At 36.6% G+C, this 120,510-nt stretch overlaps 3 protein-coding genes across 6 annotated transcripts in view; all 3 read right to left on the bottom strand.

The window, feature by feature from the left end:
- Positions 1 to 6,047: 6,047 nt before the first annotated feature.
- lamc1 (laminin, gamma 1) lies at positions 6,048 to 80,485 on the bottom strand. Its single transcript, XM_067362548.1, has 28 exons — positions 79,823 to 80,485; positions 38,855 to 39,159; positions 34,275 to 34,405; positions 31,128 to 31,294; positions 29,059 to 29,247; positions 28,565 to 28,682; positions 27,394 to 27,492; positions 20,807 to 20,943; positions 20,549 to 20,671; positions 20,253 to 20,442; positions 18,313 to 18,425; positions 17,919 to 18,140; positions 17,282 to 17,470; positions 16,946 to 17,191; positions 15,681 to 15,834; positions 15,444 to 15,586; positions 15,164 to 15,342; positions 14,918 to 15,074; positions 13,937 to 14,142; positions 13,718 to 13,797; positions 13,485 to 13,622; positions 13,056 to 13,200; positions 12,815 to 12,964; positions 12,181 to 12,295; positions 10,430 to 10,629; positions 10,074 to 10,232; positions 9,889 to 9,988; positions 6,048 to 7,387 (listed from the first exon to the last, which is right to left on the bottom strand). The coding sequence occupies exons 1-28, from the start codon at positions 80,190 to 80,192 to the stop codon at positions 7,131 to 7,133; spliced, it is 4,782 nt and encodes a 1,593-aa protein (XP_067218649.1). The 5' UTR covers positions 80,193 to 80,485; the 3' UTR covers positions 6,048 to 7,130.
- Positions 80,486 to 84,866: 4,381 nt separating this feature from the next.
- dhx9 (DEAH (Asp-Glu-Ala-His) box helicase 9) lies at positions 84,867 to 98,716 on the bottom strand. Its single transcript, XM_067363568.1, has 28 exons — positions 98,559 to 98,716; positions 98,041 to 98,161; positions 97,083 to 97,223; positions 96,875 to 97,001; positions 96,458 to 96,591; positions 96,220 to 96,368; positions 94,420 to 94,466; positions 94,167 to 94,303; positions 93,995 to 94,084; positions 93,754 to 93,915; positions 93,564 to 93,641; positions 92,219 to 92,410; positions 91,983 to 92,124; positions 91,824 to 91,906; positions 91,588 to 91,744; positions 91,289 to 91,386; positions 90,740 to 90,953; positions 90,521 to 90,615; positions 90,367 to 90,440; positions 89,733 to 89,885; positions 89,482 to 89,642; positions 89,298 to 89,409; positions 88,262 to 88,423; positions 88,019 to 88,146; positions 87,690 to 87,919; positions 86,157 to 86,272; positions 85,605 to 85,805; positions 84,867 to 85,520 (listed from the first exon to the last, which is right to left on the bottom strand). The coding sequence occupies exons 2-28, from the start codon at positions 98,149 to 98,151 to the stop codon at positions 85,118 to 85,120; spliced, it is 3,897 nt and encodes a 1,298-aa protein (XP_067219669.1). The 5' UTR covers positions 98,152 to 98,161; positions 98,559 to 98,716; the 3' UTR covers positions 84,867 to 85,117.
- Positions 98,717 to 99,939: 1,223 nt separating this feature from the next.
- The window catches only part of rasal2 (RAS protein activator like 2), a 104,294-nt gene continuing 83,723 nt past the window's right edge, over positions 99,940 to 120,510 (bottom strand). For 2 of the 4 annotated variants that reach the window (XM_067362084.1, XM_067362081.1), the window contains exons 6-18: positions 116,942 to 117,095; positions 115,693 to 115,791; positions 115,025 to 115,579; positions 114,601 to 114,745; positions 114,321 to 114,465; positions 113,111 to 113,347; positions 112,449 to 112,650; positions 110,411 to 110,610; positions 108,100 to 109,060; positions 107,891 to 108,022; positions 107,609 to 107,811; positions 106,245 to 106,332; positions 99,940 to 102,515 (exon numbers count right to left, since the gene is read on the bottom strand). In XM_067362084.1, the coding sequence (XP_067218185.1) occupies positions 102,348 to 102,515; positions 106,245 to 106,332; positions 107,609 to 107,811; positions 107,891 to 108,022; positions 108,100 to 109,060; positions 110,411 to 110,610; positions 112,449 to 112,650; positions 113,111 to 113,347; positions 114,321 to 114,465; positions 114,601 to 114,745; positions 115,025 to 115,579; positions 115,693 to 115,791; positions 116,942 to 117,095 (3,289 nt within the window). In that variant the 3' untranslated portion in view covers positions 99,940 to 102,347. Of the gene's footprint in view, positions 102,516 to 106,192; positions 106,333 to 107,608; positions 107,812 to 107,890; positions 108,023 to 108,099; positions 109,061 to 110,410; positions 110,611 to 112,448; positions 112,651 to 113,110; positions 113,348 to 114,320; positions 114,466 to 114,600; positions 114,746 to 115,024; positions 115,580 to 115,692; positions 115,792 to 116,941; positions 117,096 to 120,510 lie in introns of all 4 variants that reach the window. The other 2 variants (XM_067362082.1, XM_067362083.1) reach the window with 2 other exon arrangements.

Genomic DNA, 120,510 nt, shown 5'->3' with positions numbered 1-120,510 from the left:
AACATTTCTGGACATTTATGTCACACTTAAAAATATATTAATGTCAGTGCATTAAATATGCTATCTGTTTAAAATAATAAATAAAACTATAAAATAAAATAATAAATAAATAAATCTAATAAAATATATTCAAATCAAATCAAATATGTATTTTGTATATTTATTTTATATTTTAAGAAAAATACAAGCACACTTTCCAAATAAATAAATAAAATAAAATAAAATAGGTATTTTTATTTTATGTATTAAGAAAAATACAAGCACATTTGTCAGACAAAACATTTCTGGACATTTATGTCACACTTAAAAATATATGAATGTCAGTGCATTAAATATGTTATCTGTTTAAAATAATAATTAAAACAATGAAATAAAATAAAACAATAAATAAATAAAATAAAATATATTCAAATAAAAAAAAAAAAAATATGTATTTTGTTATATTTATTTGATATATTAAGAAAAATACAAGCACACTTTCTAAATAAATAAAATAAAATAAAATAAAACAATAAATAAATAAAATAAAATATATTCAAATAAAATAACATTAAATAAAATATGTATTTTGTTATATTTATTTTATATATTAAGAAAAATACAAGCACACTTTCCAAACAAAACATTTCACAAATAATGTTTAAGTTTTAAATGATAAAAAAAAAAAAAAAAAAAAAAAGTCGGCAAACCAAGGCTCCAAAAATTGAATAATGGTCTTCATAATGCCCTTCATCAGACAATTAAAAATTTGAACCAACAAGCTCTTATACTGACAGGTAATTAATCAAGGATCACATGACCTATTAAGAGAAAAAAATCCTAAAGCCATGGAACAAAATGCAAAAGAAAAATACTAAATATTAATGTGAAAGTCTAAAGTCTAATTCTAAACATACAAGATTAATAATAATAATAATAAATGCAGGAAAAAAAAAAAAAAAAAAAAACTTAAAGAAACAGACGAATGTCAAAATCACGATTTAATCCCTTAGATGCTACTACAGTATCTAAAATGTAAATCCAAATGGTTTCAAAAGTAAAATTATTAATGTCACCTCCACGCCATGGACATCTGACTAATTCTATTGTAAAGTGGAAACCGAATGTCTTAAAGTAGCAAAATGTTTTAAATTTTTAAATGATAAAACAGATATAATACTCAAAATGAAGAACACATTGATTAAAAGCCATCGCAAAACTATTTGTTTTGATATTTTGTCATCTATTGAGAAAAATTCATATGAATCTTAAAAATGAAGGTTCCAAAACAGTGTTTTCTCAGCGATGCCATTGAACCATTTTTGGTTCCCCAAAGAACCTTTTAGTGAACAGTTCTGTTAAGAGTGTGAAGAACATTTTAAAAATCTACAAAAAACTTTTTCCACTATAAAGAACCTTTTGTGTAATTGAAAGTTTCCATGGATGTTGAAGTTTCTTCATCAATGCCAATAAAGCCATTCAATACTTTTTGAGTTTGCTATTGCAACAAGTATTTTGTGTGAACAGGAACTTAGACCATAATATCACATACTCATATGATTCGACTGATTCAAGGATTTGACTCTGCACATGATAGTTCTTTTTAATCTAGTCATCAGTGTGGTGGATTTTGAGAAAAACCCTCTTTATTTCTTTTTTTAGAGTAATGAATGCCAGCATATTAAAAGAGAGGCTCTTATGTCAAAGATGTAAATGACTTTTGGAAATACTAAGTTGCTTACAGTCTGTTAAAGCCAAAACTGGCACAATGCTTTTCATTATGTGTCTAGGTCACATTTTGTACTTTCAGGCTTGTGGAAGAAAGAGAGAAACACATTTAATCGAGTTTACTGCGTATGATGTGCAACCGCATATACGATGATGACCGCTGAGTCATGGCGAAGTCTTACTAAATGTAGTTAAGAAACGATATAGTGCTGATTTTGTGTCTCATGAATCCGTCTTAATACCAACCAACAAGATTTGGTAATGACTCTGTGTCATTTCCTGTACAGCAATAAGGAAATAAATAGTGTTTACTGCACTGCTATTATGATATGAATATGGTTTATATTTAAGTTTTAATGAATGAATTGTTAAGAATTCATCTTTAAAAGCTTTAGAAAACTTCAGAAACCCACACAAGAGGGTGCTGTAGGGGGCCATGGACAATCTGTGAAAAAATGATTTTACAAAATGCATTTCTGAGGGTTATTAAAGACATCATTTTAATTGAATATACACTATCATTCAAAAGTTTGGAGTTGGTAAGATTTTTTTAATAAAAGTATATCTCTTATGTTCACCAAGGATGATTTTTTTAATCAAAAAAACAAAACAAAACAGTAATAATGTGAAATATTATTACATTTAAATATACTTTTTCTTTCAATTTTATTAACGTGATGGCAAAGTTACATTTTCAGTAGCCCATTACTCGAGTCTTCAGTGTCACATGACCCTTCAGAAATCATTCTAATATGCTGATTTGCTGCTTAAAGGGGGGTTTGATTATGATTTCACTTTTTTAACTTTAGTTAGTGTGTAATGTTGCTGTTTGAGCATAAACAACATCTACAAAGTTACGACGCTCAAAGTTCAAAGCAAAGGGAGATATTTAAAGAAATTCCTTTTTAAGGACTACAACAAATGGCTGGTAGGGACTACAACAAGCTTCTTCCCCTGTTAGTGACATCACAAACCCTAAAATTTACATAAACCCCGCCCCCTAGAACACGCAACAAAGAGCTGAGGCCATGTTATTGCAATAATAGCATATCATAAAAGCATAAACAAAGGTTATAACCATAATTAAACTAAACTATACCAGTTCTATCTTCATGCAGAATATATTCTCTGGCTCTGTAGGCACTTTAATATCGTTAACTTCACATCAGCTACTTAAATTAATCAGCAAATCTTTCAGAAAAGTCCTGTTGCATTCTATATGTTGCCACTTCTCGAGTCTCTTCATCATTGTCTGACACCGGTTTGAACATAAAAGGCTAAACAGTTTCATTTTCAGTGAATCTGTGTGGAGCTCTTGAAACTCCGCCCTCTTCTTGGGAGCAGCAGCTCATTTGAATTTAAAGAGACACACACAAAAACTGAGCGTTTCTGCTTACCCTTAAAAAGTGACAAATTTGACATGCTATAAAACATTATCTGTTTTGAGCTAAAGCTTCACATACATGTTCTGGGGACATCATAGACTTATTTTACATCTTGTAAAAGTGGCATCATACCATCCCTTTAAAAAATCTTTCTTATTTTTATTAATGTTGAGAATAGTTGTGCAGCTTAATATTTTTGTTGAAACAGTAATACATCTTGAATGTTATTCAACTGACAATAATAATCAAAGAAATAATAATCAAATCTGCATATTTGATCATGTCATGTAGACTTTAAATGTTTTTATATACAAGAAAATAAATCTCACAATATTCTTGGTCACAAATGTTTAAAAACCACTGACTTTCTAAAGAAATAATGATTTTTATACTGTACAGACAGTATATTCTGTCCCCTACCCCTAAACACAGAAAACTTTATGCATTTGTACATTTTCAAAAAACATAATTCAGTATGATTTATAAGCTGTTTGTCCCATGGGTACCAAAAAATGTCCCCAAATGGTCAAACATTCCTGATATTACTATCCTTAAGCCCAAAGTATAGTCATTCAGCAGTCTGCATGATGTAATTTTCATCATCAGGAGGGTCCGCAGACGTCTGCACACCCCACGGGAAAGATACATTTCTATATTTTTCTGGTAGTGAACATGCTGTCGATCTTCTTGTAATTTTTTTTGTGTTGCATTGTACTTTTTTTTTTTTTTCACAAAAAAAGTACATGGAAATGACATACAGTGAGTCTCAAACTCCATTGTTTCCTCCTTGTGTAAATTTGATTCGTTTAAAAGACCTCAGAAGAACAGGCGAATCTCAACATAACACCGACTGTTACGTAACAGTCGGGATCATTAATATGTATGACCCCAATATTTGCATATGCCAGCTCATGTTCAAAGCATTAGACAAGGGCAGAACGTCTGGATGTGCACAGCTGAATCATCAGACTAGGTAAGCAAGCAAGGACAATAGCGAAAAATGGCAGATGGAGCAATAATAACTGACATGATCCATGAAAGCATGATTTTTTTAGTGATGTTTGTAAATTTTCTTTCTAAATGTTTCGTTAGCATGTTGCTAATGTACTGTTAAAGTTACCATCATTTTTACTGTATTCACGGAGACAAGAGCCGTCACTATTTTCATTAAACACTTGCAGTGTGTATAATTCATAAACTCAACTTCATTCTTTATAAATCTCTCCAACAGTGTGTAATGTTAGCTTTAGCCACAGAGCACTATCAAACTCATTCAAAATCAAATGTAAACATCCAAATAAATGCAATACTCACATAATCCGACGCATGCATGCAGCATGCATGACGACCACTTTGTAAAGATCCATTTTGAGGGTTATATTAGCTGTGTGAACTTTGTACATGCACTGTTTAAGGCAAGCGCGAGCTCCGTGGGCGGGGAGCGTGAGCATTTAAAGGGGCCACAGCCTGAATCGGCACATATTTAATGATGCCCCAAAATAGGCAGTTAAAAAAATTTATATAAAAAAATCTATGGGGCATTTTGAGCTGAAACTTCACAGACACATTCAGGGGACACCTTAGACTTATATTACATCTTGTAAAAAGATGTTCTACGGCACCTTTAAATCTCAAACTCATTGATAATAATACGATGAATAACAAGTTTGTTAAAACTTTGATGATATTTTTCATTCTGATTCAGGTGTTGTTTTTTCTTTTTCTATTTGTTATTGTATTTCAATGCAGTGCTGTTTGATGAATTTTCTTCTGCAATAAAAAACAAAAAACAAAACAAAAAGAAAACACCCCGGCTGGACGGTGAACAAACAACAGCGCATGTGCGAGTGGCTTGAGCACTTGAAAACAAAATCCACTAGATCGCACCTTTCCACGCTCGCGGTCAAAGCAGTACACTTTGAAAGGCAAAATATTTATATATATTTATATTTATATATCTGTTGAAAATTTATATTAAAAGAAAAAGACATTTCGATAACTGCAAATGAAGAAAAAATATATATATATTTTGGAGGCTCGCATGCGTGACGGAGAGGAACACGGAAAATGAAGTACCCGGGCCATTTTGACCCCACAACATAGAAAACACCTTAACCACGCACACATGAATTATACAATAAAAATGAAGCAGAATCACACATTTTCAAGTCCTGTAATAACCACTGTTTATTATTCAAATGTTACGATTGATTTTACAGGCAAATGGGGAACAAGCAGAGGTGTGTCAGGTCCTGTGAGTGTGTTTGTTAACGCCTTGATTAAAACAGAAGGAAGGGAGTCTTTAAAAACCATTACACTCTCTAAAACCAAAGGATCACATAAAGACTGTGCAGCAAACACATACTCTTAACTGTAGAACAACAGATCACAAATACTTGATACATTATAAATTAAAAATACTGTTTTATACATAAACGTGTACGTGTTGCACTTATGTCCACAGTGGTAGAGAGGGGAGGTCTAGAATAGGTCTGATGTTTTATAGTGGCACTTTCCATAGTTGAATCTCTCGATGTCAGCTGAGGAACTGCTCAATTCAGCAAACCTGTCCGAGTAAGACTGTAACTGAAGGAACTACTGATATGGTAACAGTAAGAAACAAACAGTGACTTCAAAGACCTCTTTAAATTAAGATGCAACATCCACATTTAGAGGATTACGTCCAAAAGTTTAGGCACTAAAAAAGATGGTTAACTATCAACACGTGATTAAGCTTCCCATCTCAAGTAAAGCGAATCATTCCGATAAATAGGAAATGTTAGAGACGTGTGGATGTTCAGACATGTTTAGGGGTGTGCAAGTTAAAGGGTCAAGACATTACGCATCACCATCCGCTGAAAATGAACCACAAATAAAATAAATGATAGAGCTATGATGCAACACTGAGCCATGTATACAGGCAAGCGTATTATACCACAGAACATATTATATATATATAATTATATATATTATGCAGAAGTTTTGGCTGATTTTTTTTTTTTTTTTTTTCTCATGAATGAACTGATGAGGTGGCTGGTTAGATCTTGGGTTTAAAAATCAGCCGTTCCTGAATCATTTTTAGCATATTTACACAAATAACAGTTCCTCAACTCTATATTATAATAATAAAAAAGAAGAAAAAAAAAAAAAACATTCACACAAAAATATAACATTTGAAATAATTATTAGCACCAGTGTATCAGATAAAAGTCTTGCTACGCCAATGTACAAAGTTGCATAGTGTTGAGTTTTGCTCATGTTAATGTGATTTGCAGGACACCTGTAATAAAGCAGCAGCGTCTGAAAAAATAAAAACAAACACAAAACCGAAATGTCTCGCAACCATAAAACGTATGAAATCATCCGAGCCGTTCAGGGACTTCTAGCACTGAACAATTTATATACACATGAGCTGAAATACTGTATTTACGTGTTCGACTCACTCTCGACGCACTTTTTCAGTATCAAATCTAGCACGAGGGGCGAAAGTAGATGTACATAATGAGCAAATTAAGATTCCTTCACTGTTAGCTTTGAGCGAAAAGCATTACCGATGATGATGATGATGATATACACTAGCTTAAGTAGCAAACTTCCCCAAACCAACGCCTTTTGGCTTCTGATTACATCAAATAATTCTGGATCTGTTGTAAATATCAGAGAGGTTTGAGAGGAAGAGCTGGAGGTGGTGCAGTCATGTGGGTTCTCTAACAGCTGGCTGTAGCGCACGCACACAAATACAAACACGCACAAAAACACACACGCACACACACGGCTGGTGAGCGCCATTGCTTGGAGTTCTCTTCACATAGCATTTCTGCATATCAAAAAAATTAAAAGCTGCTTTTGTCTTCTGTTTGTAAAACATGATTTCGAAGAAACGTGTAGAAGTACAAACAAATAATAACCTAATAAAAGGAAATAAAATGCAAGTAAAAGAATTTGAAAGGAAACAAAGCCTGTTTTGGTTGAGGGTGGTGTGGGACGAGGTTGAAGAACACAGGGAGTGTAAGGCAGACGTAGCGTGTGGCGTGGAGGTTAAGGCCGCTCTAGAGATGGGGTGTTGAAGCAGCCTTCTGGCAGAGTGTTCTTGATATCGTTGAGGTTGGCGATGTCCGCTCGAATCTCTCGGATCTGACGGTCGTAGTCGCTGATCATGTCCTCCTGGCTCTTGGCGATGTCATTCAGCTCCTTCAGCTTCCTGTCCAGCTCACTTCCTGCCATCTTGTCCTTAGCTTCTTTTAGAGCGTTATCGATCTGATTCAGTTTGCTCAGATCCACCTTATCAATGTTGCCTGGAAGAGGAGAAGGTGATGATATGATTATGTGTGTGTTAAAACGTCACTGTAACATATACACAGAATTATAATATACAATATAATGGGGAAATTACATTTATTATCAATACCAAGTGGAATTATTAAGATAAAAATCAAGTTAAACATGTTCTTTTCATTTTCAGTTAAAAGCTACCAGTTTAGCCTAATACCTTACCAGTTGTACTTACATATTTATATATTTAATATACACTATATATATATAATATTTTGAATAAGCTTTAATTTTTGTATTTTCAGTTTTCAAATTTTAGTTTAAGTCATAGTAAATATATAATATTTTCATTTAAGTTTAATGCCATTTAAGTTTAATGTTTATATTTAATTTCAATTACCATTTTTTTTCCCAGTGTATATTATATTATATTATATTATATTATATTATATTATATTATATTATATTATATTATATTATATTATATTATATTATATATATATATATATATATATATACACACTGCCCTCCTACAAAAGTTTTTAAATGCCCTAGAAAAGTGGGGTTTTGGACAATATTGGCATGAATCCTTTTTAATTTGTGATAATTTTGTACTGATAAGAGACAACACAAACTACGAAAACATATTTTATTACATAAACAGATTATACATGTCTGACTTTGACATGTACACTACCGTTCAAAAGTTTGGGATCGGTAATATTTTTAATATTTTTAAAATAAGTTTCGTCTGCTCACCAAGGCTGCATTTATTTAATGAAAAATACAGTAAAAACTGTAATATTGTGAAATATTATTACAATTTAAAATAACTGTTTTCTATTTGAATATATTTTAAAATGTAATTTATTCCTGTGATCAAAGCTGAATTTTCAGCATCATTACTCCAGTCTTCAGTGTCACATGATCCTTCAGAAATCATTCTAATATGATGATCTGCTGCTCAAGAAACATTTGCTATTATTATCAATGTTAAAAACAGTTGTATGCTTTTTTTCAGGATTTCTTTATGAACAGAAAGTTCAAAAGAACAGCATTTATCTGAAATACAAAGCTTCTGTAGCATTATACACTACCGTTCAAAAGTTTGGGGTCAGTAAGAATTTTTTTTTATTTTTTTGAGAAGAATTTAAAGAATTCTTTTTTTTTTTTTTTCAGCAAGGATGCATTTAATCGATCAAAAGTGACAGTAAAGACATTTAAATTGTAACAAAAGATTATACTTCAAATAAACACTGTTTTTTTTAACTTTCTATTCATCAAAGAATCCTGAAAAAATATATTGTACACAAATATTTTGTACATCTGTACACAATAAATTTTTCTTGAGTATTAAATCAGCATATTAGAATGATTTCTGAAGGATCATGTGACACTGAAGACTGAAGTAATGATGCTGAAAATTCAGCTTTGCATCACAGAAATAAATTATATTTTCAAATATTTTCAAATAGAAAACAGTTATTTTAAATTGTAATAATATTTCACAATATTACTGATTTTACTGTATTTTTAATTAAATAAATGCATCCTTGGTGAGCAGACGAAACTTCTTTTAAAGACTTTAAAAATCTTACAGATTCCAAACTTTTGAACGGTATATTGCCATTATTATGTAATCAAAATGAAAATTATTATTGTTGCTGGTCTTCAATGATAATGTCAAGTTACTGTAATGTATATGTACCAAAAAAAAATGATAAGGATTTATGCTGATATCATCCAAAAGCAAACTGGTCCCACTTTATATTAGGTGGCCTTAACTACCATGTACTTACATCAAAAAATAAGTACAATGTACTTATTGGGGTTCATATTGAATTGCAAAACACTTTTGCTGCTTTTGAGGTGGGGTACGGGTAAGGTTAGGGAAAGCTTTGGCGGTATGGGTAGGTTTAAGGGTAGGGGTAAGGGGTAAGGGATGGGTCAACAGTGTAATTATAAATGTAATTACATGCAGGTGTTTTTAAAATATAAGTACAATGTAAATACATATATGTACACAATAAGTGCATTGTATCAAATGATTAATATAAATGTAAGTACATAGTAGTTAAGGCAACTTAATATAAAGTGGGACCAGCAAACTTTGCCAGGGGTGTTTCCAAACTTTTGGAGGGCAGTGTGTATAATATATATATAAAACTTTTAGACTTTGACATGAGAGTGAATAACAACAAAATTGCTAATTTTGTTTTTCATCTAATGTTTATATTTTACTTTATTTCAGATTTATTTCCATTACGAAGAACATTTTTTAACAGTTTTAGTTCAAAATAACACTGGCAATAACTGGAAAAGCTCTTGCTTAGCTACAACAAAATATCATGATAATGAATGTCATCTTTGATCAGGCACTGAGGAAGAGGAATGGGATCTTACATGACACAGGAAACACACACAGTTAGGACTACTTCACGCTTAAACCGCAGAAAGGAAAATGATCGATTATTGTATCCGTCACAAAAATGAGGATTATTGATGAACAACTAGATAGTCTTACCGAGCTGACTTAATAATTCATTGATTGTGTTCAGCACTGTCCTGACAGCATTTTTGGCTTTTCTGGCATTGCCCTCAGCTTCTTTAGCATTATCAGATGCCTGTGAAGAACAGCAAAGTCAATAAAAAAACAAAGTCTGCAATGAGGTATCAAAACAAGTTGTGCACAAACAATCCATAACCCACCATGGACGCCATCATCATGTCAGCGTCCGCCTCTGCTTTCTTCTTCTGTAGCTCTTTCTCAGCAGCTGTGAGCTGGTCCATCATATCGTTCACCTCTCCATCCAGTTTCATGGTGTCCTCAAAAGCTTTTTCTGCGTCTGCCTTAGTCTTCGCTGAACCCTGATTATGAAAATGCAAATCAAAGTAAGTGCATAGTTTAGTATATATACACACTGTTTGATGAAGAAGAGCTACATGGCTCATATATTAATTATATAGTTTTCATTTTTGGAGATGTGATGTGACTGTTTGATAAAAATACAGACATCCCAGGACTTCATGCTTGTGATGTTCTTCATCTGAAACTCAACATGTACCTTCTGTACGCCATTAGCTATTTTCTCAGCTTCCTCTGCCTTTGCCTTAGCTTCTTTAGCATCTGCAGCAGCGTTGCCTAAAGCCGCCTCTGCTCTTCGGGTCTTCTCATTGGCTTCATTGATTGTCGCATTGATTTCTGGGATTCGCCTCATGGCATCCTCAGCAGCAGTTTTGTTGTCATTCACTCTCATGTCGAAGTCTAAAAGTGAGACACAAATATTAATATCTATCTAAATGCATAAATTAATATCTATATATATATATATATATATATATATATATATATATATATATATATATATATATATATATATATATATATATATATATATATATATATATATATATGTTAGTGCTGACAAAATTAATGATTCATTGCATGTGATTAATTTAAAAATATTTAACGCCCTTAACGCAGATCAATTTTTTTTCCGTCATCCTATAGCTAGCGTTACGTTATATGATCATGCTCTTATTCATGCAAATGTTTGTAAACCATTCAAACAAAACACACAAAAGAGAATGCAGTGCGGTACTGGCGTGCTGTCTGTGAATCTCCTGTCTTTGTGCGCACAGAAAGTCGCTTCAGACAGCACGCTTTCACCCATGAATGGACAAAAACACAATATGATGCCAAAATGTCAATTTTGTCAAGTATCCTTGTAAGCACAGTCTTAAATGAGTTAAATAAATTCTTAAATGAACAAAGAGTTAAAAGAAAATAGGATGCAGATCTGCAGCAGGTCCTAAAGTGACAGCAGCCTAATAAATCTGCCATTAATGTTAATCAAAGAATCATGTTAATCACTCACTGCTCTTAATTGAATAACTTTTGTGGCTTTAATACAAATTCATCTACATTTTAATCTAAATTATGCAGTGAAGACTGTGAAGTGTTTGATAACTACTTTGATTCTGGATATTTCCTACCTGTTAGATCAAATATTTTATATATTCTGTCTTTATGTTGTTTCTACAATAATTTGGAGATTAAATGTGAAATTATTTCAATATAAAAAGATATATTAAAAACTTTAATGTTAGGTGTGATTAATTACAATTGACAGCCCTTATATCTACTATTTAAATATTTATTTAGATCTTTATTTTTTTGGATATCATTATTATACACTGCCCTCCAAAAGTTTGGAAACGCCCTAAAAAAGTGGGGTTTTGGACAATATTGGCATGAATCCTTTTTAATTTGTGATAATTTTGCACAGATAAGGGACAACACAAACTACGAAAACATTTTATTACATAAACAGGTTATACATAGAAAAAAACTTACATTTCAATTTATAAAAAAAATATCCAGCATTAGCAGCTATCTGACCTAAACTGGGTTCTAATTGGTTCATTGTATTCTAAACTTCATTGGCAATCAATTGTTGAAGCTATTAAGGTGTGCTGACCCAAAAAATCTTTTACAAACCTGGGCCAAGTTTACCAGGCATCACAGCTGGCGAAGGGGCATGTCTGACTTTGACATGTATATATTGCCATTATTATGTAATCAAAATGAAAATTATTATTGCTGGTCTTCAATGTTAATGTCAAGTTACTGTAATGTATTTGCACCAAAAAATGATAAGGATTTATGCTGATATCATCCAAAACCACACTTTGCAGGGGTGTTTCCACACATTTGGAGGGCAGTGTATGTAATAAAAATTTTTTCAATCTATTTTCTTTTTTTATTAGTATTTTAGAAAAAGATATATATATAAAAGGCACCATGACCCCTCACCTCTAAGGTTGTTCAATATGTCTTGGGCCTCTTGGAAGGTAGATTTGCCTTTTTTTGCTGCCTCCTCAGCCAAAGCTTTCGCTGCGTCTGCACGTGCCAACAACTGATCAGCCGTCTGAAGAAGACAGGGGCAGAAAGAGAGTATGAACATTTTGGGTTTTTGCACTGACAAGACATTTACTGTGTTTATGGATGACAGGCAATACTGTGGGTGAACAAATGTGCAATATTGTTAACATCCCCTAGTCTTAAAGTGTCATGAAAATGCTATTTATAAAATGGCAAACTTTATCAAACATCTCAAAAAGTAACTTATACTCTGAGCAGGATTCATGAGTTCATGGTTCAGCTCCTCTTTCATTAAGAACATGACATTTAACTAAATCAGATTAGGATGAGACCATGGACTATGACCAGTGGTATCACTTGTCTCTCATCAGTATCATTTATGTGGCTACTGGGCCTCATGGCATGTGCTCCACTCTTACATATTAACCATGTGAAACAGCAGCTGAACTAAAAAGCAACTAAATATTCTCATCTTTTCTTATTTTAGACCACCATGACTACATTTTGAAAACTTATTTCATAGAGCAGAGACAAAACAAGTACATAAAAGTCAAATCTCATGTACCTGTTGCTCGGTCTTTCCTTTCTCCAGTAGTTTGCGGACCTCAGTCTCTTTGCCCCTCAGGTCCTCTCTCAGGTCATTGTACTCCTTCTCGGTCTTGTCTATCAGTTTGTCCAGGTCTGATGCCTCCTTCTTAATCTTATTGGCCTCATCCTGAGGGAAATTCAAGAGAATTTGATTATAGATGCATCCAAGCCGATTCTGTAAATTCAACATGAATTACAAAAAGTTCTGAAATCAGCACCTCTAAAGCTTTGGTGTCGACTGGAGGCAAGCTGGTCAGGTTAGCATAGATCTTCAGAGCTTTGTTTCCTGCCTCTTCTGCTTCAGCGTGTACTTTAGCAGCTTGTTTCTCCAGGTTCTTGGCCAGATCTTTTGCTTCAATATATCTGAACACACAAGAACAGTTGTTAAGCATGACTATATATATATATATATATATATAAATAAATAATTTGAAACACTGTCTTAAATTCAGCTTAAAATCAGAATATATAATAATTTATAATACAATAATATCAAAAAATGTTAATTAAAAATGGAGAACACACACACATATATATACATACATATATGATATATACTGTGTAAATACACACACACACATTTCATAATTTGTTAGATGCTTTGGTAAGAAAAAAAAGTCATATAAAATGTAATGTTCAGGACATACTTCCTGTTGAGATCATCAATGTCGTTGCTTGTCTTGTTTTCACCATCAAGCGCCTTCTTTAGCATATTATAAGCCTTAGTGGAAGTGTCATTGGCATCCTTCGCAATCTTTTCAATCTGATCAGCATCTGCTTTATGTCTGTGCAAAGAGCCACAGAAAAGGTTATATAAAACTGTGTTGGTTGGTATAAAAAAAGTCATATTAACACTGATTGAAATACTGTAACAACTCACTTTTCTGACAGTTTACGGGCTTCCTCTGCCAGAAGTGTCATATTATTTGGATCTCCAGAGGTTGTGGGGATTTTAATATCCTATGGGAACAGTCATACAGGATGAAAATGAAGAAATATTGGCAATTAAGAGACATTTTATTGGACTCCACGACCATTAGCTCAACTTGTTTGTGGAGTATTACGACATGCTCTCTTGGCGAGGTAGTAGAAATCTCACCACTTTACTGATGGCCTCCTTTGCTTTGTCCAGCTCCTCTCTAGCAGTGTTGATCAGGTCCTCTGCATCACGGACTCGGTTACGTGCTCTATCCGCCTGCGTTCCCGTGTTGTCAACCGTGTTCTTGATGTTCTGCAGTCTGTTCCACTGGTTGTTCAGGGTCTTGTTGATGTTGTTTAGACGGTCCAAAAGGCCTTTGTCCACTTCTGTATGATAACAATGAAAGATAACAGAATAATTATAATGTAAAGTGAAATATGCTCTACTATTAAGTTAAAGTATAATCAGCCAATTTCTTCTGGTTTATTTTTTTAAACTTTTTTTTTCTTATTTTATGTAGTTAATCAATATGAGGTCCTATTAAAGGATTAGTTCACTTCAGAATTAAAATTTCCTAATAATTTACTCACCCCCATGTCATCCAAGAAGTTTATGTCTGTCTTTCTTCAGTTGAAAAAAAATGAAGGTTTTTGAGGAAAACATTCCGGGATTTTTCTCCATATAGTGGACTTCACCGGGGACCAACAGTTTGAAGGTCCAAACTGCAGTTTCAGTGCAGCTTCAAAGGGCTCTACATGATCCCAGCCGAGGAATAAGGGTCTTATCTAGCGAAACGATTGCTCATTTTACAAAAAAATAAGAATTTATATACTTTTTAACCACAAATGCTCATCTTACACGCATTACGTAATCATGTTGGAAAGGTCACGTGCGACATGCTAGATAAGACCCTTATTCCTCGGCTGGGATCACTGAAACTGCAGTGAAAATGCAATTTGGACCTTTAACATGTTGAACCCTGTTGAAGTCCACTATATGCAGAATGTTTTCCTCAAAAACCTTAATTTCTTTTCGACTGAAGAAAGAAAGACAAAACATCTTGGATGACTTGGGGTTGAGTAAATGATCAGGGTAAATGATTAAATTCTGAAATGAACTAATCCTTTAAATGTCTTATATAAAAATAACGACAGACAATACCTTTGCTAGCCTGAGCCTCTTCCAGTAAGTCCATTATCGTTTTCTCTGCCTCCTTAAGTCTGTCCTCAAAGGCCTTGTCACTCACTGTATTCTCACTGTTGTCCAGATTATCAATCAAATTCTGTAGGTCAAGAAGCTTCTGTCTCTGCTGGTTCACCTGCACAGAAAGAAAACACATGTATTAGAAGTCGTCTCTTCTGTTTTATATATAAAAAACAGTCCTGGGTTCATAAGACAACCTCATACCTTGTCTCTGACCAGGCTGTAACAGTTGGGACACTGCTGGCAGACTGGAACGGAGCGGTTGTAGAAGTAGTTCTCCTCACACATATCACAGCGAGCTCCCACAAAGCCTTGGTGACACTGACAACGGCCGTCTTCTTTGCACTGTGTGGACTGAGAGCCTTCTGGGTCACAGTCACAAGCTGCAAAAACAAACCAATGGTAAATTGAACAAATCATACATTATACAGTAATACTGCATTTAGTAGAACTGCTGATAAGGTAAAATAGCAGGAAACCATACGTTTGCAACCCGATGAACTGAATCCAAAGAAGTTGACCTCACAGCGCTCACAGTGTTGACCTGTGACCCCAGGCTGACACTCGCACTGGCCGCTAACGATATCACACTGGCCGTTTGTGGAGCCAATAGGGTTGCATTTGCATCTGAGGATACACATTCAAAGATTTTAAAGGTTTTAAAAAAGTGTAGGTATGTTGTTTGCAATATGGCATACGAAAAGAGAGTTAGATCAAATACCTTTCACAGCCTTTGCCGCTTCTAAGGTTGTAGAATCCGAGCTCGCATGCACCGCAGTCTCTGTTAACGACGTGTGGAAGACACTGACACTGGCCCGTCACCTGAGAGCACTTTGTCTGCCTGTCTACTGTACCGTGTGGAGAACATGCGCAGGCTGCAGAGGTGCAACAATAAATAAGTTATATAATAATAATAATAATAATAATAATATACACTATCATTAAAAGTTTGGGGTTGATAATGTTTTTGAAAAAAGTTTCTTATGTCCGCCAAGGCCACATTTATATGATCAAAAATGCAGTAAATATTGTTACAATTTAAAATAAGTATTTTCTATTTTAATATATGTAAATACTAGCTGAATTTTCAGCATCATTACTCCAGTCTTCAGAGTCACATGATCCTTCAGAAATCATTCTAATATGATTTGCTGCTCAAGAAACATTTCTTATTATTATGAATGTTGAAAACGTAATATTTTCGTAGAAACTGAGATACATTTTTTTCAGTATTCTTTGTTGAATAGAAACTTCAAAAGAACAATATTTATTTGATACTTTTGTAACATTATAAATGTCTTTACAGTCACTTTGCATCCTTGCTGAATAAAAGTATTAATCTCTTAATGAAAACCCAAACTTTTGAATGGTAGTGTGTCTATATTCTAGTAAAAAATAAACATACTAAAATGTATTTAGATTTAAATAGATTTATTTCATGCTATGCATTTATTTATTTATGTATTTAATAAAAATACCCAGCAATTGTACTTTTGGTATACTAAACCGTTATCCTTAAAGTCTGCTAAATTGGAACAACTAATTTTGTACTTTTTAAAGTTGTGCTGAGGTCCAACTAAAAATGTACTTAAAGTATATTTGATTAAAGTGGAACTATTGAAAGTATACTTTAGGTACACTTTAAATATCTTATATTTAAAGACTAATATTATTCAAAGTTCATACAATCCTTATCAATATTGACATTAAAACACATTTTAGGCTTTATATTAAGAAATGTGCATTGTGCACAAGTGGGACTCAAATAAAGTTTAGTTATAATTTGTATATCAGTAAGTCTTAAGCAATATGTCAGTAAATATGTTAATATATCTGAATTTTACTTGTATGTATTTTAAATATTACTTTTTTACTTACTAAAAAAAGAAACCTATCCCTTTAAGCTGGCACAACCTTGTTTTTCTAGCTCTGAGAAAGTAAAAAAACAACAACAAAAAAACCCCACTTTGTTCCTGTTAAACTCACGTTTGCATTTGTCAGCTACGTTTGCGGCACGGGCATCGCCGTAGAAACCCTCTTTGCAACGGTCGCAAAAGACGCCGGCAGTGTTGTAGATGCACTTGAGGCATTCGCCCGATTCTCGGTTACAGTTGCCCACAGCGTTGGGGTCGATGTTGTTATTGCAACTGCAGGCCCGGCATGCCCTGACTGGACCTTTCTCACCAAGAGGGTCCCCGAAGAAGCCGTCGTCACATAGTTCACATCGCTTACCTGGAGAGAGTTAAAGTTTGCATGATTATGTGCTGTAACACTTACTATATTTACATACTGTATAAGCTTCAAACAGATATGAGTCTGTACCTGTGGTTCCAGCTGGGCAGTTTGTACAGACCACCTCTTTGGTCTTGGGCACCACAGCACACGTGGCACCTGCTGGGCAGGGACAGGGTTTACAGTCTGAAGAAGAGCCAACCGTAGAGTCTCCATAGAACCCATCCTTACACCTCTCGCAGCTCATGCCGGCAGTGTTATGCTGGCAGTTACACATTCCTGCAAGTACAAAACAAAGACACATTGTAATACCACACATCACCACAAGATGGCAACATTATACAAACATAAAAGCCAAAAGTAACTAGTACTACTCTGATTATTGCTGCAGTTTAGTATGTATATAGTGAATTTTGTGTAAGCATATATTCTGTATATTCAGCCTCTGAGTACTGAATCTTAAATGTAATTTTCTGACTGTCTGGTGTATCTTCATTATGAATTTAGATTTTTGTAACAACTTTCTGGGTAAATTAACAGTTCAAGTACTGTCACTATATAATTTAAATCTTATTTCAATGGCTTTCATGTTGCATGCATCCAGAGCACATGACCTTCCGTAATGCCCTCATCTAGATAATAAATCCATTATCCTGAGAGCAGATAAGTAAATGATATATCAGCACTAAGGCAATGCAATACAAATAAGTCAGTTGTGATGACAAACCTGTCACAGGGTCACAGGTGTCACTGTGTCCGTTGCAGTTGCACGGCTCGCAAGAGCTAAAGCGGCCCAGCTCAGATCGGCTCCTCCTATATCCCAGATCACACTTCTCACAATGCTGCCCCACGTAACCCTGAGGACACGTACACTTCTCAACCCAACGAGCTGGAGTTCCAGCGCCACGGCGGGCGGTCACAAGGGACACGTTGTCTAAATAACCAGCACCTACAGCAGAAATATAGTTAAGTTAGTTAAAGTATCAGTTGAAATGACCTGAAGTGTCTCCCAACAGAACTCAAGGTCATCATAATCGAACAGAATTCAAAACACATTCATATTTTGTCTTCATAGAGCGACTAAAAACTAAAGCTTTTCGTCAGTGAATTAGTAGCCGTACTTCTTGAACTGTAGGTTCCACGAATCATAATAGAAGTCAGATTGTGCAGGAGTTTCTGGAAGTCTGCATGTTTCATTGGGGGTCTCCAAGGGTAGTCGGTGGTGTCATGGAGTCTGAATGACAAAATAGATGATATTTAACATTACAAGCAACTGGACAGCAGATAAGCTACATATGTGCCTAAATCAATTGATTTGCAAAATATTGATTTGACAATGAAATCTAAATATTTCATCTTTACAGCACAAGTAAGTCTTAAAGGGGTCATGAACTGCGTTGTTTTATTGTTTTATAATGTTTCCTGGGGTGCACTTATGATGTTAGTAAGATTTTTACATCAAAAATTGCCATAATTTATAAATAAAAGGCATTTTTCCTACCCTGATTTTAGCCCTCTGATTTGAATGCTGTTTTAAGGGGCGTGTCTGCTGTGAGACTTCAGTGTAAACGCCCACTGCTGTGATTGGCGCATCTGCTGAACATCTTTGCATATGAAATAGTATGAAGTATTACTCTCTATGTAGAACTCTCTTGAAAACTTTTAGCATGTTTTTACTATTACAGCTCTCAAGGTTTACTAATTGTGAAAAGTGTTGATTATAGCATTACATTTAAATCTATGGCATTATATTTAGACCATGGCATGAAAGGTTGCAGTGATGAGCATGTAGCAGATGTTGAGCGCAGTGATCTCATAATTGCAGCTCAACTTCTGCACACTAATGAATGCTTTCATCATAACTAACAGTGCAAACGATGCAAATAAGAGATTTGTTTAATAAAACGTGAGTTTTGGCCAATTTCACTGATAAACTCGTGCTGTTTGATTGACAGCTCCAGTGACTGTAAAAGAAGCGTACTTTGATCGCTTTCTATATATACTTTAATCACCGTGTAAATAACAGATTATTTTGATCCTACTAAGAGAAACAATGTGAAGATGACCGTTTAGTCACTGGTTTGAATTACTGACACAAAGACAAAGAACATCTGACTGTAATTAACACAGTTACTTACATGTTGTTGCATTCCTGTCAAGGAAAAGTCTGTTTGCAAGGCCTTTGCCGAAATACAACTGATTTACCAAAGAATCCACAGTGAAATGTACCGAATACAACTAAATAAAGCTCAACTGAGACACTGTTGAACATAAATAACCATATTCCTAGCATTAGGATCCTTTGAAAGGTAATGTTATTTTTGTCTTGTTGTATCACTCTTCTCTCCTCGTCATCTCACTAACACGGCAGTGGGCGGGCGAACGATGCAATGATGAAGTTGATTTCTTCTGTGCACATCTTTTAGGCACATTCAACAATGAATCATTATCTGGGCTTGGTTACAATAAAAGCGTTTTTGGACTAACAAGGGAGTTTTCAGTTCTGAAACTTACAGGATATTCTTATAGTATGGTGACATGACAAAAGGAAAATTTGATTTCTCAGTTTATGACCCCTTTAAAATGTAACATTAAAGCATGCAATTAACTGCAATGTATTTTGATGCAATAGACATTTATAAATATATAAATGTATACATTTACAACATTAACTATTTATTTATTTAAAAGTTATCTTAACTTATTTTATCTTTATTACAGTAAAATAAAAGGAATTTACTATTTTATTTATCTTTCTATTTTTCAAAAACAGTTATTTTAAATTGTAATAATATTTATTAATAATAAATAAATAATATAAATAATATTTATTATTTATATATTTAATATTGTTTGATCAAACAGATATAGCCTTGGTGATCAACTTTCCAAAACATAAAAAAAATCATATTATTATTAATTTATTTGATAATACAGAATGGCCACTAGAGCTATTGTAGATTACTTGAATGTGTTGCTGTTTGAGAAGAGAAACGTAGATTCATCGCAATTAAATATTTGAATTGAATACCAGTTCCAATTTTAAGCTCAAAGGCGTCACCTGAACACAAAGGTTTGTGTCTCCTCTCCTGGGTAGGAATTGCCCTGGGCAATAAGCGGCACGGCAACACGAAGCCCCGCCCCCTCCAGCACAACATCCTCCGCTGACAGTCGAGCGTCATGTCTCTGAATCCTGAAGTTCAGCGTGAGGTTCTGACCATAGCTCAGCAGTTGATTACCAAGAAATTTCTCTACAGAAACCAAACAGAAAACATCCCAGGTGATTAGATCAACACATGTCTTACTGTCAATCAATGTTCAGTTATCACACAGAGGAAATTGCATCCATTATTATACCTGGAGCCACAAAGTAGATGGGGAAGTAGTCTTCTGAGATAAGCGAGATCTCTCGAGAACTTGGTGACCACTGCACGGGAACGCTGGAGCCGTCTCTCTGCTGTCCTTTCCAGCCCTCATCATCTATTCAATGACATATATAACACATTCTACTCATTCTCCATGTTACAATCCTTGATTTAACATTGGTACATTTGTTGACAACCACATTCAAGAAATGAGTATAAACAGGGTGTTGACTATTGGATGGATGCTCACCCCTGTCAAATACGGAGGTGATTTTGTGCACGCTGTAGCCATCGGCGCTGTCACACACGGTGGAATGCTGGAAGCAGAAGCATGGAGTACATCCCTGAGGATTCTGGGGGTCCAGGTTGAAGTAGCCCAGTTTACACCTGAGAGTAAGATGCAAAAGTTTATTAGCAATGAGACAGGATGGCCGGTTAGTTGATTGGTAAAGCTGACTAAGTTGGTTTTTGTCAGGTTTATGTGAGGGGTGTACAAAACCTGCAAAACCTACAGTGTCCTGCAGAGTATATCTCCAACCCCAATTAAACACACTTGAACCAGCTAATCAAGGCAGGTGTGTGGAGGCAAGTTGGAGCTAAACTTTGCAGGACAGTGGCCTTCCAGGAGCAGGTTTGGACACCCCTAGTTTATGTAGAATTATCTTTAAAGGGTTAGTTCACCCCCAAAAAATGTCATTAATTACTCATGTTGTTCCAAGTCTTTCGTTCATCTTCGGAACACAAAAGAAGATCTTTTTAATGAAATCTGAGAGCTTTATGTCCCTCCATAGACAGCTACACAACTGACACTTTGATGCTTTGACAAAAAGTTCATAAAGAGATTGTAAAACTAATCCATACGAATTGAGCGGTTTAGTCCAAATTTTCTGAAGGGACTAGAGCTTCCTCAAGAACCAATGAGGTTCATTCTCGTGTTACGCAGCACGTTTGACCTTCATCAAGAACCAATGAGGTTCATTCTCGTGTTACGCAGCACGTTTGACCTTCATCAAGAACCAATGAGGTTCATTCTCGTGTTACGCAGCACGTTTGAGCTTCCTTCAGAACCAATGAGGTTCATTCTTGTGTTACGCAGCACGTTTGAGCTTCCTCAAGAACCAATGAGGTTCATTCTCGTGTTACGCAACACGTTTGAGCTTCCTCAAGAACCAATGAGGTTCATTCTCGTGTTACACCACACATTTGAGCTTCTTCAAGAACCAATGAGGTTCATTCTCGTGTTACGCAGCACGTTTGAGCTTCTTCAAGAACCAATGAGGTTCATTCTCGTGTTACGCAGCACGTTTGAGCTTCCTCCAGAACCAATGAGGTTCATTGTCGTGTTACGCAGCACGTTTGAGCTTCCTCCAGAACCAATGAGGTTCATTGTCGTGTTACGCAGCACGTTTGAGCTTTCTCAAGAACCAATGAGGTTCATTTGCATGTTACGCAGCACATTTGAGCTTCCTCAAGAACCAATGAGGTTCATTTGCATGTTACGCAGCACATTTGAGCTTCCTCAAGAACCAATGAGGGTCATTTGCATGTTACGCAGCACATTTGAGCTTCCTCAAGAACCAATGAGGGTCATTTGCATGTTACGCAGCACATTTGAGCTTCTTCAAGAACCAATGAGGTTCATTCATCGTGTTACGCAGCACATTTGAGCTTCCGCAAGAACCAATGAGGTTCATTGTCGTGTTACGCAGCACATTTGAGCTTCCTCAAGAACCAATGAGGTTCATTTGCATGTTACGCAGCACATTTGAGCTTCTTCAAGAACCAATGAGGTTCATTCTCGTGTTACGCAGCACATTTGAGCTTCCTCAAGAACCAATGAGGTTCATTCTTGTGTTACACCACACATTTGAGCTTCTTCAAGAACCAATGAGGTTCATTCTCGTGTTACGCAGCACATTTGAGCTTCCTCAAGAACCAATGAGGTTCATTCTTGTGTTACACCACACATTTGAGCTTCCTCCAGAACCAATGAGGTTCATTGTCGTGTTACGCAGCACGTTTGAGCTTCCTCAAGAACCAATGAGGGTCATTTGCATGTTACGCAGCACATTTGAGCTTCTTCAAGAAACAATGAGGTTCATTCATCGTGTTACGCAGCACATTTGAGCTTCTTCAAGAACCAATGAGGTTCATTGTCATGTTACGCAGCACATTTGAGCTTCCTCAAGAACCAATGAGGTTCATTTGCATGTTACGCAGCACATTTGAGCTTCCTCAAGAACCAATGAGGTTCATTTGCATGTTACGCAGCACATTTGAGCTTCTTCAAGAACCATTGAGGTTCATTCATCGTGTTACGCAGCACGTTTGAGCTTCCTCAAGAACCAATGAGGTTCATTGTCGTGTTACGCAGCACGTTTGAGCTTCCTCAAGAACCAATGAGGTTCATTTGCATGTTACGCAGCACATTTGAGCTTCTTCAAGAACCAATGAGGTTCATTCTCGTGTTACGCAGCACATTTGAGCTTCCTCAAGAACCAATGAGGTTCATTCTTGTGTTACGCAGCACATTTGAGCTTCCTCAAGAACCAATGAGGTTCATTCTTGTGTTACACCACACATTTGAGCTTCCTCCAGAACCAATGAGGTTCATTGTCGTGTTACGCAGCACGTTTGAGCTTCTTCAAGAACCAATGAGGTTCATTCATCGTGTTACGCAGCACATTTGAGCTTCTTCAAGAACCAATGAGGTTCATTGTCGTGTTACGCAGCACATTTGAGCTTCCTCAAGAACCAATGAGGTTCATTTGCATGTTACGCAGCACATTTGAGCTTCCTCAAGAACCAATGAGGGTCATTTGCATGTTACGCAGCACATTTGAGCTTCTTCAAGAACCAATGAGGTTCATTCATCGTGTTACGCAGCACATTTGAGCTTCCGCAAGAACCAATGAGGTTCATTGTCGTGTTACGCAGCACATTTGAGCTTCCTCAAGAACCAATGAGGTTCATTGTCGTGTTACGCAGCACATTTGAGCTTCCTCAAGAACCAATGAGGTTCATTTGCATGTTACGCAGCACATTTGAGCTTCCGCAAGAACCAATGAGGTTCATTGTCATGTAACGCAGCACATTTGAGCTTCCGCAAGAACCAATGAGGTTCATTGTCGTGTTACGCAGCACATTTGAGCTTCTTCAAGAACCAATGAGGTTCATTCTCATGTTACGCAGCACATTTGAGCTTCCCCAAGAACCAATGAGGTTCATTGTCGTGTTACGCAGCACATTTGAGTTTCCGCAAGAACCAATGAGGTTCATTGTCGTGTTACGCAGCACATTTGAGCTTCCGCAAGAACCAATGAGGTTCATTGTCGTGTTACGCAGCACATTTGAGTTTCCGCAAGAACCAATGAGGTTCATTGTCGTGTTACGCAGCACATTTGAGTTTCCGCAAGAACCAATGAGGTTCATTGTCGTGTTACGCAGCACATTTGAGCTTCCGCAAGAACCAATGAGGTTCATTGTCGTGTTACGCAGCACATTTGAGCTTCTTCAAGAACCAATGAGGTTCATTCTCGTGTTACGCAGCACATTTGAGCTTCCTCAAGAACCAATGAGGTTCATTGTGTTACGCAGCACATTTGAGCTTCCTCAAGAACCAATGAGGTTCATTTGCATGTTACGCAGCACATTTGAGTTTCCGCAAGAACTAATGAGGTTCATTGTCGTGTTACGCAGCACATTTGAGCTTCTTCAAGAACCAATGAGGTTCATTCTCGTGTTACGCAGCACATTTGAGCTTCCTCAAGAACCAATGAGGTTCATTGTCGTGTTACGCAGCACATTTGAGCTTCCTCAAGAACCAATGAGGTTCATTGTCGTGTTACGCAGCACATTTGAGCTTCCTCAAGAACCAATGAGGTTCATTGTCGTGTTACGCAGCACATTTGAGCTTCTTCAAGAACCAATGAGGTTCATTCATCGTGTTACGCAGCACATTTGAGCTTCCGCAAGAACCAATGAGGTTCATTGTCGTGTTACGCAGCACATTTGAGCTTCTTCAAGAACCAATGAGGTTCATTCTCGTGTTACGCAGCACATTTGAGCTTCCTCAAGAACCAATGAGGTTCATTGTCGTGTTACGCAGCACATTTGAGCTTCCGCAAGAACCAATGAGGTTCATTGTCGTGTTACGCAGCACATTTGAGCTTCTTCAAGAACCAGTGAGGTTCATTCACCGTGTTACGCAGCACATTTGAGCTTCCGCAAGAACCAATGAGGTTCATTGTCGTGTTACGCAGCACATTTGAGCTTCTTCAAGAACCAATGAGGTTCATTCTCGTGTTACGCAGCACATTTGAGCTTCCTCAAGAACCAATGAGGTTCATTGTCGTGTTACGCAGCACATTTGAGCTTCCTCAAGAACCAATGAGGTTCACTGTCGTGTTACGCAGCACATTTGAGCTTCTTCAAGAACCAATGAGGTTCATTCATCGTGTTACGCAGCACATTTGAGCTTCCGCAAGAACCAATGAGGTTCATTGTCGTGTTACGCAGCACATTTGAGCTTCCTCAAGAACCAATGAGGTTCATTGTCGTGTTACGCAGCACATTTGAGCTTCTTCAAGAACCAATGAGGTTCATTCACCGTGTTACGCAGCACATTTGAGCTTCCACAAGAACCAATGAGGTTCATTCACGTGTTACGCAGCACGTTTGAGCTTCTGGAAGAGGTTGGTTCTCGTGCGTCAATCAGGTTCAGTTGAGCTTCTGTTTATGTTCACTGATCAATGTTTATGTGTGAATAAAAGCCTAAATTAAATCTGTTCATCATATAAAGCGATCGAGTCCCTCAGAAAATTTGGACTAAACCGCTCGATTCATATGGATTAATTTTACTACTCTTTATGAACTTTTTGAAGCGTCAAAGTCTCAGTTGTGTAGCTGTCCATGGAGGGACAGAAAGCACTTAGATTTCATCAAAAAATATCTTTATTTGTGTTCTGAAGATGTACAAAGGTCTTACGGGTTTGGAAAGACAGGGTGAGTAATTAATGACAGAATTTTAATTTTTGGGTGAACTAACCCTTTATTTTGTGATTTTAGTTTTATTTAATATTTGACATGTTACTGATGAGGGACATTTCAGGTATTTTAATAAATGTCATACTAATTATTTATTTAAATAAAATTATTATTACAGCTTTATTTATCTAGATTTTAATTCACTATTAGATTTTACTTCATTTGTAAAACCTTCTTACAAAAGGTGTTGTGCAATGTAATTTATTCAGCACTAAATGGTTGAGAAATACTGTTTTTGGATTTATATGCGGGCTTTACATGTTAAGTCATAACATGTGGAGTGAGGGAAGTAAATGGGTCATCAGTTAACATCAGTGAGATCATTGTTGAGCCTCTAAAAACAAGTCACACATAAATCAAGAGCTGGAGCTTCAGCCACACTCTCTTTAGTCCTTCCTGAACCTGTCTTTTCATTTCTCCCCCTCTGTCTGTGTGTCTCATGAGTATATACTGCAGAGATTATCCTGTCCATGTGTGGCCAAACTCGGTGACTGTGAGGAATGTCACAGCCGACATGTGAGTGAAAGGTTAGAGTTTTCTTTATGCAAAGTGCAAAGCACAGACAGGCAGAAAAGCTGGGATTATGCAAAATCAAATACTTCGGATGGTTGTTTAAATTAATTAATAAAAAAACAAAAAAACATGATATGCTGTTTAATCAACTAAATATCAATATTTGTGAAAAAAATAATACTTTTTGTAATTACTGTAATTTATTGTAATGGTTCTTATTAAACATTCAGAAAGATTTTATTTTTGAAAGGAAATTATAATTCAGCAAGGATGCATTAAATTCATAATGTTAAAAAAAGATTTTTATTTAATGTGTGAAATTATGTTCTTTTGATCTTTCTATTCATCAAAGAATCATAAAAAATGTATTACGGTTTCCACAGAAATATTAAGCTGCACAACTGTTTTCAACACTGGTAAGAAATGCAAATCAGCATACAAGAATGATTTCTAAAGGATCGTGTGACACTGAAGACTGGAGTAATGATGCTGAAAATTCTGCTTTGCCATCACAGGAATAAATTACAATTTAAAATATATTAAAATAGAAAATTTTACTGTATTTTTTGATCAAATAAATGCAGCCTTGGTGAGCATAAACATTTTAAAAATCTCACCGACCTCAAACTTTTGAATTATAGTGTGTAGTCTGTGATTAACTGCATTCATTTTTTATTGCGTTATTCTTTTTATTTTTAAAATTCAATCACCCTTAATTAAAGACTCCCAATGAAATATGTAGAGATGGCCCATCACAGTCAACAGGCAGAACACCAAGCTAGTTAAACTTTGGTGACTGCAAGTCTGGAGGCCCTACATGGTCTGGCTGAGGGCTCTCAGCTGGGAAACCTTTGCCATCCCTGAGCTATTTTCTCTTCCATCTGACACTGAGAGTCCTAATTCTGTTTCTCAGACACACACATGGCCTCATATCCTCTGTGTGTCACCCACATAGGGACTTTCCATAAGAAAAACGGTGTAGACGTCAGACGCCCCTTATAAACGTCTGTTTATAAAAGCTTTGACAGACATCCTCGTAACAGAGCAGGAGCTGAAAGGTGGACCATCTTTATGGGGCTTCTGAAGTGTTGATGTCAGAATTAATTCTGTTGATGACTAGCTTCTAATTTGAGAACATATTAAACAAACCCAGTAACTTTTGTCCTTGTGAACAAGTCAAGTATGGACAATGCTATTGTTTAAAAAGCCACAACAGATGCCACTGAGTGTGTGTGGGTGAACATGTGCATGGATGTTTTATAAAGTAACGAGACTGACCTGTCGCAGCTGAATCCATCCACATTTTCCTTGCACTGGCAGCGTCCAGTCTGGACATCACACTCCTGCGTGCTTCCAGCCGGATTACAAGAGCAGGGTCTGCAGAAGGAGAAATAAAGTCAAGGAGAGGGAATCAACTTTAAAGACACTGTCAAGTCTGCATTCTAATATAACCTTCTAGAAAAGAATGACAGCTTCTGGGGTCCTTAAAACGTTAAAAAATTAAAGATGAAATGTGCTAGGTAGGTGGTTTAAGCCATGCCAACAGGGCCTAAAATGAACACTTGCCAAGTGCCAAATGAAAAATTGAAGAGAGTATATGAAATAGTATCAATCTCAAGAAGACGCAAAAGGGAACTCAATACATTACTTGCACACAGCTTGGGAAGTTTTCTGTGCTCAAACATCTGAAGCGCGTGCCCAGAAAGCCACATCTCAGACAGCATGCGAATACTGAATTGAGCTGTCTTTCACGTCTTCTTGTGCTTGAACAAACTAATTCACATAAATTTATGTAAAAAAAACCCGTTTTGGGTAGTATCCTAGTAAACAGTCGGTTATGGCTTAAGTGAAGGTAAACAGTCCAGAAACCCAATTGCATGTGTACAGTATCAGTATACTGGATCCATGCATTAGGTCTTAAAGTGACAGCAGCCTAATATTCCTATTGCTGTCTGAGTTAATGTTAATCAAACAAAAGACGAAAAAAAAAAAAAAAATTATATATATATATATATGCTTTTGACTGAATAACTTTTGTAACTTTATTAAGGATTAATCTATATTTAATTTATACAGTGAAGACTATGCAGTGTTGTTTTACATTTGATACTACTGTTAGACCAACCTGAAAAACCTGAAAAGCACTGTTCATTTCATTTGTATCTTTGTTGTACTGTAATTATTTGTGCCATTGCTTGTAATTTGATTATTTGTTGTTATTATTTTTACTGGTCTTTAATAGTGTTTAAAATTTATATTACTTAGGCTAGTAGTTTTAGTTGTGGTATCAAATTGGAGTTGAAAATTGTGAATTTTCAATGGTAGCTAAAATGTGTGTCATTTCATGGCTGGCAAATTTTCAAATTTTCAGTCACCAGCCATTGGCAGGTGTGGCAAAAATCTAGTTTTAGGCCCAGCATGCCAGCATGGACGAGTTAAAGCACTTCACCTGCAGCCTGCCTCCGTCAGCGTGTGGTACCCAGGTTGACATCTGTCACACTTATCTCCCATCACTCCCGGCTTACAGCTACACCTGCCAGTGTTGTCACACTGAGTACTGAGAGAACCTGGAAATGAAGAACCAATAAAATAAACAGTTACAAACTCGAGCTCTGGAGGCCTATTCAAATTTTACATCAGAACAAGATGTTAAAATAAGATAATCTCTGCTGGCACCTTCACATATTCACAGAATATATTTGTTTATCTTTGTTGAATTTGAATTGTCAGCGTTGTATTTTTGGAGTTTTGTGAGAACCCTGTCAAAAAAAAAACCCAAAACCAAGAAAAAAATAAACAAAACATTTAAAAAAAAGAAAAAACAATAAATAATAAAATAAAAAATAAATTAATAAAAAAATAATAAAATAAAATAAAATAATGCATCTATAATGCATTTTTATGCATCTTCCACCTTGGTCCTGCAGTATGGCTATTACGCACCAACAGGGTTGCAGCTGCAGGAAAGACAGCGCTGGCCGGAAGGATCTCTGTAGTAGTTGTCCAAGCATCGTTCACAGTTCGGCCCATCTGTATTGTCGGCACAGCTGCGACAGTGACCTCCGTGTCCAGTGGCACGATACAGCTCGGGGTCAAAGTAACATTCCGCGCTCTTTCCGTTACAGTTACATGCTGAAACAGAGACACAACCTCAAGTCAGAACTTCAATATAAAAACTCCCAGGGGTTGCATGAATGTGCCTATTACACAGACAATCACATTTGCACATAAGATAAATGCTTGAAAAATCTGGGGAGGAACTAGGCTGAATTATGCAGATGTGGTTTGGCAATCATCAGGGTTTCGAGTAGGACTTCTGCCTGAGCACTTGGTGGATACAAAACACACTTAGTGGAAATAAGATGATGGAGGAGCAGGAGCTGTGTGGGCGTGAGAACATTGGGCCTCAGGCTGCTGTACATCAGATGTCCACATTAGTCATGCATTTCCAGGAAGTGCCTGGATGCATGTGTCCAGATGAGGCGAGGGAGGACACCTGAAACCTCTTCCATTCACAATATGACTCCAGTTTAAAGAAAACAAAAATGACTCAGTATGGAGGAGGTTAGTCTGTGGGGAAAGACTGTAGTTCTACATGTACTCATGACAGAGGAAATCAAACAGGTGGGATTTTGCATCTTCCTACGTATTACACAATAGGAGACAGAAAAGGAAATTATCTTATTTCTGAGGTTATGTTTTTCATACATGGAAAGTAGATTTATTTTACATGGAAAAAATGTTTTACAATGGAAAACTGTTAATCTAAATGGTCTTTTGACACTTCAAAATCTTTAAAAGATGATTTATACTGCTAGCTTCCAAAAGGTGAAAAAAACAACAACATTAAAATATCTTAAAAGTGTTCCATATGACTTGTGCACTATTTTTCATGTCTTCTGATGGAACAAAATCTCAATTGTGCTCATTTATTTGTGTTTTTCAAATTTGTCAAATCAGTCACATGACTAGCAAGGACTAATTCTGACTTAATGACGTCTAAATTAATGCATTTTTAATCTCTGGTATCAGTGAATTAGCAGTTAGTAGATATTTTCAAACAATGCTAACAGGCTGATATCTAGCTAGCTAACAAAAGGACACTGAAACATTTTATATTTAGTATATTAAGTTTTTAAAATATTAAAACATTTTCCATGTTTTATAGCGGTTGTACCGAATGACCTGATGTTTCAGGACATGCGTATGAGCAAGTGAAAACATGAATTTTTCAAATAGTTCAGAGAGAGTTAGTTACTTTGCTTCATGACCATGTGATCCTTTGCAGGTGTCTGAATGATGTCACATCCTGTCACAAGATAATGACCTCATGACTTGATACAAAATGGTCCCTTTATATCGGTTACTCCGAATGACATCAATGAAATCCATTTTTCTGCACATTCTTTCTCATAACAAAGCAACGACTTCTACACATAATTTTAATATAGTTTTGCACTTTGTTGATATATGATGTTATAAAATCATGCCAGTATAAAAAATATATACATTTATTACATTTTAAGATATTTTAAACACAAATGAAATGGCTGTATTGGCCTTCGGACGGTTAATCCGAATGATCTTTTGACACTTCAAAATCTTTAAAATACCTTTATATATGTAGCAAAATATAATTAAAACCTTTTGGATTCAATAAAAGAGATCTAGTTGTACTCCCTTACATACTTTGGATGTCATATCTTTGTTTTTAATTATTATTAAGGCCTTTGGACCCGTCACGTCATTGACCCATGTACAAACATATACTTTGAATGTAGTGCACAAGTCTGTTTTGACAAAAGGTTGTGATATTCTAAAAATTTCTTAAATATGTCTTAAAGTTTGGCAGTATAAAAAGGACGTTTTTATTTATACAGGTTTGGTATATGATGGTTAGTAAATGATCACATTTTAATTTTTAAATGAACTATTCCTTTATGAGGAAAAACAATTGGAAGAGAAATTAGTCTTTTTTTAGGAAAAATCGACAAAACACACGGAAGACTTACGCAGACACTCGTTGGGGTTTTCAGCGGTGGCTCTTCTCCAGGGGCGGTCATTGTAGAAGGGCTTGCACCTATTGCAGTCTGCTCCCTCTGTGTTGTGTTTGCAGTTACAAACCAGCTTGCTGCGCTCGTTCTTCACGCACTCGCTGGCATGGCCATTACACTTGCACCTGGGTGGGGAGAGGGGAAGGTAACAGACCGGTCAGGTGCAAAGGCCCACCGCACAATGATAGGGCACACTGTACTGTATGTGTACACATCCTGCTGCTGATGTGCGAAACAAGAGACCAAGCAGGCACAAACGTGCCGCAAAGCTGTTCAAACACAGAGCTCTGACGATGTTTGTTGAGCCTATCACTGAAACGTCACTGCACCTTTGTTGTCAGATTGAGTGGCTGATGTCTGTGTTTTTATCATGCCTGTCCTTTGATACGGCGGGCAAGAGTATTTAGTACAGTACAGTACAGTACAGTACTACGGTATGCAGTGCTTTTTTTTTTTTCATCCCCAAGTCTTTTAACCAGCAGTAAATATTGCATATTAAAGCATATCAATCTGGAAATGCATTTCATTTGTATTTTCATATGCAATGCCAAAATAGAAGTAATAAAAGCATCTTAAAGGATTAGTAACACTTTCAAATGAAAATTAGCCCAAGCTTTACTCACCCTCAAGCCATCCTACTGTAGGTGTGTATGACTTTCTTCTTTATGATGAACATAATTTGAGATATATTAATAAATATCCTGATGCATTCAAGCTTTATTATAATTAATAAAGGCCTTCTGAAGCGAAGCATTTGTGTAAGAAAAATATCCATATTTAACCAGGTGAAGTAAAAGTAAAATGAACTATGAAGTATAAAGTAAAATATCTAGCTTCCGCCAGAACTGGCGTCATATCAGTTAAGCTTTTTCCGTAAGTTGAATAGGGAAGGCATAGGATGTAGCATAAGATAGATATTTTACTTCATAACTTGTTAAATATTCAGAAGGCCTTTATTAACCCTCCGGAGCCATGTGGAGTATGTTTATGATGGATGGATGTGGATGGAAGCACTTTCTTCAGCTCATACTCGTTGGTTCTGCTTACTGCCATTATAAAGCTTGGATGCATCAGGATATTTATTAATATTTCTGTGATTATGTTTATCAGAAAGAAGAAAGTCATATACACCTAGGATCGCTTGAGGGTGAGTGAAGCTTGGGCTAATTTTCATTGTAAAGAACTAATACTTTAATTGTAGTCCATATGACTATATTTCTAGTCTTCTGAAGTCATACGATAGTTTTGTTTGAGGGACAGACTGAAATTTAAATTCTTTACTGACAATTGTAAACAACGTATGTTAAAAAAAAAAAAAAAAAACATTATATATAATGTTTTTTTCAGTTTTGCAGCTTGACAGTTTCATTCCAGTATTTTTATGCAAATGTAGGGACACAATTAAACAGTATACATTTTAAGTAAATATTCTAATAAAGTTTATATATTTCCAAAATGCACAAATAAATAAGACTGTATTTTATTTTTATCCATTAAGACAAACTACAATGGAAACAAATTTACAGCATAAATTACAATATGTGGATCAAAAAAGTCATGTCGTTGAATAATTTGCTGCGATGTTTGGCTACTATTACTTCCTTGAAATGTCTATTCTCTCCCCAAGTGTCACTGGCTTCATCTTTAATTTCTGTTTTTCACCTTTTTTTCTTCCACTTTAAACACATTGGACATAAAAGTTGCTTTTATTTGCAGGATATTCCAATTGTTTGCGTTTAATTTGCAATATTGCAATAGATTATTAAATTTGCAACTTGGACAGAAAGCAACATAAAGTAACACAACAAAGATTTATGAGGGGAAAAAAAATTGTTTTAGAAATTTTTTAAAGCTCCTTTGCAACTTTGCCAGATTCCAAAAATCAACTGAACATCCATTCATGGCCACAATTTGGGCACATAAGGGGACTTTTTTGTCTTTTACTTTGTCATGAACATGCAGCAGTGAGCATATTCACCTACAGAGACACTTTGACAGAGGCCTCAGAACAAGAGAGGGCTTGTGCAGCTGAAGCCACCTCACACACATTGTTTCAGGTGTTCTTTGGCAAAGCCTTATGGAAAAGGTGAGGCGAGGAATAATAACTTGGTGGAGGATATGCACTCATCGGACATGCATTCTTTTCCTAACATACACTTATCAGGGATGCATTAAAACTCCCAAGACTCTACGTTTCTGGTTATCAGATCACACAAGGAACGTCCGGCTGCCATTCAGCACTGATGTGTCTGCTGGACAGGAGCACTGAGGCTGTGAGGCAGCAGGTGTAAATTATTCCCTTCAGCCTCGGCCTTGTTCCCTTTCCAGACTCTTTGCCCGCCCCATTCCAGTTCCTCTGTGCTCTGTAATCCAGCACTCCCAGGCAGGAATGTAGGGAATGTGGGCTGTGTAATGGAAATCTGCTCCACATTTCAAACTGATTACGGTAAAAAGACATGCAATGGAGCACCAGGAGATGTTTCACACTTGCTCAACAGTGCTCTGATCCCGTATAAGGGCTTCTTCAGCATGTCCTTCATCTTAAAAGCTTACTGTCATAGTTTACAGATTCCACTGACTGGAAATAAAGAGATATTTCTTTCACTGTCGTATCTAGAGTTAAGATAACTGCACAGGAATTCCGTTCGGTCCTTTTATATTATATATTTATATTATATATATATTATATACACACACACACACACACACACAATTGAACAAAATGGTTTAAAACAAGACATTTTTTGCTATTTTTGACCCATGTGAGGTAAGAAAAGGCTTGCTCCACTACATCCCAATCAACCCATTTCTCTCAAAGTGTAAAAACTCACACTGCAGCGATCTAATCTTTCAGAGCGTTGGTTCATCTCTTTTGTTTGCACACTGAAAAAAAAAAACCTCATATCATCTTTCAGGTCACATGTCCAGCATTCCAGATGGAGCTGTTGATATCCTTGGTTTGAGTACAAGGCAGATATGTGAATATCTACATATTGACATATTTACACTGGAGAGTGAAGCAACACAAAGAACCACATCCAGAACAGCTGGAGATGCTGATTTAAACTTACGTTCAGAGAGCAGATGTTAAAACTGAAAACGTACCTTCCTCCCACAGCAAAGTCTGAGATGGCGTAGTAGTAGGATTTGAGAACTTTGGGATCATTGAAAACTTCATCTCCGAAAGTGTTTAATCTGTTCAGGGTCACTCTGATGTCTGTGGCAGTCACCCAGTCCTGACAGAGAGAAAACAGTGGTGTTACACATTAGGCATTAAAAAAAAAAAGAAAAAAAAAAAAAGACAACAACAACATGGAGGAAAAAAAGAATGTAGATAGAGAAAGGTCGGTCATAGATAAGCATGTAAAGATTTTTTTTTTTTTTTTTTTTTAATACTTTCGCAGGGAAGGATTCTTCCCATCTGTTCTGTGTGCAGATGTTTAAAGAAAATAAATCTTCAGGTCTCTAATCTAAACCAAACCTGCTAGAGTCACACTGAGTCACTGTAATGTCTGCAGAAAGGTTTCATGGGAAGAAAAAAAAAGCGTGGCGTTTAGCATGTAATCATTTAGAATAATGTTGCACATTACTTGCAGTTGAACTTTGCCTGCTTTGGCCACATGTTGGGAGTGCCAATGGAAACAATCTCAGAAACCAAAGAAAACATGACTCAGACCAAGACATTAGTCCTTTTCTAAAAACTTAGCATTTCCTTCAGCTTTGCTATAAACCGTGTGAGCTGTTATTTTACAAGTGGACTGACAGAATAGCACAGGGGTTTAAAGTGGAGCTAGGCAACCCTGTAACAACGGTCAACATTTTCAGTCCACTAAATCTCTGCTAGAACTGAGGAGTAAACTTCCTTAAGTCATTCTGACACCTTATCCAGATATATGTATCAAATCCGAAGCAAGACGCAACCCAAAGCAATGCGTTATGCAGACAATCTGTAATAAAAATCATAAACTCACACATTAGTTGTGGTAAACGGAAGCTCAAGCATGTTCGCATGTGAGACGGTTCAGTCTCGTGTGTTACGCAGCCTGTTTGAAAGGTATATTCTCGTGCATCAATCAGTTTTGGTTTAGCTGTTTATGTTCGATGATCAGTGATTATATGTGAATAAAATCCTAAATTCAATCTGTTCATCATATAAAGTCATTGATTCTCTTCAGAAAATTTGGACTAAACTGCTCCATTCATATGGATTAGTTTTACAATCTCGTTATGAACTTTTTGAAGTGTCAAAAGTGCCAGTTGCGTAGCTGTCAATAGAAGGACAGAAATCTCTCAGATTTCATCAAAAAGATCTTAATTTTTGTTTCAAAGATGAACAGAATTCTTATGGGTTTGGAACGACATGAGGAAAAAATGACAGAATTTTCAATTTTAGGTGAACGAACCCTTTAAGGATGGGCATACCATCAATTATTTCAAGCTGCGGATTTTATATATCATTAGTGTTGTCAAAAGTACCGACCGCAGTACTGAAATTTAAAAAAATATGACGCTTTGAGCGCTATTGAGTGGATTCCTAAACACCTCTGATTGGCTTTTGTGTTCACACGCTCATCAGACATGTCTGTGATTGGTTACAATGATCAATGCACGGTTTGAAAGCACATGAAAGTGTTTGAATTTGAAAGCGTCTATCACACTTGCTTTCAAACGCTCCCTTGTGCATCTGTGTAAGCACTCAGTGAGTGCATATGTCTATTTACAACATGTTTTAGAAGTGTTGATCATGGTAGCCAATCACAGACATATCTAATGAGCGAGTGAACACAATAGCCAATCAGAGGTGTTTACGAATCTGCTCAACAGCACTCAAAGAGTCACATTTGTAAAATTTCAGTACTGACTTGGTATCGTGGTCAGTACCTGTGACAACAAATATCATTGTGTAATTTTATATATCACAGTTTTTTTTTCCATCAGCACTGCTTGGGAACATAAAACAAAAAAGTAACAGCTAATTATCAGCTAATGATGACAGATGACGAGTGAAGCAACTTGCTGTGGATCATTTCCAAAAGTCCACAAACAAACCTTGTCATCTTTACTCATCACATGCTTCTATATTGGAGCAGGCATGACAGCCACCTAAACCCACAGAAACAGATCTATTCCTATAAAAAGAGTTTGGGGCTTTGATATTAATAGTTTTACGCCACATGAGATGTCTGATATGGAAGCATCTGACGACAGTACTAAATATGTACATTTGGTAAAGGTAACATTACATTACACATGACCACGTGAATCACTTATTTGGTGATACATAACTATATTTTAACTGTTTAAGTGAAATGTGAATACTAAATCAAGTGACCAATGGTGCAGTCTCATTACACTGAAGAAGAGCTCCCAAAACTGAAAAAAGGCATCATAACTACAAATATTCAGACCTCAGGCGTCGTCCTACAAGAATATCTATTTCAGATTGTCTTTTGTAAAGTAGAAACTATGCAGACTGACTTGGATGTTCAACATGTGAAAGTACATGGTGAAATGAAACTGATAAAAATGATTCAAAAAGACACAAATCAATCCAAATCAGAACCCAATGTTCCAGCTCTTGCATGTACACACTGCACATCATCCGTGCACACGCACTCTTTTCCAGCTGTGTCCGTGTGCTGCCAAGCACAATCAGGACGGGGTGGGAAATCTGGGGGTGTCGCCTAGTAACATGTTGCAACTGCTGGCTGTGCTGAGCGAGCGGGAGGCAACGTACCACCTGGACGTCACACCACGGGTCTCACGAACACACAACAACCAACCAGCCTGCTTCCATACATGAATTCAGCCATACATTATCTGCTGTCCACCCACTTCTGCTCATATCTCACACACTTAACCTTTTCTCACCTCCCCGTAACCAGGGCAGCATCTTGTTTTGGCTCAGTGTGCAGGCCATTTTCCCTGCCTGACAACAAATTCCATAGTCAGCATGCGGAAGGACTGACTCAGCTCAGTTTGGGCTGAGCGTCTGTCTCTTATTCAGCTAATTAGTCTGAAAAATGTTTTTTTGTGTGGTTGTGGTCTCTGGAAGTATATCAAGTTCTGGTTAGCTGAAATAATGTAACAGTAGTATTTCTGTGGCATGTAACGGGCTGAAACATGCTGAAACGTGCTGAAAACACACTGTAAACCTATTTGTGAGCATTAAAATTGATGCTTTAATGAAGCAACAAAATAATGGTGCAGGCTACTCAGCCACGGAGTATAAAATAAAAAATAAAAAATTATCAAATAAAATAATTTATTCAGCAAGGATGCTTTGAATTGATCAAAAAAGATTTTTACAGAAAGTAAAACAAATCAACAATTTTATTTTATATTTTAAATAAAAGTAAAATAGGTAAAAGTATACTACCATTATAAAGTTTGAGGTCAAAGATTTTTTTTAATGCAAGGATTTTTTTAATTGATCAAAAAAGATTTTAACAAAGTAAAACAAAACATTAAAATTAAAATAAATAAACTAAAATAAAATATAGGCAAAAGTATATTACCATTATAAAGTTTGAGGTCATTAAGATTTTTTTCAATGCAAGGATGCATTGAATTGATCAAAAAAGACAGAAATTAAAACAAAACAAAATATAAACTAAAATAAAATTGAAATAAATAAAAAATAATAAAAATAAAACAAAATAGGTAAAAGTATACTACCATTACTACCAAAGTTTAAGGTCATTAAGATTTAAAAAAAAATAAATAAATAATGCAAGGATTTTTTGAATTGATCAAAAAAGACAGATAAATTAAAACAACGCAAAATATAAATAAAAAATAGAAAATAATAAAAATCTAAATAAAATAAAATAAAACAGGTAAAAGTATAGTACCAGTTTGAGGTCATTAAGATTTTTTTTTTTATTTATTCAGCAAGGATGCATTGAATTGATCAAAAAGAAAGATAAATTAAAAACAAAACAAAATGACCTAAAATAAAATTGAAATAAATAAAAAATAAAAAACAATAAAAATCAAAATCAAAATAAAATAAGATTTTTTTTTTAATTCAGCAAGGATGCATTGAATTGATCAAAAAAAGACAGATTTTTACATAAAGTAAAACAAAACAAAAAAATATAAACTAAAATAAAATTGAATAAAACTAAACTAAAATAAATTTTCCAATTTCACAATATTGCTGTTTTTACTCCATTTTTGTTCAAATAAATGTAGTGAGCATAACAGACTTCTTTAAAAAAAAAAAATGGACTACCACTTATTAAATTAATAAATTGTTGACAGAAAAATTATCATTTGAACAGATAATTACCATTTATTATTATTTTCTGCAATTGCAGTTAAACAGCAGCAACTTGTTGCAACTTACTTTCCAGAAAATATGGTAAATGGAAATGTGTTATTTTATTGTTTTATTTTGCAAATACCAATATCTCTCACATGCAAACCATTCTAAATTACGAGTTGTTTTGTTTTAGGCTGCAGAAAGTTGCTCAATCTGCACAGAAAAATCTTGGAAAAGTAACTTGGCTGCAATCACACATTACTACACAACCACACATCTGGAAACTGAGATTTCGATTCCCACCAATAACTTTGTTATGTCTGAGACTGTGAATGATGTGATCGTTTTGACTTCATGAGTGAGTTAGGGGAATCAAAGAAGAGTGAGCGACCAATAGTGATAACAAAATGAGAGATACCTGCAGTACAGGGCTGTTGTCGAAGTTATATGCACTGGGTCGGCCCTCGAGCGTGGAGAAGGCCACGTTTCCTCCGGTGAGGGGTGAGATGTCGCTAAACTCATCCGTGCACAGAGCCTGCTGCTCGTCCTCGCTCGTACGGATAAAGCCGCGGTTGGTCTTGCTGTAGGTCTTCTCGCAGGAGCCGCTGTAGTACTGGTAGGGAATCCAGGGCCCGTCCTCACTGGTGCGCTTGTAGATGGCAAAGCTTTCAGGACGGCTGGTGTGGAACTTCAGACGCACGTAGGTGATGTCGAAAGCCTTGCCTAGAAGAAAAGAGAAGGCAATATGAGGCACTGAATACTTCATTCCTTTTTTGTTTCGTAAAACTCATCGAAAACACAAAAATTTCACACCATAAAGCACTGAAACTGAACGGATCATCAGAAGGTCCTACTATTCAAATGGAAAATTAGCAGAATCAGCATGCATTGCATGGGAAAGTCACAGATAGACATATGCTGCGTATCCTCACCGTATCCGATCATATATTTAGGTAAACATAGAAGAGGAAATCAAAGAGACATGTTCTATAATGTACAGAGAATGCAAGGCAGATATAACAGATTAGCTGGCAGTAGTGTCTGCGAAATAAAGGTAGAACGAGTTCAGATAAAGCTGGAAGATGACTGGATGGATACCATATGCTCTCTTTACTAAACAATCTGTGCTTGAGTACGGCCCACTAAAGATAGAGCTGGATTCAAGGACTGGATAAGACACTAAATCAGTAACGCTGGTGTCAAACATACACACATCTCTGAAAGATTGCACAGAATCAAGGTTAAGCAGACAAGCCTGATACTACACACAGCTGGCATAACGCCATGCAAACATAACCTTGTTCTGCTCAAAATACCTTAGAGCTCCTTCCTGTCTGATAAGATCTGCAAACCCTTGTCCTCAAATTTCTATCGTTCAGCTCATTTTTCCCTTATAGCTGCTGTAAGAAGCAGGGTCGCTTTTGAAATTGTCATAATGTGAAAATCAATTTTTTAGATGAATTTATTCAGAAATACTTGATGACAAATACATTTTTTTGTATTATTTATTCAAAAATACAATGGAATCTTCTATAAAATTTATATTTGCAGCTTTAACTGCCGCTAAAAAACTATAATGCATTTCTTCGAACGTAGAACCTGGAAGCGCTGCAATGAAAATAGAGTAGCAGAATGACAAATTTGTTGCAAAAAAGTATTCTCGTCACTTCATAACATTAAGGTTGAACCACTGTAGTCACGTTGACTGTTTTAACAATGTTTTTACTGCTTTTCTGGACATTGAATGTGGTAATTTCATTGCTTTAAATAGAGGATAAAAAAACCTCTCGGATTTAATAAAAATATCTTAATTTGTGTTCCGAAGATGAAAGAAGGTCTTACGGGTGTGGAACGACATGTGGGTGAGTATTTAAATGACAGAAATTTCATTTTTGGGTGAAATAACCCTTTTCCTGGAGGGCCACAGTTTTGCTCTAACCATAATCAAACCTGATCCAGCTAATAAAGGTCTTCAGGATTACTAGAAACTTCCAAACAGGTGTGAGTTGGAGCTGGTTGGAGCTAAACTGTGCAGAGCTGCGGCCCTCCAGGAATTGAGTTTGAGACCACTGCTTTAAACTTTGTCAAAATAGCATAATATTTTTTTATAAAACCACATGAAAACAGCATGAATACAAGGAGTATATTTATAAAAGCTTGGCACATGTGTTTAAACTAGTCTTTTTTTTACTTTTTAAGGTTTTTCAATTCTTTATTGCGTACATAATTATCTCTCTACCATGATTGGAATAATTTCATCATCAACCAGCTTGAATTCTTCTTTCCGCTCTTTAATGCATAACATGCAATCAAACATTTTCTCGTAAAATGACAAGAGCATAATCACCCCTTTTTTTTTTTTTTTTTTTTTTTACAAGAAGCTTAATGTGCTAGTCTGGTTTTCAGCAGCTTACGAGGTCCTTCAGCAATTTTACAGAGCGTGTAAAAACATATTTTTGCATGTCTGAGCAAGCTATGTGTGTTTGAGAGAGACTGTAACCAGGGGCCAATGGAAAGGGCATGGAGAGGCATCATTTATTTAGTGCGAAGAAAATGACACCATCTTTCAGCAGGGCCACGGGGGAGACCAATGTTTGCTTTAGCAAAGAATTTGCACTCCAAACAAATCCGCAAAATCTAGGGACAACGGTGTGTTAAGTAAATAGAGTGAGAGATTGCATCAAAAAGTTAAACTACAGCTAAAGCAGGGACTGATGTAAAGCAATGACAAAAAGACTCATTCCTTGCAGCAGTCTCTGAGGGCATTATGGCTGTTAACATGAAAATGAACTTGCTGACTTTTAGGAGCCCCCTGCACACATCAGGCTGTCAAGGTCAAAGTTCAACAGAAGTGGGAGAGATTTTTACAATGGGGCGTGGGCTTCTTTTGTTAGTGAATGAGATGAAAATGCCACACGTAGCTTTAAAAAAAAAAAAAAAAAAAGAAAAGGTGAATCAAAGATTTAGAAAAGAAAACAGCTATTATCCAAAAAGTACAAAAAAAAAGAAGGAAAAAAAAAATCAGAGAACTAGTCCTTTTTCCTGTCTTTTCCTTACGTAAGTTATTGTGTGGAGTCAGAAGGCCAGGAATATACAAAACATGTCATATGGACTTTTCTGGTGGTTCTTCCATTCCATTTTTTAAAGCTGTTCTTCTATACAATGGACATGGATGTGACTAGCTCCTCACATTCTGCTACACAATTTCTTTTAAGTTCCACAGAAACAAAACTTTTTTTTGTTTTTCTTCCCGTGGAACTCAAATTCATGATGTTCATTTTTGAGTGAACTTGCACTTGCAAAATTTCACTCTAAAATGAACTTTCTGTCATCATTTACTCACACTCATGTTGTTCCAAACCTCTATGACTTCTTCAGCAGAAAACAGAAGAACATATGTAGCAAAATATTCGTTTTCTGTCAATACAACAGACAATGACTACGTTTACGTGCATCAATAATGCGATTATTTCTCATAATCGGAATAAGGTCTTAATCGCAGATGTTTACATGACACAAGCAGAACTCTTCACTCCAGTTAACATGCAATTTTCATTACTCCGATTATTCGCTAATAAATATGGTTATACCACACACAGATAGGCATACAGTATGTATGTTACCAGCCATTGTTTTAATCTACTCGCATCAAATTCAAAATACATTTTTATGGACGTACTGGATATTTTTTGGCGCCGTGACAAACATCGCAATGTCGGGTTTGCCTATGCTGTCGTCACGTTTTTCGCGCAATTTGTAGAAGAGAAAAACTTCAGAATCATGTCATGGTCGGAGTTCATTCATGAAGTTGTGTGAACAATACACGGCATCCGTGTAGAACCGAGCACATGCGCACTTTGGTCAGAGCGGTAATAATGCTATATTAAGGTGTTTACATGCCTGTTTATCGCGATTAAAAAAAAAGGCGTACGCCACACAGTTTAATGCGATTATGGTTACTACGATTCTGATGCATTTACACGAGGTAAAGTTTAATCGCCATATTGCCAAAATCCCATTATAAAATCGCATTATGAGGGTGCATTTAAATGCAATCAATGTTGTTTTGGACCCCACTGACTTTAACTGTATGGACAAAAAAAAAAAGCTGAAACATTCTTCAAAACATCTTTTGTGTTCTACATGAGAAATAAAGTCAAATGGGTTTGGATGAGGGTAAGTAAATGATGACAATTTTATAATTTTGGATAAACTCTCTCTTTAAAAGTGACCAGAAATGACAAAGAAAAAAAAAAAGAAGAAGGAAAAAAAAAAACTGTATTGGAATCACCGCACAAGTTCTTGCAAAAGAGTGAAAATGATGACTGTCATGCTCATGAAAGAAGATAATATTTCCATGCATGTACATTGGAAATTTGCCAAACACAAATTCAGACAGCACAACAGTGAGTCAAAGGTACTTTCCAGCAACACTTTTATAGCTGTCAATATTTCTAATGGGGCTTTCAAATTCTGCTCTCTTTTTGGCAATCGGGTGACTTACTCTTATTCACAAGTCTTATCCAGATGTTTTCAAGCCAAATTGTACTTTAATTTGTCTCTTAGTCATACTGTAATTCACTGCAGTTCAGGTGCACTGACACAAAGGCTGGGAACAATTGTGCCCAAATACTAATCAAGTCCTGCTTTGAACCCAGGAACAATCCAAGGCACCCACATTTGACACAGCTACGCCATGGATCCGACAACAGCAGGATGGACTTTTAAACCTAATACCCAAAAAATGCAACGCCTTAAAGCCTTCACATGCGAGTCGTGCATGTATTTCGCTGACTGCTCTGGCATTGTGGCGAACAGTGCCATCATTGATGTCTCACCTCTGAAGTCTCTCCGGCATCCTCGCAAAACAAGACGAACCAAATGTGTTGGCAAAGCCGTGAAGAATCAAGCCAGAAGCTGGCTGAGAGGGAAACAAAAAAGCCCCTTCACGTAGTCAACGCACTTCAGAAGGACAGACAAAGAGCACTTGAGCACTGACTCATAGTGTTCACTGGAGCATTGCTGGAGCTCAAAGGCATGACTGAAGCCAGGGTGCACACGAAGAGGAAAGGGTCAGGCCCTGTAGGGGGTGTCGCACTGGACAGTCTTTGAACTTATACTTGATGACATCTCATCTCTGTCACAAAGACTTCGGAGACTGAGAGGGTGCAATTTCAGGGTCTGCATTCTGGAATAAGAGAATTAAGATGGAGGCCTGTTTCAAACAATGTGGTGGAAAGATGAAAATAGGACAAATCATGTCCAGTTGCATTATACCACTGCAGCAAAAGCGATACATGACGGTATTATCAGAGCAAAGAAAAAAGTCCTGATGAACATATGGAGATAGGTTAAAAATATGGGAACCTGATGTTCTCATGATCCCAAAAATATTGCACATCCTATGGGCAATTAATCATTTCCTCTTTGGGTCAACAAAGCAGACATTACGCAGACCTAAGCCATCATCGGCTGCAGCTGTGGGGGAAGTAGACACAGGTGTCTCCTGAATTTGAGAAATACTGCAGTGATGAGCAGGAGGAGTCTCTTTTCTAGAGTGTGAGCCAGCTGTGCGTACAGACGGAGAACATACTAGAACATATGAAACATATAAAATATATTACACAATACTTCAGAGTATTAGAGATTTGTTGAAGTAAACTTCATTTAGTCTTTTTATTATTTAATGGTTTTGAGTGATGGCTGGTTTTATTTTTTAATCTTCATGGGTAAAGTCACTCTCTCTGCTCATGAACTGGTGTGAAGTCAACTGTTGTACTGAGGTTTACACCAGGAGTTAAAGCTTTTCACAAACTCCACCTAATTAGGCTCATATGGAGGCAAATTGAAGGGTTCTTTAATCCCACCATTAATGGGAAATTCTTCTACACCTAATCACTTATTCATTATTGCTGCCACTGAATGCAGATATGAAGTGGACTTAAATCCACAATGGGGTCCAAAAGTCTGTGACTCCTAGAGAACATGGTTACATTCTACTTCATTAATAGTAGAAGTGAAATCTTATTGCAGTTTTGAAATCACATACGGGGGAAGTTTGGTTCATCAGCGAGCAAACATGACAGTCACGCGGCTCTTAGACGGTAAGCTTTTCTTTGACTGACTTTTTGTGTTCGCGATCTTTTAACACATTGACAAGTCTAGACCCTAAATATAAGACAAACCTGTTTTTTAGATGTATTTCTAAGAAAAAAAAAAACATTTATATTCAGAAAAATACGGAAGTAACTTTTTCAAAATTGATAGTCTTTTTAACCAGGTTTAAATGAAAAAAGCCAACATTTTCCTAAAAGTCTCCGACTGTTAGATCCCACGGTATTTTCTCAATTCAAGTATGTGCAAAAAAAAAATATTGCCAAATTATTTCACTCTTCAATAATCTGCATTAAGTCCATTCAGTGTGTTATGCGTTTTGTGGCACATGAATGAAAGCACTACATGGTTTTACCCAGCCCTTCAAGTTTAAGACTGCCCTAAGCAGAAGAACAAGAGGAAATCCACCACTTCTTCCAGAACAATCAGGGTATTGATGATAAAAATTGTGGGGCTCCCCATTGTGAGGCTGAATAGATAAAAGACGGATATAACCACAAAAGAAGAAAAACAAAAGAAAGAAAAATCCTTTCCATGCTGCTCAGATCAAACTGTCTCAGGCATATCCAGCATCAAAATCTCTGGAAATGTCAAGCACAGCTTTATCAGTTATCAGACATGACCTTCTACTCCACTTCCTCTGTCTTTCACAATCTGTCTTCACTCACACAGACACATGCAGTCATATCTTCACCAAAGAGAATTATTTTCTTCCTTACAAAGTGGTCTTTTATTGGTCTTAAATCCTTCTCCACAACTACAAAACATCAAATAACTTCTGATTTTGTGCTTAGTATGGATAACATTTCACATTGGGCCGAATTAGAACCCTTATCAGAGAGACAACACCCTTGAGGCGACCTTGGTTTATGTGCCTTGCTCAAGGTCACAATCTCTGGTTATCAGCCTTTGGTAAACAGACTCATTGAGATGCAGTTTCTCTCAGTCTCATACCCTTTACCAAAACTGAGACTTTGTGACAACTTATGACAGGAGTTGTTGAGGTGGGAGGAGGGCGAGAGCTTGCTGAACTGCCTGGAATGTGCTTCCGCACATAATGACGCCAGTGTGGGGGGTCAAGCAGACCAAAAGAGAGATTGAAAAAGACAGTGGGAACATCTGCAAATTATCAAAAGCAAGGGGACAACATAGACTAAAAGAAAGAGGTAAAACAGAGAAGATAACATCAAGGACCATGGGGGAGAGACATATTTGATGAAACTTGTCACTAAATCAAAGAATGCAAGACAGACATGGTTAAATGAGAGAATCATCCTGGTTGAGCAAAAACTGCAGCCATAAACAAGTACATAATGAGACACAAGGCTAAGTCAAAGAAAAATACATTAAGCCGCATTAAAGGGATCATAGAATGAGAAATTTCCCATGATCTTTTGTGATAAAAGAGGTTATTGTGCTATAAAAACACTGTATTGTTTCAGAACTCAAAATGTCATCTGCTTCTGTTATCAAAAGATGATGAAAAAGTTAATTAAGAGGGTTAGGGGAGCAAAACACTTTGCCAACTGTATAAAAGAGGACGGAGAAAGGATGTACGCCATTAAATTTAAGGCATGTCCTCTGAAGGAGGCGAGGAAGTTCATGAAATGCCACTGTGAGGTTCAGTGTGGCTTAACTGATCATTATGAAAGATGAGAGAAGGGCTCAGACAACACGCTGAGGCTTGTGTGCCAATTATAAAAACTATTCTATTCAGCAAGATGTTTTTGAAAGAAACTGCAAGGATGCATTACATTCGCAATGTAAAACCTTTATAAATGATCTTTATCTTGATCTATAATTCGAGATGGGCGCCGCCATCTTAGTTTGCGCTGCAGTTCACAAAAGTCCTGTCAGTCGGATTTACAGCAGGTTAATTCATAATTTTCTTCCGAAATATATGCAAGTAAGTGGCTGGTGAACTGGAAGAATAATAGAGTAAACTTTATAGTTACTTAGGCCCATTATGTGTGTCTGATATGAATAAATGTTGCCAAATTATATTTGTTATTGCTGCTTCCACTGATGTCGGACATCAATGTGTAAATTATAAACGCTTAATGTATTGTTTTAATGGTGATTATGCATATTTAAATGTCTGAAACCTTAAAATAAACATTATGTGCCTGAAAACACTGCATAGCTGTGATATATGACAAGAGCTGCGCGCGTCCGTCTTGTAGCCAGAGCGCGAAAGCACAGTTTGAATCTGGCAGTTATGTGACATCGCTGAACGTTCTAAATCCCATATGTGGTACCGTACGCCCAGGGGCACTGAAATAAAAATCCCATATGTGGGACCGTACCGCTCAAAGGGTTAAAGTGAAAGCACACATTTGATGGACAAAATAAATATGATTTCACACAAAAAGTGCTCAAAATGTACAGAATAAGCATGTTTAGTGTGTTTTAACAAGAATTTGACTATGTCAGCAAAGAAAATTAAGAATAAAAAAAAAATATTTATAGACAATTTACCCTTAACTTTAATTATTCAGTTTGGATGAAAGTATGGAGTGTTATAAAAAAAGAAAATATGATTTTATATTATATATATATATATATATATATATATATATATATATATATATATATATATATATATATATATATATATATATATATATATATATATATATATTATATATATATATATATATAATATATAATATATATATAATATAACATTGATTTCTGAACTTGGAGTGGTCTCTTAATTTTTTCCATAGCTATTTATATATATATATATATATGCAATAATTTACAAATCTCATAAACTTATATTTTATTCACAATAGAATATAGATAACATATCGCGCCATTCGCCGTTGCTGGCTAAACTCTATAGGTCAAAAAAGAAGCCATATCTAAACATGATCCAGAAGCGCAGACGTTTTCTCTGGGCCAAGGCTTATTTAAAATGGACTGTGGCAAAGAGGAAAACTGTTCTGTGGTCAGACGAATCAAAATTTGAAGTTCTTTTTGGAAAACTGGGACGCCATGTCATCCATACTAAAGAGGACAAGGACAACCCAAGTTGTTATCAGTGCTCAGTTCAGAAGCCTGCATCTCTGATGTTATGGGGTTGCATGAGTGTATGTGGCATGGGCAGCTTACACATCTGGAAAGGCACCATCAATGCTGAAAGGTATATCCAAGTTATAGAACAACATATGCTCCCATCCGGACTTAGTCTCTTTCAGGGAAGAACTTGCATTTTCCAACATGACAATGCCAGACCACATACTGCATCAATTACAACATCATGGCTGCGTAGAAGGAGGATCCGGGTACTGAAATGGCCAGCCTGCAGTCCAGATCTTTCACCCATATAAAACATTTGGTGCATCATAAAGAGGAGGATGCGACAAAGAAGACCTAAGACAGTTGAGCAACTAGAAGCCTGTATTAGACAAGAATGGGACAACATTCCTGTTCCTAAACTTGAGCAACTTGTCTCCTCAGTCCCCAGACGTTTGCAGACTGTTATAAAAAGAAGAGGGGATGCCACACAGTGGTGAACATGGCCTTGTCCCAACTTTTTTTAGATGTGTTGATGCCATGAAATTTAAAATCAACTTATTTTTCCCTTAAAATGATACATTTTCTCAGTTTAAACATTTGATATGTCATCTATGTTGTATTCTGAATAAAACATTGAAATTTGAAACCCACATTATTGCATTCTGTTTTTATTCACAATTTGTAGTGTCCCAACTTTTTTTGGAATCAGGTTTGTACATTCTTTTAGTCATTAGACAGACAGGTATATATGCTCTTGCACTACCCAAATCAAACCAGAGTTTGCCGTCTTGTAAACGTGTGCACGCGGCAGATGTTGTAAAACACAAAGCTTACCTCATTCGTGTGCAGCAACAGATAATACAAGGCTTTTATTTTTATTTATTTGTTATTTTACGTTTATATGCAAATGCTGAACACCTCCCCATGTTAAAAAACTTTCAAGACTATCAAGTTTATAAATGACCAACTTAAAAAAAAACACATTTATAGTCTTTTTAAAGAAATGCTGTACAAACACTTCCAGTGTGAATACTCGAGCGTCACTACAGTGTTGTTACATTGTTGGACATTTCTGAATAGTTAGTGGATAGTAGTCAGTAGTTGCTGTGGAGCTGATTGAACTCATTGACTAGCACGAGTCGTCATGTTAATCTTTTGTGCAAATCCAGTGTTGAATTGACCCTCGTTTGTGAAGCGTAAAATGACGGCATGGTAACAACACTACTACAACAGCTCTTCCTCTTCTCTAAACCCCCTTTGTTGTGTGTTCTTGGGGGCAGGGTTTATGTAAATTTTAGGGTTAGTGATGTCACATACACGAGCAGTAGTGTATATACAAAATAATATATATAAAAAACAAAAAACAATAACGTCCCTTATAATAAAAACAACTTTACTAAACTTTAACTACATTTTATTATGCTTGATACTTAATGTGCATATCAGTTCATTTTTTTGTTCCTCTGTTAAACTATTTCAGCTACTGCAATACTGGAATAAATTAAGTTTGCCATATTTTCTGTCCTTCCAAACATTTGCAAGTCCACTTTTTTATGTTTTAGACTTATCATGGCTTGAATTATAAACCAGCACCACAGACAGATGTGCGCATTGTGCTTGTGGCACCATATATCATAATATTTCAGAATGAGTCCAACACTGAAAAGTGAGTGAAGAAAAGCAGCAGCTGTCTAAAGAGACAGCCATAAATCCACTTTAAACCAAGCGTGAGAGGAGACAGTGACCGGAGAGGGGGAACAACGAAGCCTTGAGACGGGAACACGTCAGCCATGAGAGAGAGACTTTTCAGGAACTTAGAGTAAAGAAAATAACAAATCAGTCAGGAGATACTCTGCATCCTTGAGATTTCACTCCCACTGGAGTTTTCAATGGCTGCTTAGCAGTTCCTCTTTAAACAAGGTGGTCAGACTCTGATTAGGGCGAGTGAAAAGAAAACAAAAACTAAAACAATGTCTTTGTTAGGAATGCCCGTGTAATGAAGAAGAGGGGTTTGTTCTCAAAGAACGTGTGCGTGCTTGCTTGGCAAGGCAGAGGGCAAAAGATTTAGCCTTTAAAAGTGTCAAATGCATTTAGTTGTGAGCTGAAGGTAAATCCAAGTTTTATGGGGGAAATGACTAAACTGAAAAGCCCTTTGAAATGGAGAGGCCGTCCACTAGTCTTCTTTCAAAAGGAGGCGCTGCCAAGAGGCCCGGCTCTGAAAATCACATCACAATAACATGGTCAGACTTGTTGTTATGCAACTGTCACATGGCCCTAATTAAATCCTCTTAAAACAAACACCAAATAACGACCAATCACAAATGAAACACTAACGCACAGGTCTCATTGTGTGGGGGAGTTCTGCCCATTCATAAGTTTTAAAAGGTGAGATCCAGATCTTTGCAATCAGGGATTCCATTCATTATTGACATTCCGGGATTTGGGAGGGGGAAAAAAAGGTGGAGCACTTTGCCAAAGGCCATGCTATGAATTCACACCTTCAAGCCCTATTGGAGATGTTTGAGGTGATAAAGAGCTACGACAATTGAGCTATAGCTCTGTTAAAACAAAAGAAAGATGCATCCGTTCAACAATGCAGCAAATGGAGTCTCGGGCCCCAGGCTGACTGGCTCAGAGGGGGCGACAGTAATTCACAAAGCTGTTTACAGGACAGGGTAAAGCTCTGAATAAGTGGCTGCGTTATCTAAACAACTCTGAAAGTTTTACTGTTGTGCGTTTACTGCTCTGTGAATGTTTCAATCGTGGCTAAATTGATTATAAGCCATTCTAAAATGTCATGTGGTGGACTGAGATTTCTCAGAGAAATTTATGGTGTGGAAAACCATTTGCTCTGTTTGGCGTTCCTCATGAGAACAAGGAGTTGGATTTGAGCTACAGCCCTGTATGTTCAGGCCTGCCTCTCTTGGTGGGGCTGAGGGGAGGTGTTGGTCAGTTCACAACAGTCCTGTCATTTCTCAATAGTTGCCCTTTGCACAACATTCATCTCATATGTGGAAAAAAAATTATACATTTTTTGGTAACACTATAGTATAGGGAACACATATTCACTATTAACTGACTTTTCCCTCAATAAACTCCTAATTAATAGTTAGTAAAGTAGTTGTTAAGTTTAGGTATTGGGTAGGATTAAGAATGTAGAATAAGTCATGCAGAATAAAGCATTAATTTTAATTATTAATATAACTAGTTAAACTATAACTAGTTAAAAGACCCTAAAATAAAACAGTTTTTCCAAATATTTTGAGGAGAGGAAAGAGAGAGAAAAAAAAAAAAAAAAAAAATCACTAAACTTAAAGTATATAAGGTTAAAGTATTTGGCTGTCAAAATTATTTGGCAAACTACAGCTACAGGCTTTATTTTACTATGCAAAATGCATAGAAAAATATAAAGCAGGAAAAAACATACATTAACTACAACAATCATTTAGTTCTATTTTGTTTTTGCATGTATTCATAATTTCTTTGTATGACAGCCTGGCCAAAAATTATGCTCGCACAATTTGGCATGTTTCATTGCGTTATCCCAAATAAAACTATTCAACAACCATCTATTTTCAGCTGCAAAATACCAACAAAAAAATAAAACAAATAAAAAATATACACTATTTAATTTGTAAATAATATATTTTTTTAAATAGTTTCTAGACTGAAAATGATGATTTCATATATTATGGTATGAAATTTAGCAAGAAAATGTACTTTGAAAATAGTACAACTGGAAAGAAGTTAAATTTTGGTACAAAATATGACTTTTGGCTCGTTTCCACCATTTTGGTACCATTCACAACTTCTGACAATCGAAAACGGAAATAATTGTGTACTGTACTGTATGGTAGCTACTGTAGCACTCTGTAGAAATGGGCCATTTGTGAAACTGACCCAGAAAGAACCTGGATTGATTGCAAACAACTCAAAATTCAAATCATATCCAGTTTTTAAAAAAAACATTTAAAATCACACCAATGACAATTTCAACCTTTTCTACTCAACTATTTCAACTATGACTATTCTCAAGGTGTGCCTGTTTGCTCCAGGAGGAAGATGGTTTATGAGGTGAGGTAACTGTAAGATTGGACCTCTCTCTAGAATATCCCTTCAGCACTTTTCCAAACCTCTCGAACACAGCCGGAGATGCGAGAGAGAGAGAGAGAGAGAGAGAGAGAGAGAGAGAGAGAGAGAGAGACCCTCAGGGAACTAGAAGGATTAGGGGTTGCTGTACAAGTACATGAGTGGGGGGCTGTCCCGAGGGAAAACCTCAGTCCAAAGCTACAGTCCAATTAAACTTCCTCTCATGACCTCACTGCATTCTTCCGTGGTGGGATGAACAATGATGGCTTTGACTTTTTAAATGTGTGGGCATGACGGTTTTTTTCCCGAACATAATTTTTCACCATCTGCCCATCGGCCTGCTGTGAGATACATGTCGAACATCTGTTAGCGTCCACACTCCTGCAACACACACTATCAGCCTGTACGGCGTGACCAGACAGAAAGTGCTGGAAATTCTTGAAATTCATTACACAAAAGGTATAAAGAATTATTTATATTATTTAAAGTTTAATTGAGCAAAACATACATACATTTTACATTTCATATGCTTAAAATAAGCACAGTTGGGATTGCTCAGGTTGACAGAGGAAACAAAATATATAATATACATTTTATTTTCAAGCCTCATTTCCTGGCAAAGGAGGAAAACAGCTGTCAGTAATACACAACTATTTTCCGAACTGACAAATTATTTTAACACTAGTGGGACCTTGAGTCTAATCTTGTTAAATATCCGTTTTGTTTTGAAAACGAACACTTGTTGATCTAACATTTATTGCTCAATCTTCTAATTAACCTTTGAGTAACTTCCAAGACTTCCAAAGTCCTTTGCACATTAAGTCATGTAAAAACATGGCTTCCCAGCAACAGTCAAGCCCAATTAACCCAAGCAACACAGACACCTCCCTTTCTGTTACTGATGCAAAATAGTTGCTTCGACAACTCGTTTGGTGAAAACAGTGAAGGAACGAGATGGTGAGGAAGGAATAAATTTACATTGAAACCAATCTACACTCAGTACTGGGACTGACCATGCACTATTGATTTTACAGCGGGTAGGTGTAGTGAAGGAGGGTGGCATGCATTGCATTACAATAGAGGAATCTGAGGAATGTAGCAGAATACATAGTCAGAGTCGAGCAGCGAGCCCTATAGTAAACTAATCAGAGCAATGAATTTGATAAGGTAAAGAAAAAAATCAGTACCCATCTGCGTACTGGACAAGTGAACTTGGTGCAGTCACACATTTTGACAACAAGTTGGCCAAGCTATAACTTTACAACTCAGTTGATAACTAACTTCTTAGCATGATCTTGCTTTTTCACTATTACATTTGCATGGGGCACAAAGCTTGTGTCCACACCTCCAATCATTATTACTGGTCGACAGCTGATATTTGACATTTTTTTACCTTTTTTTTTATTGCCAAGTTTTGCTGTTTGGCCGATAAGCATCATAAGCAAGAAGGACTTTTATTTTGGCAACGCTGTGAACAAAGTGCCTGAGTGCAGATGCACAGATTTACTTTTATTTTTTATTCATATTTTTAACAATTTGTTTATTTCTGAAAACACCATAATAGGATTACAAAAACAATTATTTTATATTATAATTATTTTAGTCCTGGTCAATATTAATAATACTAATACTAGTCAATATTATGTAAAATAATGCATCTTAAATAGTGTATCAGCAACATGCTCTTCAAATGGCTGGTCCGTCATGACAGCAGTTAAAGGGTTAGTTCACCCAAAAATGAAAATTTGTCATTAATTATGATGTCGCTACAAACCCTTAAGACTTTCGTTCATCTTCAGAACACAAATTAAGATATTTTTGATGAAATCTGAGAGCTTTCTGTCTAATCCATATTGAGCAGTTTAAGAGACTCAACCGCTTTAGTCGCTCGATAGCCTAATTTCAATCTGTTCATCTTATAAAGCGATCATGTCTCTTTAGATAATTTGGACTAAACCGCTCAATTCATATGGATTCGTTTTACAATCTCTTCATGAACTTTTTAAAGTGTCAAAAGTAACAGATTAGACAGTAAAATTTCACAACAAACTTCATTTTCCATTCCCACAATGACAATATATTTTCCACATGATCCATTTAAGTACTTAAGAGTTAGCATGTTAAACCCTCATGAATTCATTCTGATAAGCCACCCTGTATTCATTTGATCTATCCTCACCTAAACTTAAGCACCTATTCAGGACCTGCTGTTTGCTCGCTCTTTCGTGAGAAATCAACGGCGTCACAGTGTTGAGCTCTGGGAGTGCCGAGCTCAGAGGGGAGCGCGGGGGACCCCTAAGGTGGCACTCTGGACAGGGTGGAGGAGGCAGGAAGAGGGGAGTAGGGCTGCACGATTAATCGCATGCTATTCTCACGCGCATTTCGTCAGTAAAGCCGGTTCCCTGATTACCGCTAAATCGCCATCACCTGCTTTTAAACGGAGCGCCTTTTAATAGACAGAGCCGTAGTTCACAGACAAGCCACGCAATATCGCGTTCATTATCGCAGGCGATTCATCTGCGATATGAACGCGATATTGCGTGGCTTTTCAGTGATCTACGGCTCTGTCTATTAAATGCCGCTTCATTTGAAAGCAGGTGATGGCGATTTAGCGGTAATCAGGGAACCGGCTTTACTGACGAAATGCGCATGAGAATAGCATGCGATTAATCGTGCAGCCCTAGAGGGGAGGATGAAAAACAGAAAGGAGGGTGGGAAGTAATGATTGAGTTTAATGCCTGAGGCCCCCTGACTCGTTACAGAGCAGACAGACCATGGGACCACTGGTGTGAGAATCACTAATGGCTGGTGTTGACACGAAAAGGCATGTTGGTGTTGCTGGTGGACAATAATACCCAAACACAGGACATCTTGTAGGGAATGAAAAGTTAAATCAAGAGCCAGACTACAAAATCAATACATCACTTCACAACTCAAAGACTTTACTTAACATCAAGGGACTTTGAATCAAACAAATAATTGGATTACAATCAAGAGATTTTCACACCAGTTAAAAGTAACTGGCTTCACACTGTTCCAGGCAAACAGGACAACTGTGGATGGGAAAACAAAATGAGCTATTGTGAGTTTTGGCCACCCAGGATCATATGGGGCTACAAATGTGTGTTATAGTGTGGGAAATGAGGGCAAACACACAGTAAAACAGGGTCAATAGACCCACCTTGACTGCACACCCTAGAAGTCAAAAGGCACAAACAACAAACATTTGCAATACTGCAATAGATCACACATCCTATATCCTGTTTTTTGCACATGGAGGTCAACCACTATGGGTCTTTCAATGGCCAGCAGAAATATTTACGGGTGATATATTGCAGACACATACATATATACAGCTGTTTATAAGCGGTAGCCTATATAAATGTTGAACAACTGTGCAACAATTTGTGCAGTCTAAAGTCTGATCAGCATTACCATTAATTAATAGGGAATTTAAATGTAAATGTAAAAATAACTTTTACTGGAATTTTTAAAAAAATATATTTTTACAATGAGATTTTATGAAATGAACAAAAATGGTTTAAGACAAATGTCATTTTGCACCAACAATGCAACTACATTTGCTTTAAAAATGAAGCAGGAACATGAACATGTAAACATGATGTTGATGAAAAATGTATGTATTATTTTAGTGTAAAATGAACTGCAATAATGACATGACAAAATATTAAAAGGACATTTACCAAAAGACAATAGTCAAGTCACTTATTTATATAGTGCTTTATACAACAGGGATTGTTTCGAAGCAGCTTTACAGGGATAAACAGAAAAATAATGATTCAATGATGCAAAAAGAGTTAAATTCTGAAGAATAGTGTCATTATTCAGCTGAGCCTGAGGTCAGTTCAGTGTTGATTCAGTTTCATTCAATAACTGTGTAAAGATCATTATTTATGAAATGATTTCTATTCAACTATAAAGCAGCTCTCTAGAAAACATAGATGTCATCATCTAGCTCAGTTCACATCCAATAGTGTCAGTACACTCAAATCAATAATATTGCTGAATATTGCATGTTACAACAAAAAAGGGGTATAAATGAACACTTTGTATTACTCGGAACACCACCATACTGTATATTACATCTATTACTACACTGATCATATTGGAAAAATTAATCTATAAGAAATGTTGACGTTCCTGGCGAGCATTGCTTTAATTAAAATGTAAACGTGAAGCCTTTTGGATATATAAATTAAGAACTCTTGCTCCTTACGGTCTGAATGTCGACTTTGATCCAAGCTGTTTTCTATAAGTGTTTTTTCTACTTTTTTGATGTTGGTGATGTTTCTATTGACAAATGTTGAGTGTGTATTTATTCTTGTCATGTATATTTGACAAAGTTTTTTTAGAATGATTAATTAATTGTATGCACCTGTTGATGATTGTCTATTTATGCTCTTTACTTCGAGCAAAATTACACCTCGACAAAGGCTTTTTGCTGAAACGTTGGTGAATAAACTGTTTGCGAGTGAATGTGCGGTCATATTTTTCATACACGTTTTAATTAAAATGTAACCATTAATCATTGCAGAGTATTGTGTAAATTCAAAGTGGCTTGCTTTGAATATTATTGCATGAAACCAAAAGCTGTCATCACTGGTTCAAGGGGAAGCTTTAAGGCAAAGCTTCAAGGCACTGATGCATTTTAAACCACATTACAGTGCAGACGCACAGTGACACTAGCCACAACCTCCCCTGAACCACATCAGACAGCATTCATAGACAAGACTTTGTGGTCGACTAGTCATAACAATGGGATTTTCTTGCACTGTAACTCCACACATGGTGGTAGCTTGTTGAGTTCTAGACAGCCGCAGAAGCTAAGCACTAACTAGTCTGGTCTTGTTCAGTGTAGTGTTAAAAATAGTAAAAGTGAGCATGCCAGTCAGACTGCAAAAGGTCACCTGCAAATCACAGAATATAAACTTATAGTACTTACATGTACTTTTGACATAAGTGGTCTTAAACACCCTGTTTTTTCATAGCTTTAATATTGCGGGATCTGTGACGTCACACAGGCAAATACATTTGCTCCAGACTTTTGGGTGAAAGAATGTTCACTTTGAGGGGTCCAGTTTATAGTACTGGTTTAGAATCCCAGCACTGGAAACAAGTGGATGGTTTATTTTAATGGCATCCTGGTTCGTGTCAGATGATTTTATGTTTGTTGGGAACATTTTGTTTTGTAAATGAGGCAGAGTGTAATGGAAGGTTCGCAAAGAAACTTTTGTTGAAAAATGAAGCAGTCAGCTGTATTGGATCTGACAACAGCTGCATCATAAACCATAAGTAAATAATTTCATATTGCTTTGTCTGAAAATGATGGTTTTAAATGGATGTTTTCAAAAAACTAAATTGCATGCAATCGCGAGTGGGCATTGATACTGTTTCCTATGCAATGACGTTAGCCAATCAAAACACTGGCCGTATAATGACAAACCTTAAAAGGAGTCGCCCCTTAAAAACGGATCATTTTAGAAAGAGGGTCAGAATGAAAGTAAGAGTTTTTCCGCATATATTTGCTTTTTAAACTTTATTAACATTATAAGTGAACCTCAAGTAATGTTAAAATAATAAACAAAAACCATGTCACTACCCCTTTAAACGTCATTGCAAATAGTCAGAATATTTCAATAAGTTTGGGATGTTACTAAGTTCAATACAGGTTAAGCTCAAATTACAGAACTTGTGACATAATGTTGATTACCACAAAAAATAATTTTTGCTTGTTTCTTCTTTTTTTTTTTTTTTTTAAATCTGGGTTACATTAAGGCACTTAAAAGGAAAGTGTATGAGGTCAAACTTTAAATGTTAAAAGACTTGCTGTTTCAAACATATAGCCACAAAACATCAACAATATGCATGTTAACACGATTTTTGTGTAAAAAAAAATAAAGTTATCCATTTCTGTGTAAAGTTATATTGAATTTTACAACGTTGTTGCCATGAAAACCCTGAAAACAACTGTAAAAATTGCGAGAAAAACCTCACAGCTCAAATTAGGTTTTAAATTTATACAATGAAGTTCACATTATGCTTTTAAATCATTTACTTTCATTGTAAGAGCCACATCATAATTTATGTTTTTAATTAAGAAATACATTTTGTTTGTATTCAACATGATGCAACAAATAATTTTATTTGAGCTAAACTTGTATTGAATATTCCTTTAATAGAAAAGGATGATGTGAAGGAAAAATAAGAAAACACCTCTTCTTGTTCTTTCAGGTCTGCACATGTATACTGAAGAGTTAATGATAAACTCAGTAACACTCATAACTTTACATTGACAAAATCTATTCCACAGGATGCCTTGGCTCAACACTCACTTCACCGTTCATTAACTTCAGACCTTTAAGGCATGCATCGGCCTCGTTCCAAACCAACAAAAATCTCAAACCTTTCTTAAGAAATGGGAGGAGGCAGTATTAACCTATTCAAGATCAATGCACGGAAAAAGTGGACACTGTTAAACACTGAGGATGCATGTTTAAACATGGATGCAGGACTTGCAACAGCTGCATAAACAGTTACTGAAGTGCTGCCAAGCTCCTCGTTCGGCCCTCCTCCTCAAATAACCCTCCCTGTGCCGGGGTATGTGATATTTTAAGGGCTTTCTCAAGAAGAGTTGGATCACGGTCTAAGTGAAGGGTCAAAGAAATAACAATCCCTGATATTATTTACACCATCCTTTATTTAAACTTCCGACTTCTCAGGGTTACAACATCATCAGGGTCAATGAGCCAACTCTGAAACCTTCAAATATTTAAAGCGGTCACTAAACAACTGTGCTGATGAGCCTAGAGATGGGCGTTGAGGGCGTTTTATATACTCAAGAACTCAAGAACTTGATTTATCAGTCCAGTTAGTACTCAAGGAGACTAAATGTTCTTGTTTTGGGGTTCCCACACTTACATTTCCATGATGCTCTTACTTTCTAGTTGGTTATGATGACTAGTAAAGGAATTTTAATAATTGTTTTATAGAGATCATACTCACAAAAAACTAGCTGAAAAAAGAAGATTTTGATTACATTTCTATGACATTTTAATAGTAATAAGGAAGAATAAGGAATTTTAAAAAATAATTTTAGAGATTGCACTCACAAATAACTCCCAGTTTAAAGACATACTTCAAAATGGAGCATACCTAGAAAAATTGGATTGATTGTAGACAATTCAAACACCAAAAATAATGTAACCAATCACAAAATCAAAAAGATTAAGCTGTTCTGTGTGTAATCATTAATGAAAAAAGATTGATCATTGCTGTCATGGAGTTTTTTAGTGTCCATCACTAGTTAAAAATGCAGAAAATATGTCAAAAAAAGCATGACGATGAGCAAATGTTCTACAGCAAAACAGACAAACATCCTGTTTACAAGATCATAGCTAACTGAGTTACCTGCTCACATTAAAGCTCAAGGTCATATGCGTCATATCGAGAGCAGCTGTGGTAAATGCCTTCATGTATGACACTAACAAGGAGGACTTCAGTGTAGAGTTTCAGTCTCCTGTGTGTAAAACACACATTCTCCATAAATTCAGTTTATGGCTTCAACTTTTTTCCTCTTTGCATCTTCCATACAAGGATCATTCCTTACACAAAACAAAGTAAAATTACACTGCAAGCATCTACATGCCTACGCAACATATCTCTTTCCATCTTGTCACATTCACACACACATAAACACATAGACTGTGTCTATAATTAGAAAAAAGGTCTCCCTGAGGCATTTAATAATTTCCTGCGCAACACAAATCAGACAAAGAGGAAGACACACACACACCAGCCCCCCCACGAACAGTCCAGAGCACTTCCTTCAACGGTGCCTCCGGAGGTCAGGAGCCTCTCTCGGCCCTAAACCACTCATTCAATCCCATTCCCACAGCCCAGGATTCGGCTATGGCTGGGACTGTGGTTTTAACAGGTCAAGGTTTATGGTTGAGGAGGAATGACATCATAAACAAAAGACTTTTTTTTCCCGATTATGGTAACGTCGAAAAAAAGCATTGACTTTCAATGTATACATATACATCAAAAAAAAAAAAAAAAAAAAAATTATATATATATATATATATATATATTATAGCACAAGTCTTATATATTATATATATATATAATTTATTATATTATATTACATTATATTATATTATATTATATATTATATTATAATATTATATAAAATAAAAAAAATATATAAAATATACATATATACATTATATATATATATAATATACATGTAATGTTGATAGCCTGACATCTTATTGCTTAAAGGGATAGTTCACCCAAAAGTCAAAAGTGAGAATTTTAGTTCCAAAACTAAAATATATATAACTAAAATATATAATATATTATTATATTATATTATATTATATTATATTATATTATAATATAATATAATATAATATAATATAATATAATATAATATAATATAATATAATATAATATAATATAATATAATATAATATAATATAATATAATATAATATAATATAATATAATAATATATAATATAATATATTAGTTTGGAACTAAAATTCTCACTTTTGACTTTTGGGTGAACTATCCCTTTAAGCAATAAGATGTCAGGCTATCAACATTGAGAGGTTCAAATATATTAAAGCTGACTGTCTGGGTGTCATATTTAAAACACCAGGACCATAACACCATCACTGTGTTCGTTTCCAACAGGATTCAACACTCAGCTGTTTGTCACCCTCAGCTGTTTCCTTAATAAAACACAGCGAGCGAGCGAGAGACAGCCAGCAGCAGGACCGCTGATAACAGCCATTACAAAAGCAAAAAAAGATACAGCACAGATCCAATGGGGATAATTGCTCTTTTCAAAGGGTCCTTTCGGAGAGTGATAAGAGGAAGGAGACGTCTCACTATCTCTCTACTTTAACAAACAAAATTACCCAAAGTCACCCATTCGCCACTCTCATCACAGATGTGCCTGTTGGCTGCAGGTTTTTGAAGATTTTCATCAAAGATTTTCTTAGGGGGATAATCGTGATGTTTAGTCTGAAACAGCATGTGTTACACAAGAGTCAACGAAGATTTCAGATTTTAGCCAATCACATTACAGCATGCAGTACTGTACCTAACCCTGTATCTTTTTATACTACTAAGACTACATAAAATGTTGGTTGACCAAAAGTTTAAAGCAGAATTTAAGTGGTAAATGTCAAATGTTTTCCAATTATGTCAACTAATTTAACTACTGTTAACCATATTATATTATATAATTATATAAATCTTTTTTTTAATCAGCATTGCATTCGGTCTGAATGAAGTCTTAAAGGGTTAATTCACCCAAAAATGAATATTCTGTCATTAATTACTCACCCTCATGTCGTTCCAAACACCTGTAAAACCTTCGTTAATCTTCAGAACACAAATTAAGATATTTTTGATGAAATCCAATAGTTTTTTAATCTCAATACGGACAATACAGAGCCACCGTTCGGATGTAAACACGGAAGTGTTGCACTGTGTCAACTGTGCATCGTATGAGACTGACAGGGAAGAGGAAAAATTGTTGAATAAAGTTTTTTTTTGCACACAAAAAGTATTCTCATCGCTTCATAACATTAAGGTTGAACCACTGTAGTCACATGAACTGTTTTAATGATGTCTTTACTACTTCTATGGACCTAGAATGTGTTAATTTTGTTGTTTCTTTGGGAGACAAAAAACTTCTCAGATTTCATCGAAAATATCTTAATTTGTGTTCTGAAGATGAATGAAGGTCTTGCGGGTTTGGAACGACATGGAGGTAATTAATGACAGAAATTTCATTTTTGGGTGAACTAACCCTTTAAGCTTTCAAAGCTAGATTGCTATTGCTAGCCTCTCCAAAATTGCCTACCCCACCTTTAAATGTTTAAATAAAATAAAACAACCAATAAATAAAAAAAAAAAGTTCATCTTCAGTGTTGGTATGGTTACTGCATTTTGCATTTGTATGTCGAAATTGAGGAGAATAACAACTTTTAAATGAGAGATGCATGGACAGATGGATAGGACACAAGACACACATACAGAGCGCTGTACTTTCTCCCATTCATTTTTCTATGAGTGGTCACTCAGTCTCCTCCTCCTCCTCATACTGTCTTTGGCTGTGTGAAGGCTCAGGAGAGTATGCTAGGCATGCTAATGAGCACAAACTTGAAAATGCTGTTTGGTGCCAGGCAGAACGTCAAGCACATGCTATACTAGCAAACTCTCAGGGCAAAAAAAAGAATGAAAGTCAGGTTAGATCAGTCTGCCAGGGCTAAATTTGGCCCCGAAAACTAACTGAACATAGAATGCTACAAGACAGCTGCTACGGCTAAAACAAGGCTGCAGGAATGCACAGAGAAAGTATCCAGAGTCTCAGGTACAGAAAATGGCTACAAGGCAGGCAGACTGTGACAAGATTGCTCCTACTTTGTCTCAAAGCATGATTGTGCCACAACATACATGAATAGTAATAACAGTTTTTTCCATACACATTCTTTTTAACTTTGCAATGTCTTGAATTGTAAATGACATCTCTCTGTGTCGGTCTCCTGCAAGAGACTTCCTTTATCACCAGCAGCAGAAAAATACAGCTGAACCGAAATATTATTTGGTAACGTCTGGGAGACAGTCAACACTGGAATATATTGTTTTTGCATATTTTCAATGGACAATGAGGAAAAACCCTTCCAAACTGAATGGAGAAATCACACGGCTAGACATCTGATAGAAGAGAAGAGCTTCAGCAGACCCTGAATGTTAATTACTAACCTCTGACGCTATCATCTGACAGCTACAAGATCCTTAACACAACCGGTGCCTCGTCTGTGTTCAGCTTATCTGAGTATACTGACCAAAGGCCAACTGTTTCTCACACCAAAACATGTCATGACTTTTATTAGTTTATTAGTTCTACACTGAAGACTGGAGTAATGATGCTGAAAATTCAGCATTGACATCACAGAAAAAATAACATTTGAAAAAAAAAGAAAACAGTTGTTTAAATCACAATATTTAGAATTTAGAAGTTTTAGAATATTGAAAAATTAACAGATACCAACACTATGCTTTTCATACAATATGGAAATCTATGTAAGAATAAAAATGAAAACAGATGTATGAATTCAGATTTCAATGCCAATACAAATCAAATGGCTAAATGTTGGCAGATTAATTGGCCAGAGCATATCTACCATTACTATAAAAGCTAAAGAAATTTTAATTACCATTTTCATGTAATTCACTATAGACATGAAATAAAAAAGCCTGCATTTCAAGTCTAGCATTATACAGGCTTGTACACTGTGTTTAAATATTTGTTGCTGCAGGAACTTACAGCATTTTATGAGGTCAAGGAGGCATGCTGTACAAAGCCTTTAAATCCATCTCGAGCTGATGCATGTAATTATGAGAAAGGAGGAATACAGAGAGCTGAACTTCATTTCCACATGACGAGTGATCGCTGATATCAACAGTATCAAAATGCCGCATATGGAAACTCTGGCCTTGGATTAATTTCCTCTTACTTCAATTACAAATAATCAGCGCTTTTCTGCAAGAGCAATTAAATACTGCCAACACCACACAATGCCAATACTGCTCTGTGATCTCACTGGTGAAACAAGGAGGGTGTTTTGGAGTTAAAAGGGGTCAGGAGTCAATAATGGGCCAGTGAAAAAGGGAGTATGGGTGTAGGGGTACAAGTCAAGTGTGTCCTGAGGGCACCATATGCTGCAGTATAGCATGTTTCTGCACGTAGACCATCTATCACATACAAAGGCAATGACTAAATCAAATCTCATGGGTCACATTATGGTCAGTGACATTCCAGAGTGGACTCAGTCATCCCTAACTGTAGGTAATGCATAACTGGAGTGTACCTAGTTAATACACAAGAGATACAGCGTCACTGAATATTCAGGAACACCTATAAAAACATGAATAAAACACGACGTTACAAAGAAAGCAAATTTAATCAAACCTTCTGTACCTTTCTTGCCAACAGTCAGTGATTTAGGAAATTAGTCAAAATTGTTTACATTTTTAAATAAATAAATAAATAAATAAATATAATTTTATAATAAATATATATATTTATATAAATAGAATATATTTATATAAATATTAATATTTAAAATTAAATATATAATACACTGCCCGGCCCAAAAAAAGTCACTGTTTGGACTTTAATTGGCGAATACTTAATCTATGACTGGATCATTACTACAGTGATTATTATGTTTCTATCATGTGATATGTTCAGTTCTTTTAACCCTTAAAGATGGAGTGTGTAGCTTTTCATTTCTTAAACAACCATGTAGGAAGACACATCATGGCCATATTCCAGGATGACAATGTCAAGATTCACCAGGGTTAAAATTGTGAAAGAATGGTTCAGAGAGCATGAAGAATCATTTTCACACATGAATTGGCACCCAAGTCCAGAACTTAATTTCATTGAAAGTTTTTGGGATGTGCTGGAGTAGACTTTACAGAGTGCTCACCTCTTGCATTGTCAATACAAGATCTTGACCAAAATTGATCCACTTCTTAATGGAAAAAACATCACAATAATTATTTCCCTCAAGAGGTGCATCATTTTTTGGTCAAGATCTTGTATTTAATGGTAAGGGTTAAAAGAACTGAACATATCACATGAAAGTAACATAATAATCACTGTAATAATGATCCAGTCATAGATTAAGTATTCGCCTATTAAAGTCCAAACAGTGACTTTTTTTTGGCCGGGCAGTGTATTATAAATTTAATTTTAAATATACATTTTGAGAAAACAAAAAGGTTCTATAAACAAAGTCCAGTGGAATGCAAAAACTCAGAATCTCAATTTCTCAAAACCACTCAAAATGCAGAAAGAACCTTAAAATTCCAATTGCATCATTTATTAAAATAAGTTACCATCCGGTAATTTCCTTCTAGTCGCCAAATCCACTTTGTACTTGTATTTGACGTTTGGCGAGTGTTAGTTTATAATCCTGCTTGGGGTAAGATCTCCCATTCAAAAACTTTGAGCTCCTCGTGCTTCCCCTCCCTCGGGGACAACAGCGAGAGATGGACACAACGTCCTGGTGACAACCATTGACGCTGAAGAAACGGTGCTCTAATTTGCTGAAACGGAGCACTTTGCCCCCCTTCAAGCCCCTCCCGGCCCTTTAATTTACTCTCAACGGCAGGAATGTTAAGTTTCAACTTCAAAGTAAACAGTGATGAATGGACTACAAACACAGGCCGTGGTTAAGCTTTTAGAGTGTAAATTTGGTGTTTAACATCTCATCCAGATGAAGACTTCTCTAAGACGAGGCAATGAAGTTGAGAGTGAGTTCTAATTAAGAATTTTCAGTTTGAAAAAGAAAGCCAGGAAGAGAAGAAAGAGGGAAAATGAGGGGATGGAGGGGAAAAAACAAGCAGACTGAAAGGTGGGGGGTGTATGAACAGACAAGTAGGAATAACCAAACAAAAAGACTAATCCAGTTACTGGATAACCCTTCCCCCATGTAAAGAAAAGAAGACAAAGGGGTTTTGTGAAGTAGAACTTGAAGAGGGTGGGCTAGAGATAGAGGGGGAGCACTGGCCCATGCCTCAGATCTAAAGATAGGACCCTGACATCCACTCACACGCACACACACGGCTGAGGCTTCTCCGGTGGGACGGTGCTTCATTCAAGAGGCTTAAGGAAAGAGCAGCCATTCAAGACATTCCTTAAGCGGCTATACCTTTTTACTTTAATAAGCTCCTTGGTGAAGTTCCCTTCATCCTTACTGCTCTCAAATTTGCTGAAGACACGTCTACGCAGTTTTACGATTCAGGTAGAAACTACATACAAGGCGAGAAGGATTTCGGTGGTCATTTTAAGAGAAAAAAAATGAATCTTTGATATTCAGGCAGTCATAGCCAAAGCAGGACGATATAGTACAATCGGCATCCAAGATTCTCCCATTGTGCACAAGAAACTTTCCCAGACAGACAACGACGAACTGGATTGAATGTGGACAATGCGCATAATACGCATAAATCAGGACTAATTCTTAATGTGAACAAGAGAATAGATATGAATCTGGTAATCAACGAACTGCATCAAAATGAAACAATGAAGTTCAAAAAACTATTCCAAAGAAATACATCAAATTAAATAAATAATATATATAAAAATATGCAACCAATAAACTGAAATTACAGGTTACAATTACAGGTTAGCACCATGATCAACCAAGAAACAATGTATTTACTTACTTTGCCCCAAAATACTAAAAAAAAAAAAAAAAAATAAAAACCATGTGTTCTGATCACATAGCAACAGTTGTGAGCGATAACTCGTTTTCTCTTGGAAAGCAATTATCAGCTGAGTTTAGGGGGTAAAATAATAAATGAAAATGAAACCGAGATAACAGTGTGCAGTAAAGCAGACACATGCTCATATGGACTATAGGAATGCGTGAACGCATCTTCTGATACGACTGAACTGACTTGTTGTTGAGAATTTGGAGCCAATTTATTTCCACATCAGCCCTACAAACTAGCATTCTGGCCAATTATCCAACACAAAGGAAGGAGGAATGTCACAACAAAGTGCAGAATTTGCTTTGTTATTCCTCGGGAGGTGATCGTGTTTGGACAGGGGAGACAAAAGGAAGCGAATGCTGAGACTCCGATTACAATCGTGCCGGAAACCAAAGTGACCTTTGGTCAACAGAGTGTGCATGAGAAATCTTTACAAGACCTGCTTTAAAAAGTAAGGTTAGAAATCCTATTAAAAATAAGTTTAATATGAACAGAATATTTTAAAAACATACAAGATAAGTGGGTCATCTTTGCTAATAAAGCAGCAGGGCCATGTAGACAAAAGCTAAATTGAGTTAAACGTGATGTGATATATTGCTGATTCAGTGGCCGAGACTCCACCTGTCTGTCTGACCCTATAATGTGACTTGTTTTCTGTCGTAATCTATTTCTGGATGCATAAAACTCTTCCTTTGACAAGTAAGCGTTACTGAACAAAATGATCTTATGATGAATGAGTTTTATGCAAGGTTGGCATGACAAATAATCTGAAAGGAATGTGTGAAGGAACTGTCTAAAATTTGAAATCTGACTCATGCAATAGACTGTGGGTCAGGAAATAGTCTTGAAATCCAGCCTGTAGTGAAGGGCAAAATGATGGATGGAAAGCCACATAAAACTGGTATACATAATTCAGCTCTCTCACTAAAATAAAACTAAATGAAAACCATCTCTGAAAGCACAGAATTGATCACAATAAATGATCGAAAAAAGTCAAGTAGTTCAAGAGTCAAACAATAAACCATTAAGGTTTGCCAAATGACATTCTTTTTCTCTCATGGAATAAACTGACAGAAGATCATTTGTTTAATATTCTGTCAAAAAGAGCGGAGTTTGTTTTCCAGGCAGCATAACATAACACAGGAAACCATAGGACCTAAGATACAACAGACTAAAACAACTATTTGCCCAGCCACAAGAGGAAAAGAACACTATGGTGTTGTTTCAAGAACATGATATTTTCACAAAAAACAAGGTAATGGAAGCCAGATTTAACCATGGAAAGTGTGGCATTTGAAAAAGTGAATTACCGACCATGATAATCTTATCTTGATCCAGTTTTATTAATCTTAACCGAAGTACTGAATAGGTGGCTTGTGAATTAAGTTTGCATTAATTAAGAATTCATGAAAGCATGAAAAATGTAGACTACTGTATCAACATGTCCAAGTCAAAAATATATCTTAGGCAATACCATAGATTATCAAGTATTAGCCGCCAAGAAAATCATATCTACATTAATGTGTACATTTCCATTGAGCGCATTTACAAGCACAGTCTTACATTGAATATAACCCAACAATGTGCAAGGTCATGCAAGTTTAAACAATGCCATTTTATCATCAGGAAAAAACATAATTAAGTCATATTTATCAACTAAATTAGAGTTATATGCAATCATCTAGGTTTGTCAAATAGGTTTTTCTTAAATTTGTACACCTGGATTTGACTTTTACTCCAATTTCATGTCACGTTTACTGGTGTTCATGCACTTGAACATTATTTTTTTATTGTTGCATGCACTGGAAAAGGAACAGTTTGTCTCAAAAAGCAGGAAGCAAGGGTTTCACTCTCTGATTGTAAACCTCACATTTTACTCTACTTTCAAATCATGCTTCACTGTAAAAGCATGTGCTATCACTGATGCCTGAGGGAGGGTATTTTCATAAAGTATGAACCAGCTGTGAAGCATGCACTGCCAGCTCTTTCAAGCACTCGAGCATGGTGGTGCTGGAAGAACTAATGAAGAATAATAAATACAGTTTTTCCCCATTGTGTTGGGACAACATTTCTCTTCCCATCTGGCTTGTGAAGCTCTGTTTATGTGTGAAAACAGCTGTATTTGGCAACTGACAATCTGCAAGAAAGTCGGGAGATCAGATTCACACTTCAATACCTGGATGCAGCGCTTTGAAGCTTCTGAAGTACTTTCTGTTGGAAAATAACAGAGCGAAGAACCTGACATTGGATATGTTTTTAAAGAGCTTGTTTTAAGTTGAAACTATACAGCTGCTTCATCAGCTATTTGTGGGAAATTTAAAGTTAAATACCGTCTAAACTTTAAGTTTTACCCAATGGCGAAATAACATATATAATTGTAGAGAATAATGAGTAAATAAAATGCTGATCCTTATTTGAAGGCCTAATCACAAAAAGGCTGCTAGTTTGACCACATTTACCCCGTGAGACAGGCTAAATGCTAGATGAACTTGTTGACATCTGTCATATTAGGTCATATCAGAGAGCTGATTTTACTTTGGCATCAACCCAAAGGCCATCTGCTGCATGTCTTGAGTTCATGGGAGTATTTTCCTGCTTCTGATAGCATTCTGTGAATGACAGGACTGGAGAATAACCCCCGCACAGTCTTATTCCACTCATGCATTAGCACGTGTTTGAGCTGTCACATTCTCAGCATGAACTACATTTCCATACAAGTCTAGACTCCAGATCAAACGAAGAAGGGGCAAAACAATGAGGGATGAAACTACGTGATTGATTCTGACAATAAAGCACTGGCAGAATGGAAACAAAGTCTTCTGCAAACATAACACGCATTAACCTCCAGTCTGATGACGGCATATCACCTGTAAAGACTTAAATAGGGTGGCCTATTCGTACTTTAGGGCTTGCCTACGTGCCCAATCAAAGACATTTGAGAAGAGCCAAATCTAAACAAGACAAACGCTGCTTGCAGGTGGAGCTGAGAGCATTGAGTGCACTAAGCCTCAAGGTTTTGAAAGACCAAGGACAAATAATGTACATCCAAGTGTGTGCAAAAAAAAGAAAGAATTAAGTACAGGGAGGACAACTGTGGGAAAGTTTCCATTCCTCCTTGAACACACACATCAAAGCAGTAAGACTAGAAATTATTAAGCCTTTTCTTTCTGTTTGGGAAAAACAAACAAACAAACAAAAGAGGTGTACAGATTTTCCATAGGCATGAAAAATACTTTGGCTGATATTACTAATTGTTTTACATTTCCGGTACAGTTCGATATTGAATACTTCCACTGCTTTTACATTTAGAATATTTTTGCCATCATATAGCATCCACTTAAAGTTCTGATGAAAGTTCTGTCATTAATTACTCACCCTCACGTCGTTTCACACCCTTAAGACCTTCGTTCATCTTCAAATCACAAATTAAGATTTTTTTGATAAAATCTGATGGCTCAGTAAGGCCTGCATTGACAGCAAATTAATTTACACTTTCAGTGCCCAGAAAGGTACTAAAAACATATTCAAATCAGTGGTTCGGAGTGTGAAAGTCACATGATTTTGGTTAATAATGCTCTGTTACATCAGTGTTTCGAAATTTCAATGGTTCACGTGACTTTGATACATGCTCTGAATCACTGATTCAAAACAAAAGATTTGTAAAACTGTTTTAAATAGGTTTTTAGTAGCTTTCTGGGCATTTGAAAGTGTAAATTATCTTGCTGTCAATGGAGGTCTCACTGAGCCATCGGATTTTATAAAAAATATCTTGTGTTCCGAAGATGAACGAAGGTCTTACGGGTGTGGAATGACATGAGGATGACATTTTTGGGTGAACTAACCCTTTAAAGTTAAACTTCAAAACTTAAAGAATTTAATTACACTGTTATATGTGGATATTCATTTTGAGATTTTCTCATTTTTACTTTTCAACAATGTACAAACATTGTAATGATGTGATACCTATATTCACTTAATTGTTTAAAAATATTTATGCATTTAAAAGAAAAAAAAAAATAGTACAGAATTAAAAATTTTAATTTATCGGCCAATAAAATGTTTTCCAATTCCAATTCATCTTTTACATTGCAAACATGCATTAAAAAGTATTACACAACAAAATCAAATAAGTAAATATACAAAGGTGCGCAAACTCGCTGATTAACTACCATAGTACAATGAATCATTGGAGAAACTAACCACCTAGTCACAACCGTTTCCTGAAACCGTGATAACATGGTCGTACCTCTGTCTTTTGAACCACAGTGGTTCAACAATATAGGACTGTCACTAATGATGTCATGCGCAGGTGGAGGACAAATAACTTCTGCTAGTTAAGCTCTTCAAGATCTCCAAGATGCTGCTGTAACGAACGTCACCTAATGATTACTGTTTTTGTTCCATGTCATTTTGCTTTATTTGATGTTTGATTCGTTCCCTTGTAAGTCATAGTCCGGAGTTCGCTTGCGACTTTGGTACCAAGTCGTTACTGAAATTTTAAATATGTGATGGTACCAGCATTTCCTCCTAGCATTTTGAGTGCTGTTGACCAGATTATTAAACTCCTCTGATTGGCCATTGTGTTCACATGCTCAACAGATATGTCTGTGATTGGCTACAATGATCACTGCATCAAGAACATGCTGTAAATAGACATCTGTGATGCTCTTCACTGAGCTTTTACACAGATACACACGGAAACGTTTGAAAGCAGGCGTATGTCAGCGGATCCATCTATCAGTGGATATATTAGGGATCCGCTGATAGATGCCTGCTTTCAAACACTCCCGTGTGTATCTGTGCAAGCGAAGTGCTCGGTGAAGAGCGTCACTGATGTCTATTTACAGCATGTTTTAAGAATCTGCCCAACAGTGCTCAAAATGCTAGGGGGAAATGCTGGTATCGTCACATTTTTAACATTTCAGTATAGACTTGGTTGCGAAGTTGGTACTGTGGCCAACACTAGTACTGAATGTTAGCTTGCTTATTGTGCCAAAGAGCCTAAACTATTTAAGTCCATGTCAACAAACAAAAAAACTATGCTTCTAACAGCTCTACAGCTCGAGAGCTGTAGTTCCAACAACGCAAGGTCACGACGTGTTTACAAATGTTCTTTCGACGGTTTCGGGAAACACCAAATCGTTGGTGGTAATGCTGGAATTTGCAACCATAGTTGGCCAATGATCTTTCAGTAAACACACCCCTGGTTAGCAGTCAAAATATAAAAAAAAAAAAAACAAAACAATCGCTTATAATCATTCGCCTAAATTTTGAGTTTTACAGAAATCGTAATTTAATCTTGGTGTGGATACCCACAATCTACAATTTACAGAATTCACTTTATCCCAAAGAGAAATATGTTCTCAAATATTTTGAAGGATCTCTTAATTTTGGAAATTCTCTGTAAAAAAAAATAAAAAATACAAATAGCCTAAGAATAACCATTAAACATTTCTCAAGCACCTAATTCAGAAAGAAAAGCAGCATAGTGGCATGTAGAAATTCTCACCCATCATGCAGACAGGCTCATTTATGCCAAACTAGCGTTAAATCTCCAGAGCTTAACTTTTAATGGGGTCCAGTCATTTGTTACGAGCACTAATCAGTGATGGCAAGGGCAGCAAACAGTACCCCCCCCTCCAACCGAGGGCTTATTCCACTATGACAGTCAAACGGGCCCACTGGACAACGCTCTCTTAAGTGACACGATAACCACAGCTCCCCGTCTGACGGCTCCAATCGCTGGCACCACAGACCCAGTGTGGGCTCTTTCATTAGACGTTTGCACAATCTGGAAAGGACTAGTGGCTCACAATGGCTTTATCACCAGGAAATGAGGGAGATTCTGCACTTTGTCCACCCTGGGTGGTCCGAAGCTCAAAATTAGCCCCTGGCTGTACAATTAGAGCCACCAAATAGTCCAAGTCATTGCCTTCCAATAGTGGTGGCATTGAAAATGTGGAAACAACAAATTAGCTTGGATTGAATTTACTATAGTGATGGAATTCCAAACAAATCCAACATCAACTGCCAATTTCGTCTCAAAGGAGAAACGCAGCAACAGGCCCGATGACAAGTGGAGTAAAACAAAATCGTGCAGTTACATGAACAGCTCGACTACAAAGGTTTCATAAACACAAGTTTCCCACACTGAGATCATACCTTCCAGAGAATAACAATAGGTTCAAACCAGATAGCAGGCTCTTCTTCCCAACCCCCTACACTCAGATTGGTATAATTTGGACCATCTGGTCCTTCATAAATGACAAGTTCTTTGATGGAGTTTGGGAAAAAAGCGCCTCTAAGGGATGAGAGAGACAAGGACCCCAGAGCCCAGGAAACATTCTGCTGTTCAGTTTCCCACACTGCTAACACTCATCGTCTCCTCTCATACGAGAAATCACAAGAGAGCGAGAGAGAGAGAGGATGAGACAGGAAAGAGACAAAGAGGAAGAAAACAAGAACAGAGGACAAATTCTTCTGCCAAGAGTTTGGCTCTCGTCAAGGTCAACCTTCTTAACATACTGTAAATGCCCATTAGCTCCAAGTAAAACAAGCTTTTTCCTGACACATAAATAATCATCTACACAAATCCTAAAAGGAAGACAGCATTGAAAGAAACACATTGTATTTCAGAGAGTGTGTACCAGAATTTTCCCAGATTTAAACAATTAGGAGGCAGATGTTCGACCAGCCCTCTTCCCTGAAAACAGAAGTGAAAACAAGGACAGCTCCTGATAAAGCGCACAAGGACAGCATATGAATTCAGTGCCATTACAAACTCAAAACAAGAGAAATGAGCCATGAAGGAGTGTACTATCTCATTTCATTTTAAATGAAATCGAACATGACAAGCACTGAAAACAATATGATGCAGAGTAAAATGCAAAGCACGGACTGACAGTTTTCAGTGAGCACTGTGGACTTCTTTCCATCAGTGAGGGAGGAAATGGCACGATAAGGGCCATTCACAAGCTCAAGTTAATGAATCACTGAATGCTGCAGTTTACCAGATGAAAGGAAATTCTCACTCCCCACAAATGCTCCCAAGGGTGTTTTGGGGAAAAAACTTCATCTCAAATGCACTTTGCCAATTCAAGAAGATTTGAAGATAAACTTACTATATAATAAAGGCAGTAACTGACTAGTACAATTATGAGCTTTTTTGCTGGGTTCCTCTATTAATACTGTAAAAAAAATATAGACCTTTAATGAAAACATCAAATAATTCAACATAAATTCCATATAAAAACCAGTGTGTGCTGACTAGGATCACACTCTACAAGACATCTATCAATGTACTTGGATGTATACAGAGCTTTTAGAAAGCTTTTTCATGAAAAAATGACTATTATAAACTTCAGTCAAAGAAAAAGCTTTAAACTCACTACTTGAATCAGATTCACTTTCTAGAATCATTCAGGACCGTTACTTAAGTCACAAATTGACTCCCCCGCTGAACCGAGTAATTTTTGAAACAAACAAAGAAACCTTCATGTAATGCAGTGTTTCCCAAACTGTGGTTCGCAAACCTTTGGAGGTTCATGAGTAAGCTGCAGACGGTTTGTAAGCTGATGAAAAGCTTTTAAAGCCGTGATTTAAACTGACTAAAAATTAGGGCTGCACGATTTAGCGCAATTTTATCGCACACGATTTGGCAAAAGCTGCGATTATTTTATGCGCAGCTTGTCAGAGCTCTACGGTTCTGTAAATGCTTCTTCATCTGAAAGCCAGAGGGCGCTCTTGTGCAGAAACTGCAAATATGCCCTGCTGCCGAAGTAGAACATGCTGAATAAACCGAAGATTGAAACGTTTTGATTGATTAAACATGACTGAAACGTTCTGATAATGAACACACGACTGCCTTATTCTGTGTAAGAAGCCACATCATCTCACAGAAGGAAGCTAAACTGTCATTATGAAGTGAGTTTGGAGTAAAAACACGTTATTAAATGTTCTCTTTTGTTGGACAAGATGTTAATAAATGCTTCTCATGTCTGGAAAGATGTTTTGACACGTGTTGCTTTATCAAATGCACATTATAAGCAATTCAAACTCTCAGTGCTTTCAGATGGATTAGCATTTGAAGCCATAGTTTATTGACAACCCGTGCATAAAAAAAAAAAAAAAAAAAAAAAATCGCTGCTTTGCAATTTCATAAATCGCACCAAGCCAAATTGTTTAAGTGCGATTTCAATGTTTTTTTCTAATCGTCCGATTAATTGTGCAGCCCTACTAAAAATGATTGGAGAAGATCAGCATAGTGGCATACGAACTCTGGAATTTCATTGGAAGACATTGAAAAAATTACTTATAATCTCCGGGTGAGCTTCACATGTGCAAAACAATTGCTTTTCTATACTCTACAAAACATCAGAGGGCAGCACTGAGACCTGTCATTTACAGGACACTCTCTCAGAAGAAGAAAGGTAGCAGATCCGCCATTTCATGCAAAGTTTAGAAGAACCAAAACAAAAAGAATGGAGAAATACAGTTTGCTTTGTTTACTGTATTTGGAACAGCGTGTTTTGTATCGCTCTTTCTGCACTCTTGTTCGACTACTGCACAATACGTCACAACTGTGTACTGCCATCTAGTGGACTCTTCCGTCTCAACATTCACCTTACGGATGCGCACACCATCCGCGTGCAACTCAATTTTTGCGTACGTGCGGATGGTGCATGCACAACGCAGATGTCAGCGGACCCTCCTAATGATGAAATTTGCGTCACGTGGACAGTGTGCGGATTGTCGTGGAACGTGGATGGCTGAAATATACTTTGGCCTTTACAAAATCCTTTAGCTCTGTAGAGATTGTTTTAGTCTTGATATAACATTGAAATCTATGACAATTCTGGAAAAAAACAACATCCTAACTACAGAAATATAATCCGGCACTTCTACCAAGGAATGACACAACATAGCCAAATTTGTGTTTGCAACCCCTCTGGGCTCTTTTTGACAAGTAGACCAATTTAAAACAGGCAGCATCAGCAATCTTCCATTAACCTGACCATTCTTCAAACTACCGCATTATATCTATTTGCCTGTACAAGTACAGCTGCATATGTCTACAAATCTTCATTAGCCAGTGTCTGGATGATGATTAACATTTCTCAGTCTCATCACATTCTTGAAGCCTAACAGGCCAGCCAGAACTGGTTAATAAAGTTCAAGACATAAAGTGTTCAATACTAGTAAATCTACCCTCCTCATCTCTCCTCGCCCCTCTTAATTCTGCTAGGCCAGGCCAAATCTCCTCGCTCTCACAGGACTCAGCAGTGTCAAGTTAAGACATGCCTGCTTCCGCCTCGACCATCCCAAACGAAGGCAGAATAAACATAAAAGCCATCAAAGCAAAGAACATAAAATAAAAGATAATGGCTGGGACCCAGACTTCTTGGGGGTTCCCACCTACGGAGTCGCTTTGAAAAAAACTGAACAAAAACATGTAAATCAACAATTGTGAATCTTCTCTGAGATTTTGGCTTCAGTTCTCGGTACAACGTGTACATATACATTATGTGTCATTTAGCAGACATTTCCGTTGAAAATGACAAATAAGCGATTCAACTTAAAAGAGGCAAAAAAGACAATCGATTACAGATTTGGATGTCACTATCCACGTATTTTAAAGCAAAATTTAGCGTACTGCATAAAAAGATGCATGGCTCAAATTGCACAAAAAACATGCACATGTGTTCAAAATTCCTACATGTGCAGAAAACCCCACTTTACCCCAAATTAATCAATTTCATCACTTGAAGGCAAATAATTAAGATGAAAAGCATCAAATATTATATATGACTGTCAGTTTCACACAGTTTTAATGACATGATTCAAATGCAAAATGCCTAAATTAACAAGACGAACTAAAGTGAATTAGAAGAAAAGGCGTCTGACTGAACTGGCCCATTATAGACCATGTGCTAACAAATGGCTGCTAATTAGTCAAGTGTATGATAGGAACATTAAAAGCTAAATCACTTCCTCTTCCATTATCTAAATGCAAATGTCTTATTGACACGCTGATTACAGCTCATTAGACATGCTTATTACTCACATTTGGTTATAGGCCTATTGATATAGCAGCATCTACCTGGGAATGAGAATATACAGAAGCCATGGCTTGCTGGGACTCTACTAATTGGTTATAGTGCTCGTTTCCCACAGCCAGAACAACCTCCTCCTGCAACCCAATCGTTTTGCTTAGGCTGGCAGAAATTCAATGATATGCGTAATGCGCACAACTTCACCGCCTAATAGAGAGGCCAAGTCTAACAGAGGCTCTATATCTAAAACAGTCTAAAACCCAGATTCTCAACCCAGAATGTGTGTCTCATGACCTTCTTATGTTGGGTACACACTGAAAGATTTTCAAAATGTGAGAAACAGGAGGACAAAAAAATCCTAGATTTAACCATTTTGCTCCTATGGTGTGTTTAGTGCCGTGATGTGACAAAAACAGCACGCCACCCACAAACCAGAGAATTTCAACCAGAGTCCCGACTGTGAACACGGGAAATCTCGCAAAATCGCTCGAGACTTCAGAATAAACATGGCGGACGATAGGCAGGAAGAAATTGTGTTTGGAATGCTTTTGACAGAAAATTCAGCTCCCTTTCTGATTGGATATCGTTTCGTTTCACAGGATAATCTCCAGAGCGTGTGCACGTTTGTCCTCGGGGTTCCCCCCACACATCAGGATTTCTGAATGTTGAATATTTACGTTTCGCGATCGGGGCAGCTCCGACGTTCTTCCGAGCAGATTCAGTCACTCTTAACACACCTCACGCCACAGGAAAATCTGATAAGATAGTCTATAGAACCATCATGATAATCGGGACATTACCTAGGATTGTCGGAAGGGGAGAAATCGTCCTGATTAGCTTGTGGTGTGTATCACTATTAGGTTAGCTTTCTCCACAACAGCCCTCAGCTGTCACAGATTGTGGTTTAGTGCTTTCACTAGCAATTATTTTGGTAATCGAGTAATCGGTTGAGTAATTTGATTATTAAATCTGGGATTTTTTTTTTTTTTTTTTTGGTAATAAAAATAGACCAAAGTAAACAATAACCATTGAAATGACTTAAAAAAACTTATATAATAACAATGATGTAATAAAAATAGGTTCAAATAAAGTATCATAAGCAAATAATCATGGTTTTATTGAACAAAACTGTTAAAATACATCTTGTAATATACATAATATAAACAATCAACTTGTGTAATTTGTGTGGAGCAGCATTCACTGTGATCGGAGTCACTCTTTTCACACAAGAAACTCGTAATCTGCACGCATATAAATAATTAAAGAGTCGTGTTTCACCCTGAAACCCGCAGTGCATATATTTATTTAAGTGAATCAGAGCCTTTGTGATTTCACCACAGCACTATGCTATATTATGAGTTTTAAATGGTTATAATATATTGTGCAGCCTTGGAAAACTATTTTGCCAGTGTTGTGTCGAATTTAATCTCGCTGCCAAATTATTGCCATCCTCGTTGAGGAGGCTACCTGGTTGCCTAATCCTAACCCCTCCCCCACGCCTACCTATACTGTGGACTCGGGGGGGGGGGGGTAACAATCTGGTGAGGGGGTCAGAATTCAGCACAACACTTAATCAACAAGGGCATATTGCAATTGAGGATTTTTTTAAATCAAGCCCTTTTGTGGTTAGACAATTAAACTTGAGTCATATTCAAGACTAATGCGCCTAATGACATCCAGTATACGATAACAGTACATTATAACAAAAAATAACTTTGATCCATGACAATTAGCAACATGCAGATTTTTATAGCCTAAAGCTATCAAATAACATCACTATTTTATAATGCATTTCTGCAGCAGCACTAGGTGATCTGTTATAATGCAGAAAACTGCAATTCAACATCTGAGATGATCAAGATTCTGCTTTGTTAGTACTTATTAATTAGACAGTAATAAATATTAATGAGACACCAGCATCTATTGTTAGTTACTGCCTCACTACAATTGCTTTTGGTAACACTTTACAGTAGGGCCTCATTTGTTAACATTAATGCATTAGATAAACTAACAATTTACAATATTTTTACAGCAACTATTAAAATGCATTCATTTTGAAATAGCATTTAATAAATTTCATTGTTAGTTCGAATAAAGAGACCTTATTGGAGTGTTATCTTTGCTTTTTTACTTGTCATAGTAAGAATGGACACTTAATAGTTAATTTTAAAAGATCTTACTAGTAAGATTAAAAACACACTAGTGTCTAACAGATAGGTATCCTGCTATTGTCTATTCTATGAAAACTAGAATAGATTGATGGGTCAAAGATGAAAAAGGTAAATAAAAAAGGTAAATAAAAGTGTAATCCAGCTTTGAATTGTTGTTTTTCATTACTTTAGAATGGGTACTGTTTAATTTTTTATTTTTTTTTCTGAGCAAAAATTAAATATCATACATTTTTACCGTGGTTTACAGATAACATCCACTAATATGTCACTGTAACAATCCTGTCAGAGATATTTACAACAACAAAAAAAATCTATTTTTGCCATATTAAAGACTAATTACTTTTACCCCCAAATGCTAATTACTTGTAATTTTACATTTTTAAACTTGGTTTTGCCCATTTGTCAGCAAAATATTTTGTACTCATTTAAAATGCAACAAAAAAAGATTATGCTCACTTATTCTTTTTATTTTTTATATATTATTATTTATATTATATACATATTTTAATACGTACAGGTCAGAATAAGTATGTTGTTCCAATTTTACAAAATATAAGTGTTACACTGAATGACAATGGAACATTATTTTACGCACATTTTATCCTCCCAAAACATTTGAAACCTTAAAAGTAGATGTTTTACTTGCATTTAATGTGCTTTCTATGCAAATAAAATCACTTGTAACTCAATTTTGGTACATTTCTGTTGATGCAGACATCTAAATGTCTTTGACCCAGTTACAAGCAACTAAACTGAAAACTTAAAGTATCAAATAAATAGGCTACTAATAAACAACTGAATAGTTACTAGTGAATAGCTAATATCTAAAATTAAAAAACATCCAAAGATTTCAATGGAAATGCAATTTGTTACCAGTAACAAAGGAAGACTTCTTGTTCTCCAATGGAAGTTATAGCATGCAATGAATGCAACTATTAGAATGAACAGTATAGAGATACATAGTAGTTTTATATTTTTATATATACAGGTCAGAATAAGTATGTTGTTCCAATTTTGCATAAATATAAGTGTTACACTGAATGACAATGGAACATTATTTCACCCACATTTTGCCTTTTTTCCCCTCCCAAAACTTTAAAATTAGATTTTTTACATGCATTTAATGTGCTTTCAATGCAAATAAAATCTTGTAAATTTTGGTAAATTTCTATAGATCTAAATGTCTTTGACCCAGATACAAGCATCTAAACTGTAAACTTAAAGTATCAAACAAATGGGCTACTAATAAACAATGGAATAGTTACTAGTGAATATCTAAAATCACAAACATCCAAAGATTTCAATGGAAATGCAATTTGTTACCAGTAACAGTGAAGTAGCAAGTTCTTGTTCTCCAATGGAAGTTATAGCATGCAATGAATGCAACTATTAGAATGAACAGTATAGAGATACATAGCATTCCATAGTGACTAGTTTCTATAAGAAAGAGTAATACCAATAAAACAGATACTATACTACTATTAAAAATTGTTTGGTTAACTTCAAGCAACACACGGACACTAAATGGACTTGTCTCAACTCTTCCCCACGGCCCAGCAAAACAAACATTTTGTAACTCTATTTGACGGGAATGTAAGTGAAAGCTGCTTACCCAGGTGAAGGGTCAGGTTGATGGTGTTGGGGTACTGGATGCCCGCTAACATAGTCTGACTTTGCCACCAGGTGGTATCCGCTTGGTTGTTGTAATCGGTGAGATAAACAGCGCTGTGGTGCTGTCTGGGGTCCGAGGCATCGCAAATGTGGCATGATTTCGTGACCCCCGTTACCCCGGTCTGCACGCAGTATTCTTCAGGCGGCGAGCCGCAAGTGTTGGTGGCCACCACGGTTACATTGAAAGCGGCGTTAACAAACTCTGGCATGCAGCGCTGAGGCCGATTGAACTCGTCTATACATTCATCCATCGCTGCATGACTACACGCTGCCCACAAAGTCCATAATAACAAACAGCTAAAAACCGACATTGTGTCCTTTAGTTTACGCGAGCTCACGTAGCTTACAGTCACTGTCTTGATCCCTTAAATCCTCGCAGTCTTTAAAAAGTTTGCGGTAACTCGCCAGCTACCGAGTTTGTGGTTTACTAAATAAACTCATGCGGAAAATGGTGGTAACCGCTTCACCTCCAAAAAGCGATAGTTGTGGCTTAATCTCCTCACGACTTCTCTCTTGCAGACCTTCACTTTATTGGTGCTTTGTAACCACCGCCATGGAAAAAAAAAAGTTTTGGAGAAAAGGAACTATATCCGACTACACCCTGGCAGCTAGTGCGCAAGTCAAAGTACTTCCAAAAAAAATCCCTACGTCTACTTCCGCCTGAAGGATGCTTTGATGGACCGCCGGCCCGCTAAACAAGGCAAGTCCGAATGGACAGGGAGACATGCGTGGGCGTGGTGAAAGTTGTATGGGCGTGGTTTTGCACTTTCCTGATTGGTCAGTTTCCCAGTCAAGTCCGGGAGTGGGCGGGGACTGAATTTCATAACTCACAGATTCTCAATGGAGCGATGAACTGATCACTAACTAGGCAAGTTAATTTTGTATATAGAACAAAGTTAAAGAAATTCAAAATTTCTAAATATTATGATATTGATGAAACTTGCTCCTTCTGTGGGTTTGTTGAAGAAACGGCTAGCCATTTATTTTATGATTGTAATTTATTTAAGTTCCTATATTTTTACCCACATAAATGTAACTCATACCTTCATCCTTAAAGAAGTTATCTTTTATTATGAAAACCCAAAGCTACTATCCCTTGAATATGTTATTTTTTTTTATCTTGTATGCAAAATTCTTCATTCACAAACAAATGTGGCTTAAATCTCCCCTAATATTGGTTATTTTAAATGTTATTATAATAATAACATTTTTTGATGCATTATGATGATTTATTTAAAGATGTGATTTAACCTAATTATTGTTATTTTCTTTTTTATTTCATATTGATGTATGCAAACTCAGGATATTTGTTTTCTGTTCTTTTAATGTATGATTATTCATTGTAACAGACACAACCACACTTTATTTCCCTGATCCTGTATGTATGTATATTCAAATTTTGCAATAAATAAAAAACTGATTACTAACTAGATACCCTTAAATATTAAAACAAATATCATGTGAAAGCTGAATAAATAAGCTTTCAGTTGGTGTATGGTTTGTTAGGACATGACAATATTTTTCAAGATACAACTATTGAAAATCTGGAGTATGAGGGTGCAAAAAAATCCAAATATTGAGAAAATTGCTTTTAAAATAGTCCTTAGCAATGCATAACCCTTCACAAAAAAATATTTTTTTTCATATATTTACAGTAGGAAATCTACAAAATAGATCTTTACTTAATATCCTAATGATTTTTGGCATAAAAGAAAAATCGATAATTTTGACCTATACAATGTATTGTTGGTTATTGCTACAAATATACCCATGTGACTTATGACTGGTTTTGTGGTCACCTATGTGTTTAATCCCAGAAAAAAATCCTTTAGATAAGCTGTCCATATGCGGACAGGAATATAAGTAGGAATAATTAAACTTTTTTATCCATTAAAAAAACTTTTTTTCTGAGATCTTTACATTCACATTTATCTTGTGGTATCTTCAGAGACATACTTTCTGGATGAATCCCCCATGCTATGAATAACTAGAGGATGATAGCTGTTGCTTGCTGAGAGCAGAAGTCAAAGAGCAAGGTTATATATACCTACTCTACCAGGCAAGGGTGTATCCGAAACTTTAAATAGCTGGGTGGTACGTTTTGTGAGCTGTTTATTAATATTTTACCAGCATTGTTTCAAAAGATGTAATAGAGAACCAACTAAACGTTCATCCCACACTCATTCTATCCATTTTTAGATGAGCTAATCCTTCATACAGATCTCAACAAAAAAGAAAATTGTTGTATTCTCACAATCTAAAAAAAAAATGTTGGGTTTAAAAACAACCCAAGTTGGGTTGAAAATGGACAAACTCAGCAATTAGGTTGTTTTAACCCAGCGGTTTGGTTAAATGTTTGCACAACCTGCTGGGCAAATGACTATATGTCTTGCTTAAAATGAACCCAAAATATGATGAAAATTAAAAATCAGATGCATTATTACTAGAGGCAACAATAATAATCAAAAGATGAACATTTATTAATAAGCAATTTAATAAATGTTTCTTTAATTATTATTCATTAAACGCATTTATAAATGTTCATTTCCAACATACATTGGGTTCATTTTAAGCAAGCAATACAGCAATTTTTAAACAATAGTTGAGTTAAATAAAACTACCCAGCATGTTGGGCAAACATTTAACCCAACCACAGGGTTAAATCAACCCAATCGGGGTTGGGTTGTTTTTAAGCCAGCATTTTTATTAGAGTGCAGGTATGTGCACTTTAAGAAAGCAAATACATTGATTGTAAATAAAGACTTTCAAATTTCCGCTATAGGCTATATTAATCAAAATCAACTTTATTTTTATGCATATTCAAAGGCTTCATAAAGAAAGAAAGAAAGAAAGAAAGAAAGAAAGAAAGCAAGCCTACCTCAAAATCAACTTTGAGATTTTTTATACAGATAAGCATATATCCTAACCACTGTATGCATAATAAGTTATTAATTCATAATAAAAATAATAAATAGGTCTAAATATATCAATTAAAAACAAAATATAGGACTGGCCATTCTGGCATTTTTTATTTATTTATTTTATTAAATATTTTGTTATGAACTCTCCTTTTGCTTTGGATTTTCACAGATAAAATTTGCTAAATGAATCGATTGGAAAGCGAGAGCTGGAGTTCTGATTTATCAGTTAAGGTACGTGTGGCATTGATAAGACTTGGGCTGCTATGGCAGACACTGTACCTGATGCTCTGCATGAGCTCAATGATCTCTCAGACTGCCTGCCATCAGCATGGTCATCATCTTCAGAGACATAATGCTATTACGATTTAATCAAATAGTGATCAAAGAACAAAACAACTCTGCTGTTTATCAAGGCAATCAATCAGTTCCCAGCTGTGGAGATTAATTGGTCAAATTAGCATCTCTCTAAATAGGATTTAAAAAGAAATGTACATATTTCTCAAAAAAATCACATGATAGGCCTACTTAAAAAGCTATAAAGCAAAGAGATGCTTATATGGTTTTGAGTTAAGAATATTAATAGGCTATAGCAATAATATATAACACCTCTGACCTCCGGCAATGAGCTCTCTACTAGACTTCTGTCCATCCATCAATCAATCAATCAATCACCTAAGTCTTACCTCATCCAGGACAGGGGAAATGAGAGCTAGATTTATCCCTATGTCAAAATGAGAAATGTGTGTCAACACTTTGTCAAACATTCACTCCAGCCCCCCATACTGAGACAGTGCCCTGCTGCATCAGGCTCAGGCATGCCCAGGAAGTGCATTGTCTCACCACTGCCTTAAAACTTTGAACTCATTCATCAGCAATTGTTTTCGAAGGGGACTTCGTCTATCCAGGATACAAAAGGTATGTACCCTTATCTTACCCAGAGGCTACGATTATATTCTCCCCAGAGATATTCCAAGCATCCTCTCATTTTTTTTTTCCTCTGTGGTGCCAGATTTGCTTTACTGAGTAAATCATATTTGAGAACAAATGTAAAAACAGCACACACTGTATTTGGAGTTATATTTACTTACACTTTGAAACACAATTATATTTACAGTTTAGGTTAGTCGTTCAGTGTTGAACTAAATAATAGCAATAAAATACATTTTAAATAATTGAAGCAAGTTATCATTCAAATATAAACACCATTTGCTGCGGTTTTAAAGCGCCCTCTATCGGTAACCATTAGCAAACTCATCTGCCCTCAGACGGACTTAAATAAAATATTTTAATCTTATGTTAATTTAATATTTTTACGCACCAAACACTTCAATTAGACAAAACTAAATGATTAAAATCTTGTTTTCTAATATATAATCCGCACTCTGGTCCAACACTTTAAGACCTAGTTTCACAGACAGGGCTTGGATTAAGTTCAATTAGGGCATTTAAGTAGCTTTTACAAACGTGCCTTAGAAAAAAAAAATACATTACTGCTGTGTATCTTCAGGCAAAACACTGGCAGTAACATATTTTAAGATATATCAGTACAAGTTGCTTTAAGTTAAATCAGTTTAAACATTTTAGTCTGGGACTAGCTTAAGCCTTGTCTGTAAAACTGGGGGAAAAATGTTTAGCTGTATTTGAGCCATGGATTTTTTGTTCAATCAAAGACATTTGGTAGACAAAATATCAATTTACGGTAACTCCTATCACTATATCAATGTATCACACATACTCTGAATGCACAATCATTTATCAATCAGCAATCCATTATTATGAAATGTAAATGTTATTTTATTGTGAAATTTCACATTAATGTCTTAAAATGCACATTTATAAACTACGGGCTGTTTGTTTTAGGGCACAAAAATGTTGCTCAATCTAGATAGAAAAAAAACTTGGCTGGAGATACACATTGCTGCACAACCACACATCTGGAAACTTTCTGATTCCCACCAGTAACTTTATGGTTGAATTGTAAATGAACTCATTTTATAGAATGCATGAGGAAGATCAAGAGTACCCAATGTTAAGTATAATAATGAAATCATACAAAAGATGATACAAAAGAAATCATTTTATTAGAATACAACACTTAACATGTATTTGCCATCTATTAAAAATGATAAATGCATTCTTGGTCACAAATGAGCTATTTTTAATAACTATTATCTGGCAATATGGCAGTCAGTTTAATTTTTTTCCCATGCTTTTTTTTTTTTTCATTTTCATACAATAAAATGAGAAAAGGTTGAGAACCAACACAACGCAACAAAACAAACATAATTTTCTCAAAGATATTCAGACCTTCAGCTTTAATAACCACCCCTGTTTCCGCCCCACCCACCTCTGAATCCCCTCCCTCCATATCCTCCACCTCCTCCTCCACCACCTCCTCTGTATCCTCCACCCCCATTAGATCCTCTGTATCCACCAGATCCCCTGAAACCACCCCCACCAGATCCCCTGAAACCACCCCCACCATACCCCCTGTATCCACCCCCGCCGCCGCCGCCTCCGCCACCACCACCAAGATACCCTCCTGATCCTCTGAAGCCACCTCCACCACCCTGGTATCCTCCACCTCCTCTGTATCCTCCACCAGACCAGGATCCACCGCCACCGCCTCTGTATCCTCCTCCACCACGGCCCCTGAACTCTCCACCACCTCCAAAATCAGTACGGGCCATCTTGGGTGGACGTGGACCATCTCCAAAGCTGTAAAAACCAAAGATAAGATGCATTAAAATTAATTTTAACAAATCAGATCAAAAGGGAGCTAAATAGGTTCAATTATCTCACCGTGGGTTTGTGGCCATGAGGTTGATGCCTGCTGATGAGGGTCTAGACACAAGTCGAATGACGTTCAGCAAGCGCTCATTGGTGGGATCCAAACTTCTGACATATTCTGGGTCTTTGGTCACCTCCACCACCAGGCCTTCCATTGCTGCCCTCAGAGCTGCCACACCAGCCGCTAAATCATGGGGAATCTGCAATTTGATCCTACAGAAGGAAGGAATATTCTTGATAGTCAAGTCAAGTCAAATTTATTTATATAGCACTTTTACAATTGGTAATTGTTTCAAAGCAGCTTTACATATTAGAAGCACAGGAAAAAGGGAAGTGGTTAAAAATAAGCTGTACAAACAAGCGTGGTAATATGTAACATATACAAGATGGTGCTACATTAAGCCAATGTCGGCTGACTCCCAGGGGTGGAAAAAAAACCCTAGGAGAAAAACCCAGCGTGCTAGCAAGGATAATCAAGGAACGTTTCTCTTGTTGATTTTCTTGCAAATATTTGGTTTGGATTCCCCGTCTCAAAATTTAAGGAGCGCTTCATGAGAAACATACCAATCATCAAGCACAACAACTTCTCCATCGGACGTGATCTTCTTCGAGCCAAACAGAATGAGCTGAAGAGGACTGACAAGAGTCATTCCTTTGGCAGAGATGGCCCGAGTTCGGATCTGTAATTACAAAGACAAATTAAGCTTGTGTACTCCTTTTTTTCCTCGAGAAAAAAAATTACCTTTAGTAGATCATTTAGGGGTCACACCTGGCTCTTTCGTGGACAAAAGTGACCGAAGCCTTAATGTAACTTTTTTTTTTTTAAGGAAAACCAATGTTCAATAACATTTTTTGATTATTATTTAAAGTTGAGAGGGTATTTTAGGATACTGTGCATTATTTATACAATTTGTATGAGCTATCCCCCCCCCCCATTTAAAAATTATACAAACATTTTTTCTAATATATTTTTTCAGTTATTTTTCAATTAAAGCAGTATTTCATGTTAAAATAGAGACAAAGCATTTAAAATCCCATTTTTTGAAGGTAGATTAGTGCTATCTGGGGGGAGTAAAAAAAGAAACTTACGTAATAAGTTGGCGGACATAGGTAAAGTACACCATATGCCATGGTGTAACCACTAGATTCCTATACGGTTCTCTATGAAGTGGCTTATAAATTCTCTAGTGCTTTTCAAACATAAATACTTATTTTTATTAACTTGTGGACTTGGATTTATACTTAGACATTCTGAAAGACTACTTTTTGTCAAGGTTTAGATTTTTTTTTAAATGTTGATTTGAAGTGTCAGTTTTTGCATTAATTTTACTAGTCAAACAACAACAGAACATTTTGTTACACATAACATTAAAATTCAATAAAAATGTAACAAAAATGAACAGGCATGCTTTATTACAGCTTAATAAATCTGGGTCTGATCCAATTTCAACCTCTTATGAGTCTTTTGGCTCACTTTTACCATATTGTTACTGCCACACCAGTTCATTTGTGTGTATAATAGTGTGTTGTGTGTGTTGGGGGGGTGGATGTGTCTATTTTGCACTCTTGACATTTTAGAGTGTCCCCCCTTCATTGCCCCCTTCATTAATTTCCCATTAATTTCCTATGTCGGTCTTTTTTGACCACAATGGTGCAAAGTGTGACTTTTTTTGACCCTTTAACATATACGAATCATGTCCATGATTTTTTTGTATTCATATCGCTAATGCGACAAAAGTCACCAAGTGTCATCCCTTTCAGATGAAGCAAAAAAAAACAAAAAAAAAAAACAAAAAACATTTTTTGTAAATTTTCAAAACGTACAAATTTCTGTCATTTTTGATCGAAGAGGACCAGAGGGTTCTAATTCACAAGTTTGAGGTATGCTGGTTTGGTGCTCAAGAATCATTTCACATGTTGAAAACAGTTATATTTTTGAGAAAACTATGATACAGAATGAGAATGTCCCACTCAATATCACCTGCAACTGACTAGCAAGTAGAAATTATGGTTCAGCTCTGTGATGTAACTGAAGTCTTGAGTCTAAATGAAGTAGAAACAAACAATAGTAGTTTCAAGCAAGACTTTAAAACAAACCTTTTCCCCAAAGACAAAAAAGGGAGATGGATACGTCATGTCATGGTTGCTGAAAGGACAGTTGACTGAGGATTTGTGAATGAGTGCATTTCGTCCCTCTGTGGTCAGGATCTTCCTTTTCTCTTTGTGGTAGCACACGTTAGGGTAAGAGCCAAACGTCAGCAGAGAGATCACCACATCCAAGTTATTGTCCGGTCCCACATTGTTAAACACCTGATTCAGGAGGCACTCTACAAGAAAGGATGAAAATAATAATCCAATTCAGAAACCCAAACATCATCTGTGAACAGTAGCACTACACAGAAGTGCATTTAAAAGCAAGAGTTTACCTTCAGGAAAGCCGACATTAACAAGGATGTCCTTCAGCTGGACCTTGGCCTCCCAGGTCATCCTCAAAGTAGGCATGTTCAGCCTCTTGTGCTCACAAAACCTTATCTCTGCATCCTCACCTCCCATCCTGAAAAATGAAGATCCATTTAAATAGTGAATCCCTCAAGAAATTAAAATGTAAATACAAAACAAAACACAATACAGTCAGAATACTAATTTAGTACAATGCCCTCTGGACCCACCGGACTTCATCCCAGGCCTGGAAGACAGAGAGTAAAGCCACGTGATCTGAGAAACGTGTGCCCGCAAAGTTCCTATGAACAAAGCCGAGACGTTTTCCCTCGTTGATGAAGGGCTCTGGGAAACAGGACGCTGCCGAGATGGTGCACACTGCATCTCCAACACTAAACAGCACAATCACGTACATGAATACAAGTAAATACAACAGGTAATTGGGGAAAAACAGCGAATTAAAAAGTATATATGAAAAGGAGAATTATATACCACACATTATATTTCAATATTTATTATATAATATGCATGTTTATAAATACACTAATATTCAGATGCTTGGGGTCAGTAAGATTTCAAACTGAAAGAAATTAATAGAACTATTCAGGACACATTAATCTGATCAAAAGTGACAGTAAAGACATTTATAATGTTACAAAAGCTGTCTATTTTAAATTAATGCTTTTTTATTTAAACTTTCTATTCCTCAAAGAATCCTAGAAAAAGTCACGTTTCCATTCAGCAGCACAACGGTTTTCAACATTGATAATAAAAAGAAGAAAAAAATAATGTTACTTGAGCAGTAAATAATCATCATATTAGAATGATTTCTGAAGGATCATGTGACACTGGAGTAATGATGCTGAAAATTCAGCTTTGACATCACAGGAATAAATTACATTTTAATTTTAAGTAGAATTTTAGCTAATATTTCACAATATTACTATTTTCACTGTATTTTTGATAAAATAAAACAAGCCTTGGTGAACAAAGACTTTTCAAAAACCACCCACTAAACAATAGTGTAAATGCATATATATATATATATATATATATATATATATATATATATATATATATATATATATATATATATATATATATATATATATATATATATATATATATATATATATATATATATATATATATATATATAATTTTTTTTGTTTTGTTTTTTTGTTAAATTTTACTTTTCATTTTTGGGTTATATGTGCCCTGACAGATTCACCGATTTCATAAAGAGCCAAGGTTGAATAAACTTACTTAAAGATGCATCCCATGATCATCATCTTCCCCAGACGTGGTTCAATGGGCAGTTTGGCCAGAATGCGTCCCAGTGGAGTCAGCTCATCATTACAGTCTAGAGCATCCAGCTCTGGGGAACAACAGAGGCTTGTTAGATTTGGTTCACTTCAACATAAATACCATTAAGACACTGAAGCTGTACCTCTCAATGTATGTTCAGCTTCAATAACGGCATCCAATGGAGGCGGCTCAATGGCTTTGGACAGGAAATTCCCAATGGGACCCAGTCTCAGTAGCTTAATGCTAAGGGCCACCTCATGCAGTGGCGTGCGGAAGATTTCTGGAGTCATATGGGTCTCCAGTCTGCATAACAATCATTGCAATCATTAACATTTCAGATACAGTTTGATTTTGTCTGAGGTATCACTTCAACTGAAGTACAACATTTCATACTTTTCAAAACGAGCTCTGCTGCACAGGTGAAAGCAGAAGCCTGGTCTGACTCGGCCAGCTCGCCCCTTCCTCTGCTCAAGGTTGGTCTTGGAGGCCCACACTGTGGCGTAGTTTGTCATATTGTTGTGAGAAGTGAACAACTTCACTTTCTGCCTACATGAAACATATTTGATATTTTAAAGCCATTTGTGGATACAAGGGAGCATATAGAGAATATAAATATACATTGAAATAGTTCACCCAAAAATAAAAATCATTTATTCACCCTCATGTCATTCCAAACCTGCACGACTTTATATATTCTGCATTACACAAATGAAGACAGTGGAAGTTAATGGTAACCAAATGAGCTCTTTATGAACTTTTTGAAGCGTCAACGTTTCAGTTGCGTAGACGTCTATAGAGGGACAGAAATCTCTCAGATTTTATCAAAAAGATCTTCATTTGTGTTCTGAAGATGAACAAAAGTCTTACAGGTTTGGAACGACAGGAGGCTGAGTAATTAATGACAGAATTTTCATTTTTGGGTCAACTAACCCTTTAACTCAAACAGGTTTGGAATGACATGTAAATGAAAGAAATGAGTTTAAATTTTTTTGAGTGAACTAATTCTTCAATTACAGGAGCTGCTTACTTGCAGGAGTCAAGAACAAAGACCACATCGTTGATGGTGATGCTGGTCTCAGCGATGTTTGTGGATAAAATGACCTGTGGTATGATAGAAAAAAATGTGTTTACAACAAATTAATACATCAATTCCTAAACTGGACAATAAAACTTCTACAGACCTTAGTCACACCATCAGGGACGGGCTCGAACACTCGCCTCTGTTCTTCCCTAGGGATTTGAGAGTGAAGGGGCAGGATTCGGTATTGATGACCGCCTTAGAGGGACACAATATTGGAGAAATTACTATTAGTCATATTAAGAAATTAGGAGATACAAGTCAAAATATCAAGAGGAAAGATTTGACTTGAGTGTGAGCAGAATATCATTTAATTACAAACCGAAGTGTGGGTTCATCTCCAGGTGTTTCTGCATAGAATAGATGAGGTTCCAGCCTGGCAGGAAGACGAGCACAGCCCCCGGTACTTCCAGCGTTTCAATGTACTTCAGCAAAGCCTCAATCAGCTCAAATGGAGTTTCCTTTTCATTCAGCTGAGACATGGCACGCTTGGTCTCAGGACTATACTCAGGTCCACAGATGACATTACAATTCACCTGTAGAAAACAGAAAGAGATAAGTCAAGCTTTCCAGTGTCATTTAATTTATTGAAATGATCACGTAAACTGTCATGTGTACACCTGAACACTGTTGTGGAGTAACTAACGTTTAGAAGCTGTTCATCAACTATGTTTTTGTTTTCAGTTTTAGTTGTACTTTAATCCAATCAATGACTGCATAAAAGCCATATTTAATTTAAATTTTTGTCTTAAATATTTGTATTTTACATATATTTTAATAAGTGGGTAATAATATTTTAGTTTTTATGCACCCAATATAACAAACAAACAAACAAAACAAACAAACAAACAAACAAACAAAAAACCCATACGTCTTCTTCTCCACCCTCGTCATCTTTATCTTTTTTCTTCCGGTCCATTGGTGGTGGTACGAACTGAGTCATCTGAATGCAGTCTTCTAGGAAATACTCTGGAGATCGAAAAATACAAATTATAATTTAAAATGACTTAATATAGTGTTTCACAGTCAACACATTCCAAATTAATGCTCTTTTATTGAGCAATGGGTTTCCAAACTTATTTTTAAGGAATATTTAATCCTATATGTGAGATGATGTTAATATTAAAACTAGATTTTTAATACAGTGCATCGTGAAAACACGCTTCTGACCTTGTACAGGATGTGCACGTCCATGCACCTCGATGACAGGACAGTTGAAAAAGTATTCCATAAACATGGTGGTGTCAATGGTGGCAGACATGAGGATGATGCGCACATCAGGGTAAGCCTGGACCACATCTCTCAACACTACCAACAGGAAATCAGACTGGACAGAAAAACACTTGTGAATATAGTGAGACAGGATACCTCTCTAAACTGCTGATATGGTATGGTAACGTACTTACATTTAAGTCCCTCTCATGGATTTCATCCACAATTACATGACTGATGCCACGGATACCAGATTCCAGCTTCCTCAGCAAAACCCCTGTGAAGAATAAGACATTTCTTAGCTATATCGCCCAGCCCTGTGCTGCAGTCATAGATTAAGAAGTGGAACTTACCAACTGTGCAGAAGAGGATGCTGGCATGAGGTCTGGGCAGGACAGACTCAAAACGCACACTGTAGCCACAGCTTTTTCCCACCTCCTCTCCTCTCTCAAAAGATACACGTTCTGACACTGACACAGCACTGATTCGTCTCGGCTAGGAGGATGAACGGCAGCAGAGGCAAGTCACAAAACAGGTCTCCTTGTGGTGGCCGAGCACACAAAATAATTAAGCATTTCAACAGACTCACCTGTGTAACAACAATATTGCATTCAGATGCTCTGCCTCCTTGTATGAATTCATCCAAGATGTACTGAGGAACTTGAGTGGTCTTTCCACAGCCAGTGGCTCCACGAATGATGACCACTGGGCTATTCTGAATGGCGGACATGATTTGCTCCTTAAAGTTCTTGACTGGCAGCTGACTTCGTTCCTCTAGAATCTGTAAAAAGAACATGATGCTAGTTTATTTCACAATACCAAGTAGAAAAATGAGAAAACTGCACCTTTAAAAAAATAAACAACTTGTATATTTGATCTCTACTTGTGGGCAGGAATTAAACGCCCCTTTCAATGATTGGTCAACCAAACATCAAACACTGCAGTCATTATTTGTGTTACATATTTACATTAGGGGTGGAACGGTACATGTATTCATCCCAAACTATCACGGTACGGTTCATGAATTCAGATGGCGAATACAGTCAGTCACAGGCAATACACACTACAATCCAGAAGGGGGCACACAAGGTAATGCAATGCTGTTTGCAAACCACCAAAACAGGAAAAAGCGCAGAAGAACAACATCTATGCATTGATGTTTACATATAATCTCTCAACCAGTGTTTCAATCGCAGAAAGAAATCAATTAAACAGCTTGAGAATAATCTCTCACATAGCATTACATTTACCCCAGGCATGTCCACATCATATAAGTTCACTAGAGAAATGAACTCTAGAGGGGAGATTCACTAAATATGTGCACTATATTAGCTTATATATTCATTATATTTACTTTATCTGTTAGTAATGTCTTATTTACTATATGTTTAAATAAATTTGACATGAAAACAAGTAACAGTGTAAAACATAATTGAATTTTTTTTTTTATAATTAGATTAATGGAAGTTAATGGAAAACCTGTCTTATGTTAACATGTTTTTTTTGAGTGTTTATTATATCTAAAAAAAAAAAGCAACAGAGCCCAAATCAAATTTATTTGCCATTTATTATCCTTAAGAAAATGTTAATTATAACTGAATTTATCTAAAGAGAAAGACACAAAATGTTTAATAAATTTTTTTTTTTAAAAAAGCAGCGATTTTATGTTTAGCAATTTTATGTACCGAATCGTCACGTTTGTGTAACATTACACCCCTAATATTTACAGTTTACTCATTTTTTATGACATAATGGGATTGGGGGAGGGGGTTAATATTATTGTTTCAATGTTTGCTTTATAAAAAGTGAAATGCTTTCAAATAAAATATTCAAAAGATGTAAATGTCCTCAAAGCTAATACGCAGACTAAAAGTAAAAACCACAAAACTCCAATTTTGATTTCATGGAGTCTTTAAATAGTGTTTTTCGCTCACCGTCTGCAGATTGTTGTCGTGTTCAAGCTGATAGTTGAGCTCCTGCAGCAGGTCTGTGCTGATCTGTTCTGGGGTACACTGCAAACCAAAAATAAGTACAATACATTTTCAGTTGTATGAAATATACAGAACACTAAATTCAATTAATATCATTTAATAAGAAAAGTTCACTGCAGAACAGCAGACTCACAAATGCCAGCGGCCCTTCATCGATGTTGGAGCTGGTCCAGGGGTTCCAGTTGACCTGCGGCGGCGACCACGGCACCACTCCTGCCATGCTCTGCCTTTGTGAGGGCTCAAAGTGAGCCAACTTCCCTTGTACCAGAGATACTGGACTGCTGGGGTCCTGAGGCTAAAACAGGACAAAGTTTTTGGCACATACTTATATGTCGCTAACGATACGTCATGTAGGTTTTCTGTCCAACACTTACAGGAGGAGGGATTTGGATGCCAAGTTCTTGCACAATACTGTGCAATTGCTGCTGCAGATCATCACTGACATTCACTTCATATACATCCACCTGTCATAGCAACCCAAACAGGAAGTTAGTGTCAATAAACACACAGACCTCAAAGAAAGTTGAACTGGGGTGTTAAACTCACACTTTCTCCCTCTTTCTTCTTGGTCAGTCCTGTGAAGGCTTCTATAACCCCCAAATGGTAAAGCTGACGGACAAGAGAAAGTGCACAGGACTGGGCGGCCAGCTTCTTTGTAGAGCCGTGCTCACGTGCACAAACCTCTGGAAAAGTAGGACAGCATTAGCAAGTGCACCACTTCTGATTGTTGATGTGAAACTGTTTTCCCTTGACCTTATAGTTTAGTATGTAGAAGGTTGCGAAGTATTCTGATACTTACTCCTACCCAGTTGTCTTACAAAGATAGTCATCTCAGCAATAAAACTCCTATAATAGAGCAAGATTTAAAAGACATCCAAACATGACATTTAGCTCACAGATGATAACAATGTAGCACAAAACAAACTCAATAAACTGACCTCTTAACTGGACAGCACATGAGATCAACAGAGTGACATTTCAGCGCTGGGTCTGTACAACCCATCCTGAGCAGGTTTGTTTTTCTGCCAGACTTCTAAACAGGGAGTTATTCCTCTCTAGGTACTGGAGAAGTCGACCCCTGATGGATGAGTGACATCAGAAATCACAACCAGACATTACTTTGCCTCTCCCACCTCTAAACCCAACCAATCATGTACTTCACCATGTGACCTCTTAGTGTAGCCTAAGTCATGTCACATGTTTTCCCCCATGTAAGGTTGTGATTTCTGGCATCTCCGTTGTCCTCCATCAAGATTACATACTACATGGGTGAATCTCACAAAAACATGTCCAGGTCATATTTCACCCCAAAATCAAGTAAATATAACAACAACAATAATAATAATAATATTATATATTTGAATGGACGTAACTTTAATGTGATTTTAAACAAATCAAGCGCAAGAAGATGCCAAAGAGAAGTAAGTTCGTGCACCGTTTTCTGTGCTCTCATATAGTGCGTGAATATTGATGAGTTTTCTTTCGTGTCTCCTTGAACAGACAAACACAAAATTATGTCAAAAATATCCTCGTAAACCAAGTTGGTTTTGTCTTACGTGAATGTAAACAGTTAAGAAAGAAAACGCATGAACAGTATATTGGATCTGTGCATTCGGTCTTAAAGTGACAGCAGCTTAATAAACCTGCTGCAGTCTGTCTTTAATGTTAATCAAACAACAAATGAAAATCACTCACTGCTATTGACTGAACAACCTTTATACTTTTAATAAGGATTAATATAATATATAAAATATTATAATATATATATATATATATATATATATATATATATATATATATATATATATATATATATATATATATATATATATATATATAAAATATTTAATAAGGATTTATATAAAAGATAATTATGCTGTGTGTTATTTTACATCTGATTTCAATTTCATTTCTATTTTCTTATTTGTTCTTATTTTATTACTGACTGTTTACTTGCCTTTAATAATGTTTGAAATTTATATTATTCTAGTTGTTTTTGCTGTGGCATTTTTATTAAAATCATAAACAAAAGTTCTTCGTCTAAGTTTTCTTTAGGCTGCTGATTTTTGTTCATGGTATTCAGCTGAGATAATGTTTTGCATAGAATAAATAGGTTTAAAATCTAAATTTTTGAATCAGAATCGCTAAAAAACCCTACATCAATATCTTAATAATAATAATATTATTTATTAATAATAATAATAATAATAATACAGACTGTTTTTAGAACCATTACTTTTTTGCATTGTGATATTATTGCAATTTAATATATTATTCCTATAAATTTTCATTAATATAATTCATTCTTTAGACTCTGGAGTGAAATATGACCTGAACATGTTCTTGACAAGTTTCGTGAGATTTACCCATATGACACTGTTGATTTTGTAAGGTAACCTCCAAGATGAGATCGTCTTTTTGTTGTCTGAGATCTCCTTGAGGTTAGATACACATCAAGGAGTTCTCTGTCGTTGTTTCAGTCCAGCAGAAAAACAAACCCTTGATACGTTACAATAAGGCATCTCTCAAACAGCAAGTGGGACGGGTTCAAAACTAAGCTGTTGTAGTAAATGGCTGTATTTAATGGGAATATTCTGACCTGTTGTGGTCAGGCCCAACTTGGCTGTACTTGTAGTCAGTTTGGTTTTTCTCCTTCTGAAAGAACTGGTTCAGACGGGCCTTTGCATTGTCCAGAGTCCAGTTCCCATGCAGGCCAGCGTTCAGATCAACTTCCTCTGATTCAAGGGTCTTGGGGAATAAGAAAAGAACCCTTATTTCTCATAAACGTTCTATGATGGTGGTCATAACACAGCAAACTGCCTTAAATGAAGAGATACCGCTTTGTCTTCCTGTTCCTCTCTCTTGGAGTAATACTGCTGCAGGTTGGCTCCTCGCTCCCATTGAGCATTACCAAAACCAGAGTACCCAACACCTGTGACTCCAGGAACGGGTGCAGAAAGTTCAGAAGGTTCTGAGGCACAGGAAGAATTCAGTGTTAAAAATGGTTGTTTTGGTAAATGGTTAATTTGCTTTAAATAAAACCAGTGTGTCAATACAACTAGTCAGTTTGCTAGATACCATAACTACACCAATCTGTGGGCAAAAACCATCGCTCTCCATTGACAGCCATTTACAAGTAGCTGTGTATTCTGATTAAATACTTAGAAAGCAACATCTAAAGCAGATACTTCATTACATTATAGCAGATGATGTGTTTTAGTAACGGATTACTGGATTAATTCCAAGTTTCTCACCAATTTCCTTCTTCACAGCCAGATGTGGAGGTAGTGGACAGTTGGATGGGAGATTTCCAAACTCACCACCACCACCACCACCACCACCACCACCACCTTCTTCACTCCCTCCATCAGGAACACATGCCTGAAAATGAGAAACATAAACTCAGACCTTCCTCATAACACACAACAGATGAGCTGTGGTCAACACAGATGTGATACTGACCCCTAGAGCAGGAACTTCACCAGGACTTATTTCTTTCATCCGAACAAGATAATTCACAAAATCTCGGGCAGCATTGGACTGAGCATCCTTCTTGTTGGTGGAATTTCCCATGCCAATGTAACTGTAACCCTCCACACGCACCTTGGTTTAAACATGAAACAGAAACATGGTTTAAAACGGTTCTCCAACTACAACACACACATATAATGCATATACATGAATGTGCACTACCAGTCAAAAGTTTGGAAACTATTTTTAATGTTTCTGAACAAAGTCTCTAATGCTCATTAAGGCTGCATTTATTTCATAATAAATACGGAAAAAAACAATATTGTGAAATATTATTACAATTTAAAATTATGTTTTTCTATTTTAATATACTTTAAAATATAATTTATTTCTGTGATGCAAAGCTGAATTTCACTCCAGTCTTCAGTGTCACATGATCCTTCAGAAATAATTCTAATATGCTGATTAATTATCAATGTTGGAAACAGTTGTGCTGCTTATTATTATTTTATAACCTGTGATACTTTTTCAGGATTCATTGATGAATAAAAAGGTTAAAAAGAACAGCATTTATTTAAAATATAAATCTTTTCTAACAATATAAATCTTTACTATCACTTTTTATCAATTTAACACATCCGGGCTGAATAAAAGTATTAATTTCTTTAAAAAAAAAAAAAAATGACTGACCCCAAACTTTTGAACGGTAGTGTATATTGTTACATAAGACTTATATTTTAAATAAATGCTGATATAGAAAACCACAATTTTAAATTGTAATAATATTTCATATTATTGTTTTTTCTGTATTTATTATTAAATAAATGCAGCCTTAATAATGAGCATTAGAGACTTCGTTCAAAAACATTAAAAACAGTAATGTTTCCAAACTTTTGACTGGTAGTGTAATATATATATATATATATAGAGGCCTCAGCCTTACTCTCACCTCACACACGAATTTCTGTCTGTTTTTATTCCCAGCTGCTCGGATGTCATAGTTCGGTGTTATCTTCTTTTTCCCACACCAAGCATATAGGAAGTTCTTAATGTCCGCCATTGTTGACGGCCTGAGTGTGAATTAGATTAATATTAATATAACGATAAGTGGAAAAACATTTCTCAGAGATAAACGCAGCTGAACTGAATGCAGGAGCGAATGCAAAACGATAAACAGTACCGTACGGCGAGAACAACTGTTATCAATCTAGATTACTAACTCAATAATATGGTTTTAATAAGATAAGAGTTTAAATTGTATGCACAAGAAAAAAAAATGATACATTTAAATGATAACGTTACATTTAAACAGATTTCTTTGGATATTTGCTCGCAGGTAGTCTGCAGCAATGAATGGGCTAACATTAGCTAGCCCCCTACAGGCGTCTCTGCGCCATATTAGAGAATTACTATAAAATAAAACTATTACATAAAATTAAGATGAACTAATTCACGTTTGTATCATACCAGAAAAAGACCCTCTCACGCAAATCCAAACAAGACGTACACGATATTCAGAAAAGTGCGTATGCTACAGGACAACTAGCATTGCGGTAAATACGGAACAGGAAGTGACGCAGTCATGACAGCGCAGCATAAAATCCAGATTCATCAAAATTTTAATCGAATGTTAGTTCCTATTTATTTGGAGCAATGAAGGTGAATTGTAGATTATTCCTTGATCCGAGATGTTTTTATTATTATTTCTTTTTTTTATTTTTATCTTTCTTGTTATATTTAGACATATTCACTTAATACCAAATGTAAATCTTCCGAATACAATGACTCCCAGTTTCACAGACAAGGCTTAAGCTTAAGATAGGCTTAATATTTACATTTGGTAGTAAGTGAATACCTTCAGTTGTCAGAGACGCGACGCTGCGCGGCGCCGAGCCTCGCGTCCGGTGTGCGACCCCCTTTAAACTAAAATGCATGATTGAGCTGTTTTAACTGAAAGCAACTTGTACTGACAGTTCTTAAAATGTCATTTATTCCTGTGATCAAAGCTGAATTTTTAGCATCATTACTCCAGTCTTCAGTGTCACATGATCCTTCAGAAATATGATTTGATGCATAAGAAACATTTCTTATTATCGATGTTGAAAATAGTTGTGCTGTTTAAGTTCACCCAAAAAATCTGTCATTAATTACTCACCCTCATGTCGTTCCACACCCGTAAGACCTTCGTTCATCATCTTCAGAACACAAGTTAAGATATTTTTGATGAAATCCGATGGCTCAGTGAGGCCTCCATTGACAGCAACAATTTCAGACACCCAGAAAGCTACTAAAAACATATTTAAAAAAGTTCATGTGACTACAGTGGTTCAACCTTAATGCTATGAAGAGACGAGAATACGTTTTGTGCTTCAAAAAACAAAATAATGACTTTCTTCAACAATATCTAGTGATGGGTGATTTCAAAACACTGCTTCATGAAGCTTCGAAGCTTTACGAATCTTTTGTTTCCAATCAGTGGATCGGAGTGTGTGTCAAACTGCCAAAGTCACGTGATTTCAGTAAATGAAGCTTATAAAGGCCCCGATATACTTCAAACAAAGTTCTTTTTTGTTCTTCGTTAGGAGTAAAATGAAGTTCGAAATACGTGACCAGTGATATACTGTAAACGAACATCTGAATCCGCCCACACTGCGGAGATCGACGGTTAGATGAATATGTAAATACGTGCTGTACACTTTCTTCTCAGTAATAAAAGAAACAAAAATGAGAAAACAGCAAGCATTTATTATAGAAAGCATAAGAAAAGCGTCTGATCATAACAACATGGGTTTGTTAGCATGAGCTCTGCAAATAAGCACTCCAGTCACGTTTATTTTTTATAGCACTTTATTCAACAGATTGCTTAAAATCAAGCAGCTTTACAGTTTCAAACATGGAAAACAGTGTCAGTGCCTCATTTCATCAGAAGCACAACTTCATTTTGTACATTAAAGGAACACTTCACTTCTTTTGAAAATAGGCTCATTTTCCAACTCCCCTAGAGTTAAACAGTTGAGTTTTACCGTTTTCGAATCCATTCAGCCGATCTCCGGTTCTGGCGGTACCACTTTTAGCATAGCTTAGCATAGTTCATTGAATCTGATTAGACCGTTAGCATCGCACTTAAAAATGACCAAAGAGTTTTGATATTTTTCCTATTTAAAACTCGACTCTTCTGTAGTTAAATTGTGTACTAAGACCGACGGAAAATAAAAAGTTGTGATTTTCTAGGCTGATATGGCTAGGAACTATACTCTACTATAGACCCTTTTACAGCCCACGTGATCAAATAGTTGCGCGCGCATTTTGGCAACGGAAGTGGTGTTGTTGCCTATTGGTTTTAACGTGTTAGCAACTAGTTCCACGTGAGTGAAGGCGGAGCCTAAGCACACATCTCCTATTACGTTATCGTCACGGACCAATGATAGTACAAAGGTGTTGAGCGAACTTTTCCTGAGTTTGCTTTGGCGAGCCATTTCGAACTTCCAAAAAGAACACAAAACGAACTTTGTTTTGGCCCGATTTTGTTTGAAATGACGTCACATCAGTTCGATCTTCAATTTCGTTTGAAGTATATCGAGGCGTTTGAAATTTCAATGGTTCACCACTGGGGGGCGTCACTTTGGCAGTTTGATACATGCTCCGAACCACTGATTCGAAACAAAAGATTCATAAAGCTTTGAAGCTTCATGAAGCAGTGTTTTGAAATCACCCATCACTAGATATTGTTGAAGAAAGTCGTTATTTATTTATTTATTTTTTTTGGCACACAAAAAGTATTCTCGTCACTTCATAACATTAAGGTTGAACCACTATAGGCACATGAACTGTTTTAAATATGTCTTTCTGGGCATCTGAAAGTGTAAATGATCTTGCGGTCAATGCAGGCCTCACTGAGCCATCGGATTTTAACAAAATCAGATTTTAACAAAAAAATATCTTAATTTGTGTTCTGAAGATGAACGAAGGTCTTACAGGTGTGGAACGACATGAGGGTGAGTAATTAATGACAGAATTTTCATTTTTGGGTGAACTAACCCTTTAATATTTTTTGCTAATATTTGTTGTAATCTTGCCAGTAAGGCAAAATGAAAGGAAGAGAAAGCAGAAATGATAAATCATTTTCAGGTCACACACAGACAAAATGATCAATGAGGCCACAATCCATCTTTATTCGATGCTCAGCTTTCAACTTTGAGACTGACCATCAGTACATTGCTACAAGAACAGCAAACATTGAGGAGTCCTGTGCCACAAAAGGTTAAAGGCATTGATGCTCATATTGACAGTGTGAGAACACAGTGGAAAACAATGACTTTTAATTAATAAAAGTAACGACAAACAATAAAGAGGATCAGAAGGAGGGCAGTGAGGCTGTCTAGAACAAGAGGGCAGTGAGACTGAAGATTGGTGGTTTCACAGCACTCTGGTCAGATACACAGGGCAAAAAATGTTGAGTGACAGTCAAATAGCCTACATATCTGACAAAATAAAAACCGTTAATTCAGTTCAGTATTTTAATTCATTAAACCCACTGCTTCAGTCGTCTTTTTAGTAACATATTAATGAACACATACTTAAAAATCTTGAACATCATGTTCAAGATCTTTTGTAATTTTGCAATATGTGGCTGCCTTAACCGTGTCCTTTCAGTTAGTCACCTAAAAATTAGATGCAACAACCTTTTGCAAGATGATAACATAACATAAAATAATAATAATAATAATAATAATAAAAAAAAAAAAATAGAACATTTGTGTTAGAAAACTGAGTGCATAAAATTGCCTTCCATCTGCCTGTCAGACTCTGCAACTTGCGGACATTTACATCTACGGCTGATACCTATGTGCTTTTCTTCATATTTTCTTTTAAAACAATTCTATTTTAAGATATGTACATCTCCTTCATATATCTTAGGCAATAATTAAAAATCTTTCTGCAATCTTAAATCAGCATTTATGCGTAAATCAGTCTTAAAAAAAACACAAACTCTGACTCAGAACCGATACTACGCTTAACTCTCCCACGCAATTTCAAAACACTCCTCTGCAGTAGCATTTCTGTACATAACCAATATTAGATAACGTTTATATACATTAATAACCAGACATTCCTTGCAAACGCATTTATACAGTAGTCAGTCAGTTTTTAGGCATGTAGTCTAGATACTCTGTCCCTGCTGAACTTGACCGATCGGTGCCGGTGATCTGTTTTTGGAGCACCAATCGGCACGGATCATCAAGTCCTGAGCACCAATCAGCAGCTGCTGTTCTTAAACTCTCCATTCTCTGTGATGGAGAGCTTGGTGGGGTTGGTGGGCGACAGGCCATTGCGGAGGTTGTGCATGCTGTATCGCTCTTTCACCTGAGTGAGGGCACTCATCAGCCGAGAGTTAGCTGCATCCAGGGAGCTGATCCTCTTCTCCTGCAAGAGAGAGAGAAGTACATCACAATCTGGAGGTCAGGTGTTACACACAGTGGATATTAACATGACTTAAAGGAATATTCAAGGTTAAATATTACAACCCACCCTTGGTCATTTAGATACGGAGCTCACAATTTTACATAAATTTAATTTACATAAATTATATACAGCGATCAGGCATAACATTATGAGCACTGAAAGGTGAAGTGAATAACACTGATTATCTCTTCATCACAGCACCTGTTAGTGGGTGGGATATATTAGGCAGCAAGTGAACATTTTGTCCTCAAAGTTGATGTGTTAGAAGCAGGAAAAATGGACAAGCGTATGGATTTGAGCGAGTTTGACGAGGGCCAAATTGTGATGGCTAGACGACTGGGTCAGAGCGTCTCCAAAACTGCAGCTCTTGTGGGATGTTCCCGGTCTGCAGTGGTCAGTATCTATCAAAAGTGCTCCAAGGAAGAAACAGCGGTGAACCAGCGACAGGGTCATGGGCAGCCGAGGCTCATTGATGCACGTGGGGAGCGAAGACTGGCCCGTGTGGTCCGATCCAACAGACGATCCTTTGCGGAAGTCTTTCTCATCGAGAAACGTGACACGCAAAATTCTCCTCCCCCTTTATATCTGTCACAATAATTTAAACTTTATACCTCATATATTTCAACGGGGCATCTTGCTTTATTAATATTATAATTTTTTTTAAATAACCAAACTTTAATAACATATGGATAGATCCCTGGAGTGCAGCTGATGACGCTTTGAAGTGACACTAAAGGAAGCGAGGATATATCATTTCACTTGATTCAATTCCTCCGTCCTCGCATCTTTTTCTTGCGTCCTTCCCTCGCATCCTGAAGGGGTGGAGCTAAGACGCAAGGAAAGGAAGCAAGGAAAGGAAACGAGGATGCACAAATAAGAATTGAGAAGCACCCCATGACTTGACGGTTCAAGGCTGTTTTGGCAGCAAAAGTGGGACCAACACAATATTAGGAAGGTGGTCATAATGTTATGCCTGATCGGTGTATGTATATAATATGTCAAAAACTAAAAAAACTAAAAAATGTATTGTCATTTATTAGGGAAATAAACTGAAACAACTAAATAGTCTTTATTCACACATAATAACCCCAACAATTATAACTTTGTATTGTATTTAACCATGAATATTCTTTTAAAAAAGATTGATTACAAATAAAACAATATAATAAAATGATGAATGTGAAATAATGAAAATATTCAAAGTAAAAAAGTGGACATACATAGTGAAATTAAACATTATAAATAAAATAAAACAATAAATTTAGTGTTTTATTATGTGTATATTTTTTAAAAATATAACCAAATCAACTTCATAATATGAAGATAAATTCAATAAGGCAAATAATAGCTGACATGAATAGGGCCCATTCATAATCTGTGCCAGTCTGACAAACAGTCAAGCAAGTGTCAGGCAATCACATGTGCTACAAGAAATCTGTTTTCAAAAGAACACACACAAAACACACAAAAGGGCAAGTTTGTGAGGACAGCAAAAAGAGGACAACTCAAATCCTGCACAAACAACTTGCATAGACAAAACCAGAGAAGTAAAAGCGAGACCATCTTTACACTATAAAATAATTATCTGCAGAGGGCAGTGGCAATTTGTGTGGAGTGCACACACACCGACTAGGGTGCTGGGAGTGTGGCAGCATGGGCAATCAGGAAGTGACTAGGCAAAAATAAGGAGGATAAAACATAAAAACAGCAGCCAAAGCTAGAGCTCACAGATACCAGGTACTGAATCTGCTAGGAGCGATCCCTATAACAATAGCACTAAACATCAGGAAGATGCTCGAAGGGTGGGAAAAGCATGAACGTTCACTAACCCCAAGGAGAATTTGGAAGTGAAATGGCAAAACAGGCTACGACCACAAAGCTGAAATATGCAAACATATTCAAGTATCTATTTTAAAGGTAAAGTGTGTAATTTTGCCACTAATGTTGTCATGAACAATTTCATTCCATCTACGATCCCAAAATGATTTCACTGGCTGAAAGATTTTTTAATGATTTCTCTTCCGTTCCTGATCCTACAAAACTGCTTTATGATGAACTGTTATTATTATAGCCACTAATGTCTTTTAAATGTAATATAAACATTATTACTTAAAGGGACAGTCCATCCAAAAATTAAAATTCTGATTAGCATATGTAACGTTAATACTATTGCAATTTAAATGTGATTTTTAATTAATATTTAAAGGGATGTGTCATCCAAACTTGTATGACTTTCTTCTTTCTGTGGAACATAAAAAGGAGATACTTTGAAGAATGTTAGTAAACAAACATTTTCGGTTTCTATTGACTTCCATTGTATGGACAAAAAATACAATGGAAGTCAATGGGAACAAAAACTGTTTAGTTACCAACATTCTTCAAAATATATTCTTTTCCTCAGAAGAAAGAAAAGCATATGGGTTTGGAATGACATGATGTTGAGTAAATAATGACAGAATTTGCATTTTTGGGTGGACTACACCTTTATATATGAATTAATTAAATAAAAATTTACATTTAAATGTAATATATTATTCATGTTACATATAATAATATTATATATTATTATATCTAACATTTTATAACAAAGCTATAGTTTGCTAAAAATACATATTTCTAGTTCTTGGCATTTTTTGTTTTGTTAGCTTACGTTTTGCAAGCTAACCGTTAGCCTGGTAACTTAGCCTATACCCCCATTCAATTAATTTTTTATACATTATTTTATACATTTTTATACGATCGATCAAACAAACAATGTTAAAAACACAAAAACATTGTTTACACTGTTCTTAAAGGGATAGTTCACCCCAAAATGAAAATTATCCCATGATTTACTCACCCTCAAGCCATCCTAGGTGTAAATATCTTCTTTCAAACGAACACATTCAGAAATATATTTAAAAATATCCTTGAAAATATCCTTTTGAAGCCCCCAAAAATCCATGCATAAAAAATAAACCATACGGCTCCAGGGGGTTAATAAAGGCCTTTTGAAGCAAGGCGATGTGTACGGGCGTCTGCCGGAAGCTAGTTGATATAGTTCATAAAGTTGTAAATATGGATATTTTTCTTGCAAAAACCCATTGCTTCACTTCAGAAGGCCTTTATTAACCCACTGGAGCCGTATGGATTACTTTTATGATGGATGGATGCAGTTTTTTGGCTTCAAAATCTGAACTACTGGGTGAACTATCCATTTAAGTCACCCTACAAACGGTTGCGTTATAGTGGTCTCCACACATTACATTTGGATAGAACATCTTTTAACATTGAAAAACTACACACTTAACCTTTAACCATTGTTTTATTATATCGTCTGAAGTGGAGAGAAACAAAATGGCTTAGAGGACTGAGAGTTGCAAAGGTTCAGGCCGGGCATGGGTGTTGGAGTGGGGTGCGCTTACACAAGCCTAGCTGCTCTGCAGGAGCAGAACTGTCTGCTTGTACTTGCCTGCTGGTATTACCTCAGTTCCATTAGCGACCTGGAATTCAGTAGGACACAGTAACAATGAGCCAGTCAGCAGCCTGCTTTAATACCATCTTAGGTTTAGCAGGGAGTTCAAAGCATACCACTGTGCAGCACACACAGGCCAGCACCTCACAACCAGACAATAGACTAAGATGATCTCCAAACTCACACTAAAGTTGCCTTGCATTTGTCATGCTGGTAAATATGGTCATCTGCAGTACCTGTGCATCAATTATCTTCTGTTTGGCATCTATGACCGCCTGCATCTCCGCATGGTCTCTCTTCAGTTCTTCTTCCACGGCCATCAGCCTATGAACCACAAATAACAACGACCTGTGAGATTTCACATGGTTTTACAATTACAAATAATTTTCTTTTTTACATTTTTTATATATTGTATATATGAACAAGATGAATTAAAGGTCAAATGGAAAAAAACAAACAAACAAAAAAAAAACAATAATAAAATTTTACTCAGCAAGGCTACATTAAATTAACATTTATAATGTTATAAAAGATTTCAATTTCAAATGTTTGAAATTTCTATTCAAAGAATACTGGGGAAAAAAGGCCCTGTTTACACCTGGCATTAAGATGTGTTTTGGTCGATCGGATCACAAGTGGACGCTAAATTCAGGTGTGAACGGTGAGCTTTTCCACTTTCGACCACTTCTAGAGGTAGTTGAAAACCCATTCGACCGGATTGCTTTCGTAGTGTAGATGCTCATGTGGTTGAATGTGTTCGAACAGCCACTAAAGACCACCTGCTCTCCGCCTACTGACCAAATGCGTAAACATTATGGGAAGTGCGCTAGCCAGACGGGATTTAAACATTATCGGCTGAAGACCCAAGTCTGGTTTGAAGACGAAAAATGTACCAAGCACAATGTTCTCTCACCATTCCTGATTTCTAACACACACTCAGTGTTCGGCAGGTCTTGCGGCTGTCAGAGCAGAAACGAAAGCTGTTGCTCTCCGTATGTTTTTCCATTTTCTCCGGCCGTTTATATGTAAATTAAGCAAGCTTATTTTGTTCAGTAGATCGAAAGATCTGAAAAAAAACCATACATATGCCCACCCATAGACCCTCTCCTTAAAGAAATCAGGACAGAAGTGGTTGAAAGTGGACAAAAGAGACAGATTAAAACACCAGGTGTAAACGGTATGTGTCTCCCTCGTCTACTTGAGATCGAATTAACTAAAATGCATCTTAATACCAGGTGTAAACAGGGCCATAGTTCCTACAAAAATATTAAGCAGCACAACTGTTTTCAACATTGACAATAATAATAATAATAAAAAATGTTTCTTGAGCACCAAATCGACATATTAGAATGATTTCTGAAGGATCATGTGACACTGAAGACTGGAGTAATGCTGAAAATTCAGGTTTGCAATCAAAGGAATAAATTAGCGTCTCGCAGATTGAATGTTCATATGGCATAGATGACCTTTAAATGGTTAAACAGCAAACATACAGATATCAAAGTATTTTTCTTGATCTTTACTAAATGTTTTTTGCAATTAAATTTGTAAGATTTCCACTCTGTAATTTTACTGATTCTCTGCCTGTTCATAAACCCACCTGCAGATAATACTCTTCATCTGGCTGTCTTTCTCTTCCTGCTGTCTGCGCAGACGGTCCTCGCTGTCCTCCAATCGAGCCTTGTATTCCAAGAGCAGCTTCTGCATCTGCTGTTCCTGCGCCAGTAGCCGTCTCTCATACTCCTCGAGTCGCCGGCTAGATGTCCGCAGTCGCTCCTTCAGCTTTGAGATCTCCTGTTCGTACTTTATAAAAGAAGAATAGAACATCTTAAAACCTTATACAACGCTTATTTGCAGGCATTTTTCTTTATCGCTTTAGTACCTTCTCTACATGTTTGGCATCGTCTTTGCTCTGGCCTTCCTCTTCTTCATCTTCATATTGGCCGTTATTCAAGACCCATGCGGCAGTTCGCTCCACTGGAGACATGGTGACTGACTCTACGGGTGACTGGACCTTACGGACACAAGCAAACAAAGCATTATTTTGGGCTCAAACATTTACAAATAAAGCAAACTCTCTTTGTTCTTTACCTGTTTGTTGCCTCGCCCTCCTGGTACCGAGCTGTCTCTGGAGCATGTGGACTGCTGCCTGGATCTCTCACCACTCTGCTGCATGGGTTCTGTGTTGACGCTGCTGCTACTACGGAGGGAAGTGCTGTGAGGGAGTGACCTTGGGGTTCGCGCCCCTGCGTTTCCTGCCACCAGCCCCACTCCTCGACTCTGCTGCTCCACCTTTATGATGTGTGCCGTACCCGCGCTGCTCTGCCTAGGTACAGCTACCACCTGGGCTCCCGAGTGCTGGTCTGCCAGGGGCGGGTGCCAGCGTGCCGTGGGAGGAGGCGTCTCCTGCCCCTGGATGCTTTTGCGAGTGAGTTCCTCCTCCACGCTGCTGGTGGAGGGCATCCTGGCTCTTGGAGTGGCTCCCCGGCCACCTGACGCACTGGGGCTGGCACTCCGTGAACTGCCTGTGCTCAGGTTCTCCGAGCTGGAGTCCGGCTGCAGGGACTGGGCGGAGTGCGTGGATTGGGTCGAGTGTGTGGATTGTGCGTGCAGGTTGCTGAGGTGGTAAACAGGGTTTTGGAAAGACAACGGTTGCAGGCTGCGCTGCTGGCTGAGGGAGGGGTGGATAGGGCGACGCACCTGCGGGGCACTCTGGGGCAAGTTGTCCCTCAGCTGGGGAACTTTCGGATGGACGGGGGGCTGGTGGAGGTGTGGAGGAGGGACAGGGCCGATGGAAGCTTGAGAGCCCACTCGGCCTAATCTAGGAGGGGCTTCATTGAGAGGGTTGGGAACCGGATGCCCCTGTGCCAGGTAAGAGTCCTGCAGGTCCATTAAAGATATGCTGCGTCCGTTTGGGAGTGGGCTGTCTCGCTCCTCTTTGTCAGAGAAGCTCATGCTGTGCGTGGAGGACTGCTGACCCAATAAAGGATGCTTCCCTCGGACTAAGGCCTCCATGTGCTCCTGGACAGGAGATTTGACGCTCCTCATTTCACTGGGGAATGAGATATGCAAGAATGAATATATGAGAATAATGCAGTCATACACATGATTTTATTGTCAAATTCAGTCTCAGGTGTTTCGGAGAGTCAATGTAACATACAGGTACAACACATTGGTGTTACATTGCATTGTGATCTTTCTTTTTCCTATACCCATTGACTTTCTCAGAGAAGTATACGTAAGCTTGCCAGCCATCTGTTATGAAGACTTTTTAAAACTGTGATGAAACAGAAGCTGCAACAGATCTTTTCATCTTTATTTTGACGTTTTGTGTTTTACACAGATTCACTATGTGCTATAACGTCTCTGGACTGGAGCTGCTGCGGTTCGCGTGACACTAACATGAAACCAAACTTTATTCGCCTCAATGGAAAGCATATATAGTGCATGCATATTATATTATATATAGCATCCACTATAGGGCTGGGCGATATATCGCATGCGATTGTCACGCGCATTTCGTCAGTAAAGCCGGTTCCCTGATTACCGCTAAATCGCCATCACCTGCTTTCAAACGGAGCGGCATTTAATAGACAGAACCGTAGATCACTGACAAGCCACACAATATCACGTTCATATCGCAGATGAATCGCCTTTGATAATGAATGCGATATTGCGTAGCTTGTCAGTGAACTACGGTTCTGTCTATTAAATGCCGCTCCATTTGAAAGCAGGTGATGGCGATTTAGCGGTAATCAGGGAAACGGCTTTACTGACGAAATGTGCGTGACAAAAGCATTCGATATATCGCCCAGCCCTAATCCACTATATAGTGCAGTATGTGCCATTCACCATGTAGAAAATAGTAAATGTGTGAACAAGTGACCGATTTCAGCTGTAGTTTCAGCATCTATTTATAATGTAGGGGACAGGACACTTCAGATTCTAGAGAGCATTTGATTAGACAGAAAATCTGATGAGAAGCTGAAGTGCAGCGTGATGTCATCAAAATCATTATTCTATATTGATGGAAGTGAAAGACTAAGTTCTGCTACTAATGCTTATTTCTTCTAAATACGATTTTTTTCGTTTTGGAGCACACTAACTTAAAGAAAGCAGTAAGGCTAACATATTCATACTAAAAGCCAAAAAACTCAATTATAAAATATAAAATTATAAAAAAAGTCAATTATAATTACAAATCATGAGATCAAAACAATTAAACATGCATTGATGAATAGTGCATGTGACAATGACATAAGATCAATAACATGCCTTTAGAAGATAGATTGGGTGAATTTTGTGAACCTCTATGATACATCTTCCTGAAGTATGGCTTTAGAAGATTTGGAATGTGGAGCACATGAGACACATATCAAAATAAAAGAAAATTATGTCCTACCTGTCTGCTGGGTCTTCAAATATTCTCTGCAGTCCTGAGGACACACTTCCACTGATGTCATGAGCAGAGCTATGGTCCTGGAAGCGCCTGAGCTGCTGCTGGATGGGGGTGGGACTGGACAGCGAGCGGGTAATATCGCCAAGGATTCGCGGCAGGGGCCCCAGTTTGGCCACCGTCGCCTGCAGGAAGGAATTGTCACCCTGGGTTGGTGCGTTACCATGGTAACCACATTACGGACCACAGAGGGCAACCACATGGAGCCCGAGAGTTTGAGGGTGCAGATGGCAGATTGGTGGGTTGGCAGGAGGTTTTTTTTTTTTTTTTTTTTTTTTTTGTTGGTCGAGATAGTAGGCACCATAATGCATTGGTGGTAGGACAGCATTACCATGGAGACACAGTGTGTCGGACAGGAAAGGGTGGAATGTATAGTGGCATGGGTAAAAAGAGGAGAAAACAAAAGGAAAAAAAGTCAAATTAGGGATAAATAAAAGAAAAACCAAACACATGCTTCTACAAAAATGACAAAAGCCATTCCAAAAACAACAAACCAAAACAAACAAGGTAAAAATGGTCAAACACAAGGCATGCATCAAACAACAACAGAAGGTTATGTCTGAGACAAGATAAAAGAAAGGTTGAGATGAATTAACTCGTGACAGGAAACCAAAACATTGTGCAGGGAGGTTTTAATTGCAGACCAAACAAAACCATGCTCCAGACGCAACAGGTCAGCAAGAGTTAGGGGAAGGGCATGTGGGAATGCGTGAATGCGCTGTGTCCAATGCCATCAGACAGACTGTTTCAGTTTAAACAGGGACACTAACCTCAAGGATAACCTCTAATAATAATAACAACAACAACAAGTGCAAACAAGTGCAAAGCTTTTTTTTGGTCACACACAGCCCTTTAACAGTACTGTAAAGATAACATTTAAAAATCAGCTACATCCTTACAAAGTTTAGTGGGGATCAAGCATTACTGACATATAGCACACAGCTCAACATAAAACATTTGCGGCAATACCTCTGAGGTATGAAATGCGCTTCCTGATTTTGAGACATAGGCGCTCTTAATTAATACTTAAAGGGTTAGTTCACCCAAAAATGAAAATTCTGTCATTAATTACTCACCCTCATGTCGTTCCAAACCCGTAAGACCTTTATTCATCTTCAGAACAAAAATTAAGATATTTTTGATGAAATACGTGAGCCTCCGAGACTGCAATTTTATTACCACATTCAAGGCCCAGAAAGGTATTAAAGACTAGTTAAAATAGTCCATGTGACTACAGTGGTTCAACCTTAATGTTATGAAGCGACGAGAATACTTTATGCGCAAAAAACAAAACAAAAACAATGACTTTATTCAACAATTTCGTCTCTTCCCTGTCAGTCTCCTACGTTATTGATGTAGTGTAAACAGTGCAGCACTTCCATGCTCTATGTCAAAACGCCAGCTCAGTATTGGCTGATGCTGTTCACGTGATTGAACAAAAAGTATTCCGGTCACTTCATAAAATTAGGGTTGAACCACTGTAGTCACATGGACTATTTTAACAATGTCTTTATTACTTCTCTGGACCTTAAATGTGATAATTAAGTTGCTTTCTATGGGAGATAAAAAGCCTATCAGATTTCAACAAAAATATCTTAATTTGTGTTCTGAAGATGAACACAGGGTGTGGAATGACATGAGGGTGAGTAATAACTTATAGAAATTTCATTTTTGGGTGAAATAAACCTTAAAAGGTGCACTCAGTAATTTTTTTTTTTTGTTTATGTCAAGTAATATTCTTTTTGTGCATGTTGCATTTGTAAGTATTGTTCATTTCTATATCTAAAACTTTTTAATGAAGAAAAAATTACTGAGTGAAGAGGTTTACATCTCTGTGGTGCATTTTTAACCCCCTGTTGTCACGTCTTATAAATAAATAGAACCTCAGCTGTTTTAAGTCTTTATAAAATCAGACTTTAGCCTACAGTAGATTTCATTGTAAGAGGTATTGTTGCAGTATAAAGGTTTGGAGGGATTGCAGTACCTTGTCCAGTTGAGACACCACCTCCCACAGGAGTCCGTGAAGCACGGACAGCTCGCGGCCTAGGTCGATGTAGCCCTCAAAGCCTGGGGTGTTGGAGATCGTCTCAAGATTCGAGATCTCAAGCAGAAAACGTGTCATACCAGCCCATTCGTGCTCCAGAAATTCATTCATGAAAGCCATGTACTCTTCTTTGTTCCCGAATCTGATATAGCAGAGAATAAGAAATGCATGAGAAATTCTAAAAGTGCTCGAAGGCAGACAGACACTGAAGTTTTACAATGACTGCGAGAATATTACAAAATGAATAAATCAGAATTGTCATATTTTGAATATGTAAGTCTCATGTAAATCGCTAATCTGATTGCTCTAATCAAAATTTGACTTAAGTTCCAATTTTCACATTCAAATTTGACTCAAATTCCTGTTTTCTAGTGATGCACTGTTAGGATTTATTTTGGCCGATACAGATTTTAACAAACAACTATTGTCTGATTCCAATATCACTTTTGTCATTAAAATAAATTACTGTTTTGATCATGTTTTAATATCCGTGACCGGTCCATTGTTGCATCTCTACTATTTCACATTCAAAATCCCCAAAATCTGTTTTTAATTTTATCATCTAGTAAACATCTAAAAAATATCTAGTATTCATGACATACTTGGCAAAGTTAGCGAGATTCTGGATGACTTTGGCGATGAGGGTGAGTGTTCGAGAGGTACGGTCGTCTGGGTATTCCTGCATGAGACTGAAGAGGGATGGGGACATGATGGCAGGGCAAAGGAAACGCAGGAAGAGCGATGCACTAATCAGACGCTGACTGATGTCCTGCTTCCCTCGAGCTTGACACTGCTGCTTCCATGATGCAAACACCTCCTTCAGTTCCCGTGGAAACACACTGTACAGTAGAGGGTTGTTTTGAAAAACCGTGATAGATTAATTCAGGATACTTTGTTGAATATAAAGTTAAAAAGAATTGCATTTATTTGAAAGAAATCTTCTGTAACATTATAAATGTTTTTACTGTCACTTTTCATAAATTCAATGCATCCTTGCAGAATAAAATTTGAACAATAGTGTAAATCTGAATTTTTAAAGTCTGGAAAAATAAATATATAAAGAACGCCACCAAGTTATTCAACTGGAAAGGTTTATAATGATCTAATCTTGATTGAATTAATCTTATGACTTTTCCAGTTGCATAAGAAAATTCTTATTAAGAAATCAAACAATTGGAAAAATCATAGAAAATAAATAACATACATAAAATAAAAAAACATTATATGTAGATTATAATCACAAGGAGTAATTTATATCAAACATTTCAGCTGAGATTTCCATTCAACGTTTTATTAATTTATATGACATTTTCAGTTTTAAATTTGTACGATTTTTTAATGTTTTTGAAAGAAATCTCTTCAACTCACCAAGAATGCATTTCTTTGATCCAAAATACAGCAAAAACAATAATATTGTGATTTTTTTTTTTTTTTTTACAATTTAAAATAATATTTCTATTTTAATATATTTTCAAATTAAATTTATTTCTGTGTTGACAAAGCTGAATTTTCAGCATCATAACTCCAGTCTTCAGTGTCACATGATCCTTCAGAAATCATTCTAAATATTATCAATGCTGAAAACAGTTGTGTACATTTTTTTCCCAGGATTCTTTGATGAATAGAAAGATCAAAATAACAGCTTTTGTAACAATATAAATGTCTTTACTGTCACTTTGAGCAATTTTTTTGCATCCTTGCTGAATAAAAGTATTAAATTCTTTAATTTCTTTAATCTTACAGACCCCAGACTTTTGAACGGTAGTCTTGTTTGTTATATTTGGTTCAGTTTTGGAATTGAAAGTTAGTTACCAGTAAGAGTTAATGATCTTGCAGAAGGCCAGCTCACAGCACATCTTCAGGTTACTTTGGTGCTCTGGAAGCTCACTGCTGGAGCACTTTGATGGGTCTACTTCACAATTTTCATCCGACTCATACAGGGCTTTAATAAACTCTCCTACAAAGCAGAAACATGCATACAGTAAAGGGTCTTAGTTATACAAGCTTCAATTAGCAACCTTTTCCCAGAGGAGAGCAGGCAAACAGAGCAATCAACCTGCTTTTAATACACCAGGGTAATCCTTTAATTTACCTAGTGCATCATGTAGGTACTTCTGTCCCACCAATTTGAGGTATTCTTCAATGGCTTTGGTGGCTAGCGTGTTCTCTCTAAAGATCAGCACATCATGGTCAGCGCAGCGATCCACCTCTGACATCACCAGATCCGTTAGGAAGTCCTAATAAAGACAGTTTAATCAACCTTCAGTCAAACAATTGATTTATGGATAATTTAAGTTAGTTCACCCTCAAGTTGTTCCAAACCTGTATGAGTTTCTTTCTTCTGTTGAACATAGCATGGAAAAAAAATACTATGGAAGTCAAAGGCTACTATCAACTGTTTGGTTACCGACATTCTTCAAAATATCTTGTTTTTTGTGTTCAGCAGAAGAAAGAATCTCATGCGGGTTCGGAACAACTTAAGGGTAAATGAACTATTCCTTTAACGGTCATCGTACCTTCGCCCGTCCCGTGCTCTGCAGTATGTGCACGAGCGCGCTGGCCATCTCCTCTTTGTTTTTCACGCTGATGACGGGCTCCAACACAGAGCACAACATGGTATAGTTATTGGTCACAAACTCCGCAAACTCCTTGTACTGCTCCATGGGCAGGATAGAGACTGTCTGGAAGCGAGATTTGATGCGGATGGAGGGGCCTCCACTTTTGGCTTTGCTGGTGGTGGGGGTGCTGACCGGATACCACTTCTCCACAAACTGCCTTCCCATCACTCCCTGCACAGGGATGTTCACCAAACCCACATAGTTGTTTTTGTCCTTTTTCTTTTTCTTATCCACATCACGGTAGATGTGTACAGTGATGCTCTTCATGGCCGGAAGACCGGAGAACTCAAAGTGTTCCCCCCAGAACAGGCAGTCGGAGCGGGTTTTGCTGGTGGTGCGGGCGTACAGCATGTCATCCAGACACAGCTCACAGAAATACTTCTTTTTCGGTGGCAGGTCTTTGGCCTCGATGATCCACAGACGGAGGACGTTTTCCGCCCGCCGGCAGTTGTCCTGGTGATGGAATGACACTGATTGAACCACAGCAGCTCATTTTAGGTATAAAACAAGCATGTGTGCTTTTGTATTGATTAAAAATGACAAAAAACTAAGCATCTGATGGTCACCTTATTAGGCTGCACAGTTCTCTTGAGGTTCTCCATCCATTTGTCCCGTTCAGCAGCAGAGGAGCAGCTAAAGCACTTACTTCCACCTGAGTACGCCACCTACATGAGGAAGGGGAGAAATTCAGCAATTCATTCATAAAGTTTATCATTTGTTTAACCAATATGTTACAAAGAAATTAAATGCACCCATTATAACCAAGTTTCAGTTTGACTGCATTAATTTAGCACATGCTTTTGGCTAGGGATGAACAATATATTGGCCACCATATCAGTATCGGCTGATATATGTTCATTTTTAATGTTGTCATTATCTGCCCAATAAGAAAATTCGATCGATATAACAATGCCGATTAAGAATGGATTATTTCCTTCAGCTCAGACACTTCAGATGCGCGCTGTTCACCATGATGGTTTTGAATTGCTTGAAATTTGATACTTCAAAAAGGGAAATACAGTTAAGTGCAACATGTGCAGCACAAATCTGTCATATAGGTTACATAAAATAATAATGATAACATTATAATTGTGTTTTGGGACATGGCTTTTAAAAAAATGGTAACATATTGTTTTTGTAATCAGGCCCCAAAAAATATATAAAAAGTTTGGATTTAGATTTATTGGCCAATATATCAGTTATCGGCTTTCAAATATAAAGAATTATCGGCCAAATTTTCAAATTAGTGCATCTCTACTATTGGTCAAAGCGACTTACAAAAGATCAGTGCAACCCAGTTACATATTTGTATATCATGGTATGTTAAACAGGGTTCACAAAATGTAAATGCATGAAAATTTTGGGTTGAGCAAAGCATTTTTTTTTTAATTATTATTATTTTTTAAAGAAATTAAAACTTTTATTAAGCTTGGATGCAATAAAAATGACAGTAAAGGCATTAATAATGTTATAAAAGATTCTATTTCAATTTTTAACTTTCTATTCATCTAAGAATCCCCCAAAATATGTCATGGTTTCCACAAAAAAAAATTAAAAACGGCACAAATATTTTCAACACTGACAAAAGATACAAATATTTTCTTCAGCATCAAATCATCATATTTGAATGATTTCTGAAGGATCATGTGACACTGAAGACTTGTAGTAATGATGCTGAAAATTCATCTTTGCATCACAGTAATAAATTACATTTTAAATAAAATATATTAAAATAGAAAACAGTTATTTTTGTAATAATAATTACATTTAATTACATGTCAATGTGATCATAGGAATAAGGCTAGGAGTTTGTACCTCAAAGCAGAAGTCTTGTCCTAGAATGCTGCTGTGTAAAGGTTTGATGTAGACGTCCTCCTCCATACTCAGATCCAAAGCTTCAACAGCACTTCCTGGACTCAGCAAAGATTCATGGGAGCAGGACTCCTTCAATTTGGGCAGGCCTCGTGACCTAAAACAGCACACAGAAATAACAGAAACCTTAACTTAGTTACTCAAGATTCAGCCAGATCACTTAGTAATAATTACATCCTCTCTTCCGATTCTGATGTTTCAGTGTCTTTCCTCATTAACTACACAGTGTCCTCAGCCTCAGGAGATTTGAGATGCAAATAAGAACCATGACGAATGGTTTTTGCTCAGAAAAAATCATTATAATTTCCTATGAACTTAAGGTTGAGGTCATTTAATAAAAAAAAAAAAAAAAGAATTTACAGAGTATTGCCACAGGGAGGCAGTCAAACATAAGAGAGTGAGAGTTTCAGCGATAAAAACAATATATCCTTCAAGTGTATATATATATATATATATTATATATATATATATATATATATATATATATATATACACACACACATACATACACACACACACACACACACACACACACACACACACACACACACACACACACACACACACACACACACACACACACACACACACACACACACACACACACACACACACACACACACACACACACACACACACACACACACAATAACTCAGTTATACTTTTTTTACTGCAGTTAAAGCAATATTTATTATATAATCTCTGACATGCAAGAAACAACTTCCCACTGCTTCCAGAAAGAAAGTTTATACCTACGAAAAACAACTAAAGATCCACTTGAAGGAGTATCCCAAGAGCATATCAGGATATTATCGCATTCCTGAAAAGAAACGACGACTCCAATCAGGTATTATGCGTTTTCACTTCATTGTTTGGTGCAGGTGTAGAGCTACTTCACCGTAGCTCAGGTGAGGTTAAAGAGGACGACAGAAAGCTGCTGTGATAAACAAGAATGAGGGCTGGCCAATGCAAAGTCCCCGTGAGAATGTTACCATGGGGACCGCCCTATGAGGAGCTGAGGAGCGAGGGATGAGTTGACTACACAAACATCTTAAACACTTCCACACACACATATAGACCTCACACCTGCACTACTGCCACACTTGCACAGCATCCACACCTTGACATTACTCACATGGTTGGGCTTTGTGTTTAATGAGGATTCAGTCATTAGATGAGACCAGAGGAGAAAAACACAATCATATCTATATCATCACACACATACTCTGAAAGAAGTCTTTTATCCTCATTAAAGCTGCTTTTGTTTGATCAAAAATGTAGTGAAAACATTAATATTGTGAAATATTATTAGAATTTAAAATGTTTAATAAACGTTTAATATTTTTAAAATGTAATTTATTTCTGTGATGCAAAGCTGAATTTTCAGCAGGCTTTCCTCTGGTCTTCAGTGTCACATGATCCATCAGAAATTATTCTGATATTCTGTTTTGCTGCTCAGAACAACATTTATTTGAAATAGAAAACTTTTGTAACATTATAAATGTCTTTACTGTCACTTTTGATCAATTTACCAGTGATGTGTCCATCCTGAATAAAAGTTGTTTTTTTCCCCCAAAATAAATGACCAAAAAAAAAAAAAAAAATGACCAAAAAAAAAAAAAAAAAAAAAATCAACTTACTGACCTTTTCTTGACTTTTGAACAGAATACACAACGTACATGCACACAATTTTATATATAAAAACACACACACACACATATATAATATAATATAATATAATATAATATAATATAATATAATATAATATAATATAATATAATATAATATAATATAATATAATATAATATAATATAATATATATGTGTGCGTGTGTATGCACATACGATCAGACAGTTGGTCACACAACATGGACTATCCTGGAGTAAGTGCCCAGTAAATCTGCTGGCATCAGTTTCTCTCATTATGAGAAATTGTGGTGATGCCTGCTGACCAGATTACCACAATGACTGGCCTCTCATCTGGCTCAGATCCCAACAGAACCCAAACACAAGTCCCATCACTTCCCACAAAACATCCATTAAGTGATCTGCCAGTCAGAATTAAATATAATTCAGTTATACAGCCCAGATATAATGGAATAATACAAAAGACAACGTCTTCTCTGGTTGTACGGAAAAAGTGACGTGTAGTTAGTTTTATTTATTAAAAAAAAACAAAAACAAACAAAAAAAAACTGTTCAAGTTATTCTGAATCAGTCTAATAAGTATCAATATTTCGAAATGTATTGATACTGAAATATCTGAAACGGTTCCAATTAGGGATGGGCATGATTAATCGACGATCGATAATTGATCGTTAAGAATTTCGTTGATCACGTTAATTTGTTATCGATTAATGCATTTTTTGCATTGCGTAGTGTGAGACTTGAAGCAATTAAATGAATTTCACTGTGTGGCAGCAATTAAACATTTTACCACCAGGGTGCAATATTTGACACCATACTCGGTTATCTGCGATCTTCCGTTTTGATTCTGAGGGAGAATCCCCCACCCCTGAATTGCACACCTACAGACTGGAAAGTGAACGGAATAAGGTTCCCCGGGCTGGCCAAGTTAGCGCGCAGGTACCTGTGCATCCCGGCAACGTCAGTCCCCTCAGAGCGGGTGTTTTCCGCAGCTGGACTGACGGTCACCAGGTTGCGGTCGCGTCTGACCCCAGATCATGTCAACATGCTTATATTTCTCAACAAAAATCAGTAGACTGGTGCAGAAGTTGTATGCGAGTTACTAAAGTTAGTTATTTTTCACGAGGCTTTAAGTAGCCTAATTTGTTAAGTTAGCCTCATTGTTAGGAAGGCTAATATCTGGCTCTTTCTTCTGGCTTGGATAGTTTTGAGTTACATTTTGACAAAACCTGTCAGATCTAAGTATTATTATGTTTTTTAAGTTATTGTTTAACATGATTCTTTTTTATTATTATTATTTTGGAACAAATGAGGTCTCTGTTTAGAAACGCCGGCTCGCAGCTGCAGGTTCCACTGCTTTAGAGCACCGCATATGCACGCGCATATGTTTGGTTTGCCTAACTGAATATAGTTTAACTGTCTGCCACAAGTTGATCTTGTAATAAAGGTCTCAACGAGGAAAAACACGCTGTGTTTTTGTATTCATTGCATTTTGTATTCATTGTATTCATTGCATTATAATTACACATGAATTATAAAAGTTAAATAATTGATTGTATTATAAAAATATTAATGATTAATCGATAGTCGATCATTAATTCTTCCGACGATCGACTAAGAAAATTTAATCGAATGCCCATCCCTAGTTCCAATACTCCTTTTTTGCAGTATCGATACACCAATACCAGCTGCACGTTCTCGCTCTCTTCTCTCCTATAGCGAACTGACATACACACCCGCCTCCTGTCACTCACTCATCTCATTCGCTCTGGTTAAATAATGCTTGTATTGCACATAAATTTTACTCATTCCGGCAGGTTTCTCGCTCACATAAAAAGCGTGCGTACCACAGACCTATATAAGTA

The sequence above is a fragment of the Chanodichthys erythropterus genome, chromosome 16, assembly GCF_024489055.1.
Source record: "Chanodichthys erythropterus isolate Z2021 chromosome 16, ASM2448905v1, whole genome shotgun sequence".
Lineage (NCBI taxonomy): Eukaryota > Metazoa > Chordata > Actinopteri > Cypriniformes > Xenocyprididae > Chanodichthys > Chanodichthys erythropterus.
Note: the sequence above shows the minus strand (reverse complement) of the source record. Positions and strands in the feature narration are given on the sequence as shown.

Excerpts from the sequence above, each read along its gene's own strand:
- dhx9 (XM_067363568.1), bottom strand. The coding sequence starts at position 98,151 with ATGGCGGACATTAAGAACTTCCTATATGCTTGGTGTGGGAAAAAGAAG. Across the intron at positions 89,643-89,732 it reads AGCAGAGCTCGTTTTGAAAA|ACTGGAGACCCATATGACTC; the intron begins GTATGAAATGTT and ends ATTGTTATGCAG. Across the intron at positions 88,424-89,297 it reads ATCATGGGATGCATCTTTAA|TGTTGGAGATGCAGTGTGCA; the intron begins GTAAGTTTATTC and ends TGTGCTGTTTAG.
- lamc1 (XM_067362548.1), bottom strand. The coding sequence starts at position 80,192 with ATGTCGGTTTTTAGCTGTTTGTTATTATGGACTTTGTGGGCAGCGTGT. Across the intron at positions 29,248-31,127 it reads AAACCCCAACGAGTGTCTGC|CATGTAACTGTAACGGAAAG; the intron begins GTAAGTCTTCCG and ends TCTCTGTTTCAG. Across the intron at positions 18,426-20,252 it reads ACACAAACCTTTGTGTTCAG|ACTCCATGACACCACCGACT; the intron begins GTGACGCCTTTG and ends TTTGTCATTCAG.